Below are 144179 nucleotides of genomic sequence, written 5' to 3'. Positions count from 1 at the left end.
AGACAGAAACCTCCAGGGGACCATGACAAAACGTCCCAAGGATGTTTAGGTGACCTTCAGGGTACTATGACACAACATCCCAAGATAGACTTAAAAAACGTCCTCTGAATAAAACGGGAACTAGGCAAAACTGACTTTATGCTTCTTAATAAACTCAGCAAAAAAAGAAACGCCCCTTTTTCAGGACCCTGTCTTTCAAAGATATGTAAAAATCCAAATAACTTCACAGATCTTCATTGTAAAGGGTTTAAACACCGTTTCCTGTGCTTGTTCAATGAACCATACATAATTAATGAAAATGCACCTGTGGAATGGTCATTAAGACACTAACAGCTTACAGAGGGTAGGCAACTAAGGTCACAGTTACGAAAACTTAGGACACTAAAGAGGCCTTTCTGCTGACTCTGAAAACACCAAAAGAAAGATGCCCAGGGTCCCTGCTCATCTGCGTGAACGTGCCTTAGGCATGCTGCAAGGAGGCTTGAGGACTGCAGATTTGGCCATTTGCAATATCCGTACTGTGAGACGCCTAAGACAGCGCTACAGGGAGACAGGACGGACAGCTGATTGTCCTCGCAGTGGCAGACCACATGTAACAACACCTGCACAGGATCGCTACATCCGAACATCACACCTGCGGGACAGGTACAGGATGGCAACAACAACTGCCTGAGTTACACCAGGAATGCACAATCCCTCCATCAGTGGTCAGACTGTCCACAATAGGCTGAGAGAGGCTGAACTGAGGGCTTGTAGGCCTGTTTTAAGGCAGGTCCTTACCAGACATCACCGGCAACAACGTTGACTACCGTCACTGGACCAGACAGGACTGGCAAAAAGTGCTCTTCTCTGATGAGTCACGGTTTTGTCTCACCAGGGGTGATGGTCGGATTTGCGGTTATTGTTGAAGGAATGAGCGTTACACTGAGGCCTGCACTCTGGAGCGGGATCGATTTGGAGGTGGAGGGTCCGTCATGGTCTGGGGTGGTGTGTCACAGCATCATCGGACTGCGCTTGTTGTCATTGCAGGCAATCTCAACGCTGTGCATTACAGGGAAGACATCCTCCTCCCTCATGTGGTACCCTTCCTGCAGGCTCATCCTGACATGACCCTCCAGCATGACAATACCACCAGCCATACTGCTCGTTCTGTGCGTGATTTCCTGCAAGACAGGAATGTCAGTGTCCTGCGATGGCCGGCAAAGAGCCCGGATCTCAATCCCATTGAGCATGTCTGGGACCTGTTGGATCGGAGAGTGAGGGCTAGTGTCATTCCTCCCAGGAATGTCCGGGAACTTGCAGGTGCCTTGGTGGATGAGTGGGGTAACATCTCACAGCAAGAACTGGCAAATCTAGTGCAGTCCATGAGGAGGAGATGCACTACAGTACTTAATGCAGCTGGTGGACACACTTGATACTCTTACTTGAGACTGTTACTTTTGATTTTGACTCCCCCTTTGTTCAGGGACACGTTATTCCATTTCTGTTAGTCACATGTCTGTGGAACTTATTCAGTTTATGTCTGGGTTGTTGGATCTTGTTATGTTCATACAAATATTTACACATGTTAAGTTTGCTGAAAATAAATGCAGTTGACAGTGAGAGGATGTTTATTTTTTTGCTGAGTTTATATGACATAATACTCATGTTCCATATCAAAAATGTATAATTTATTTTTATATTATATTTATTGTTTAAAGTTAGTAAGGGGCTTTTTATTTTCTTAGTAGTACAGAATTAGGTAGGAGGGTTAAGATTTTCTAAATGTTTGTTTCTTTATTAATTTAGTCTGTAAGCTGTGATTGACTACACACTCCAGTACAGTTGGTGGTGACATGCAGTGATTTATTTGAACCAGATCCTGCCCAAACGGGATCTGGCACCATTTAGTTTCGAACTGTTTCGTTCCGGAACCTATTTGTCAGGATCCGGTACCTCTCCTGGTATGAAAAATAATTGTAACTGTTTGCAATGTAAACAATCTAATAATAGCAATTCAAGTTGACTCCTCTGTAATGCTCCTGCCCCCTAAAAAATCGTAATGTGAAAACGTGCATGATATTCTTAGGATTCATTCATGCTGGGCCGGCCCGGGTTTATGGTTTCCACAACATTGCAGCATGTATAGACCAACGCATAGCCATTGCCAAGTTATAGAATTACTTCTGTCTGTTCGGAAATAAATAAAATACTTCAGAATACTACACCAGGAATAAGTCTATAAGTTAGCCACAGAGGATCAATAGCTTTTTAAAAATGTTTTAAAGCCTATCTGGGGATTGTGTGTAGCCCAATTACAAGGTATGCCTAGTGTCGGAACGGGGCAAATCTGTCAATGAACAGCATGCAGCCAAAACAGGCCTTTCACAATAGTTAAAATACAATCGCGGGAAAACACAGTTTGGAAAGCAAATGCATCCTGCTGAAAAGAGAAGACTAAGCTGTCTGTAGTATACCAAGTTATCAACTTCCAAATAGGTCTATTGGGCGAACAGCATTGTATTACAAAGTAAAAGAAGAGAGAGAGAAGCTTTTGGCACAAGCGTGAGCTGCGCATCATTGGATGAGTCAGTGAAACTGGAAAGCTTTTTTAGGAATATAATTTCCTCCTGATATTGTACAATATGTATGTCTCCACACACCTAAGCCTAGGCTTTTGATGGATTCAAGACATTGTTGTTTTTATTGATCTCAGATTCTCCATTTGTCAGTGTCAAAGTAAACAGTCATTTCGATCATTTGTGAGGTATTGAAATGCGTTTATACAAGGCCACATTTTTCCCAGACCCTAGGCTACAAAAATGTTTCCCCATGTGTGCAACTTCTGCAAGCACTTCTACTCTACTGCTCTATGCCATTACGCAAAAGTGATGATAATGCATGCAATGCAGATTTTTTTTCATGCACTGCCCAATTTACAAATTAAGCACTGGCGGCATACACTTATAACGTTTGTTTGTGGACCGCCATAATACCATAGAAGAAGAAGAAGACCTAGATTGACACCTGACACAGCAGGAACAAAGAATTTCCCTCTTCAATCAACGATGGTTAAGAGGTACGTTTTTAAGACATTCATGTCGAAATAGCTATGTAATTACCATTACAATGTGCACTTTATAAGGCAACTTACATAAAAGAAAAGATGTGACTGAAAGAGTAAAATAGTGTAGCGACAAACAATGGATTTGCACACTAAAATCTGTTGAATTGCCAGTGACTGACCAATCTCTTAACATACATATTTCTCTCTACAAAGACAACAACGACAGCACTGAAGGACATGATATTATACACATAATATTCAAACAAATGAATGTGCATGAACATAAACCCATATACCGTTTCAATGTCTGGTATTTTATTTAATGTCAGGTAGAATATAAGGCATGGACTGACACCAGCTCCATGACAGGGACCATCACGTGACGTCCTGACGACTGGTAAAACAAATGTCTTGAGAACATTTTACAAATGTCCTAACATGGTCCTTAATGACGTTCTTGGGATGTTGTGTCATGGTCCCATGGAGGTTTTTGTCTAGCTCAAATGTTGTCACGTGTAGTTTCATTGTATCAGGTATCACATGTTGACATTTTGCATCCCCATGTTGTCAAATTTCTTTCACCAGATCGTGTTTTCAAATGTCTGCTCAAATGTTGTTGCCTGATCACATGTGAAATGAATCTCAACATCAACTGTTTGGAGGAGACTGTGTGAATCAGGCCTTCATGGTCGAATTGCTGCAAAGAAACCACTACTAAAGGATACCAATAAGAAGAGACTTGCTTGGGCCAAGAAACACACGCAATGGACATTAGACTGGTGGAAATCTGTCCTTTTTGTCTGATGAGTCCAAATTTGAGATTTTTGCTTCCAACCGCCGTGACTTTGTGAAATGCGGAGTAGGTGAACGGATGATCTCTGGTGGTTCCCACCGTGAAGCATGGAGGAGGGGGTGCTTTGCTGGTGACACATTGTCTGTGATTTATTTAGAATTCAAGGCACACTTAACCAGCATGTCTACCACAGCATTCTGCAGCGATACGCCATTCCATCTGGTTTGCGCTTAGTGGGACTATCATTTGTTATCAAAAGGACAAATGACCCAAAACACACCTCCAGGCTGTGTAAACAAGAAGGAGAGTGATGGAGTGCTGGCCTCCACAATCACCCAATTGAGATGGTTTGGGATGAGTTGGACCGCAGAGGAAGAGCAGCAAACAAGTGCTCAGCATATGTGGGAACTCCGTCAAGATTGTTGGAAAAGCATTCCATGTAAAGCTGGATGAGAGAATACCAAAAGTGTGCAAAGCTGTCATCAAGGTAAAGGGTGGCTACTTTGAAGAATCTCAAATATAAAATATATTTGGATTTGTTTAACCTGTTGGGAATAGGGGGCAGTATTTACACGGCCGGATAAAAAACGTACCCGATTTAATCTGGTTACTACTCCTGCCCAGTAACTAGAATATGCATATAATTATTGGCTTTGGATAGAAAACACCCTAAAGTTTCTAAAACTGTTTGAATGGTGTCTGTGAGTATAACAGAACTCATATGGCAGGCAAAAACCTGAGAAGATTCCATACAGGAAGTGACCTGTCTGACAAGTTCTTGTTCATCTTGGCTCTTTTTATTGAAGACTGAGGATCTTTGCTGTAACGTGACACTTCCTGCGGTTCCCATAGGCTCTCAGAACCCGGGAAAAAGCTGAATGATATCGAGGCAGCCTCTGGCTGAAACACATTATCGCCTTTGGTAAGTGGCCGATCAGAGGACACTTACCAAAGGCGATAAGTCGACCCCATGCTTTATTTTCTTTCGTCTTTTTACCTAAACGCAGATTCCCGGTCGGAATATGGCATAAAAATGGATTTTAAACAGTGGTTGACATGCTTCGACGTACAGTAATGGAATATTTAGAATTTTTTTGTCACGAAATGCGTCGTGCGCGTCACCCTTCTTTACCATTCGGATAGTGTCTTGAACGCACGAACAAAACGCCGCTATTTGGATATAACTATGGATTATTTGGGACCAAACCAACATTTGTTATTGAAGTAGAAGTCCTGGGAGTGCATTCTGACGAAGAACAGCAAAGGTAATAACATTTTTCTTATAGTAAATCTGACTTTGGTGAGTGCTAAACTTGCTGGGTGTCTAAATAGCTAGCCCTGTGATGCCGGGCTATCTACTGAGAATATTGCAAAATGTGCTTTCACCGAAAAGCTATTTTAAAATCTGACATAGCGAGTGCATAGAGGAGTTCTGTATCTATATAATTCTTAAAATAATTGTTATGCTTTTTGTGAACGTTTATCGTGAGTAATTTAGTAAATGTTTAGTAAATTCACCGGAAGTTTGCGGGGGGTATGCTAGTTCTGAACGTCACATGCTAATGTAAAAAGCTGGTTTTTGATATAAATATGAACTTGATTGAACAAAACATGCATGTATTGTATAACATAATGTCCTAGGTGTGTCATCTGATGAAGATCATCAAAGGTTAGTGCTGCATTTAGCTGTGGTTTGGATTTATGTGACATTATATGCTAGCTTGAAAAATGGGTGTCTGATTATTTCTGGCTGGGTCCTCTGCTGACATAATCTAATGTTTTGCTTTCGTTGTAAAGCCTTTTTGAAATCCGACAGTGTGGTTAGATTAACGAGAGTCTTGTCTTTAAAATGGTGTAAAATAGTCATATGTTTGAGAAATTGAAGTAATATCATTTCTAAGGTATTTGAATAATGCGCCACAGGATTCCACTGGCTGTTACGTAGGTGGGACGATTTCGTCCCGCCGACCCTAGAGAGGTTAACACTTTTCTGGTTACTACATGATTCCATATGTGTTATTTCATAGTTTTGATGTTTTCACTATTATTGTACAATGTAGAAAATAGTCAAATAAATAAAAACCCTTGAATGAGTAGGTGTGTCACAACTTTTGACTGGTTCTGTATCTGGTCCGCTTTCTGTGTATCCCAGCAGTTATTGTTATTTAAAGGTGATGGAAACTTTTACAATATGAATACAATGCAGGTATTTATTGACTTTAGTTTGGAGGACAGTGCATCAATTATCCCCTTGTAAAAGATAGATCACAGAACTGTGAAGGACATATCAGACAGCTGTGAAACGATATAAAGCACAGACAGTACCTCTGTAATTGTCATGGAATTTCTCGTCTGAGCTTCCAAAAAAGTGTTGGTTTGGAGGTGATTAGATGCGTCTCAAATGATACCCTATTTACAAGGCTTTGGCCGGAAGTAGAATACTATCTGGGGAAAAGGGTGTCATCAGAGTTTTTCATGGTGGTCACATTGATGGAAATCTGAACCAGACTGGGCTGGAATAACGTTATAATCGATTATCAGGAGCACTGATTTTGAAAACTGTGACTTGTTATAACACAGATGCTCTTGGAGAGCTGCTGTGTGTGCAGGCATTTTAACAGTAACACATCTGATTCTAATATTCAGCTGATCATGGTCTTAAAGTTAGATCACAATTATTGGAAACAGGTGTGTTAGTGTTGGGCTCTCAAAGTTGGCTGTCCAGAGTTGGCCACCCCAGTTGGCCTACGATAGATCAGTCACCACAGCTTGTCACACAGGCTGTCACCTCAGGAGACATTGGGTACGTCCGGTCTGTCTGGGTTAGGACCGGTTATATTAAAACCATAATTTAGAAGAAGTTTGCAGGCAAAACCATTTTTCTCCTCTATCTCAGAGTGAAACTTTAGTAACAATCAGAGAGAAAGTCAATTAGCGTTAAAGATGTTTTCTGATTTAATAAATAACACCTGGAAACCTCCTTATGATATCATAGATACCAGAATCCTGGGGACTATATACTCTGAGATGAGAGGGGTGCACCAGCAACCTTGGCATGGCAGTGTAGTGTGTGTGTGTGCATATGTGTGTGTGACTTCACAGGCACAGCGAGTAGCAGAGTAATGAGTCAAAACTAAGAAAACATCTGCTGTGACACAGACGTGCAACCTCTCTGCAATAGATCTGTGAAGAGAGAGGGGAGAGGGAACGAGGAGAGGGGACTAGGAGTGGGCTTGAGAGGTTAAAAAGGGAGTTCAAAAGAGGGTGAGAGAAAGAGAGGGCCAACAGGGAAGAGAGAGAGAGAAGAAACCCTTAGCCACACTCGCCTCAGGAAACCAGCTACATTCACTCATTTACAGTGCCTTGCAAAAGTATTCATCCCCCTTGGTGTTTTTCCTATTTTGTATCATTACAACCTGTAATTTAAATAGATTTTTATTTGGATTTCATGTAATGGACATACACAAAATAGTCCAAATTGGTGAAGTGAAATTTAAAAAATGACTTGCTTCAGAAGTCACATAATTAGTTAGATTGCACACAGGTGGACTTTGTTTAGGTGTCACATGATCTCAGTATATATACACATGTTCTGAAAGGCCCCAGAGTCAACACCACTAAGGAAGGGGCACCACCAAGCAAGCGGCACCATGAAGACCAAGGAGCTCGCCAAACAGGTCAGGGACAAAGTTGTGGAGAAGTACAGATCAGGGTTGGATTATAAAAAAAAATCTGAAACTTTGAACATCCCATTGGAGCACCATTAAATCCATTATTAAAATAAGGAAAGAATATGGCACCACAACAAACCTGCCAAGAGAGGGCCGCTCAACAAAACTGGCATATCTCCTGTCTTATCCGATGTCCTGTGTGAATTTAAGTATGCTGTCTCTAATTCTCTCTTTCTCTCTCTCAGAGGACCTGAGCCCTAGGACCACGCCTCAGGACTACCTGGCATGATGACTCCTTGTTGTCCCCAGTCCACCTGGCCGTGCTGCTGCTCCAGTTTCAACTGTTCTGCCTGCGGCTATGGAACCCTGACCTGTTCACTGTGATTACTATTATTTGACCATGCTGGTCATTTATGAACATTTGAACATCTTGGCCATGTTCTGTTATAATCTCCACACGGCACAGCTAAAAGAGGACTGGCCACCCCTCATAGCCTGGTTCCTCTCTAGGTTTCTTCCTAGGTTTTGGCCTTTCTAGGGAGTTCTTCCTAGCCACCGTGCTTCTACACCTGCATTGCTTGCTGTTTGGGGTTTTAGGCTGGGTTTCTGTACAGCACTTTGATATATTAGCTGATGTAAGAAGGGCTATATAAAATATTTGATTTGATTTGAAGAAGGTACTCTGGTCAGATGGGACTAAAATTGAGCATTTTGGCCATCAAGGAAAACGCTATGTCTGGCGCGAACACAACACCTCTCATCACCCAGAGAACACCATCCCCACAGTGAAGCAGGGTGGTGGCAGCAGCAGCATCATGCTGTGAGGATGTGTTCATCGGCAGGGACTGGGAAACTGGTCAGAATTGAAGGAATGATGGATGGAAATTCTTGAGGGAAACCTGATTCAGTCTTCCAGAGATTTGAGACTGGGACGGAAGTTCACCTTCCAGCAGGACAATGACCCTAAGCATACTGCTAAAGCAACACTCGATTGGTTAAAGGGGAAACATTTAAATGTCTTGGAAATGGCTTAGTCAAAGCCCAGACCTCAATCCAATTGAGAATCTGTGGTATGACTTAAAGATTGCTGTACACCAGCGGAACCCATCCAACATGAAGAAGTAGGAGCAGTTTTGCCTTGAAGAATGGGCAAAAATCCCAGTGGCTAGACGTACCAATCTTATAGAGACATACCACAAGAGACTTGCAGCTGTAATTTCTGCAAAAGGTGGCTCTACAAAGTATTGACTTTGGGGAGGTGAATAGTTACAGTGAGGGAAAAAAGTATTTGATCCCATGCTGATTTTGTACGTTTGCCCACTGACAAAGAAATGATCAGTCTATAAATTTAATGGTAGGTTTATTTGAACAGTGAGAGACAGAATAGCAACAACAAAAATCCAGAAAAACGCATGTCAAGAATGTTATAAATTGATTTGCATTTTAATGAGGGAAATAGGTATTTGAAAGATTTCTGGCTCCCAGGTGTCTTTTATACAGGTAACGAGCTGAGATTAGGAGCACACTCTTAAAGGGAGTGCTCCTAATCTCAGCTAGTTACATGTATAAAAGACACCTGTTCACAGAAGCAATCAATCAATCAGATTCCAAACTCTCCACCATGGCCAAGACCAAAGAGCTCTCCAAGGATGTCAGGGACAAGATTGTAGACCTACACAAGGCTGGAATGGGCTACAAGACCATCACCAAGCAGCTTGGTGAGAAAGTGACAGCAGTTGGTGTGATTATTCGCAAATGGAAGAAACACAAAAGAACTGTCAATCTCCCTCGTCCTGGGGCTCCATGCAAGATCTCACCTCGTGGAGTTGTAGTGATCATGAGAACGGTGAGGAATTAGCCCAGAACTACAAGGGAGGATCTTGTCAATGATCTCAAGGCAGCTGGGACCATAGTCACCAAGAAAACAATTTGTAACACACTACACCGTGAAGGACTGAAATCCTGCAGCGCCCGCAAGGTCCCCCTGCTCAAGAAAGCACATATACATGCCCGTCTGAAGTTTGCCAATGAACATCTGAATGACTCAGAGGACAACTGGGTGAAAGTGTTGTGGTCAGATGAGACCAAAAGTGAGCTCTTTGGCATCAACTCAACTCGCCGTGTTTGGAGGAGGAGGAATGCTGCCTATTACCCCAAGAACACCATCCCCGCCGTCAAACATGGAGGTGGAAACATTATGCTTTGGGGGTGTTTTTCTGCTAATGGGACAGGACAACTTCACCGCATCAAAGGGACGATGGACGGGGCCATGTACCGTCAAATCTTGGGTGAGAACCTCCTTCCTTCAGCCAGGGCATTGAAAATGGGTCGTGGATGGGTATTCCAGCATGACAATGACCCAAAACACACGGCCAAGGCAACAAAGGAGTGGCTCAAGAAGAAGCACATTAAGGTCCTGGAGTTGCCTAGCCATTCTCCAGACCTTAATCCCATAGAAAATCTGTGGAGGGAGCTGAAGGTTTGAGTTGCCAAACGTCAGCCTCGAAACCTTAATGACTTGAAGAAGATCTGCAAAGAGGAGTGGGACAAAATCCCTCCTGAGATGTGTGCAAACCTGGTGGCCAACTACAAGAAACGTCTGACCTCTGTGATCGCCAACAAAGTACTAAGTCATGTTTTGCAGAGGGGTCAAATACTTATTTCCCTCATTAAAATGCAAATCAATTTATAACATTTTTGACATGCAGTTTTTTTCTGGATTTTTTTGTTCAAATAAACCTACCATTAAAATTATAGACTGATCATTTCTTTGTCAGTGGGCAAACGTACAAAATCAGCAGGGGATCAAATACTTTTTTCCCTCACTGTATGCACGCTCAAGTTTTCTGTTTCTTTGTATTATTTCTTGTTTGTTTCACAAGAAAAAATATTTTGCATCTTCAAAGGTGGTAGGCATGTTGTGTAAATCATATTATACAAACCCCCCAAAAATCTATTGTAATTCCAGGATGTAAGGGAACAAAATAGGAAAAATGCCAAGGGGGGTGAATACTTTCGCAAGCCACTGTATAAGTATGTTCACGAGGGTTATCAAGAGTAGCGCTGTTTATTCCCATTGACATTCATGAAAGACAAGTACTCCCTTAGGAGGCTGCAGACGTGTCAGGGGAGGCAGTCATTAGTCCTTTACTGGAAAAGTCTTTGTTGAAACAACAGTAAAAACGTAGATATTGATACTTGTTAGAGAGATAAACAGGCCTTCGTATTTTTGTATTTTATTTAACCTTTTCAATCTGTGGATCAGAGAATTGGCATTCACTAATCCCTGAGGGATGGAAATTAAGAATGGGCTCCACAGAGGGACAGAGACTGTGTTATTAGAGAATCTAGTCTGATGTGGTCTTTCTTTCTCTTTTTACCCTACAAAAGTAATTATGGCATTCCTTCCGAAAGATTGGTAGTTAGCCACTGGCTCACCAAGCACTGTACGTTCCCAATAAATGGCAGACTCATTTGGGTGTATGCATGTGCAGACCGACTGTGTGTTTGCTCTAGATGCTGTCTTTCTGCACTGGAAGCCACTGGCAACCTTGCTTCATTCACTCCACCAGTTGAGCTGGTGTGTGTGTGTGTGTGTGTGTGTGTGGAGGAAACACTGGCAGACTAGCCCCTATGCCTGATTAGCGAAGGCCTGCCTGTCGGGCTTGGAGGCTTGGCGTTTGTCCACCCTCTCCGTGGCCAGGTGGATGGATAGCTAAAACAACACTGGTCAAACCCAAACCTTTATTCATCCCTGCCTGCATCCTAACTAATGCCTAACACAGTCTTACTTTGTCATAACTCTACTGCAACGGTTTCCATTACTGTTTAACGTGGTCTAACATTTATTTCACAGACCCTAATACATAAGATTGTTTGATGACTTTCTAAATACCTTTCTGATAAATTTTAATCACTCTAAAAATACTTCCTTCAGACTGAAATTTGACATTACCTGATTTGACATATCTTGTGCTAAAACGTTTATTGAGATAATGGCAATAGGGTCAGATTCTAAAGATTCGTCAAATTATTTTACACATTTCTTTCTGATACCCTCAAGTTTACTAAAATAGAGAAACAGATAATCAAAACGTTTGATGGTCCATGTTAATAGTAACATGTATAAATCCATGTAATATCTTGTATAAATAGTGCAGGGACGATACCAGTATCGCAATACTCGGTAATATGGTGGCAAGGAACCAAAACACAAAGCAAATTTAACTTCTTTAGGAAAACAGCCCTAATAATGGAAACAAACATCATGATGTTGTCATGCAGAGTCACATTTGTTTATTTTCCAAGCTATAGCACACAATATTTTACATACAGCAGGTTTTTAACGGACCAACAAGTTTAGTATGCTTCGTGTTTGTTATATTTGCCATGGAAATAAAATGACGAGCCATCACGTAACTTCACCATTATAATAAAGGCTTTACAGAACGTAATCCACTGGAGCCTGGCCTGCACAATTCCCATCCTGGTTACTGATTTTCTGATTTAAAATACTTCTTGGAGATAAATAAAGTTAGTGTCATTGAAAATTCACAACAGTCGAGGCATAATTCGATCCAGGCCTCTGGGTTATCTAAGGTCTCAGGAAGCCCAGCAGTAGTCATCTCATTTTAAACGGGCCATCTTTGATTGATTTGCCCTACGTCTTGGAGGGGAATACGCAGGTTGATTCATCGAGACTATAAGTCAAACTGATCATGCAGGGCTTAAAGGGGCAATCTGCAGTTGCTACATCAATTTTGGGACAAACAAATGAATGTTATATACCCACTGATGCTTGAAGAATATATCTTATAAATGACTTATGAGGTTAGTTCAACTGTCGTACCCCATCAGAACACAAACTATAAGCTTGTTTTACTCCAATGTTTGTCAATAAAGTAAATATAAACAAACACTTTGTAGCCTCAAAAAATTGTTAAAACTATACATTTGATATCATGAATGGTCACTCCTTCCATCCATAGCTCTGTCTATGAATTTGAGAGTGCTTACATATCTCCAGCCTCTTCCCTCAGCTTTTTCTGAAGCAGTGGCAGGGACAGTACTTTATTATTATTTAAACTCCTGGTAGACGCTTTTAGTTTCAACACTCCTCTCCTGTGAAAGCCAGTTCTCGCTCTCCTATATCTCCTCCTTTCCTCCTCCCATCTCCCCCTCTTCAGTTTTGAATCTCCTCCTGCTCCTACTCCTCAGCTTGAGCCTCTCCTCTCCCCTCCATCCCTCCCGCTCTCCCTGTCCTCTCCTCTCTCGCTCGCTCCTCTGATTGAAAGCAGATAGTTTAGTCATCAATAAGGCTGAACAGAGCTGGCCAGCTAACTTCATTAACACTCTCCAGATGAAGCCGTCTCTATATAGCTGTCAGAGTCACACACACTTACACACGCATGCATTCAGGCTGGCACGCGGGCACAAATGCATACATGCACACACAGAATGTTCCTCCATGAAGCTTCCCTCCTTGACTACAATAAATCATATCCTTTGATTTTATTGCTTTTATGTTCATAAGTTAGAACGGAAACAAACCTGTATTTATTTTGTTTATTTATTTAGTTCGATTCCTCAGGCAGGCTGAAAGCACCGTAGGCCTATTTCTTCTTTGTCACATTGTCAGGTCCAGCTTCCAGGTCTTTGTTAATGGCCTTTGTCAGAGTGGAATGTAATACACCATGATCAAGTGACTCATTTCAATACGCATAAACATGCTGGAATATTTTCACTCACCATACTTAACATTGACTATGGCAAAGGGACCCTTAGATTTTTTTTTTTTACAGATGATAACAGTTATGTAGTTTAGAAGAGAGGTCTGTTGCCCTCCACAATACAGTGTGCGATGGTAGAATCTCACACATTTACTGTCAAACAATGGATATTAAACTGTATGTTCTCCCTTGTAGACTAGCCCTGCCTCTTTCTATCATCAGCCTTCTCAGAACTTTAGAGGGTTTTTTGGCAGCATCCCACAGGTTTCTCTGTAAAGATCCTAGCCGGCCCTGCCAAGCCTGTCTCTCTGTCTCTCTGCCGCTGTGACGGATTGAGGAATTTTGTTGGACATGAGAGTTCCAGAAAGTCTCTCTCTTAGTTCCATAGAGGCTCTGTGTGTTGCTGCTCCATTTCCTCCTGTCAGATATTGTATGTGTAAGTGTGTGTGGTGTGGTAAGAGTGTGTGAACAGTATGTATGTTTGTGCCTGCGTGTGTGCGCAATAAGATGTCACTGTCACACTGAGAGTGAACCCACGATCCTCTGCGCCGAAGAGTGCGTACCTACTAGTATTGAAGGCATCTCCCGACGCTTTGGGACCTGGACAAACGTTGAATACTGAAGGCTGTCTGGTGTGATCTCGCTAGTGTGCATGTGCGTGCGCGTGCGTGTGTATGTGTGAAGATAAAGATAACTTTCCCCGGTCAGTTAAACTCTATAGTGAAGCCTATCACTCACTGTCTCACTTTTTCATAGTAGTAGCTATTGTTTGCTCAAGCCCTCTTGCCCTCCATCTCCAGTCTAGCCATCACTTGATCTCTCTTGTTTTTGAAGGATTCAGTTGCTCCTTTACATTCCATTCAGCTCCAGTGTAATAACACCTGACTACTGCTTACAAAGCCTGGGACACGGGAGAAGCTATTCAAACTCTTCCATGTTTTCCAAGACTTCCAAGAAATTCCTCTGTCTACCCCAGTCTCTTGCACCCATACATTACCAGTCATCCATAAGCTGTTTTTATTACTTCAGATCTCACGCACCTCTGGTATAAAGCTTGATGTTTCAAAAGAGACGGTGAAGAAGTAATGTTACAATTTGTAGCTTTAAAGTAATGTTTAAGTGATGTCAAAGCTCTGATATCTTTATTTCCCCCCCATGCGTACATTAATTAGTGACTATGCCTTCACCATAAGGTCAAAGACTCCAACAATGTTTTCCAGAGGGTTGTTGTGAGCAGGTATGGTGGGAAGCTGACTGGATGGAGAAAACCCACTAAGATGAGTGTGGGAACGGATACAATAGTAGGCCCTATTTGATACTCTCGTACGACCATTGATTGAATAATGGCAGTGCTACACAAATGCTGGTGCGGTGGGCATGCAGGATGGAAAGAAAAAAGAGTGGGGCGATGGGTGGATAGAGAGAAAATGGAGGGTGGATGGAGGGATAGAGAAAAAGGGATGACATGAGTCATTGAATAGCAGTTAGATGAGTTGAGCAAAATTGTGAGATGTTTAGAATATGGCTGATATGAACTTCAATATGACTTTCAAATCAATATTACTTGAGTTTGTTGAGTCCATATTGCAGTTATAGAAAACGTAGGGAGCCAACAGTGAATCAGTGTTCAGTTCATGATGGACCCTTAGGGGGCAGTCTTTCACATAAAGAGATCAGGATATGTTGGTTGAAAATGAAATGTTTGTAATATAGCCACTAACTAATCTAAAACTAACTAAACAAAATTAATATTTTGATATGGGGTCATTGCATGTCACAAACAGTTTTATTTGTTAGACACATCCATGGAGTCACCCATGAGGCAATACAGAATTATTCAGGGTCAGATTTGGAACCATGATGGAATGGGATAGAACTAAGCCATAGAACTGGGAAGAATGGTCATAGAACTGGAATCAATTCATATGGTAATGACTAGAATGACATGAAGGCATACAGTGACGTTATAACCATCACGTTTCTCTAGGATGTATCTGTTAAGTAGAACCCACAGTGAATAAAGCTGAATGAAACAATACCAAATGATCACCCGCCAATCTCTCTCACTACAGATTGTATCAATTTATGAACCCATTTCTCTGAACAACAACACTGTGGTTATTAAAACAATAGCCATTGTACATAAAAATGATGTTTTTCCTTTCTGTGTTGTTGTCTTAGATCTGTCTTTATGATGTGTTGGGTTGTCTCTCTTGTCGTGATGTGTGTATTGCATTTTTTTTTAATCCCAGCACCCGTCCGCGCAGGAGGCATTTTGCCTTTTGGTAGGCTGTCATTGTAAATAATAATTTGTTCTTAACTGACTTGCCTAGTTAAATAAAGGTTCAATTTAAAATTCAACAAATAATGGGTGTTATTTGATAAGGAAGGCTTTTTCCTTTGTGCTTACTGTGATAAGAATATGGAAAGAAAAAGAGGGAGAGAGAGAATGAGAGGGGAGATAGAGAGAATACATTTCCATACAGTAAGTACAGTTCCATTATTGCACTATATAGGAAGCAGACATTTTAATATTTCATTACAGAATAATATTACATTGAATTTATATTGAAATAAAAAAGAGAATAGCTGATATAAGACGAGGTACAAGGTATACATTTGGCATTTAGCTGATGATTCATTATCTCTGAACTGGGGTGCAGCAGTATATGAATGGGATTATGTCCAGTGCTCTGTGACATTCTCTCACTACCTCGCTAACTCACACCTGTAGTTTATCATGCACGCATGCACGCACACATACAGACACACACCTGCAGCCCCAGGTTGCTGGCAGGGTCTGTGGAAGAACATGGACATAATCACAGATAGATGAAAAAGGAGATTCAAAAAGTGAGTTTAGTCTGGAAAAAAAAACATTCCTCGTAAAAAAATGTAAAATGCGAAACTTAAGGGGTTTGGCTCCTGGTTACGGACCTGCAAGGTATTACCGTACAATTTCCCAGAATGTTCTCAATTGGAGAGAAACGGTGAAAGGAAAAGCAGAGAACATATTTGGAAGGAAAGAGGGAAGAGAGGTTGAAAGAAAATATATAGATAGGAAAGCAATTTCCTTTCTAGGTCAAAACTGTTTTGGAAAATGATCTGAAAGTTATTTTATTAAAAAAATATATATTAATGGCATGTATTTTCTGATTACACCTATTACTGTAATAATGTGCTACCCTTACGGAAAAATCACATGAATTATACATGTGAACATGTGAAATGTTCCAAAAACAAGTGTTCATGTGATCTTATGTGAGGTTAATGTGATAACGTGACAACAAAAACATGTGATGACCTGTGAAGTGTTCCAAAAACACATTTTCATACGATTTAATGTGAAATTTCATGTGTTTTTTCTGTAAGGGTACTAAAATGGCATTCTGGCTGTGGAACCAAGTCAGAGGGGTTCTCCAGTAAACGCAGCAGGGGTGGCCATTAACTGTCACGGGGCGGCAGGTAGCCTAGCGGTTAAGATCGGGCCCGTAACCAAAAGGTTGCTGTTTCGAATCCCAGATCTGGTAAGGTGGAAAAATCTGCCGTTCTGCCCTTGAGCAAGGCAAACAACTGCTCCCTGGGCGCCGATGACGAGGATGTCGCACCTCTCTGATTCAGAGGGGTTGGGTGAAATGTGGAAGACACATTTCGGTTTAGTTAATTCAATTGTGCAACTGACTAGGTATCCCCTTTCCCCAACAACCCTTACGGACACACGACACATCCACAACACATTGCGGACCACCGCAAGGCCTCGTGTTCAAGGCACACACGTGTCAGACTTGACAGAGTATATGAACTATGTGACTGAGCTAATATTTGAATGCTGATCTAGTGCTTAGCAAGATCCCAGCACCCAGCTGATTTTACAACTGGGTTACAGACCCTGGGTTACAGGCCAACCCAGCGCCATGTCTGATTGACTGAAATCTGATGTCTGACCACCCCCTGACTTTACTGCATTGGTATCAGAAGTATGCAATTATGAAGCTATTAGAAGCTTGAATGTGCTAAAGGGATAGTTTAGCAGTGATGCTGAGGCTAATCTAGCACCTTAGAATAATACTTAGAGGGCCTCATGTTTACAGAGAACCAAGAGAGGATGTGAATAAAAGTGACAGAGGGTATGTTTTTCTTCCACTGCCCTGATTACCCCTATTTTATCTACACTCAACAAAGAAAAAGGTTATTGAGGGGTACTTTGTCAGAGATAAAACTCTGCTACCTGTCCCCGATGGACACCGACATTACACATTGGGTTAAGGTCGGGTAGGGTCTGTTTTTTCATCTATAACTAAGGTACTGGCAGGGTTCGGGTATCACTAAATTGATCACTAACATTTTGAAGCTGAGCCAATTGCTTGTGCTCTGCTGCACAGTACAGTCATATCTGACTAAGATCATGAAGGTGTCATAAGTGCTTCAACCTATACAAATAAAAGAAAGGAGAGATTATGTCACAGAAAATAATAATGTTCCTTAGAGTTTTGTCGAGTTTAGAGTGACGAAGAGAAGCTAACTGCTCTCTCGTGTCTCTTCATTGAGCAGAGCAGCCGAAGCGGAGCCATTGCTATGGATACTCACAGACTCAGAGCCGCCATGAGCGGAGCGAATGCAGAGTGAGCTGAGCGCAGGGAGCGGGAGAGAGGAGCAGCTAATGGATTTACTAAAGGAAGAAATCATTTCTAGTTTTGTGTTTTGGGGCAGAAGAAATCAGGGTAAGGCCGAAACATAGTGGCATGGGTAGGGCTTAAAATTCAGGCCCGTGCAGGCCTCTAGTCGGGTGACAGTGATGTGAAACCATTTTCACCAAATGGTTCTTGGCATATCAGGTAGGATTAATTACTTCTGTGATGGTTGTGAAGAACCACCCTGTCCTTTACCTCTCCACCATGTTTTCTTTTATGCCATGAAATGTAACACTGTTAAAAAGTTACTGTATTTTTACAGTACTTCAGGCTACTGGTTGCAGTGAAAGTATGGTAAACAACAGCAAGTTACTGAGTTACAGTGGGGAGAACAAGTATTTGATACACTGCCGATTTTGCAGGTTTTCCTACTTACAAAGCATGTAGAGGTCTGTAATTTTTATCATAGAATTGTAGACCTGCACAAGGCTGGGATGGGCTACAGGACAATAGGCAAGCAGCTTGGTGAGAAGGCAACAACTGTTGGCGCAATTATTAGAAAATGGAAGAAGTTCAAGATGACGGTCAATCACCCTCGGTCTGGGGCTCCATGCAAGATCTCACCTCGTGGGGCATCAATGATCATGAGGAAGGTGCGGGATCAGCCCAGAACTACACGGCAGGACCTGGTCAATGACCTGAAGAAAGCTGGGACCACAGTCGCAAAGAAAACCATTAGTAACACAATACGCCATCATGGATTAAAATCCTGCAGCGCACGCAAGGTCCCCCTGCTCAAGCCAGCGCATGTCCAGGCCTGTCTGAAGTTTGCCAATGACCATCTGGATGATCCAGAGGAGGAATGGGAGAAGGTCATGTGGTCTGATGAGACAAAAATAGAGCTTTTTGGTCTAAACTCCACTCGCTGTGTTTGGAGGAAGAAGAAGGATGAGTGCAACCCCAAGAACACCATCCCAACCGTGAAGCATGGAGGTGGAAACATCATTCTTTGGGGATGCTTTTCTGCAAAGGGGACAGGACGACTGCATCGTATTGAGGAGGGGAGGATGGATGGGGCCATGTATCGCGAGATCTTGGCCAACAACCTCCTTCCCTCAGTAAGAGCATTGAAGATGGGTCGTGGCTGGGTCTTCCAGCATGACAATGACCCGAAACACACAGCCAGGGCATCTAAGGAGTGGCTCCGTAAGAAGCATCTCAAGGTCCTGGAGTGGCCTAGCCAGTCTCCAGACCTGAACCCAATAGAAAATCTTTGGAGGGAGATGAAAGTCCGTATTGCCCAGCGTCAGCCCCGAAACCTGATGGATCTGGAGAAGGTCTGTATGGAGGAGTGGGCCAAAATCCCTGCTGCAGTGTGTGCAAACCTGGTCAAGAACTACAGGAAACGTATGATCTCTGTAATTGCAAACAAAGGTTTCTGTACCAAATATTAAGTTCTGCTTTTCTGATGTATCAAATAGTTATGTCATGCAATAAAATGCTAATTAATTACTTAATCATACAATGTGATTTTCTGGATTTTTGTTTAGATTCCATCTCTCACAGTTGAAGTGTACCTATGATAAAAATGACAGACCTCTACATGCTTTGTAAGTAGGAAAACCTGCAAAATCGGCAGTGTATCAAATACTTGTTCTCCCCACTGTATGTGGAATTGTGCCAACCATCAGTGGAAGTGTTGTACCAGTTTAACCTCCTAGAATTGATATTGTTGAAACTGTATTAGCATAATAAACAAATCCCCATAAAAATCTGTCAGTTTAACTAGAGATGTGTTTTTTGCATTGAATGTATCTCAATCCACCGCATCCGCTGATGTCGTGTGACTGGTGACAGAGTCAGAGCTGTGTTTGTCAGATCATGGCGTATTATGACACCTATATGTAAAGATGAGACTCTCACGAAATGTAGTTTATTTAGTAAATATTTTCTTAACTTTTATTTTCTTAAAACCAAATTGTTGGTTAAGGGCTTGCAAGTAAGCATTTCACAGTAAGGTCTACACCTGTTGTATTTGGCTCATGTGACATCAAATTTGATTTGAACACAGTGGTTTTGATCTTCGACCCACTCAAGCATCTTGGGACTCGTCTGAATTCGGTAGAGCCAATCTGCCAACTATTGTCTGTAGTGTCCAAACACTTTGGGCTACACAGTAATATGACCCATCTGTGTAAAGGTGAGACTCTCACGAACATATACAAGTCGGTTGTTTTGAGCCTCACAAGACTCATCTGAAGGTCCCCAGTACCAGTTGAATATATACAGTGCATTCAGAAAGTATTCAGACCCCTTGACTTTTGTTACATTACAGCCTTATTGTAAAATGTATTAAATACATTTTTTCCTCATCAATCTAAACACAATACCCCATAATGACAAAGCAAAAAACACGTTTTTGGGAGATTTTTGCAAATGTATTACAAATATAAAACTGAAATACCTTATTTACATAAGTATTCAGACCCTTTGCTATGAGACTCGAAATCGAGCTCAGGTGCATCCTGTTTCCATGGATCATCCTTGAGATGTTTCCACAACTTAATTGGAGTCCACCTGTGGCATATTCAATTGGTTGGACAAGATTTGGACAGCCACACACCTGTCTGTCTAACGTCCCACAGTTGACTCTGCATGTCAGAGCAAAAACCAAGCCATCAGGTTGAAGGAATTGTCCGCAGAATTCCGAGACAGGAAAGTGTTGAGACACAGATACTCAAATATGTCCGCAGCACTGAAGGTCCCCAAGAACAAAGTGGCCCCATCATTTTAAAATAGAAGAAGTTTTGAATCACCAAGATTATTCCAAGAGCTGGCCGTCGGCCAAACTGTGAAATCGGGGGAGAAGGGCCTTGGTCAGGGAGGTGACCAAGAACCCGATGGTCACTCTGACAGAGCTCCAGAGTTCCAATGTGGAGATGGAATAACTTTCCAGAAGGACAACCATCTCTGCAGCACTCCACCAATCAGGCCTTTATGGTAGAGTGGCCAGACTGAAGCCACTCCTAAGTAAAAGGCACATGACAGCCCTCTTGGAGTTTGCCAAAAGGCACCTAAAGGACGCTCAGACCATGAGAAACAAGGTTCTCTGGTCTGATGAAACCAAGATTGAAGTCTTTTGGCCTGCATACCAAGCGTCACGTCTGGAGGAAACCTGGCACCATCCCTACGGTGAAGCATGGTGGTGGCAGCATCATGCTGTGGGGATGTTTTTCAGCTGCAGGGACTTGGAGACTAGTCAGGATCGAGGGAAAGATGAACGGAGCAAACTACAGAGAGATCCTTGATGAAAACCTGCTCCAGAGCATATCATATTCATAAAATAATTTTTTTGATACTTAAAGGGGTCTTAAAATTAACATTTTCATTAGTCTATATTACTGTAGGCTATATGTAAAAATGAAAAACCACTAAAACACAGAAGTTCAAGTGTAAAATATATTTTATTCGTACAGTGCCTTTGTTACAACTATTAAACAAAAATGTTTGATGAAACACAGTAAAAGCTTACTTGTATAATGACAAAACAAATAAAAACTTCCAAACTGCAAGACATGCAGGCGGTCAATTAAGAAAATAACAGTAGTCTAAACATCAGTATAGGCGCCAAGCTTGTGAATAGTGAAAATCAGCACAAAAGCAATAATAGCATTTTATTGAACGTAAGTGTCAATATGACAGTGGTAAAAAATGGCCTACTATTGTCAGTTATTGGACAATTTTTTTGCAGTGGTGTGTATTCATGGATGCCAAGGGAAGCCAGGCTTCCTCAAAAAAATGACAAAGAAAAAAAAAAATCCAATAATTGATATTTTGTCTCTGTGTTTCAGGAGGCTGGGGATGTATCTCACTGGAGAAAGCATCCAAGCGAACAAAACAGCTGGTACCTTCCCAACAGCTGCTAAAAATATTATTCCACTTCACATCAGCTTCAAGAAGATATTTACTAAAATAGTCTGAGTTAAAAAATACAGTTACTTTTTGTATATTTACCATATTTTCACTGCAATCAGTAGCCGGGAAATGTTTAACAGTGTAGTGAATAACCCTCAGTGTAATGAAGAACCCTCCGCAGATGGTTATTCAAAGAACCAATATAAAAAGCCCAAAAAAGGTTCCCCTACAGGGACAAAATTTAGAACAAAAAAGGGTTTGCTTACAGGGACAAAATTAAGAACACTTTTTTGGTACAAACTAGCACTTTTTTGGAGAGTGTTGAAGGCGGCGATGTAGGGATTCAACGTCTCTTTTTGACTTTCTCTCCGTCATGGTTTATGTCCTCACTCACTGTCACTGTTTTCCCCTCTCCCCCTCTTTCTCTTTCTGTCATTTTCAAATTGTATTTATTTCATATTTGCTTTTGTTCCAACTGTCTCTTCTTTGTCCCTACTCCTCTGTCCCTCTCATACCTCACCTCCTCCTCTCCCCTAACTCTCTCCATCCTCACGCATCTCTCATCTCCTCTCCCCTTCTTCCTTCTCACTTGAAGGATTTATCCAGCAATCCAGGAAATATTTCCTGGATTGCACCCCACTTTGATTACTTTATTTTTCATTCTGTAAAAATGTTACATTAATTTCCAGTCTCTCCTTTCTGACCCTTAACCCTGATTTATAGAAAGACAATCATTTAGTTGCGCTTTGCATTTGGTTGCGCTGCTGAGACAACATTAGGATAACGACTTAATTGCTCCGACCCCTGTCAGTCTGTATTTAACTCTCTGCATTCACCTTTCAATACTGCTTTAATTCCTTAGATGAGTATTGGAACTATTTTGCTGTCAATGGTCGGTTAGTGCGACAGCCAGCGTGAGTGAATAGTATGACAACACAACCTTTCCTCTCACCCACTGTGGTCCTGTGTGGCTCAGTTGGTAAACGCATGCTGTTAGCAATGCTCGGATACTGGTTTTGGTCCCCGCTGGGTCCACCCATTTGAATGTATTACAGATGTAGGCGTTTCATCACTCTTTTGTTGCTGAAAATGTCCTGCACAGCAAAAAATGCTATCTAGTAGTGTATTTGAGTTTTAAAAAGGCTTCAAAAGTTTGTAATTTCCACTTTGAAATGTCAGATTTGATTTCGCTTAACAAAAAATTAATCAACCCCTACAAAAATGTCCATTAACTATAATCAATATAATATAATCCTGTTGCTGCAGGATTACATTCCTGCTGTAGAAAACTGGCTCAAATTAAGGTCTTATGTGCACTCACTGATGTAAGTTAGGATAACAACGTATGCTAATTGGCATGCATTATTATTATTATTATTATATTACCCTCTCTTTCCTTGCTTTAGCCCAGCTGGCTTGGGTTTCGAGCACTTATAATCAAAAAAATTATACATTTATCTGGATGGCTGTTGCCTTTCTCCATGTACTACGAGCTGTTCACACGACCACTCCATGTATTAAGAAAAAAAATATTATTAAACCAGACTTGCTACGTTGTCAAAGATAATAAAAGTCCTTCAGTAAAATAATGGCTTATTCTTTCCAAAATAATTGCTACATTTCAATGCTGTCTACATTAAATAAATATAATAGAGATCATGAAGGATTTTGGCTTTTACTAAGCTACTTAAGGCCCGGGGCTATGACAATTAATCAATAAAACAAGTCAATCCATGCTTATGTACCCAACACATTACTTGGAGAAAAAAGGAATATGTCTAAAAGACAACATTTGGGAATAAATTATGGAGCCAACAACATCAACTATGTCAAAAGGAAATCCTTTAGAAGCACAGTATGTTAATTCATCAACTCATAAAATAACAAAATTGTTCTCTTTCTGCAGCTTGTCAGTTCAATTTGAGTTCCTCCCAACAGGACTTTAAAGGACATCTAAAACCTGTGAATAATACAATAATTACAATAATTAAGGGTACAGAGAAAGGTGCAAAATGGAACTGTTATTTCTGTGACTCTCTTGTCATTATAATTCCCCTGGATGGAGTCTGTTTGTTTGTGTTGGAAATACATTGCATTCGAAAAGTATTCAGACCCTTTGACTTTTTCCACATTTTGCTACGTTACAACCTTTATTGTAAAATTGTTTTTTTTTTTTAAACCTCCCCATCAATCTACACACAATACCACATAATGACAAAGCAAAAACAGGTTTAGACATTTTTGCAAATGTATGAAAAAAAAACATCACATTTACATAAGTATTCAGACCCTTTACTTAGTACTTTGTTGAAGCACCTTTGGCAGCGATTACAGCCTTGAGTCGTCTTGGGTATGACGCTACCAGCTTGGCATACCTGTATTTGGGGAGTTTCTCCGATTCTTCTCTGCAGATCCTCTCAAGCTCTGTCAGGTTGGATGGGGAGTTTTGCTGCACAGCTATATTCAGGTCTCTCCAGAGATGTTAGGTTCAAGTCCAGGCTCTGGCTGGGCCACTCAAGGACATTGAGACTTGTCCTGAAGCCACTCCTGCATTGTCTTGGCAGTGTGCTGAAGGTCATTGTCCTGTTGGAAGGTAAACCTTCACCCCAGCCTGAGGTCCTGAGTGCTCTGGAGCAGTTTTTCATCAAGGATCTCTATGTACTTTGCTCCATTCATCTTTCCCTCGATCCTGACTTGTCTCCCAGTCCCTGCTGCTGAAAAATGTTCCCACAGCAGGAAGTTGCCACCACCAAGCTTCACCATAGGGATGGTGCCAGGTTACCTCAAGATGTGAATCTTGGCATTCAGGCCAAAGAGTTCAATCTTGGTCACCTCCCCGACCAAGGCTATTCTCCACCAATTGCTCAGTTATATACTTGTAAATAAGGTATTTCTGTTTATATTTTTAATAAACTGTTTTCACTTTCTCATGATGGGGTACTGTATGTAGATTCATGAGGGGACATTTTTACTTAATCCATTTTAGAATAAAGCTGTAACATAGCCAAATGTGGAAAAAGGGTCTTAAAGGGTCAATGGTCTTAATACTTTCCAAATGCACTGCATACACTGTCGCTCTGTCCTAGCAGCACTGCTTATCTGGGAAAAGGTCTACATTAAGCAGAAAGGGTTATGATCTAGTGTCCATGTGTCTATGTCCAGCTGTGAAAGTCACCAGGAGGTCATTGAAAGGTCAACCAATGTCTTTTTGCACCTCCTGGAGCTTCCTAGATTCCAGAGTCCGGGATAAAAAGAAATTGGGATAGAAAGAGCGAGAGAGACTACTTAAAGGCAGAATCAGTATTATGGGATGGCAGGTAGCCTAGGGGTTAGAGTGTTGGGAAAATAACCAAAAGGTTTCTGGGTCGAATCCCCGAGTTGACAAGATAAACATCTGTTGCGCCTAGTCGGCTCGGGGATTCGAGCCAGCAACTTTTCAGTTGCTGGCCCAAAACTCTTAACCGCTAGTCTACCGGACAAATATTAAATATGATATGTTACGTTTTGTATGGTATGTATTAATTTGTGGATGTCCATCTTCCATTTTGTATGATATGTTACAACTTCCAATTTGTTGTGGCTAACGTAAGCTAGGTAGCTAGGTGACTAACGCTAACAATAGCTAGGAGGCTAACGTTAGTTAGGTTAAGGTTAAAGGACTAAGGTTAGAGTTAACTAACATGATAAGTAGTTGAAAAGTAGCTTAATTGTATTAAGTTGTTGCAAAGTAGCTAATTAGCCAAAATGCTAAAGTTGTCCATTATGAGATTCGAGATACTTTAACTACAGTATGTTTCCTCTAGTCTATGGCTGTCTTATCAGGCTGTTTGGTCAGGGACAATCCACTGAGACCACCAACAGACTGGGAACCAGGGGGTGGACACACAGGCAGCTTTCAGCAGGCAAACTTGAGGAGGAAGTGAGCTTTTAAAGTCATTCCCTGTGGTTGAATGTTGGCTATTGTAGCTTAATATTGGTTATTGTAGCTTAATATGGGTTATTTAACTGGTCTACATCGACTGTGAGTACACAGATGATAGGGTGCACAGATAAAAGAGTACCAAGTAGGCTACTTTATGATTGCACTGCAACTTTATAGTGTTCAGTCTGCAGAAGAAGGAAAATAGCTGGTCTGTGACTCATTCTTAGGTACTAGACTGGACTCCGGCTCTATGTCTCCCTGTTCTCTGGTATTCTATAGCAGGGGTTGTGAAGTGCGCTACTTTTCTTTGTATGGTAATTAATTGCCGTTAATTTTCCCTACTTTTCTCTCAGAACATATCACACACCTTTATGTTCTGTCATTACTGTATTATTTCAATCCTTTCCATTGATGTATGGGATTAGAGAAACCTTTTTTTCAACGGAGACCAGAGCAAACATAAATATTTTCATGGTCCGGGGTGAGGTGAGTTGGAGGGGGTGCTGTTTGAATTCGGAACAGCACGCGGCATGGCGCACACGACCCAAACAAGCGATCATATATTGCACAGCGCTACATACACTGTCACTTCTTTTCATCTAGCAAGAAAACTTCACTCTGAAGAATACTGAAACCATTACAACTCACCATTCTTGAATTGCTGGGATGTGTCCCTGATGCTAGCTGGCTAAAAAACAAGGGCTTTTGTTATTACATCCACAATACATGCTGATTGGATGGACTGGACCCGCATCCAGTCTCTGACAGTAGCCACCTAAACTTTTAAATATCAGTGCAAGAGTGCCATTGTAGTTACAGTAACAAGCTTACATGGACATGATCTGCAACAATAATAGTAATTCTAGCACATTGACTAATCACTATTTACATGAGAAGTTTGAACAAAAGTGAAGTGAGTAAATAACCTATGATCAAATAAGTAGGCTAAGTGAACAACAACAGTGCCCCCCTCCTGCTGTCTGAGAATCCCCTCCCCCCAAGAGCACTTGGAGAAATGAAAAGATTATCTTTATATGTGTTTCATTTCTGGTTTAGAGAGCCAATAGCCTCAAACCCCTGCAACCAAACACTGTCTGCTACAATGAAGATGGTAAAGGATCCTAAATGCTACCACTCCAAAATATATCTTTGGGATTGGTGTCCTATTCATGATTCTTTATCTGTGTGGACCAGCACCTGTATGGACCAGTTATAATTGATTTCTTATGCAGTGAGTATAGACTTCCTATCTACACATCCATAGTGGATGTTTCAAATGTGGCAGTATCAGATAAACTCATTAAAAGTTTTATGAGGTGTTTTGTGCAAACGTGAGATCTTCTAAACATACTTATTTTTGCTCCTTTTTGTGAAACTGTGATAATAAGGGAACACGGCGAGACCCAAATGCAGACACAGGAGGCAGATGTTAGAGCTCTGATATTTATTATAACAAAGGGAGTAGGCAAAGGCAGGTCGGGGACAGGCGAGAGTTCATAAACCAGGTCAGAGTCCAAACAGTACCAGACGATAGGCTGTCTTGAGGTCAGGCCAGGCAGGGGTCAGAAACCAGATCTGAGCCCAAAAACAGTACAAGGGGATAGGCAGGCTGGTAGTCAGAACAGGCAGAGTGGTCAGGCAGGTGGGTTCGGAGTCAGGACAGGCAAGGGTCAAAACCAGGAGGACTAGAAACAAACAGAGACTTGGAAAAATAGGAGCAAGGAAAACCGCTGGTTGACTTGACAAACAAGATAAACTGGCACAGAGAGACAGGAAACACAGGGATATATACACCGGGGATAATAAGCGACACCTGGAGGGGGTGGAGACAATCACAAGGACAGGTGAATCAGATCAGGGTGTGACAGTGACTCGGTGAAAAATACAATTAAAAAGTATCTGTATTTGATCAACAACATAATTTGCATGACATTTTCTAGAATTGGCAGGCAGAAACATACCTGACCTTTTACACAATCGCAGCTTCCTTTCCATTAATTATTCAGTTATAGTACCTGATGACCACATACGTTATTCAGGCCTAATCAATGGTAGATGTTAAAACAATGTATCCGTGAAGTGAGTGTATTTGGGTCTCATTGAGTAAGACGTGTTCTGCCCTGGCATGTGCTTGAGCAGAAAGATTGTTCCTCGCTCTATAAAACTCCCAACCTGTTGACATTTAAGAAAGACCAAAGACTTCTCGGGAGAAACGTACAGCTTATCTTTTAAAGAAATCTGCTACAAGGTGTAAGGCACCAAGAGTCAGTTGGGGAAAGAATAATGCCCATTGCTCAAAGTAATAGACCAGGATCCTAATGTTGGTGGTCATTAAGTACACTGTCAGTAACACTTTGCCAGTAAACTACATATGAAACAAAGTTCACCAATCTAGCTTGTGATGTTGTTGGTCTATGTTTCCATCCAAAACCATTTGTTGGGATGATGACATAAGTGTAATGGTATTCAGCACATGACCCGGACCTCTAAGCATTTGATTAGCAGGTTAGAATCAAAAGTCAAGATAGTGTGTGTCTGTTATCCAGATAACATTGTGATAATAGATTCAACATTTAGAGTGTGCTCATGGATAACGCAAAGCTTTAATTGGTGCTTAGACCCGACCTGCTTTTCCTCACAAGCACCTAATCACTCACAGGGCGGTATACCTCCTGCCCCATGTCACCTTCAATAGGAATCTAACACAGATGAGAGTTTAAGCAAATTAATGTAGCTGAGCCAATTGCCTTTTACCATTGCTGCTCTCTGTCGGATGGCTACTAACATGCTGCAGTTTGGACGTTTCAGATTATAAAACAAGAGGATAGAGTTGGTTCAGGGTTTGAGCTAGCCCATTAGAGTAAGCAATTCAGCAAAAGCAATTCAGAGTGTACCGGTTGCTAAGCTTTGTAAAACAAGGGAATTAAGCAAAGAAATCAACCATAACTTTTCAAACACACCTGCTACGTAGCTTGTGTTCTAACACAGAATAAGAATGTGAAACATTGGTTTTCAAATGATGTTGTAAAGAGTTTGGATAGAAGGAAGCACTGTCCGCCCTCTTTACTGACCTATCAAATACTTTTGTCACTGTTGACCACTCGTTACTAAGTTTGTCAAAAATAGGCATGGGTCAGGCATCATGTGAATCTTTTAAAGATGACCTGACAGACAGGACACAGTGTGTATTTTCTGATGGTGTTAAGTCTGGTTTCCAAAGATATTACGAAGGGTGTCCCGCAAGGGTTGATTTGTGACGCAAGGGTCGATGTCGCGCGTCACTACTTCACAGATGAAGCTTTTGAATGTAAAAAGAAATGCCAATCAAAATGTGTTTTGGGGCAGAAATGCCTTCTGAAATGTGAAATTTCATGTGCCTTAATAAAAAGCATGTATGCCATCTGTAAATACAAATAAAATTGTTAAATTACGAGCCTAGTTGGTTTAGCCATGGAAAAAGACAGGAATCTTCCCGCTAGCCATGATTGGCTGAGATAATGGATGGGCTGGATATGCCGAGAGATGAGTTTGGAATCGTCTGCCACGTAGCATGCTTCTGTCTATAACATGAGCTGCTCAGTATGTGTAGGTAATCCTTTCTAATACAGCTTTAAAAAAATATATCACAAAGAACTGCAAAAGTGTTGCTAATGCTCTCCACTTTCTGGACAGCTGAGTTTTGAAATCAGTGGAATGTCCAGTGGAAGTAGGGTATGATAGCTAAGGAGATTCTGGCGTTTGATTGCAAATATGCTGAGGTAATCAAAAAGAGAACACAAAGAAGGCTGTTGTATAAAACACCTATCTCTGGATTACATCTTCAAACTAAGGACAACCATGTCATCCATGACAGACAGGGAGAAGTGTTCATCCATGTGTACTGGTAATAGAGTCTAGCTAGCAACATTGTCAAATATTTTGTCAGAAAGTTGTTTTCATTGCAAGTTAATGCGTACTGTTAGCTAGCTAGATAACATTACATGTATCATCTGTGTAGTAATATTATTCATATCTCATTGCAAGTTATAGCCTCATGTTAGCTAGCTAGCTAACAATGAACCTAGTTGGTTAGCTTTAACTACCCGTAGATTCATGCAGGGAAGTAACGTTATGAGTTGGGATTGTGGTTCATTGTTAAGCTAGCTAGCTAGCTACATGTCTAAACAAAAGTCTCCACTATGCAAGTAACCATTGTCATGACGTTGGCCTCTTTTGGTACAGGGAGGACAGTTGACCCCTCCCTTTTGCACACAATCCACCCTGTGTGTAAAGGGTCGTAAAAACTCTAAAATTCCAGGAGAGTCTCTGGCCACATGGCCCATAGAGAGACACAGGAAACTCTTCCAACTCATAGAATTGGAGAGCCAAGCGACATTTTGTGTTCTGGAGAAGGTATGGAAGATTGGTGAAGAATCCAGCTACGAACTGATCCGCTTGGTACCATTTTGTGATACTCAGAAGAGACAATATAGCCATATTACCATAAAACTGTTTATATAATAGACTCAGTTTAAGACTTGCATCATATGGGTGTATGGAATGTATTAATAAGGATAAAGCTTTTGTAAGACATTGAGATGCTATGTACTGATGTAATGTGATAGAATTGTATTTCTGTAACCAAATCTAACTCAGTCATAGGCACGCCCCCAGGGACCCATACAGGACCAGGCGTCATTTGACAAGCTGTTCTATGGGCACTATAAAACACCCCCGGATTTACATTTCCTCAGACCAGGCCTACACTCCGTTGGCTAATAGGTTTTACCTTCCAATTCCTCTACTGAAAGTGAACCATACCACGTGGTTAACTTTTAGACTATCGATACTGACAGAATAAGAACAAGTCTTTGATATTAATTATTAGTCTGCAGCTAAGTAAATTATATCATTGGACGCGAAGACCAACGAAACAACCATTCGATGACGACATTAATGAATGTCGCTCTGAAAGATCCATTCTAACCGAGAGAGAGAGAGAGAACGCGGACAAAACTTCCCAACAGAACCGAACTCTCCAACAAGAATCAGAACGACACACTGAGCGTAAATATATATTGATTGCAATTGTTCCCGAATGAGTGAGCCTTCAATTGTCAATTGTTAATATTAATGAACCCTGTGTAACTTCTCAGCCGACCTTTTATGATCCATTGTTCAACAGGCCGACCTGCCTGTTTAGCCAGTAGGGCACATTCCGATACCAATCCTTTGTGACGATAATTACTGTTTGTATGTTTTTCTGTTAATTACTTAGTGTAGTAAATAAATGATTTTAAGACAATTGATGTATGGATGATTTTAGTAAAGACTGGGTTCGTGCAGATACAACAATTTACGACGTTTTGGAATGAGACTGGACTAGAGGTAAATACACCATTTAAACTAGAAGATAATCGACCTATACTATAATAGAATATAATATTATAGTACAGGAAAGTTATATTAGGAAAATTATAGCTTTGTAATCTGAATATTCTCCTTGGTGCCCCGATCTCCTAGTTAATTACAATTAAACGATTAATCAGTTTAATCGCGTGATAATAATTACAGGGAGCTAATTGATAAACATATCTTCCGTTTAATGGTAACCCAAAGACACGACACCATTTCACTGTAACGTTCACACCGTCTGTAGCTTGTGCATGCGACAAATACACTTTGATTTTATTTGATATACTGTGTGTTTACTAGAGACGGTAATGTGAAGAACAACATGACCTGCACCAGAGTCAAAATTAGGATATAATGTTAGGCCAATGAGACAGTGTCCAAGAAAAATAATTATCTGGTAGAATGCCCTGCTTTTATTTTGTCACACTCACAACCATGAGCTATTTTCTGTAATTGAATAGTTTTTCCTCCTGATCAATCTACACAAAATACACCATAATGACGAAGCAAAAACTGCACAGCTATTTTCAGGTCTCTCCAGAGATGTTCGATGAGGTTCAAAACTGGACTCTGGTTGGGCCACTCAAGGACATTCAGAGACTTGTCTCGGCTGTGTGCTTACGGTCATTGTCCTGTTGGAAGGTGAGCCATCGTCCCAGTCTAAGGTCCTGAGCACTCTGGAGCAAGTTTTTATTAAGTATCTCTCTGTACTTTGCTACGTTTAGCTTTCCCTCAATCCTGACAAGTCTCCCAGTCCCTGCAGCTGATAAATACTCCCACAGCATGATGCTGCCACCACAATGCTTCACTGTAGGGATGTTGGCAGGTTTCCTCCAGACGTGACGCTTGGGACTCAGGCCAACGAGTTCAATCTTGGTTTCATCAGACCATAGCAATCCTATTTCTCATGGTATGAGTCCTTTAGGTGCCTTTTGGCAAACTCCGAGCGAGCTTTTATGTGCCTTTTACTGAGAAGTGGCTTCCATCTGGCCACTCTACCATGAATGCCTGATTGGTGGTGCTGCAGAGATGGTTACTTTGGGCACGTCAAGTCATCCGAAATTCCGGACAAAAACCAGTATGCTAATGAAGTTAACTTGTTTTTCAACCACTCCACAAATTTATTGTTTACAAACATCTACTTTGTGCATGACACAAGTCATTTTTACAACAAATGTTTACAGACAGATTATTTCACTTATAATTCACTGTATCACAACTCCAGTGGGTCAGAAGTTACATACACTAAGTTGACTGTGCCTTTAAACAGCTTGGAGATTCCCAGAAAATGATGTCATGGCGTTAGAAGCTTCTGATTGGCTACATGACATCATTTGAGTCGTTTGGAGGTGTACCTGTGGATGTATTTCAAGGCCTACCTTCAAACTCAGTGCCTCTTTGCTTGACATCAAATAAATCAGCCATGATCTCAGAAAAAAAATTGTAGACCTCCACAAGTCTGGTTCATCCTTGGGAGTAATTTCCAAACGCCTGAAGGTACCACATTCATCTGTACAAACAATAGTACGCAAGTATAAACACCATGGGACCACGCAGCCGTCATACCGCTCAGGAAGGAGACGCATTCTGTCTCCTAGAGATGAACGTACTTTGGTGCGAAAAGTGCAAATCAATCCCAGAACAACAGCAAAAGACCTTGTGTAGATGCTGGAGGAAACAGGTACAAAAGTATTTATATCCACAGTAAAACAAGTCCTATTTCGACATAACCTGAAAGGCCGCTCAGCAAGGAAGAAGCCACTGCTCCAATCCGCCATAAAAAAGCCAGACTACGGTTAGCAACTGCACATGGGGACAAAGATCGTACTTTTTGGAGAAATGTCCTCTGGTCTGATTAAACAAAAATAGAATTGTTTGGCCATAATGACCATCGTTATGTTTGGAGGAAAAAGGGGGACGCTTGCAAGCCGAAGAACACCATCCCAACTGTGAAGCACAGAGGTGGCAGCATCATTTTGTGGGGGTGCTTTGCTGCAGGGGGGACTGGTGCACTTCAAAAAATAGATGGCATCATAAGGCAGGAAAATTATGTGGATATATTGAAGCAACATCTCAAGACATCAGTCAGGAAGTTAAAGCTTGGTCGCAAATGGGTCTTCCAAATGGACAATGACCCCAAGCATACTTCCAAAGTTGTGGCAAAATGGCTTAAGGACAACAAAGTCAAGGTATTGGAGTGGCCATCACAAAGCCCTGACCTCAATCCCATAGAAAATGTGTGGGCAGAACTGAAAAAGCATGTGCGAGCAAGGAGGCCTACAAACCTGACTCAGTTACATCAGCTCTGTCAGGAGGAATGGGCCAGAAATCACTCAACTTATTGTGGGAAGCTTTTGCCCAAGTTAAACAATTTAACGGCAATGCTACCAAATACTAATTGAGTGTATGTAAACTTCTGACCCACTGGGAATGTGATGAAAGAAATAAAAGCTTAAATAAATCATTCTCACTACTATTATTCTGAGATTTCACATTCTTAAAATAAATTGGTGATCCTAACTGACCTAAGACAGGGAATTTGTACGAGTATTAAACGTCAGGAATTGTGAAAAACTGAGTTTAAATGTATTTGGCTAAGGTGTATGTAAACTTCTGACTTCAACTGTACATAAGTGGACATTATAAAGGGCCATATGTTTTCTAATAAAAGATTGACCAGTTTGGGTCGCAGATGCAAGTTTTTTGGTAAAAACAAATAGACTATGTCTCGGCCGTGAATTTGTTGTGTTTTATCAATATGCCCCATGCACTGATTAAGTTTGACACATCTGGGCTAGCGTATCTATTTATGTAGCTATCTTAAAACGCAGAACTTAATATTAGCTGCTGGGATGATGTCATGTAATTGGAGGAGTGGGTGAATGACCAACTTTTTCCCGTCATATTGTTTTTGCAGTGGCTACAGCTTGAGATGCAGGTGTCATTTGGTTAGCTAGCAAGAAATGTGAATCACTTTGCTAGCTATGCTGATCTTGAATGACTGTTATCCACAGTTAACATATCGATTTGTCAATAAAATGTATTTGGCATCAATCAAAGGGGCTGGCAGGCCGGCTAGTTCCCATTCAGTTTTCAAAACGTGGGATGGGACAAGCATGCATTGGCAGGCAAGCTGCAGAAGGTCGAGCAGGCTACTATTCCCCATCGCTTCAATGCAATTTTGACGGTCAATTGTGACTCACCACCTGGATTTGGTCTTATGAAGCAAAATTTGAATTTTGCTTCATAAAAGTAGAGACTCAGAGCTACAAAATGGTATATCAAACACAGCATTTTTGAGGAACAATGGGAAAGTAATTCTACTTTGAAAGTTGATACACTGGTAAACTCACTTTTGAGAAAAGGGCCTTTGAATGTTTTGGTACCTACTAGAGAGCTCTCCTTTGTCTACACCCATTCAGCATTGTTCACACCCTCTTAAGCCAGCCCCACCCATCTCTTTAAGGATTCACATGTCATGTGCTAAAGATTAAAAGTGGTAGTAGCCTACAACAAGGAAAAATTCCAGATAAACAGAAAGTGTCAAGATAAACATATTTTTGAAATAGATGACGCTTACCCAGACACACTTGTCTAAATTGATGGGTCCTGTGAAATCAATGCTATAACCCTCAGCCACATCCAGTGGTGGAAAATGTACTAAATTGTCATACTTGAGTCAAAGTTTAATTTATTTCAAATTCCCTATTAAACCAGACGGCACAATTGTTTAAAAAATTAAAAATAACCAGGGGTACAACGTAACAAATGTAAAAGTAAAAATATAAACCGTTTCAACTTCCTTATATTAAGCAGACCAGACGGCACAATTGTATTATGTTTAATTGATGGAGAGCCAGGGGCACACTTCAACACTCCGACATCATTTACAAACGAAGCATTTGTGTTTAGTGTGTCTGCCAGATCAGAGGCAGTATGGATGACCCGGGATGTTCTCTTGATAAGTGTTTGAATTGGACAATTTTCCTGTCAAAATGTAAGAAGTACTTTACATCACTGCTCAAATGCATTCACACCAGTACAATAGTATACTTTATATACTGTTACACATGCGCTTATCACCTAGTATTCCATACATAAGTTAAGGCCATGCAACCTGAGTTGAAACCTGAGTGAGGTGCACATGTACAGTACATAAACAGATGTACGCTCCATATATTTAAGTGGTGGACACTTGATACGGTCACATGATATTGTTGTGGTATGTCACAAAATCATGTTACGACCGCACATATCAATATTTTGCTAAGTCTTGCTAAGTGGATGTGTCACGACTGCCGCCGAAGTTGGTGCCTCTCCTTGTTCGGGTGGCGTTCGGCGGTCGTCGTCGTCGCCGGCTTTCTAGCTGCCACCGATCCACGTTTCTTTTTCCATTTGTTATGTCTTGGTTGTTCACACCTGGTTCCCGTTACGTTATTATTATTTCCCTATTTAACTCTCTGGTTCTCATTATGTTTTGTGTGTGATTGTTTCTTGGTTTTGTGTTAGTCTTTTGTGTTAGGGTTTGTTATCCCTGCGTGGATTTATTGGCTGATTCTTTTTCTGAGTAAAGTACGTTATTTTACTCAGTTCTGTGTCCTGCGCTTGACTCTGTTCTCACCTCTGCACAACTGACACTTGACAGGATGGTCTCAACGGAAGGTGTAAACGGTACAGCCAAATGGTTACTTGCATAGTAGCAATATCAGAAATAGATAGTGTCAATATAAATAAAATATACAGTATGTACAAGAACACTAACGATGTCAGTGATAGACAAGGTAGTTATATACATACAATCAGAGGTAAAGTGGCTGAGCAGCAGGATAAAAAAAAATAGCAGCAACTTATGGCGTGTGTGTCAGGAGAGAGTTATGTGAATAGAGGCACCGCAGATAGTGCTGATGACTGGTCTGTCCAAACCACGCATGAACAAGGGAATCTATATTCGGAGAGCCTGTTTCCGTCTTGCCGTTGACTTTGGTGCAGGGCATGTGGTGTCCATAGCCTCTTTGTCGCAAAACTCCCTGATCTTGTCAAAAAGATAGTTTGTCTAGCTGTGTCCAGTCCAGGTTGTGCTTTTACAGGCAGACCATCTATGGGAGGAAGGATGTCAGCAAATGCGCAGCAGCTGAAACCTGGTCCCGACAGTCCGAACGCTCCTTGGCGAGAACACCAGGCTTCAGAGCATCGAAGCTGTAAAACAGGGAATAACAAAAAATCTGAAGACATTACAACCCTGCACAACATCAATTCACCTCCCAAGTTTAGATAAGAATAACCTCATACAAAGAAAATGATGTTTTACCTGAAGTGCTGGTACTGCTTGATCTGTGGGAGTGGCCTGAATTACGGAGTCAGGTGTTGTTGCCAGCCATAGCTTTCCACCAGCACCGTACCATCCTCCAGTCCAACCAGCTGTGGGATGTTGACCCCTGTCACAGTGCTGTTCTTCACAATACCAGCAATCTCAGACAAAGTGTTCACTCGGAAGCACTGCTTGATGAGGCCAAAGCACAAGTCAGGGGCAAACTTGGTGTGGCCTGTGATCAGGAAGTGAAGGGCCAGATTGTGGTGGAGCTTGTGCATGGTCCACCAGGCACAATACCAGAGCACAAACTTGTCCTTTTTTGGCCACTGCAGTTATCACAATTCAGGTCCACACGTGTTTTCCCAACTCTATAGTTGAAGAAATGGTGCATGTAGTTGATGACTGTGTTGCTGCCTTTGCTTGCTTTGGCCAGCTCTCTTTTTGATGACTGTATGGCTGGTGGATTAGAGTCAGGCTAGTTCTACTAATTGATGCTGAAAGACAAATCCAGATATTTTAGCATTATTATACAATCGATGCGAAATGGCATTCTGAGATAACATCACTACACACAGTTCATATAGGTAATGTTAGCTACTGTATCTAGCCAGCCTTCTAACGTCAGCTGGCTAGCTAACAGCAAGCTTTAACTAGCAATACAAACCGATTGTCACAGCTAGCTAAAGTTAACCAATAAGTTCCATGTTAGCTAGCTAACTTTAGGCTATAACTAGCAATGCGAAAGGGCATTCTGAGAAAACATCACTAACGTTACACACACTTCATACACAAGTTAATGTTAGCTAGCAAGACAGCCACCTAACCTCAGCTAATGTTAGCTAGCTAGCAGACAGCTTTAACTTGGGATCTTTTGTTTAGACATGTCACGATAACATAAGCAAGATAGCTAAATTAACTATGATCCCAATCCATAGAGTAACGTTACTAGCAATACAAACCGATTGTCATTGTTAGTTAGCGAGCCAGCCATCGAACTCCAGCTGGCTAGCTAACAGCAAGCTTTAGCTTGCAATGAAAACAACTTTCTGACAAAATTAGAAATGTATAATATCTGAATCTAGATTCTTACCTGTATACATGGATGAAAGCTTCACGTTAGGTTCATTGTTAGTTTGCAAGCCAGCCATCATACTCCAGCTGGCTAGCTAACAGCAAGCTTTCGCTTGCAATGAAAACAACTTTCTGACAAAATTAGAAACGGATAATATCTGAATTTGTAGCTAGATTCTTACCTGTATACATGGATGAAAGCTTCACGACAGACTGCAAGCCATTTTTTGTAGACCTCCTGTGTTGTTTCTGTTTAGTTTGCACAGCTTGTTTGGCCCGTTGTGTTCCACTGATTTCAAAACATGTTATGAAATGAGAGAGTCAGCATTGAATGGCATGATCATCGTCCAGAAAGTAGTCCATCACAACTTTATCCCACTGACCTTTGTCGATAGCGCCTGATAATTCAGGGCAGCAATGTTATTGAGAGCATTAGCAAAATATTTTCTGTTCTCCATGGCTAACACCCATGGCTAATATCTTTCAAAAAACACTGCAGTACGAGCAGCTCATTTTATAGATACAAGATGCAACACTGACCAATCCATTCTCTCGGCATGTCCAGCCCTCTCAGCCAATCATGGCTAGTGGGAAGGTTACCATCTTTTTCTATGGCTAAACCAACTAGGCTCATTATTTAACAATTGTATTCATATTTACAGATGGCATACACGTTTGATATTAAGGCACATGAAAGTTCACATGTTCGAGAAGGCATTTCTGCCAAAAACTCATGTTGATGAAAAATATTTTTTTTACATTCAAAAGGCTCTCCTGTGAAATCGTGACTTGTGACATACACCTAGATTCCTGAATCGGGACACAATTAGCTTAACAAGTTAAGAAGGTTTGTCTTATATTCCCTCGTTAGATTTTAGCTTATCTCGCTCTGGCTAGCATTAGTTGTTGGTCTTGTTGTAATTGATTTGCATAGGCAACTGAGAGATAGACAGAGAGAGAGACTACCTTTTCATGGTTGTTTGATCAATAGGACTGTGAAGTTCCCAAATGTAAGAAGACTTCCGTGGTATTTACAGTTTAAGTCGGAAGTTTACATACACCTTAGCCAAATACATTTAAACTCAGTTTTTCACAATTCCTGACATTTAATACTAGTAAAAATTCCCTGTCTTAGGTCAGTTAGGATCACCACTTTATTTTAAGAATGTGAAACGTCAGAATAATAGTGGAGAGAATTATTTATTTCAGCTTTAATTTCTTTAAATAAAGAAATTAAAGTTTAAATACACTCAATTAGTATTTGGTAGCATTGCCTTTAAATTGTTTAACTTTGGTCAAATATTTCAGTTGCCTTCCACAAGCTTCTCACAATAAGTTGGGTGTATTTTGGCCCATTCCTCCTGACAGAGCTGATGTAACTGAGTCAGGTTCGTAGGCCTCCTTGCTCGCACATGCTTTTTCAGTTCTGCCAACAAATTTTCTATAGGATTGAGGTAAGGGCTTTGTGATGGCCACTCCAATACCTTGACTTTGTTGTCCTTAAGCCATTTTGCCACAACTTTGGAAGCATGCTTGGGGTAATTGTCCATTTTGGAAGACCCATTTGCGACCAAGCTTTAACTTCCAGACTGAGGTCTTGAGATGTTGCTTCAATATATCCACATAATTTTCCTGCCTCATGATGTCATCTATTTTGTAAAGTGCACCAGTCCCTCCTGCAGCAAAGCACCCCCACAACATGATGCTGCCACCCCCGTGCTTCACAGTTGGGATGGTGTACTTCGGCTTGCAAGCCTCCCCCTTTTTCCTCCAAACATAATGATGGTCATTATGGCCAAACAGTTCTATTTTTGTTTCATCAGACCAGAGGACATTTCTCCAAAAAGTATGATCTTTGTCCCCATGTGCAGTTGCTAACCGTAGTCTGGCTTTTTTAATGGCGGTTTTGGAGCAGTGGCTTCTTCCTTGCTATAGGACTCGTTTTACTGTGGATATAGATACTTTTGTACCTGATTCCTCCAGCATCTTCACAAGGTCCTTTGCTGTTGTTCTGGGATTGATTTGCACTTTTCGCACCAAAGTACGTTTATCTCTAGGAGAAAGAATGCGTCTCCTTCCCGAGCGGTATGACGGCTGCGTGGTTCCATGGTGTTTATACTTGCGTACTATTGTTTGTACAGATGAATGTGGTACCTTCAGGCATTTGGAAATTGCTCCCAGGGATGAACCAGACTTGTGGAGGTCTACAATGTTTTTTCTGACGTCTTGGCTGATTTCTTTAGATTTTCCCATGATGTCAAGCAAAGAGGCACTGAGTTTGAAGGTAGGCCTTGAAATACATCCACAGGTACACCTCCAATTAACTCAAATGATGTCAATTAGCCTATCAGCAGCTTCTAAAGCCATGACATTTTCTGGAATTCTCCAAGCTGTTTAAAGGCACAGTCAACTTAGTGTATGCAAACTTCTGACCCATTGGAATTGTGATACAGTGAAATTATAAGTGAAATAATCTGTCTGTAAACAATTGTTAGAAATATGACTTGTGTCATGTACAAAGTAGATGTCCTAATCGACTTGCCAAAACTATAGTTTGTTAACAAGAAATTTGTGGAGTGGTTGAAAAATGAGTTTTAATGACTCCAACCTAAGTGTATGTAAACTTCCAACTTCAACTCTACATATTAAGCAGAAATCCATTCAGATGTATTTTGTGGCTTTTGGCGAATGTGTTCAAATGATCAAAGGTCGTGCTACTGCAAGCCTGTGTGAAAATAAAAGTCTGCAAAAGGTCTGTGCAGACTTCGGTCCTGGACAAGACAGATATTTTTATTAGGTTTTATTTACTGCTGTGCCTATTAATTGTCAAAACGCCATTTTCCAACTATATATTTCTATAGAATTTTCACAAATGCCTCATTCCCAAACATTCTATGAATTTATGAAAACGTGAAAATGACCACATCTAAGTACTCGCGTGTCAAAAATAAAGTTGTCATATTTTTCCTGGGGGTGTATATGAACAGGTTTTCATGTTGCTAAAACGCTGCCAGTTACAGTTTAAATTAAAAACATGAAACATTAAAAGAGAGAGCGAGTGAGAGAACGTGATAGAAAGTGAGAGAGAGAGAGAGGAAAATGGAGGTGAAGAAAGTTAGAAAGGGTAGAGTAATTGTGCCTTACCTTGAAATCCTATTACAGTTAAGAGCTGCTACTTCTCCACATTCTATATTCCACATTCTTTATTTCACAGTGTGTTTTCTGTCTATGAAAAGGACACAAATTGCTCCAGCAGGAGTTATCTAACGCCTCTATAATTTATTCAGGTACAGTTTGAAAGGCGATAACATTATCAGCTAATTGAACAATACGGCCACCATCAGTTTCTTAGAACTTTGGCCAATAAATCTCCCTCGACGCTGTATGATAACGAGGTAAATATAGCAAGAAACCAGTAAGCTACAAACAATGACCTTGACTGTTTTTCCTCCTATAAATTCTCTCGATTTCTGCTATATTTTTTAAAACCCCAACGCTGCGCGCTGACAGCTTTGTAGAGTGGCAGGGGAATTGGCACTCTTCTGCCGCAGCAAATTACCTCTGATGGCTGCTCTGCCGCGACCGGCGGGATTGAAAAACCAGGACCTTTTTTAATTTAACGCTGGCATTGGGTATGGAAAGGTAAATAGAGAAGGAAGAGTCAGAAAGTACAGTTCAGTAAAGTAGCAAAACCTCAAGCCCTCCCTCACACCCATCCTGAATCCCAACAGAACCGACCAGGCAGGAGATGGTGAGTTCATAATTGGGGGACACATTCAGCAGACGTCCCTGACACATTAGGATAGAGGAATAGTTGTTTAGGAATGGTCGGTCTGGCCTTTTTGGAACGGGGCTGTGTGAGTGTGTGTGTGTGGCGTGCGTGCGTGTGGACTGGCTGTGAGTCGACACAGACCTGGAGAATCACTCAGCGTCCGTCAGTGTCTCTGACCCAGAGCCAGGAAGCAGCGCAGGACATACCTACACTTGAGCCTGTGTGTGTGTGTGTGTGCACGTGCGTGTGCAGACCTACAGGACTGGAGCACAGCGCAGGAATAAAGATACACTGTCTGCTGGTCTTTTATGACTTTATTACGGCAAGATGATGTCCAGTTTATGAACTCCAATCATATTAAAGAGCTTAGTCAGGATGGAGGGGAGTTTAGAGGGTCTGTGCTCTGTGCTCTTGGGAATACACAGTGGCAGTTGTTAAGTGTATGCCAGGGTGGTCATATGTCTCTCGAAAGGTTTTGACAAAAAAAGGAAACTTTAAACTTTAATTTCATTTAATGATTATAAGGGCTATTAGCATTGGACTCCTCTTCTTACTACATTGGACCTGCGAGTCACTCGACAGTCACAGATAGCACCATACCAGCTCTTCTAAATGCCACAGTAAGTACTTTAGAACGAGGCCACTGCCAAGAGGCCCTACTTATGGTGTTAAATGTCCCTAAACCTCTGCCAAAAGAGAAGAACAATTTCTTCTGCTTTTTTCCTGACCAATTTAAGACTGTTGGAGCATGAGTCTGCTGATTTAAAGCCGACAGACAAACATTCACTGTTTGTCTTTGTACCTCGCTGCAAATTTATTCTGATACGCCTCTCATCCATCTTGTGAGTCTGTGCGACGTTGTTTTATTTGTTGTCGTTGGACTACTTGTGTTAAAAAGGCCATGAAGAGGGGAACTACGATTCCCTCTGTTTTCGTTGTTGCACACATCCGTAGCCAAGGTAACAGAATACCCCTCGGAACCCCTGGAATGAGAATTAGAGGGTTCATTCATAGAACCTTCTAGAATGACTGAACGGTCTACGCTCAGTGCCCGGAGAAGTACAGACATTATGAATAAGGACAGTTATCCAGACTATATTATGTTTGGGCAGTCTTTCGTGTGAGTTTGTGTGCATCTGTCTATCTTCTCTTCTGGTTAAGTCATCTCTGTCCCGGCTCTAGGCCAAGTGATCAGGCTGTGTGAGCTGCATGTTGTTTTGTGTATTCAGACTACTATTCAGCCAAATGGACACATATCCTCTCCAACAGACAAAACAATAATAATTTAGGGGCTGATTCAAACTTAGGACATTTACACCTTTTCCGACGCACTTCTCAGTATTTGGTATTCAGACTTACCTTATTCAGTTGCGTAACACACTCTGCAGGAGTGGCTACCTTGCGCGCTCTGAATAAAATGTCATTCAACCACTGAAAACCGTGGATTTTTCATTCAATAGGGTTTTCAGTACATTTATCTTAAGCCATCCCTTTAAATAGGGTGTACCTTTTAGTTAGAATTTTGTCGACACTCAGTAGAATATCTCGACAGAACAGGTTCAGAATATTAGGGATCAATGAAAGAAAGCGATCTAAATATATGCATATTCGTCTACGTTTCAGCATCAATTGGTAGATTTTAAAATACTCAGATCGTATAGATTATTTAGGTTTAGGAAAGTATTTCTGAATCACAAAATGCAGGTTTGGAGAGCCTTTACGTACAAAAGGAAGAAAACTGCGATTTGATTAATTCTGAACATTGCCACATTCAGTTCTTCGACAAATGGTAATGTTGCAAGATGGTGTACATAGAATTATAATATGGAGAATAGTGTACAATAGTAGGCCGTACTCTCATCTTTTGCCTGCAATAACAATGGAACTGTAAAATGACAAGGCCAGGTATTGCACCATGCATTCAAACTGTTGAGGCTTGGTCTGCGCTCTGCTCCATAATGTTTTAATTAGCTTACATGTCTTATTTTTTTATATTATCAACAGTTACTAATGATCCTCAGTAACAACCACACGGCTGTGACAGGATTTACAGAGGAAGCAAACTAAACAATGTAATTAAATGTAATGATAATGTAGGCTATACCAACTGAAGGGAACTAACAGTAAATTGGTAGTTGAATATGTATGTTTTTTAGACCTACTGTTGGTCGATACTGATAGTTGCTAATATTTAACATGTTAGAAATATGAAACAGAGATTTGTGGTAGCCTGTAATTAAGACATATGAGAGTGCCAATCCCTGCAAGTTAAAATGCCATATAATTTAAATGCTGCAAATTTGCACAGCATTTCATAAAATTTACTGTGGGAAAGTTGAGATGTTCATATGCTTCCGTTTATTGCCATATGACATATGTGCTCATGATTTACTTGGCAGTTAGTCTGTTTTGTCTGTCAGCGAGATAAATAAACAAATAAATAATTAACCTGTTTGGGATAGGGGGCAGTATTTTCACGGCCGGATAAAATACGTAGCCGATTTAATCTGGTTACTACTCCTGCCCAGAAACTAGAATATGCATATAAGTCAGTGGATTTGGATAGAAAACACTCTAAAGTTTCTAAAACTGTTTGAATGGTGTCTGTGAGTGTAACAGAACTCATATGGCAGGCCAAAACCTGAGAAGATTCCATACAGGAAGTGCCCTGTCTGACAATTTGTTCTCCTTCTATCTCTATCAAAAATACAGCATCTCTGCTGTAACGTGACATTTTCTAAGGCTTCCATTGGCTCTCAGAAGGCGCCAGAAAGCGGAATGACGTCTCTGCAGTCTCTGGGCGAAAAAAAGCAGGAGTTTTTGTGAGTGGTCAGGCAGGGAACAATGACAATGGAGTGTGCGTGCAAGAGACGACTCCATGTTTTTCTTTCAGTCTATGAATGAATATAACGTCGCCCGGTTGGAATATTATCGCTATTTTACGAGAAAAACAGCATTTGACATGCTTCGAAGTACAGTAATGGAATATTTTGACATTTTTTGTCACGAAATGCGCCCGCGGGTCACCCTTCGGATACTGACATGAACGCACGAACAAAACGGAGCTATTTGGATATAACTATGGATTATTTCGAACAAAACAACATTTGTTGTTGAAGTAGAAGTCCTGGGAGTGCATTCTGACGAAGAACAGGAAAGGTAATCCAATTTTTCTTATAGTAAATCGGAGTTTGGTGAGCACCAAACTTGGTCGGTGTCAAATTAGCTAGCCTGTGATGGCCGAGCTATCTACTCAGAATATTGCAAAATGTGCTTTCCCCGAAAAGCTATTTTAAAATCTGACACCGTGATTGCACAAAGGAGTCCTGTATCTATAATTCTTCAAATAATTATGTTTTTTATCGTGAGTAATTTAGTAAATTCACCGGAAGTTTGCGGTGGGTATGCTAGTTCTGAACATCACATGCTAATGTAAAAAGCTGGTTTTTGATATAAATATGAACTTGATTGAACAAAACATGCATGTATTGTATATCATAATGTCCTAGGAGTGTCATCTGATGGAGATTATCAAAGGTTAGTGCTGCATTTAGCTGTGGTTTTGGTTTTTGTGACATATATGCTTGCTTTGAAAATGGCTGTGTGATTTATTTTTGGCAGGGTACTCTCCTGACATAATCTAATGTTTTGCTTTCGCTGTAAAGCCTTTTTGAAATCGGACAATGTGGTTAGATTAACGAGAGTCTTGTCTTTAAAATGGTGCAAAATAGTCATATGTTTGAGAAATTGAAGTTATAGCATTTTTAAGGTATTTGTATTTTGCGCCACGCTCTACCATTGGATATTGGTGAGGCATTCCGCTAGCGGAACGTCTATCCCACAATCATCAGCCTCTAAAGAATAATTCTGGAAAACAAAGTTATCCTCTGTCAAGTTAAATATTGGAGCAAGGATCTAATGTCACGATGCACTAGAAGTGAAGGAGGGGTGAAGTCAGGCGCAGGAGACCAAAGGTACGTAGTAGAACGTTTATTTGTTACCGAGTCCAAAAATGCCAAATACTAGGCAGGGAACAAGGAAACCCAATTGGGAAAAATCCACCAGTACAGAGTCGGGACACAGCCCAGGATAAACGTCCTTTCAACAAAATACACGAGAGTAAAAACAATCCCCGAAACCCAACAACAGGAAACACTTAACAATCCCGCACAAACCTAAACCTAGAAAGCCAGCCTAAATACCCCACTAATGAACTCAACTCAAAACAGGTGATAACACAAGACATACAACACCAAACGAAAATGAAAAGGGGATCGGTGGCAGCTAGTAGGCCGGTGACGCCGAGCGCCGCCTGAACAGGGAGAGGAGCCACCTTCAGTAGACGTTGTGACATCTAAGATAAAACATAACACAGTAAAATTCAATTTGGCCGCTGTGTGGATGTTGCTCTTCAGTCCCCAACCTGTTGAGGATGCCTAGCCAATATCCAATGGAACAGCGTGGCGCAAAAATCCAATAATTTCAATTTCTCAAACATACGACTATTTTACACCATTTTAAAAATACACTTCTCCTTGATGTAACCACATTGTCTGATTTCAAAATAGCTTTACGGCGAAAGCAAAACATTAGATTATGTACATAGACCAAAATAACCACACAGCCATTTTCCAAGCAAGCATATATGTCACAAAAACCCAAAACACAGCTAAATGAAGCACTAACCTTTGATGATCTTCATCAGATGACACTCCTAGGACATTATTTTATACAATACATGCATGTTTTGTTCAATCAAGTTCATATTTATATCCAAAAACAGCATTTTACATTGACGCGTGATGTTCAGAAAATGTATTTCCACCAAAAACATCCCGTGAATTTACAAAAATACTCATCATAAACGTTGACAAAATATTTAACAATTATTTTAAGAATTATAGATACAGAACTCCTTTATGCAACCGCTGTGTCAGATTTTAAAATAGCTTTACGGAGAAAGCACATTTTTCAATATTCTGAGTACATAACTCGCCATCACCCGCCAAGTTCGGGGCAACCTAAACTCAGAATTAGTATTAGAAATATGCTCTTACCTTTGCTGATCTTCGGCAGAATGCACTCCCAGGACTGCTACTTCCACAAGAAATGTTGTTTTTGTTCGAAATAATCCATAGTTATGTCCAAATACCTCCGTTTTGTTTGTGCTTTCAGGTCACTATCCAAAGGGTAACGCGCGAGCGCAATTCGAGACGCAAAAAGTCAAAATGTTCCATTACCGTACTTAGAAGCATGTCAAACGCTGTTTAAAATCAATTTTAATGTTTTTTTTTACGTAAAATTGCGATAATATTCCAGCAGGACAATAGCGTATTCATTCAAGGAGAAAAAGAAAAAACAGCGTGCTCGCAGGACCGCGCATTTCCAATCCCTTTGTTGCCAGGCAGACCACTCAGTAACTGAGCTCCTATACTCTGCCCAGTGACAGGAGAAGGCTCAAACCACTTTCTGAAAGCTTTAGACAGCCAATGGAAGCCTTAGAAAGTGCAACGTAACACCACAGATACTGTAGTTTTGAAAGGGACTAGAAAGAATAACTACAATTATCAGATCCTCCACTTCCTGGTTGACTTTTTCTCAGGTTTTTGCCTGCCATAAGTTTGAGAAACTTCAGAGTGTTTTCTATCAAAATCTAGTAATAATATGCATATTCTCGTTTCTGGGCAAGAGTAGTAACCAGTTTAAATCGGGTACGTTTTTTCATCTGGCCGTGAAAATACTGCCCCCTATCCATATTTAATAAGAGTCAGTCCCCTTGATTCCTCCTGGCTACCCCAACCCCGGCCAACAGCTCCGCACACCCCGCAGCTACTTGCCAAAGCCTCCCCAGCTTCTCCTTCACCCAAATCCAGAAAGCAGATGTTCTGAAAGAGCTGCAAAACCTGGACTTGTACAAATCAGCTGGGCTCGACCCTCTCTTTCTAAAATTATCTGCCTCCATTGTTGCAACCCCTATTACCAGTCTGTTCAACCTCTCTTTTGTATCGTCCGAGATCCCTAAAGATTGGAAAGCTGCCGCGGTCATCCCCCTCTTCAAAGGGGGTGACTCTCTAGACCCAAACTGTTACAGAGCTATATCCATCCTGCCCTGCCTTTCTAAAGTCATCGAAAGCCAAGTTAATAAACAGATCACTGACCATTTCGAATCCCACCGTACCTTCTCCGCTGTGCAATCCGGTTTCCGAGCTGGTCATGGATGCACCTCAGCCACGCTCAAGGTACTAAACGATATCATAACCGCCATCGATAAAAGACAGTACTGTGCAGCCGTCTTCATCGACCTGGCCAAGGCTTTCGACCGTGTCAATCACCGTATTCTTATCGGCAGACTCAACAGCCTTGGTTTCTCAAATGACTGCGTAGCCTGGTTCACCAACTACTTCTCAGATCGAGTTCAGTATGTCAAATCGGAGGGCCTATTGTCCGGACCTCTGGCAGTTGCTATGGGGGTGCCACAGGGTTCAATTCTTGGGCCGACTCCTTTCTCTGTATATATCAACGATGTCGCTCTTGCTGCGGGTGATTCCCTGATCCACCTCTACACAGACGACACCGTTCTGTATACATCTGGCCGTTCTTTGGACACTGTGTTAACAAACCTCCAAACGAGCTTCAATGCCATACAACACTCCTTCCGTGGCGTCCAAATGCTCTTCAACGCTATTAAAACTAAATGCATGCTCTTCAACCGATCCCTGCCCGCACCCTCCCGCCCGCCTAGCATCTCTACTCTGGATGGTTCTGACTTAGAATATGTGGACAACTACAAATACCTAGGTATTTGGCTAGACTGTAAACTCTCCTTCCAGACTCATATTAAACATGTCCAATCCAAAATTACATCTAGAATCAGCTTCCTATTTCACAACAAAGCATCCTTTACGCACGCCGCCAAACATACCCTAGTAAAACTGACTATCCTGCCAATCCTCGATTTCGGCGATGTCATTTACAAAATAGCCTCCAACACTCTACTCAGCAAATTGTATGCAGTCCATTACAGTGCCATCCGTTTTGTCACCAAAGCCCCATATACCACCCACCACTGTGACCTGTATGCTCTCGTCGGCTGGCCCTTGCTACATATTTGTCGCCAGACCCACTTGCTCCAGGTCATCTATAAGTCTTTGCTATGTAAAGCTCCACCTTCTCAGCTCACTGGTCATTATAACAACACCCACCCGTAGCATGCGCTCCAGCAGGTATATCTCACTGGTCATCCCCAAAGCCAACACCTCCTTTGGCCGCCTTTCCTTCCAGTTCTCTGCTGCCAATGACTGGAACGTTTTGCAAAAAAATCGCTGAAGTTGGAGACTTATATCTCCCTCACTAACTTTAAACATCAGCTATCTGAGCAGCTAACCGATCGATGCAGCTGTACACAGCCCATCTGTAAATAGCCCATCCAATCTACCTACCTTATCCCCATATTGTTTTATTTACTTTTTTGCTCTTTTGCACACCAGTATTTCTACTTGCATATCATCATCTGCACATCTATCACTTGTGTTAATTTGCTAAATTGTCATTTCTTTGTAATTTCTATTTATTGTCTTACCTCCTCACGCCATTTGCTCACACTGTATATATACTTTTTTATTGTGTTATTGACTGTATGTTTGTTTATTCTATGTGTAACTCTTTGTTGTTGTTTGTGTCGCACTGCATTGCTTTATCTTGGCCAGGTCGCAGTTGTAAATGAGAACTTGTTCTCAACTGGCCTACCTGGTTAAATAAAGGTGAAATAAAAAATACAAATAAAATAAAGACTCTGAAATAGTTATTCAGACCCCCAGCAAAGCTCTGGGCTTCTATTGGTCTCTTATCTCTTATCTGGTCTTAAAGTGTTGAAGTTACTAATGTCCTGTGGAGACAGAGATAGACAGCCAGTGAGAGTGTGAGTACTGCTACTGAAGAGGAACCATTAGCTCTGATGGGGAGACTGGCGCTACTGCTTAGGTTTAACTTCTCTAGGGCCAGTGGGACGATTTCGTCCCACCTACGTAACAGCCAGTGAAATCCCGTGTCGCGTTATTCAAATACCTTAGAAATGCTATTACTTCAATTTCTCAAACATATGACTATTTTACACCATTTTAAAGACAAGACTCTCGTTAATCTAACCACACTGTCCGATTTCAAAAAGGCTTTACAACGAAAGCAAAACATTAGATTGTGTCAGCAGAGTACCAAGCCAGAAATAATCAGACACCCATTTTTCAAGCTAGCATATAATGTCACATAAACCCAAACCACAGCTAAATGCAGCACTAACCTTTGATGATCTTCATCAGATGACAACCCTAGGACATTATGTTATACAATACATGCATGTTTTGTTCAATCAAGTTCATATTTATATCAAAAACCAGCTTTTTACATTAGCATGTGACGTTCAGAACTAGCAAACTTCCGGTGAATTTACAAAAAATTTACTAAATTACTCACGATAAACGTTCACAAAAAGCATAACAATTATTTTAAGAATTATAGATACAGAACTCCTCTATGCACTCGATATGTCCGATTTTAAAATAGCTTTTTGGTGAAAGCACATTTTGCAATATTCTAAGTAGATAGCCCGGCATCACAGGGCTAGCTATTTAGACACCCAGCAAGTTTAGCCTTCACCAAACTCCGATTTACTATTAGAAAAGTTTGATTACCTTTGGTGTTCTTCGTCAGAATGCACTCCCAGGACTTCTACTTCAATAACAAATGTTGGTTTGGTCCCAAATAATCCATAGTTATATCCAAACAGCGGCGTTTTGTTCGTGCGTTCAAGACACTATCCGAAAGGGTAAAGAAGGGTGACGAGCACGGCGCATTTCGTGACAAAAAAATTATAAATATTCCATTACCGTACTTCGAACCATGTCAACCGCTGTTTAAAATCAATTTTTATGCCATTTTTCTCGTAAAAAAGCGATAATATTCCGACCGGGAATCTGCGTTTAGGTAAAAAGACGAAAGAAAATAAAGCACGGGGTCGACTCGTGCACGCGCCTAAGCCCATTGTCCTCTGATCGGCCACTTGCCAAAAGCGATAATGTGTTTCAGCCTGGGGCTGCCTCGATATCATTCAGCTTTTTCCCGGGCTCTGAGAGCCTATGGGAGCCGTAGGAAGTGTCACGTTACAGCAAAGATCCTCAGTCTTCAATAAACAGAGACAAGAAGAACAAGATCTTGTCAGAGAGGGCCTTCCTGTAAGGAATCTTTTCAGGTTTTTGCCTGCCATATGAGTTCCGTTATACTCACAGACACCATTCAAACAGTTTTAGAAACTTTAGGGTGTTTTCTATCCAAAGCCAATTATATGCATATTCTAGTTACTGGGCAGGAGTAGTAACCAGATTAAATCGGGTACGTTTTTTATCTGGCCGTGTCAATACTGCCCCCTACCCCCAACAGGTTAAGAGCTGTCACTAGTGCTACTGAAAAAAGCTTGAAACGTACAGCTCTTATCCAGAGCGACTTAAGTAAGTGCATACATTGTGACTCGTTTCAGGAAACTAAGCGTATGCCGTGTGTCACTAATTCACAGGAGCGCCATTTGAACATAAACTTGTTTTTTTAACTAAATGCATTTTTTTGACATAAATGCCTTCTGGAACATATGAACTTTCATGTGCCTTTAATTAATAACAAACTTGTATGCCATCTGTAAATACAAATAAAATTGTTAAATTATGAGCCTAGTTGGTTTAGCCATAGAAAAAGGTAGCAACCTTTCCGCTAGCCATGATTGGCTGAGATAATGAGTGGGCTGGACATGCCGAGAGATGAGTTCAGATTTGTCTGCCATATAGCACGCTTCTGTCTATTTGAGCTGGTCAGTATGTCTAGGTAATCCTGTCTAACGTGGCTTTTTCTGAAATATATTGCGTAGTAGAACTGCATAAGTGTTGTTCTCCACTTTCTGGAGGACCGAGTTTTGAAATCAGTGGAATTAGAGTATGACAGATAAGGACACCTGTCTCCTGATTACATCTTCAAACTAAGGGCAGCCATGGCATCCAACAGGAGACGCATCCATCCATGAATGATTTATATGGGTAAGATAGTCTAGCTAGCTCCATTTTCAGAAATTACACGTTTCTAATTTTGACAAAGTCATTTTCATTTCAAGTTAAAGTGTACTGTTAGCTAGCTAGCATTAGCTGGCTGTCTCGCTAGCTAACATTACATGTATTATCTTATTATTCTTATCTCAGAGCCATTTGCTTTGCTAGTTATAGCCTAACGATAGCTGGCTAACATTGAACCTGGTTGGTTAGCTACCTGCAGATTTGTGCAGGGTAGTAACATCATGAGTTGGGATTATGGTTCATTTTTTACCTAGCTAGCTAGCTACATGTCTTAACAAAATACTCCACCATGCAAGTAACCATTTCAATAGAATTTCACTGCGACAACTGTTGATAGACGTTGCTGGTATATTCGCTCTGGCTATCTACTCCAATTTTAGACCACCCTCGTCTGAGTGTGCAATTTACGAATGCTCAACACCCGTTGAATATGGCCGGTGTCAGTAAACATTGGCAAAAATGTGTAAATTGTTGCCAGCAGCACAGTTGCAGTCACCAATACTTTGGATAACATAAAAACAGCCTAACCAGCTCTGCTAGGGCGAATAAAATGGTCAGTGAGCTGTCCTCTCATTTAACAACTTTTCTGTTTAGTCATCAAAATCTTTCAACTTTGAAAATCTTTCAACTTTACTTTGAAAAAGTATATTAGTTATATAATTATGATTATATAACTCCATGTTAATTACTCCGACTAACGACCCTTTAAATCTCTGCTTGGCCCATTTGAACCCGAAATACAAAAAGCTGGAAACTCGGAGGAGTTAAACAGAGTTCTTTTTAATAAGTGCTCATATTGTAGATGGACACAGCTCAGTGCTGGCGGTTGTCTTAAATAAAGTATGGCAGGAACTGAAGCAACACGTTTACACCAGCAAAGCAAACTGACTAAGCCCAACAATAGGAAAAAGAAAACAATCAGCATTTGATCAGGGTGTGTGTGTGTTTGTGGCCCTGGTCCTGGCCCTGACCCAAAACTAAGCTGTTTACATTTCCACTCTTCCAAATGGGGAGCGACTCAAAAGTGAATATCCCATCTGAGAGTATTTGCCACCACAAAAGAGGTGTGTGTGTACATTTCTCTGTGTGTGTGTGTGTGTGTGTGTGTGTGTGTGTGTGTGTGTGTGTGTGTGTATGGGTGTGATCAAGGGAGCAAATCGGAGCCAAAGAGCGCAATACAGCTATGTTATTTGTGTTAGCCAGAAGGAAATATAGAAAACATCTTGGTTCCCGATATGACAAAAACATGAAATGAAAAGCTCTCTTTTTTACAACCAAATCAACATTTTTGATGTGAATGGCATGTTATAGAAGGGTGCAGTCACCTTTTTTTGTGATTTCACTCGTTTTTTTATCAAATAAAATAAAATAGTACATGGACACACCCGGCTTGCACACCTGCGTACTGGAAATGGCTCGAGTCGCACAAACTATAACTTTTTTGTGATTTCACTTTCAGTTTTTTAGAAACTTACCCCAAACCGTGAATCAAAAAACATTAACAAAGTCAAAAAAAAATGTAAAACATCCTTTTAGAAACAGCAGAACTCTCAGTATAGTGATGCAGGTATTTAAATGTGGTATACATTTTTTTTTACCTTTATTTAACTAGGCAAGTCAGTTAAGAACAAATTCCTATTCTCAATGACGGCCTAGGAACAGTGGGTTAACTGACTTGTTCAGGGTCAGAACGACAGATTTGTACCTTGTGGATTCGAACTTGCAACCTTTCGGTTACTAGTCCAATGCTCTAACCACTAGGCTACGCTGCCGCCCATAAAGGTGTGTCATTCCGAAATGTATGCGCAAAAGTTCAGAATGACACCATTTCATGTGTACAACATTAAAAACAAGTGAAATCATAAAAAAATGTGTCTGGAACATTCTATAACATGCCATTTCCATCAGAAATAGAGATTTGGTTGTAAAAAAAGAAAACTTCTCCTTTAACATGTTAAGCAGTAGACTGGAGCAGGGTCTGCTAGAGTTGTTATCAGTCTCCAGGCACAGATGTCTGCCCTGTGAAAAGCCAAGTGCATCTCCCTGGAGGTGTGTGTTAGAGCTCTGCTACCCGACATGAGCCCGACGGGTCCTGACATTCCACATCATGTTAGGGATGGGTAGGGCCTGTTGTCGCCAATAACTAAGGTACAGGTGGGGCACGGGTATCACTAAATTGATCACCTGCTCTGCTGCGCGGTATGGACATATCTTACTAAGATCATAACATGGTGTCAGAAGTGCTTTCACAGAAAATGTTTATTTGGTTTTGTCGTTGTTTAGATTGACAAAAAGTAGCTAGCTGACAGTTAAGTGCTCTCTAATGTCTGGTAATTGAGCAGAGCAGGCCAAGCAAAAGTTCTCTCTTAGATAATACAGCCAAAAAACAAAAATTGTCTATATCGTAAGAAGTCATGAAAACAAAAATGTGTTTATTGGTCTTAATTTAAGGTTAGGGTTGGGCATAATGTTAGTAGTGTGGTTAACGTTAGAGTTAAGTTTAGGGTTAGGTTTAATATAAGATTTAAAAATAGGCTGGTTTATAACTTTGTGGCTGCGGAGACGTTGCTATGGAAATACACACACGCAGAGCCGACAGAACCAGAATGCATGCAGAGTGAGCTGCGCGCAGGGAGCGGGTGACACATAGAGAGGAGTAGCTAATGGATTTACGTAATAATGAAGTTATTTCTGCCTTACATTTGGCAGAAGCGATTGGGCCTGTGCAGGGCTCTTGTGTGTGTGTGTGTGTGTGTGTGTGTGTGTGCGTGCGCGCATGTGCCATGGGTAAATATGATTTTGTCTGCATATTAGACAGCCTGACATGCAAAGGAATTTGGATAGTTGCGTAAACGATAGCATTTTTGCAAAGACATTACAATTACAACATCAACAACAATCACGACGACTGAAAAATGTACAGCGTCCATATATTTCATTTGCCAACAAATGTATCTTGTTCGGTAAATGTCTTTAAAAACAGAATTCTACCCTTGTCTTGATTTTAAACAAATTAGTTCTGTAACACTTCGCCTGATTGATGTAATCAGATACGATATATTCAGAAAGCATATGTCAAACCTCGATCTGCCACAGTTGAAGCCCTTTCATAGTCCTTTGGCTCGGACGCATCTTGCTGAATTGTTCCTTCACTGACATTATATTACAACTGTCAGTTTCAGTCTTCCTGGTGTGATTGGCGTGGGTCTTTGAAGAAAAGAGTATTGTGTTAACCAAACGGTTGAAGGCTTATAGTAAAGAGTCTCATCTTTGTTTGTTCATTAATAACTTTTTTTCTCCCTCTGTACTTAGTAATTGACAACATTGTTGATTGCTGAAAACCTGCATACATGAGCCCACCCAGAGTCATACACACAAAACTTTTCTGATTGAACAGAACAAAAGCAGAAAATATATATTTCATTGTCTCCCTCAACATGAAACATGTACAACCTGCACAGAAGAAAAACAGAATGTCAATTAAACTGAATCAACTTCGATATAGAACATTGTCCTCGTTTTGTTCTATGAATAACTGAATTTGGAATAAACAAAAATAATGTGAACTCAAAAGAGCAGAAAATCCCGACACTACATAGAGATGGGCTTAAACACTTGTGGCCCAAAGTTTTCAAATTGTGTGACAGATTGAACAGGGTTTCTGATGGAGCGCCGCACGGGATTAATGTAAAGGGAGAATGTCTGACACTCCCCAAAATGTCTGTCTGAAACAGTCATCCACAGGAAGTCTGTGCGTGACACACACAACCTAAACAGGATGCTGAGAACATAGCGTGTGTTTTATAAACAAGCGTAAAGAAACAAGGGACAATATTCAATCAGATCAACAGTAACCCGTGGTGAACAACAAACACATAACGTATCATTGCTTTTGTTTAGGCGGTGTAACTGGTATGGAGCTGTCAAATCCACAAGCGGCTCCCAGCGATATAATTATCACAGGGAGTAGAACTCCTGTACAGCTGTTTTACAAGTTCAAACACTGGAATGTGTGATGCAATCTACACCTTGGTTAGGCCGATATTAATACTTATTATTTTGTTTAATGATTTTCAATTCGTGTCATTATTTCTATATGGCCTACACTTTTTCGTTCTGAATTGAATCTTGGCCAAGAGCTGTCAAGCTCTATGGTTCTTGTTTGTGTTGAAGTCACTGCCGTCGCTCAGTGGAGGCTGGTTTGGAGGGCAAATTAAGATTGTTACGTCTTTACATTAGTCCAAGAAGCATCCAGATTCATCTTGCTTCTTCCTCTAAAGAACGAGTGAGGTCTGCTGAGTGCACTGCACTTTCTTCCCTCCTTATCCCCCTCCTTCACCTCATCGTCTTCCTCTTTCTAGTTCCATGATGACGAGTTTAAGCAGTAGGATCTGCTATGTCCACTCCTTTCTCTTTCTCCTTTTCCTCCTGTCCCCTCTGAACCTTGGAGTGAAACAGAGGAGAAAGGACCATTAATACAGTGGCTGTAAATCTGAGAGGCAAGACAGGTCTCTCCAGAGCTTCTAGAGAAATGCCAAAGCGTAGAGGTGGCACAGCAAACCCCGTTCATCTCCCTGTACACAAACTCAACCCCCATACACACACTCAAGCAAATAGCATCACCTTCCTCTGTATATCAACGCCTCTATCTCTGCTATTGTTTGCACACACACGTCTGCCATATGTATTCTCTAGTTGTCCCTAACAGCTTTGTTAACACACAGAACTGGATAGTGGTTATCTGGCACAGTGCGTGTTTGGAGGTGATGGACACAGCCTATGTGTTGAGGATCAGACCTTCTGTTAGCCTGCCCAGATGGAGGTGCACACACAAACACCCACACACACAGAGGGTTTAATCTCAGTGTAATAATGTTAACATGGGCAGGAGGGCAAAGCTGACACACTATCAATGCCCAGATTACCTAAGGGTAGATGGATGGGGATTGATTATAGTTACTATGCCCTTGCAGAGTTATAGTACCATAGTGCACCTGACTTTTAAATACTTTAAAAGGTTCCCATTACCATGAAGAACTTACAGATTGTTCTTCAAACAGTCACTATTTACAGCGTATTTTTTTACTTCTGAGTTAATGGAATATCATGAGCACTGCTGCATAGAGGAGAATACGAGGTCATTATGGCAAGAGAAATATACACGTTTACAGTGTGTTTGTGTGTGTGTGTGTGTGTGTGTGTGTGTGTGTGTGTGTGTGTGTGTGTGTGTGTGTGTGTGTGTGCTCTGTGCATGTTTGTGTACATGTGCAGTACTCCTGTTTAACAAGTGTCCGGACAAAACTGTTTCCACATGCACATGAGTTTACAGGAGTTCCTAATTGGAACGACTAACACCACCGAGTCCCCTGAATGAGAGACTTTCCCCTATCATTAAAGAAGAAACACACAAACACACAGAGAGAGCGAGCGCTTAGCATGGGTTTTACAGAGGGCCTTGTAAAGAGTCTTATTTTCCACCCGGTTTGTGCCGTCGCTGTTGGCATGGGAAGTGCTGAGAGGAGCTCTCTATAAAATGTATGCTCTCACTGTGGCTGTATCTCACTAATACACATCAGCCCAGCAGGCTGCGTTTACACAGGCATTCCAATTCTGATCCTTTGCCAAGTTATTGGCTGATGGTCAAAAGACAGATTTGTGGGAAATGATCAGAATTAGGCTGCCTGTGTAAACACAGCCTCTGACACACCTTACTTAACTAATCAATGGCTTGATGATCAGTTGATTAGTTGAATCAGGTGTGATTGTGCTGGGATGGAACTCATTCTACACACCCGTGAGACAAAGAGAGGATGTCACTTTTGACTCTTCAGAGAAAGATTGGAAATGGAAGCTAGAATAGATTGAGCTGTCAATTGCTATATAATTGGTGGAGAGTTGCACTTTCTTTTCCCGTCTGTCTCTCTCGCTACCGTGGTATAATCAGAGAGAATGAGGATCAGAGAGGTGGCATTCACACTCCCAACTCCCCCTGCCATACGGTGGCACTACCCATCCCTGCTGCTCACAGATTACCTGCACTGTCGTCATTGTCATTCTAATAATCACTGTCTCTATTCTGCTACAATGTTGTCTCTCTATTCTGTTACAATGCTGTCTCTCTCCTATAACAGCATTCTCTGTTTACTCTAATCCGAGCTACCCATTCCGCTAGAGTCTAGAGCAGTTTTTGTGTTTTGCGATCCACCAAGAGCTTTCAGAGTTCCCCTTTGACCTGAATAAACAGTGTTTGTAGTTATTTCTTTCCATGACCCAGAAATAATCCCACACAACTCACACTGCACGAGGGGGTCCCGATCATCCCACACACAGTAGCTTGATATCAGCTGTAGGAAGGGCTAGTCTTTTACTAGACCTCAGCAGCTGGGCATAAGCGCCAAGGGGTCGCTAAATGTCATTTCTGCAAGCCATGACACCCACCATCTCAGATTGTTCTGAAATCATTTTGGTAGTTAAACATATACGATTAGCACATTATTTTGTTTAAATATAATTTTATCTCTGAGAAATTAAGCTAATTGATTGCACCCAAATTGGCCATTTCAATTTATGGGATTCATATAGTATTCAATAAATATAGTACCTAACATCCGATTTGGACCAAACCTTTTTCTAACAATAAGTAAGACATGAGGAATCCAAAGAAATTGTTAAAAAACACCCACGGACCCCCCACTCCCCACGCCAAACCCAACTCACACTGTACCAGGGAGTCCCAATCCCACACACAGTAGCTTGATATCAGTTGTAAGGGCTAGTCTTTCTCTAGATCGCAACAGCTGGGCATAAGCACCAATAGAAATGAGAAATGCTGTGTCCTATAAGTATATTAATCTGGAACTAAAGGTTATACATCCAGGAAATGTTGGTCTTTGCATTGACGTTATTCATACTCCTGTTATCCTTTAAAGGTTATGGATGTGGTTATAAATGCCAAGCTGTATTAATTTCCTGAGTTGGAGAAAGACCTTTAACCATTAGGCTCATGCACAGAAGTAAACAAATACAAAATCAAGCACACAGAGAGAGAAAGAGAGAGAGACTGATACATTTGTTCCAGCCACCACGCAGAAGCACCCAGCCAGTGTGTCTGATGCTGCTGAGTTAGGAGTTAGCCCTCAGCACTGAGAAGTGCTTGGTCATGCACAGACATTCCGACATTACATAATGGTGGAACACTGACTTGAAATTAGAATGTCTGATGTCTCATTTGTGATTCATTCCAATCTAATTATATGGTTAGACCCAAGGACTGTATGGTTGGAGAAAAATGAGGAAATATAGAGTGTTGAGACATGGTCATCTATGGTGTTCAGTCCCTCTCTCTCAGCAGCTCTGGGGGGGGGTGTGATTTCTGAGTTCTTCTCTGCTTATCCCTGCTTAGGACTAAATACCCTCTCTAGGGGGAAATTCAAAACCCTCTCTAGGGGGAAATTCAAAACCCTCTCTAGGGGGAAATTTAAAAACCCTCTCTAGGGGGAAAATATTTATCCACGCTCTCAGGGTTTCGCAGAGGGATGTGTGTGTGTGCACGCACTGTAAAGGCATTTTTATTCAAATACTAATAGTAAGTTGAACTCTAAGTCAATAAAAAGTCATTATTACTTAAACTGTTTGTGGTACTGACTCCAAACTAAATGAGAAGTCACTCCAACAGTTTTTTAAAGATATGACAACAAACTAAAAAAAATCCCAGCATGCTCTGCTGCAGGTCAAATTTTTATAAATTGTTTTTAATATCTGTTTTTTTGCATGTATAGTACATTGCATGATTAATATTATGCTACACAAAGATAAATAACATACACTTTTCTGAACTAATCCAATCATTTAGTTAGAAAATTTGCACCCATTACTGAAATGCTTATTCCAGTTTAAATGGCTTAGGTAGTCTCCTACAGCTGTTCCTAACCCTGGCAATCATTATAAATGCAGGTTGTGGGTGAATACAAATTTTAACTTTTGGATATCCTAATGACTCACTGCTTCCAGACAATTTCCATCAGGGAGGCTGAGACTATGGATGTACAGTGGGGTCTAAAATTATTGACACCGTTGGTAAAGGTGAGCAAAAAAATACTGAGCTTTTTGTAGGCTCAAAGAACTGGAATATTATTTAATACTTGTATGATTGCTCAGAGAAAGACATTTTGCATAACAAGTAAACATTTGTTTTCAAAAAAACGTAGGGCTAAAATGTTTTGATACCCCTGTTTTCAATACATTTCAATACCTCACCTTGCGAGGATAACTGCACTTTACCTTTTTCTAAAATGGTTTATGAGTTTGAGAACACATTGGGAGGGATCTTAAATCCTTCCTCCATGCAGAATCCTTAAGATCCTTCATCTGCGCTTATGGACAAACCACAGGTTATCAATGGGTTTCAAGTCCAGAGACTGAATGGCCATTGCAAGACGTTGATTTCGTGGCCAAATAACATCTTATTTGTGGATTTTGATGTATGCTTGGGGTTATTGTCTTGCTGGAAGACCCACTTGCGGACAAGTTTCAGCCTTCTGGCAGAGGCAACAAGGTTTTTGGTAAAAATATCCTGGTACTGGGTAATGTTCATGATGCCATTGACCTTAAGGACCCCAGGACCAATGGAAGCAAAATAGCCCCATAACATCAAAGACCCACCACCATATTTTACAGTAGATATGGGTAGTTATTTTCTGCTCATGCATTCTCAATTTGACTCCAAACCCACCACTGGTGTGCATGGCCAAAAGAGGTTTATTTTTCTTGTCATCTGGCCTAAGCACCGGTTCCAATCCAAGTACTAATGCCGTTTAGCAAACTCCAGGCTTTTACATTTCTGGGATGACATAGAAATACAGTTCTTTGGCCACGCACACCAATGGTGGGTTTGGCGTCGAAATGAGAACGCAGAATGCAATGCATTAGTATAAAATAATATAATGTCCCTATTTTTTTAGCATACAATATAGCTTTGTATTTTTATTATTATTATTTATTTATTTATTTATTGATACATTTTTGCTCATCTTCATTAAGGGTGTCAGTAATATCATAACCCACTATATCTCAATAGTCTCACCCACCTAGTAGGTGTCCACCACACTGTAATTTTTCAGATCAGTAAAGACGAGACAAGGGAAGGAATGCACTTTAGACTACTTAGATGCCTCCTTTTAGACATAATTCATCTGGAGTTCTTCCAGTATAAGTAGTCATACACCTGAGTATTAGACAGAGCACATTAGCAGAGCTGTACAAATCAGATGGATTATACTATTGAGGTTTACATTTACTGGAGGAATTACAATGTTTTTTACTCTTCTTATTGTTCTGTATCTCACACAGAAAGACTCACGTCTAAGCGGCCAACTGCCATTCTGCAGTCAGGAATAAAGTGGTGTGCTCGCAGAGAGATCACGTCCTGCCTGGTGTTCCCGAATGTTTGTGTCCGGGTCCACTCCCTGCTGGCTCATACTGTACACATGCTCGCTGAACTTGTTCCAGACTTTTCCCAGGTGCCCCAGTGCAGACAGGGCTAATCCCACTGGGGTGGATTTACTTATCTTCTTCTCTCATCTCTAATCTGCAGCACCCGCCCCTGTCTGTCTGCACCCTCCTGTCCGTCTGTATCATCCATCCGTTTGTCTGTCTGCATAACTGCTCTTCAATGGTTTGTATCACATCCGGCCATGATTGGGAGTCCTATAGGGCGGCGCACAATTGGCCCAGTGTCATCCAGGTTTGGACGGGGTAGGCCGTCATTGTAAATAAGAATTTGTTCTTAACTGACTTTATAAATAAAGGTTAAATAAAAATACAAAATTCAACTAGAGGTGTGCCGAGTAGTCGGACAAAAGGAGTATCATAACAGATATGGGCAATTTTCTGGATACAATTATGATCTGAGTATTTTTTTGTAATTATCCGTGATGTGAAAAATAAACATTTTCAGGTGCCAGCACAAACACATCTTTCTCATGTCAGTCAGTCAAGTAAGGTGCTACATGGTCTAAGTAACTCAACTGGCTAGTTTACTTGTCTGTAAAGAAAAGGGTGGGCTGTACGTTGATCCGGCTGCTCTAATTGGGTAGAGTGAAGCTGTATTTCTCTGTCCACTCACTTCATAAATTCACCTGATCAAAGGATACAAAGTGTTATGTTTGGTGCAAATCCAATGAAACACATAATTAGGTACCACTCTCCATATTTTCAAGCAGAGTCGTGGCTGCATCATGTTATGGGTATGATTGTTAAGGACTGGGGAGTCCTTAACGATTTGCACAGGCAAAATCCTAGAGGAAAACCTGGTTCAGTCTGTTTTCCACCAGACACTGGGAGATTAATTCAGGACAATAAGCTAAAACACAAGGCCCAATCTACATTGGAGTTGTTTACCAAGAAGACAGTGAATGTTCCTGAGTGGCCGAGTTACAGTTTTGACTTACATCTGCTAGAAGAGCTACAGTATGGCAAGACTTAAAAATGGTTCTCTAGCAATGATCAACAACCAATTTGACAGAGCTTGAAGAATTGTGAAAAGAATAATGGACAAATGTTGCACAATCCAGGTGTGGAAAGCTCTTAGAGAGTATGCCCTTTATATATTGTTTTACACACAGTATACCTGTCCTTTGGGAGTGGTGTCATTTCCACCACTGAGGACAAATTCCTCATTAATAACGTTTTTTCAAGAGGATGTTAATTTAGTTACCATGGAAACATATTGTGACACAAGCACATGGCTGCAGTGGACAGTTGTTCCAGATGTGATGTCCAGAATTTGAAGAAAAAACGTGGTAAATATTGCTTGTGTAGAGAATATTTGAATTGTCAGTCATTTCCGTACAGGCTATAATTTCTTTAATTTGTGGTAGAACTTTTGCATTTTTAAAATATTTTATGTGTTTAGTGTAAACGATATGCTAGCTGTAATACTAATCAAAGCATGCTAAGCTGTCTGTCAATTTTCTCCAGAAACTGTAGAAATGTCATTTCCATCACAACCAGAAATACTCACAAATGTAATCGCTGCCAAAGGTGATTCTAACATGTATTGACTCAGGGCGTTGAGTACTTACCTAATCAATATATATTAGTGTTTTATTTGTCATTAAGTGCTCTACAAATGCTATCATTTTTCTTCCTCTTTGACATTACAGAGTATTCTGTGTAGATCGTTTACAAAAACAAGAACATTTAACCAATTTTAATCTCACTTTGTAACACAACAAAATGTGGAAAAAGTCAAGGGATGTGAATACTTTCTGAAGGCACTGTATGTGTTCTCCTAGTAAGAAACTGTCTGGAAAAAGCTGACTTTCATGTTCAATCTTGCATTCTGAATGCCTGTGTTTAAGATCCGAACACTTATTAGCAAATCTAAATGCATAATGTTTAAGTTTTAAACACTGACGTTTAGGTTATAAATGTATCACATGGTTTCATGCTTCATGGTTTTACAGTGTAGCATTTTAGAGACACCCTGTAGCTCAGAACACCGATGGTACGAAGGATTCTCATCCCAGCACAGGCAGATGTGGAGAGACACACACAGACACATAAGAATATAGCACGGACAGCAGTCTATGACCAGCTGAGGCCTGTGCTAACTACCCCAGGATAAATTCACTAGCACCACGTTTCCCTGGTTGGTGCTAAACACATAGCAGCATGACATAGCAATCCATCACAAACTGCTCTGTGTATGTGAGTGTATGTGCATGTCTGAGTTTGTGTGTCTGTTCTAGCAGGTCCAATAGAGTCCATCACATCTATCTGGACTCCAGTCAATGATGAGTGCTAGCCCTATTGTAACAGGTTGTAAAGGGCTCCCCGAGCGCAGGAAATAAGGCCTTACGAATACACACACTCACACATTCTACTGTGCGCACTCACAGAGGAATAGTCTGGAGAGCTCACTGTCTGTCTTAGCTGTGCCCTTATCCTACTACTACAGAGTCACATGTGGTCAGTGGCCTGTAGTATGTGCTGGCATGAGATTCACTGAAGCTGTTTTCACTCCGATCGTCTTTTTAACAGCCATTCTCCCTCCTCTTCTTTACTTCAGTTTAATGGTTTTTCTCTCTCCTCTCTTCTCTACATCCATTTAACAGCCTCTCTCTCTCTCTCTGATTCCTGTCTGGTTAGGTCAGATTATCTGTTCTCATTTTGTAAACCTGCTCTCCATTATCCTGCTGAGCCTGTAAGTATGCATGTATACATGTGTGTGTCTGTGCGTGTATGTGCATACTCATACTCACACACCACACACCTGCAGACCGCAGATGTATCACTCTTCTCTCCCTGTGGCCTCCTTTCTCTAAGGTGGAAACATTTTTCAGTTCAGTTCATTACAAGGACTAAACCCCTGAAGAGTGTGATTTTATGACCCTGATTAATCACACCCAGACAACAACAGTCTACATTGCAACACGCTTTGGATTCCTAACTAAGACATCAGCAGACTATATAATGAGTGGACTCCAGTCAATGATGAGTGCTAGCCCTGTTGTAGCTCTGCTGACATGTAGAAGAGATTTTCATCCCAAGAAGATGATGTCGACCAGGATTTGTCCTCAGACTATGTGTATTTTAATGATCCCGCTTGCCTTTACCCCTAATATTATTCCTTTCTCGCCCAGCACACGCGAGCTGTGGAAGTCGCTCTGGATAAGAGCATCTGCTAAATGACTTAAATGTAAATGGTTTTAGCGTAGTCTCTAACTCTCCATAGTGTGCAAGTCACAACAGAATCGCACCATGCAACGTGACAACTGGCAATGGGAAATGGAAATATGGCTCTGGGTTTGTGCGATAAACATGAAGCAACATGCAGGCAACAGTTACCAAGAGCTATTGGATCTATTGGTTTGCGTTACCTCTCTCGGCTGTCTAATACAATTACTGCTAAGTTGTTTATTCAATTTACTACAACCTCCATCAATAACAACTTACAGGCTGTTAGCTCTGGCTTTTGTGAGTGCCATCCATACAACATAAATTCCTCTGAGCAGCAGTCCATGCTTCCACACAGAGATCTGTCAAACACTTCCTTCCCCATTCATTAAATTCTAAATCAATTTGACTTAACACATTTCTGCTTGACTGAATGAAAGTCTATTTGACTCAATTCATTTCAGCAGGGCTTCAATCTGGTTTCAGAGCTGGTCATGGGTGCACCTCAGCCACGCTCAAGGTCCTAAACGATATCATGACTGCCATCAATAAGAGACAATACTGTGCAGCCGTATTCATCGACCTGGCCAAGGCTTTCGACTCTGTCAATCCCCACATTCTTATTGGCAGACTCAACAGCCTTGGTTTCTCAAATGACTTCCTCGCCTGGTTCACCAACAACTTCTCTGATAGAGTTCAGTGTGTCAAATCGGAGGGCCTATTGTCTGGACCTCTGGCAGTCTCTATAGGGGTGCCACAGGGTTCAATTCTTGGGCCGACTCTCTTCTCTGTATACATCAATGATGTCACTCTTGCTGCTGGTGATTCTCTGACCACCTCTACGCAGATGACACCATTGTGTATACTTCTGGTCCTTCTTTGGACACTGTGTTAACTAACCTCCAGACGAGCTTCAATGCCATACAACTCTACTTCTGTGGCCTCCAAATGCTCTTAAATGCAAGTAAAACTAAATGCATGCTCTTCAACCAATCGCTGCCCGCACCTGCCCGCCCGTCCAGCATCACTACTCTGGACGGTTCTGACTTAGAATATGTGGACAACTACAAATACCTAGGTGTCTGGTTAGACTGTAAACTCTCCTTCCAGACTCACATTAAGCATCTCCAATCCAAAATGTAATCTAGAATCGCAACAAAGCATCCTTCACTCATGCTTCCAAACATACCCTCGTAAAACTGACTATCCTACCGATCCTCGATTTCGGCGATGTCATTTACAAAATAGCCTCCAACACTCTACTCAACAAACTGGATGCAGTCTATCACAGTGCCATCTGCTTTGTCACCAAAGCCCCATATACCACTCACCACTGCGACCTGTACACTCTCGTTGGCTGGCACTCACTTCATACTCGTCGCCAAACCCACTGGCTCCAGGTCATCTACAAGTCTTCGCTAGGTAAAGCCCTGCTTTATCTTAGCTCACTGGTCACCATAGCAGCACCCACCCGTAGCACGCGTATATTTCACTGGTCACCCCCAAAGCCAATTCTTCCTTTGGCCGCCTTTCCTTCCAGTTCTCTTCTGCCAATGACTGGAACGAACTGCAAAAATCACTGAAGCTGGAGACTCATATCTCCCTCACTAACTTTAAGCACTAGCTGTCAGAGCAGCTCACAGATCTCTGCATCTGTAAATAGCCCATCCAACTACCTCATCCCCATACTGTATTTATTTATCTTGCTCCTTTGCAGCCCAGTATCTCTACTTGCACATTCATCTTTTGCACATCTATCACTCCAGTGTTTAATTGCAATTGTAATTACTTCGCCACCATGGCCTAATTATTGCCTTACCACCCTTATCTTACCTCATTTGCACATCCCGTATATAGACTTTTGCTACTGTATTATTGACTGTATGTTTTTTTATTCCATGTGTAACTCTGTGTTGTTGTATGTGTCGAACTGCTTTGCTTTATCTTGGCCAGGTCGCAGTTGTAAATGAGAACTTGTTCTCAACTAGCCCACTTGGTTAAATATTTTATTATTATTTATTTTTTAAGGAATCAATGGCTGCATTGTGTACCAGTGGAATTGTGCAGCACAGTGACGTTTAGTCAGGCTAGGCAGTGAATACTCTGTGATATTCTAATAAAAAAATATTATGAAAAGCCAAATAAAAAAATAATTATGTAACACATTTTCATAATTATTTCCCATTATCAGTTTTTTCTGAAAGATTCAGGTGGATTTTATGCTCAAAATCAAACATTTTGCTAAAACTGCACACAAAAAAGGCGCACGAATCCATTAAAATCTTGTGCACAGCCTTTCCTGACTCCAGGCATGGTCAGCATAGCAAAAATACTGTTTTGCCTACAGTAACTTTAAGTAGCTTGAGCCGATTTCATATTTTGCACATGCGTATTGCCTAAACATTTTCTGTGGGTAATTGCCTGGGATAAGCTGTGCACATTTGGGCGTGTAAGCATAATTTGGCACTAGCATCCCTTGAACTAAACAATGCTAGCTTGCTAGCAAAAACAACCTGATAAATGGACACCACTGTACTGCACCTCAAACAATTTTCCAAGTTAGAATAATCATGTAATAAACTGTTTGGGGGATTCGAAGAGGGAAACGTGAACTTTATTAAAAAAAAGATCTTCCCATGTACATCTCTTAACTTTCTCCATCCCACCCTCCCATGTACATACAACTATTCCACCTTTGGAATGTCAACTATAATGACAGTTAAGACCAGACAGAGGCAGGATACAGCATACAAGACGTGATTTTATTCCTGACAGGAAGTCAACCACCATCTCCCTCACTGCTGCTGTCGGGCAGGCGAACAGTGAGTGATGGACTATCCACTTGTCTGAAAAGTCATTACCAATTAATACTTTTTACCCAGACTTTTCACATCTTGTGCATTTCATTTTGCTTTGTGGACGCAGTTGGAATGGGGCTTCTCCCGCCACTCAATGTGGGCCCAAGCCTTATGTTCCATGGTGTTTACATGCACCGCAGATTGGAAGAATTATAAATCCATTGTGAATGGCTATTGTGTTTTCATTATGAATTATTCAGATGAAATGTGTCCATATTTTGGTATTTTAGTGCCACCTTTCAGTTATAACTGTAAATGCAAAATAGGTCTATGGCTGAGCTGAGTTGATCAGTGTGTCAATTTGTAGAATGATTTGAAATATGCCGGCACCCGAGGCTATTGCTTGTCTATCTTGGCTACATTGGTATTTACATTTGGTGAAAATGGTTGGTCAATTTCGGTTTGTAGCCTATGTCACTCTGGTTGTTGGAGCTATCTATTGTATGGTGAACTTGGGCTTCATCAAGGTTTATTTGTGAGTAAATCTGGCTTTGATAATAGCCAGTATTTACCCAGCCACCGACCTCACTGCTGGTGCAGTGTCATCGCTCTCTCTGATCTATTGTGTCACTCTGTCCACACTGTAATGACACTGATTGAGTGAACGGCTTTAACCCTGTGAGATCCCTGGTTGCAAAAATGCAACAGGTCCTAAACTCATGTCCAACACTACATAGTTCATCTCCTTAGATCCAGATGTATTTATTAGTAGCATTTGTTGTGTGTCCAGTCTTCTCTATAATTCAGTGACATGAAGAAAAAAATAATCGAGAAACAAATATTCTGAGCCAGAACTAGAGGTATTTTTGTCAGTGAAGGCAAAAACGCATTTTCAAAAATGCTTGGGTCTCACACTACGGATTGTTGCTTTCAGCTCTATGTCTCTCATCCCTCTGTAAGTACATACGTGTGTGTGTGTGTGTGTGTGTGTGTGTGTGTGTGTGTGTGTGTGTGTGTGTGTGTGTGTGTGTGTGTGTGTGAGAGAGAGAGAGAAAGAGCAGCAAAGTGCTTTCACTAGATACAATACAATCATCAACATCCCCTTCATCTCTGTCTCTCTCTCTCTTTTAGTGGCGTTGGCTGAGAAGTGGCTTTTCCTAATGGGCCAAAGCTGCCAGACAAGCCCTTGAACACACACACACACTCTTCTCTATATCAGATATCGCTCTCACTGGGGTTTCAATGGCTTTACTCTAATCAGTTTTTTGCCCTTTTGGCTGAAAAGAATACAGACTTACTTTTATGACACTGTTATTGTTTTCATTATTTTATTTCATTAATGACCTTCAGGTCAAACGTGTTATTCATTTATTTCTGAAGTTATGGGAAAAACAAGAAAGTGGCTTAGTCTAACTGGCTTAACTACCAAGGTGGGACAGTGAGTCTAACTGGCTTAACTACTGAGGTGGGACTGTGAGTCTGGGCCTGTTTCAGACTGCGAGGTCAGTCTGGGAAAGTCAGTCTGATTCTTGGCTTATTTATTTGTGCCGACGACTAAAGTGATTTTCACAGAAATGGCTTGGCTGTGACTCCTTAGTGTCAAACTTCAGGTAGGACATAAAAGGTTTGGGCCAGACTTTGATAGGAAATGGACGGAGAGGGAGATGGTTTTGGAGTTTAATTATGATATCCAATAATTCCTTTGGGTTTTCATTAATGGTCAAGCCTGAAAAATTGTGCCTCATCAAAAGCACTCGATCAAAATCAACCCCAGCCAGAGAGAGTTGTTATTTATTGAGATTAGTTTATTTATTGAGTCATTTCATTTGTGTATCCCCAGAACTAGCCTTCGCTCCACTCAACTTAAGTTCCCAAATAAACGAATTACCTTGCCTAAAACAACACCAACAGATGGAGGGCAACAGTAAAACTTTAGCGGTGGAAAAGTTTGGGAAACGCTCATAAGATGGGAAGCCAGCAACAGCCAGGTTTGGTTTCCAGACCATCCGAGGCAAATACCAGAGACGGTACGGCAAGCCTTTATTAGGATATGCTGCGACGAGACAGTGTCATGTCATATCATTAAACACTGTTTGACTGTCGTCCAAGGCAAGAGAAGGAAGCAGAACACAATTGGAAGTAGTAAGTTAGGAGGAAGTGCGGCTAGCGGCAACTCAACAGATGTCCATGTAATCGTTTCCAGCTTAAGGCCTAGATTCAATCAGCAGACACCCGCATAGTAGATGTTTTGGGGGCGCCGGGGGTGGAACGGCATTGAAACCATCAAATCGGTGAGCAGCTGCTCTTGTGATCATTGTCACAAAGCCACATCCACCCAACTCCTGTTAGATCAGAACGAGAAATTGTAGGCTATTTAGAAATAATTACTCTCAAATTGAAAAAATCTGTCAACTAAATAATGAGGATTTCTATCATCCTAATGGAGGTGTAGATTACATCTCACGTTCGACTGTTTGAACTTGTAAACAAGGCTGCATTAGTATTTATGCTGAAGTACTTTATGTGTCGGGGGGCTAGGGTCAGTCTGTTATATCTGGAGTATTTCTCCTGTCTTATCTGGTGTCCTGTGTGAATTTAAGTATGCTCTCTCTAATTCTCTCTTTCTCTCTCTCGGAGGACCTGAGCCCTAGGACTATGCCTCAGGACTACCTGGCATGATGACTCCTTGTTGTCCCCAGTCCACCTGGCCGTGCTGCTGCTCCAGTTTCAACTGTTCTGCCTGCGGCTATGGAACCCTGACCTGTTCACTGTGATTACTATTATTTGACCATGCTGGTCATTTATGAACATGAACATCTTGGCCATGTTCTGTTATAATCTCCACCCGGCACAGCTAAAAGAGGACTGGCCACCCCTCATAGCCTGGTTCCTCTCCAGGTTTCTTCCTAGGTTTTGGCCTTTCTAGGGAGTTTTTCCTAGCCACCGTGCTTCTACACCTGCATTGCTTGCTGATTGGGGTTTTAGGCTGGGTTTCTGTACAGCACTTTGATATATCAGCTGATGTAAGAAGGCCTATATAAGTACATTTGATTTGAAATGTCCGCTTTAGGTATAATGCCAGGAAAAACTTGTGGATTTGGCACCTCTAACACAGTTCCACCTCAGACACAGTCAAAACAACTGATATGCAGATGTTGGCTAAGTGGATCGGATTAAATCGAAACTTAAATGTGTTTTGTAGTTGTAGAGAATAGGTCCTCTTATCTGTCCTAATGTGATGATCTAATGACCAGTCACTGGATCACAGAACAGTAATATGACATCACCCGCTGGCAGAGGTTTTAAGTCATTAATTACAATTACTCTCGTTACTGTAATTGAGTAGCTTTTCCAAGTACTTGTACTTTTTTTTGTATTTTTCAAAGTCAGTAATTTTACTTCTACTTGATAAAATGTAATTAATGTAACAGTACTTCTACTTGAGTAGGATATTCCAGTACACTTTCCACCACTGGTGACTGAGTGAAAGGTAGTTTGTGTGAGGGAGGGTGGGAGGGAGGAAGGGAGGGGGGTGGGAGGGAGGGTGTAAGGACTGATGCTGAAGAAGAGAAGCAGGTACAGGGAGTTGACATTTAATTAGGAACGGACATGCAACAGGACAGGAACAGCGTCAGAAATGGTAACACAAAGACAGACGACAATTAATGCTGAAGCGGGGAATGGAGCTGGGGAACAGACAGATATAGGTGATAGAGTCCAGGTGAGTCCAGTGAATCGCTGATGTGCGTGACGAGGGAAGGCAGGTGTGCGTAATGATGGTGGCAGGAGTGCGTAATATACAGGAAACAACCACCCACAAAACACAAGTGAAACAAACCCCAACTAAATATGGCCTCCAATTAGAGGCAACAACAACCAGCTGCCTCTAATTGGAGGTCCTACCAAAACCCCAACATAGAAATAGAAAACTAGATTTAAACATAGAAATAGAAAACATAGAACCTAAACAAAAAACACCGAAACACAGAAAACAAACACCCCCTGCCACGCCCTGACCAAACTACAATGACAAATAACCCCTTTTACTGGTCAGGACGTAAGATGTGCCTTGTTGCAACTCATAAAATAAAGGAACTTAGTTCCTACTGTACATTCATTTTTTTCTCTTCCTTTTTCAATTTACTGCAATTTAATGCAATATTTTAATTTTAAAAGCAACTCAGAGTAAAACGAATTAAGTACTTTTTAAATGAGCTACTTTTACTTGTAGTTTTTTCAGTCCTCTTTCCACCGCTGCCCACTGGGCAAGAGCTTGGTGAGATCATGTTCATAGATACAACACTGCTGAGTGAAGGGGGGTAGGATGAGATTGACCCTATACAGCTCAGGCATTTCCAAACCATGCATCATCTGTTTTCTGAACTTCTGTCCTATTAGCTATTTTCACAAATGTATTGCTTATCTGTCCTCGCAAATGAAAGCTACAAGTAATTGTCTGAAATACCACCACTCTCACATCATGAAGGTTAGGCTTGGCCTTCAAATATGCCTTACTAAGTATTCAGTGTAATTTTTCAATAACTGCGCTGCAATCTGCGGGTGACAACCACGTGTGCATTTGTGTGATGTGTTATTGAGGTGTGTTCCGCCTCATTAATTCACATAGAATTAGCCCATTTCAGCGTTGCGGACAATTTACGTAGGAGGCATTACTGAGCAGGACAAACTTCTCTCTTCAACCAGAGCCCAAGCACAAACTTTTTCCTCCCTGGCACATTTTTCACTTCGCCTTCACTACTAATAACTTTGGACATGTGTGCATTTCTATCAAAGCAAGTGCCTTATCATTATCATTATAGTATCTGTATATTGTGTTGTCTTTTCTACTGTAGCACACCGTATGTATGTATGTATGCATGTATGCATGTACTGTACAGTTGAAGTCAGAAGTTCACATACTCTTAAGTCATTAAAACTCATTTTTCAATGTCTCCACAAATTTTTTGTTAACAAACTATAGTTTTGGCAAGTCGGTTCGGACATCTACTTTATGCATGACACAAGTAATTTTTCAAACAATTGTTTTACAGACAGATTATTTCTCTTAAAATTCACTGTATGACAATTCCAGTGGGTCATAAGTTTACATACACTAAGGCTAACTGACCAGATGGCAAATGTCTTCACAGACATTTTCAATCTCTCCTTGTCAGTTAGAAATCCCAACATGTTTGAAGCTAATCACCATTGTCCCTGTTCCCAAGAAATCCAAGGTAACCTTGCTAAATAACTTCCGCACTGTAGCACTCACATCTATAATTATGAAGTGCTTCGAAAGGCTGGTCATGACACCATCATCCCAGACACCCTGGACTCCAATTCACGTAAACAGATCCACAGATGATTCAATCTCAACTGTACTTCACACTGCCCTCTCCCATCCTGGACAAGAGGGGAAATAACTATGTGTGTCACGATTGTGTGTAGAAACGGACCAAGGCGCAGCGTGAGTATCGTTCCACATCTTTTATTAGAATGTGAAACTTTGCAAGACAAACAATAAACTTTAAACAAAACACAAACCGTGACGACAGCGGTGCAACATGCACGAACTCAAAATAATCTCCCCCAAACACAGGTGGGAAAAACAACTACTTAAATATGATCCCCAATTAGAGACAACGATGACCAGCTGCCTCTAATTGGAATCATACAAAAACCCCAACATAGAAAAAATAAACTAGAGCACAACATATAAAAAATAAACTAGATAAACCCCCCAGTCACGCCCTGACCTACTCTACCATAGAAAATAAGAGCACTCTATGGTCAGGACGTGACAATGTGAGAATGTTATTCATAGACTACAGCTCAGCATTCAATACCATAGACCCCTCCAAGCTCAGGACCCTGGGAATAAGCACTTCCCTCTGCAACTGGATCCTGGACTTCTTGACGGGCTGGCCCCAGGGGTAGGCAATAACACCTCTGCCATGCTGACCCTCAACATGGTGGTGGCAGGTAGCCTAGCGGTTAGAGTGTTGGGCCAGTAGCCAAAAGGTTGCTGGATCGACTCCCCGACCTGAGAAGGTACACATCTGTTGTTCAGCCCCTCGCCAAGGCAGTTAACCCACTATTCCCCGGGCGCCAAAGACGTGGATGTTGATTAAGGCAGCCCCCCACACCTCTCTGATTCAGAGGGGTTGGGTTAAATGCAGAAGACACATTTCAGTTGTACAACTGACTCTCCCCCTTTCCCCTCAGGGGTATGTGCTTAGTCCCCTCCTGTTCACCCATGACTGCGTGGCCACACATGACTCCAACACCAGGCCTGTATGTGATGGCAATACAACAGAACAGATGAACCAGAAAGACATTTACTCTCATGCCAATATTAAGCCACACCTCCAGTCTTCTGATCTGATCCAGCATCAATAACCCAACTGAGTGGCCCAACTGGCTCGGTCAAAATAACCCAACATGTGTTTTGTCCAATGATTACCCAAATTGGGTTGTTTTTATCCCAGCATTTTATAGAGCGTAGAACGAAAATTATCCATCCTTTTCTCGAGTCACTGGACATTTGCCAATCAAATGGAGGGAAGTGCCGGTCCAAAAAAATTTAAAATGTTCTCTACATCTCAGTCTCACCAGGACGCCAGCCTGTCTACACCTGCAGCATTGTGGTAGCCCATGAAACAAAGGAATAGCATCTGGTGTGAAAAAGGGACCAGCTCAGTCGGACTTGAAGTTGGATTTGAAGTCGAAATCGAGGTTAGTAACTGTTGATCTGATGTCCAAAAGTGCTCAGCGGTCATATGGGATAATAGTATGAACTTTCCGTACAAAAAAGATAAACACGAAAAAAGTCACTAAATAGCAAAGTCGGGTTGAAACTCATAAAATGACGGCTTTCTCCATCGGCACCATCTTTCAATGGGACCATAAGTGGCTTTAGTATGTTCATGGCCATCATTGCTGTTCATGGCCATCATTGAGGCATTAGCAATCACAACAGACACAGATTCAAGTTGTTTGAAGTCAAATCCGTCTCACCTCACGGTTCTAAACAAATCAAAGCGCCGACAAGGCCAACTTTTCATATCACTCTGCTCTTCTCTTCTGAAGATCTTTTGATCGACAGAGCGGAAAAAATGTAACTGCCTGCTGCTGACTTGAAAAAAATGTTTAAAAAAATCCAGAGCATGAATGTTTCACCAGTTCTCAGTAGTCGGTTATCGGAGTTTTCAAGGGTATTTGAAGTAGTCTGAGGTAATCAAGGGGACAGCGGGACACCAACAGGTAAGGATGTAATATGATTACAAGTCTGAAGAAAGACATGGCAGATGGGGTGTAATGTTCAGTGCGAAGTTTAAAGAAAATCTGTTTTGCTTACAGTTTCTGAAGGTTTTAGGTGTCCAGAGGTTATAAGCTACTATTAGGTCTCTCTCTCTCTCTCTCTCTCTCTCTCTCTCTCTCTCTCTCTCTCTCTCTCTCTCTCTCTCTCTCTCTCTCTCTCTCTCTCTCTCTCTCTCTCTCTCTCTCTCTCTCTCTCTCTCTCTCTCTCTCTCTCTCTCATAGTAAACATTCTGAATTAACCCAACATTCTAACAGAACTGAAATCTTGTTGACAGTTACTTTAAATTAATAGTGTTTAATTCATTCAAACAGTGAATTTAGGGATTTAACCATGAGGCCAATGGTGACTTAAAAACAGTCACAGAGTTTAATGGCTGTGATAGCAGAACTGAGGATGGATCAACAACATTGTAGTTAATCCAAAATACTAACCTAATTGATGGAGTGAAAAGACGGAAGCTTGTACAGAATAAAAATATTCCAAAACATGCATCCCGTTTGCAACAAAAGTCACTAAAGTAATACTGCAATAAATCCCTTTCTGTCCTGAATACAAATTATTATGTTTGGGAGATGAATTCACCTTTCAGGACCACAACCTACAAGACAAGGCCGAGTTACAGTTTTAACTTAAGTCCACTTGGATATCTATGGCAAGACCTGAAAACAGTTGGCTAGCAATACTTATATAAATAAGACATCAAACTGTGTAATAAGACAAGGGGTATGAATACTTTCTGAAGGCACTGTACAGAGTGAATTGAACTCCTGAATCAACACTAGAAATGTTCTACTGAAAAATGAATACTGGCCAATTTGCTGTGTGATTCTCAGTGATTGTGGAAGACCCAATGGGCTCAACTGCTCTCTGTGGGCTCTCTCTCTCGGACAATTAAAAGTGAACGATCGACAGAGTAGGCTAAGAGGCATATTAACACAATACTTCTTTGCTAAACAATTTTACTCAAATCAAATCTAATTGCATTGGTCACATGCACGTGTTTAGCAGATGTTATTGCGGGTGTAGCGCAAATGCTTGTGTTTCTAGCTCCGACAGTGCAGTAATATCTAACAATTTCACAACATATACCCAATACACACAAATCTAAGTTAAGGAATGTAATTAAGAATATATAAATATACGGACGAGCCATGTCAGAGAGGTATAGACTAAGATACAGTAGACTAGCATAAAATACAGTGTATACATATGAGATGAGTAATGCAAGATACGCAAACATTATTAAAGTGACTAGTGTTCCGTTTATTAAAGTGGCCAGTGATTTCAAGTCTATGTACAGTTGAAGTCGGAAGTTTACATACACATAGGTTGGAGTCATTAAAACTTGTTTTTCAACCACTCCACAAATTTCTTGTTAGCAATCTATAGTTTTGGCAAGTCGGTTAGAACATCTACTTTGTGCATGACACAAGTAATTTTTCCAACAATTGTTTAAAGAAAGATTATTTCACTTATAACTCACTGCATCACAATGCCAGTGGGTCAGAAGTTTACATACACTAAGTTGACTGTGCCTTTAAACAGCTTGGAAAATTCCAGAAAATTATGTCATGGCTTTAGAAACTTCTGATAATTGACATCATTTGAGTCAATTGGAGGTGTACCTGTGGATGTATTTCAAGGCCTACCTTCAAACTCAGGGCCTCTTTGCTTGACATCATGGGACAATCAAAAGAAATCAGCCAAGACCTCAGAAAAAAATGGTGGACCTCCACAAGTCTGGTTCATCCTTGGGAGTAATTTCCAAATGCCTGAAGGTACCACGTTCATCTGTACAAACAATAGTACGCAAGAATAAACACCATGGGACCACACAGCCGTCATACCGCTCAGGAAGGAGACGCGTTCTGTGACACAGCCTGATAGGATGTTCTCAATTGTGCATCTGTAAATATTTGTGAGGGTTTTAGGTGCCAAGGCAAATTTCCTTAGCCTCCTGAGGTTGAAGAGGCACTGTTGCGCCTTCTTCAACACACTGTCTGTGTAGGTGGACCATTTCAGCTTGTCAGTGATGTGTATGCCGAGGAACTTGAGGCTTTCAACCTTCTCCACTGCGGTCCCGTCTATGTGGATAGGGGTGGTGCTCCCTCTGCTGTTTCCTGAAGTCCATGATCATCTCCTTTGTTTTGTTGACATTGAGTGAGAGGTTATTTTCTTGGCACCACACTCCCAGAGGCCTCACCTCCTCCCTGTAGGCTGTGTCATCATTGTTGGTAATCAAGCCTACTACTGTTGTGTCGTCTGCATACTTGATGATTGAGTTGGCCACGCAGTCATGGGTGCACCAGGAGTACAGGAGAGGGCTGAGCACGCACCCTTGTGGGGCCCCAGTGTTGAGGATCAGCGAATTGGAGGCGTTGTTTCCTATCTTCAAAACCTGGGGGCTGCCCGTCAGGAAGTCCAGGACCCAGTTGCACGGGGCGAGGTTCAGACCCAGGGACTCGAGCTTGATGATGAGCTTGGAGGGTACTATGGTGTTGAATGCTGAGCTATAGTCAATGAACAGCATTCTTACATAGGTATTACTCTTATCCAGATGGGATAGGGCAGTGTACAGTGTGATGGCAATTGCATCGTCTGTGGATCTATTGGGGCGGTAAGCAAATTGATATGGGTCTAGGGTGACAGGTAAGGTAGAGGTGATATTATCCTTGACTAGTCTCTCAAAGCTCTTCATGATGACAGAAGTGAGTGCTACAGGGCGATAGTCATTTAGTTCAGTTACCTGTGCTTTCTTGGGTACAGGAACAATGGTGGCCATCTTGAAGCATGTGGGGACAACAGACTAGAATAGGGAGAGATTGAATATGTTTGTAAACACATCAGCCAGCTGGTCTGCGCATGCTCTGAGGACGCGGCTAGTGATAACGTCTGGGCCGGCAGCCTTGCGTGGGTTATCATGCTTAAATGTCTTACTCATGTCGGCCCCGGAGAAGGTGAGCCCATAGTCCATGGTCGCGGGCCACGTCGGTGGCACTGTGTTATCCTCAAAGCTGGCGAAGAAGGTGTTTAGCTTATCCAGAAGCAAGACGTCGGTGTCCACAAAGTGGCTGGTTTTCCCTTTGTAGTCCGTGATTGTCTGTAGACCCTGCCACATATTTCTCGTGTCTGAGCCGTTGAATTTCGACTCCACTTTGTCTCTATACTGACGTTTTGCCTGTTTGATTGCCTTGTAGAGGGAATAACTACACTTTGTATTCTGCCATATTCCCAGTCACCTTGCCATGGTCAAATGTGGTGGTTTGCCCTTTCAGTTTTGGGTGAATGCTGCCATCTATCCACGGTTTCTGGTTAGGGTAGGTTTTAATAGTCACAGTGGGTACAACATCTCCTATACACTTCCTGATGAACTCAGTCACCATGTCAGTATATACATCAATGTTATTCTCTGAAGCTACCCGGAACATATCCCAGTGCGTGTGATCAAAACAATCTTGATGCGTGGATTTGATTGGTCAAACCAGCGTTGGATAGTCCTTAGTTTGAGTTTCTGCCTATAGGAAGAGAGGAGCAAAATGGAGTTGTGGTCAGATTTGCCAAAAGGAGGGCAGGGGAGGGCCTTGTATGCATCTGGGAAGTAACAGTGGTCAAGTGTTTTTGCAGCGCGAGTACTACAGTCGATATGTTGATAGAACTTTGGCAGCCTTTTCCTCCAATTTGCTTTGTTAAAAGCCCCAGCTTCAATAAATGCAGCCTCAGGATATGTGGTTTCCAGTTTGTATAAAGTCCAGTGAAGTTCTTTGAGGGCCGTAGTGGTATCGGCTTGAGGGGGGATATACACGGCCGTGACAATAACCAAAGAAAATTATATTGGGAGATTACACAGTCAGCATTTGATTGTGGGGTATTCTAGGTCGTGTGAACAGAAGGACTTGAGTTTCTGCATGTTATCACAATTACACCATGAGTCATTAATCATGAAACATACACCCCGCCCTTCTTCTTCCCGGAGAGATATTTATTCCTGTCTGCGCGATGAACTGACAACCCAATTGGCTGGACCGACTCAGACAGTATATCTTGAGAGAGACATGTTTCCGTGAAACAGAGTATGTTACAATCCCTGATGTCTCGCTGGAAAGAAGCCTTCGCCCTGATCTCGTCAACTTTATTATCCAGAGACTGAACATTTGCGAGTAATATACTCCGAAGCGGTGGGTGGTGTGAGGGCCTCCTAAGTCAGACTAGAGGACAGCTCCGAGTACCTCTCCTTCGCAGGTGTTGTTTTGGGTTGGCTTCTGGAATCAGTTCAATCACCCTGGGGGGTGCGAACTAAGGATCTGCTTTGGGAAAGTCATATTCCTGGTCGTAATGCTGGTAGTGCTGGTGAGTTATAAATAAACAAAATACTGCAAAGTTTCCTAAGAGCGAGAAATCTCTCTCTGTCGGCTCCATTATCTTCTGTTGGCGCCATTATGATGATGTGAATGGTGTCCCTTACAGGAAAACCACTTTAATTTCACGTGATAACGTGTGAATTGTTCCACAAACACGTTTTCATGTGATTACGTGATCTTATGTGAAGTTATTGTGATAAAATGTTACAATATGTAAAGCAATTTGTGATAACATAAAACTACAGATGTGAAAACGTGATCGCATGTGGTGTTCCATAAACACATTTTCACATGATTTCACATATGAAATTTAATGTGAATTCATATGATTATCCACGTGAAATCATGTGTTTTTTCTGTAAGGGGTGGGCACCATTATCCCCCTGACTCAGTCTCTCACCATATGAATTTCTGGACCATAAAACAGTTTTTTTTTTGTCCATGAGGTGGAGCGTCAAGCAGAAAGGATGTGTGCAGCTTACTGGCATCTTGTGATGAAGCACTAATAGAAAGTTCTGAGAGTCTCTATAAAGGCTGCCAAAGGGACATTTCTCAAGTTGCAGCCGAGACAAGACACAAACAAGCGCGCACACACACACTCAAGCAATGACGAGATATATTTTTTATGTTGAGATACATTTATTTATGTGGACTGGAGGTCGCCGACAAGTGCAACACTATATTCGTATTCCCTCTCTGTGAAACATACATGTCACAATAGTCAGGGTTGAAATAGACACAAGTTTTGTGACACTGTGGGGAAGTAGGATAGATTAGAAAGATGACCATTTTATAACAATGTTGCATATTTCAGCAGAAAGGAATTTAGAATATAAAAGAGGAGATAGGAGGTGAAGAATCTTACAATCAACAGAATGTATTGAACCACCCATTACCATCAGGGTCAACGTCTCTCACCCCTCTTTGCGTCTGAGACCAGTGGTCTTGGGGTGAGTGGATGCATAATTTCATATTCAGACCAAACTTGAAAAAATCCCTGCTGTACTGTGTTTCCTAATTGCTTCATCCAAGTCCTCTTACACAACTATACTGCACAAACAGCAATCTTACCAATACAATTTTGTAAATAAGTAACATTTCACAAGATCTAGCTTTCAGCTTAAATTTCTGTAACATAGCCTACTGGAACAGCTAGGGTCTATGGACAGCTCAGAGTGGTTCCAAAACAGATTTTGGGTGCAGTTACACTTGCCAGCTGTCTCACATCTTCGTCTCGCTGTATACTGCTCTAGGAGTGTTTAGAGCTGTGTCTTCTCACAGAAGAATGGTTTCCCAATCTGTTTTTGTGCTTTAATCAATACTTGACAACAGGTGGAAACAGTGCAGTCAAGCTGAACATAACTCAGGGGCCACAGTCTGCCTTGTGCGCATCCATATTAAGGAACACCTTGCGGATGTAAAACAAGCTGAATGTAACTCAAAGATGCAGATTGTGCATATCCCTGTTTATAAACCCTGTGTGACTGAGATAGAACTAGAGAGTTGGGAGAGTTGCCCCACAATTTTGCAACTCTCATGGGCGAATTTTGCCGAGAGTATGTGAGTGAAACAGTATCAGTGGAATATATATAACAGAGTTAGATTTCTTGTATGAACAAAAAACTGGACTCTGAGGACACAGACATCCAGACATCCTATTGATCACATCATAGCATTATGTCTCTGCCGTATTTCTAGTGATGGATTATACACACCTCCCAGACTATCTGTTTAACACATACACACAAACACACACACAGTCATTGGTCATCCTGTTATATTTAGCTGGGGAAAAGTTGGTGCTGTTTCTTTACACAGATCTCCTTGTACCTTGACACACACCACACAACCTCGCACACACTAGTGATGCGCAGGTCAGCTGTTTGTTCACCCACTGTCACGTCCTGACCAGTATAGAGGATTATTTGTTATTGTAGTTTGGTCAGGACGTGGCAGAGGGTAGTTCGTTTATGTATTCCGGGGTTTTGGGTTTCTTTTCTATGTTTGTGTTTCTATGGGTTTTCTATCTGTTCTGTTTCTATGTTAGTTAATTGGGGTATGGACTCTCAATTGAAGGCAGGTGTTTTCTAGTTGCCTTTGATTGGGAGTCCTATATATTAGGGTGTGTTTGGTCTTGTTGTTTGTGGGTAGTTGTTTTAGCACTGCTATACGTGTGTAGCCTGCTATACTGTTCCTGGCGGTCATTGTTTTTGTTCGTGGTGTTCACATTATAATAAATTATGATGAGCACGCAATCCGCTGCATATTGGTCCACTTTTTCCGACAGCGATTTCAACATATCTTCTGACGAAGAGGATCGTGACACCCACACCAATCCGCAACCCCCCGATGGCCCTATTCCCACTACAAGAGATGAAGGAGAGACTGAAGAGTGGGGTGGAGAAAGAGATTTCTACTTTTAAATTCACATAACATCCTTGCTTTAGCTTTCAATGTGGCTGGCAACGCAACATTCTTGGTCCGCATCACAAATTGACTGTTAATTTCACAGTAGCCACAAGCCAGTAAACTCAAACTATTTATGAATCTGAGCAAATTTTCTTCTAAAACATACTGCAATATTAATAATGAAACTAAACCTTATTCCACTCTTGAATAATGCAACAATCCACAAGCATGTGCAGAAAATTAATAGGTTGATTTTCTCATCCGTACACATTATATTAGCTGAAAATTCACAGCTAATTCCTGCTAGCTAGCTATCTAGCAAACTAAAAACATGCTTTATGTTCAAGTAAAGATAGCAAATCAATACTTAATGTTTACCCCTCTAATACAAATATAAAAGCACAGTAATGCTATCATATTGTCATTCTATTATAATATACAGTGCCTTCAGAAAGTATTAATGTCCCTTGACTAATTCCATATTTTGTTGTGTTACAGCCTGAATTCAAAATGAATTAAATTGGGGGGGGTTCTCTCACCCATCTACACACAATAACCTATATTAAAAAGTGAAAACATGTTTTAAAAAATGTATTTATTTAATTTTAAAAATGAACATGAAATACAGAAATATCTCACACCCATGAGTCAACATATGTTAGAGGCACCTTTAGCATCGATTACAGCTGTGAGTCTTTCTGGGTAAGTAAGTCTCTAAGAGATTTGCACACCTGGATTGTTGTCACGTCCTGACCAGTATAGGGGTTATTTGTGATTGTAGTTTGGTCAGGACGTGGCAGAGGGTATTTGTTTTATGTGGTTCGGGGTGGTGGTTTGTTTAGAAGGGTGTTTGATTTATTATTTCCGGGTTTTGGGTTATGTTCTATGTTTTTGTATTTCTATGTTCTTTCTAGTTTAGTATTTTCTATGTTAGGTAATTGGGTGTTGGACTCTCAATTGAAGGCAGGTGTTTGTAGTTGCCTTTGATTGAGAGTCCTATATATAGGGATGTGTTTTGTTTGTTAATTGTGGGTAGTTGTTTTTGCATTGTGTTGGTGTAGCCTGCAAAACTGTTTCCTGTCGTCGGTTCATTTTTTTTTTTTTTTGGTGTTCACATTCAATAAATATAATGATGAGCACGCAACCCGCTGCGCCTTGGTCCTCTCTTCACGAAGACAGCCGTTACAATTGTAGAATATTTGCACATTATTCTTTAAAGAATTCTTCAAGCTCTGTCAGGTTGGTTGATGGTTATTACTAGACAGCCATTTTCAAATCTTGCCATATTTTTGAGCTGATTTAAATCAAAACTGTAATTAGGCCACTCAGGAACATTCAATGTCATCTTGGTAAGCAACTCCAATGTATATTTGGCCAGGTGTTTTAGGTTATTCACCTGCTGAAAGGTGTATTTGTCTCCCAGTCTCTATTGGAAAGCAGACTGAACCAGGTTTTCCTGTAGGATTTTGACTATGCTTAGCTCTATTCTGTTTATTTTTATCCTAAATAACTCCCTAGTCCTTGCTGATGACAAGCATACCCAAAACATGATACAGCCACCACCATGCTTAAAAATGGGAAGAGTGGTACTCAATGATGTGTTGTGTTGGATTTGCCCAAACAACGCATTGTATTCAGCACAAAGTTAATTTCTTTGCCACATTTTTGGCAGTTTTACTTTAGTGAATATGGAATATTTGTTTTTCTGTACAGGCTTCCTTCTTTTCACTCTGTCATTTAGGTAAGTATTGTGGAGTAACTACAATGTTGTTGATCCATCCTCAGTTTTCTCCTATCACAGCCATTAAACTCTGTAAATGTTTTAAAGTCACCATTGGCCTCATGGTGAAATCCCTGAGCTGTTTTCCTTCCTCTCAGCCAACTGAGTTAGGAAGGATACCTGTATCTTTGTAGTGACTGGGTGTAGTGATACACCATCCAAAGTGTAATTAATACCTTCACCATGCTCAAAGGGATATTTTAATGTCTGCTTTTTTATTTTTACCCATCTAACAATAGGTGTCCTTCTTTTCGAAGGCATTGGAAAACCTCCCTGGTCTTTGAGTTTAAATCTGTTTGAAATTCCCTACTCGACTGGGGGACCTTACAGATAATTGTATGTGTGGGTGATGGAGATGAGCTATTCACTCAAATCATGTTAAACACTATTGTTGCACACAGAGTCCATGCAACGTATTATGTGACTTGTTAAGCACATTTTTACTCCTAAACCTATTTAGGCTTTCCATAACAAAGGGCTTGAATACTTACTGACTCAAGACATTTCAGCTTTTCATTTTAATTTATTTGTAAAAACACAATACCACTTTCACCTAATTGAATCCATAAATTCAGGCTGTAACACAACAAAACGTGGAAAAGTCAAGGGGTGTGAATACTTTCTTTAGGTAATGTACGCTACACAGCAGGTAATGTTAGCTAGCTAAACACATTCTTTTTTTATGCATCCTCACGTAAACGTGCTGTAGCTTAATGCTGACATTTAGCTGAACCATATCTAGATAGGAACTTAGGCATACACTAGCTACCCTAAAGTTAGAACAAGCCTGGCTTTGATCAATATCATGGAAGGTATTATGAGGTAAAAGGAAATTGTAACTGAAAATGTAAATAATTCCCTGGAGAGTTCCTTCTTGCCTGGACCCCGGAGGTCTCAGCGCAGTCAAGCAATTAACCCCCCCCCCAAAAAATGTCACATTTAAATCTACGGCAACCACTTCAAAATGTAACAGGCTGTTACTACAGTCAGTGTCCAGATTTCAGTTAGGCTACTATTCCATTTAACCAATCTGAACAGTACAGTTCCCTTGACATGCCATTTTGAAGTTCCCGTCTTGTGACTGTCAAATTGGTATAGCGCCTCACAAACATCACACATAACATAGCTGGTGCTGCTATCATGTTCTATAATTAACCACTAAATCTTTCCCAAACATTAGACTACTGTTCTGGCATTCCCTTCTGTTTATTTTCAACTCTCCATTTTGCAGATTTTCTCTGATTGAATTAAACTCTAACATTGTCCTTTTTGCCTCAGTGGATCAATGTTAACTTTTCTGCCCATGTTCGTAGAAGCCTTTTACAATTACGCCACAAAGTCTTTTACAATTACGCCATAAAGCTTAGGCTACGGCAGATACAAATAATGAAAGAAAAACCTCAATGTAGCCTATTGATATAAGTTGCACAATAATTATACATTCATGGATGTTTTTATACATTGGTTTGTCTTTATTCAATCCGCCTGCCACCCACCTGCCCTTCATCCACACAATATTTCTTGACCCTTAACTCGCCCGCCGCGATGATATAACCTCAGGGTCTGCGGGTTATGAGTCAACCCTTGCATCACTAACAAACCCACACTCACCGCCATTGATCATTCCATTAGATTTAGGAAAATTGTTTACTGAGATCTCCTTGTACCCTGACACACACACACACTGTCTGACACTATCTGATAGCCACAAAATCAAGCCTCACTGAGTGATTAACATCACAAGGCTATATTCAAGAAAAGGGGAGGTTTGGAAAATGAAAGTGTAATTTCCTCTCCAGTGTGGCCTTGAAGTGGCAGGGTTACGGCAGAAAACACATTTCACTTCAATTCTGTCTCATTATAATGAATGTAGCCATTATAATTAGATTGATGTTAGATTGAGCCAGCCCTATTCATTTCTCATTACAACCAATAGATGAATTATCTAACGACATTCAAGGACAGAATGGGTTGTGTGATTGAGGCATGAGATTGAAGTAACTCAATCTAATTCAATTGTTGCTTAGTAAAAAGGTAATTCAGACAGACACCGAATGCTAAACACAGAAACACAGCCCTGGCCGTAACATAAGAACAAGCCTAAGGTGACAGGGACAGAATTGGATACCTCTCGAGGGAAATCACAGCTGTATTCCATTCCAAAACATCACTCCCTTCCACTTGATCCTTATTGCTTTTCTTCGCAGATGGGAGAGGAATGGATAGGCTTAAGTGTGACCTCTGGCACAAGAAGACCCTCTGAGCTAAAGCCTAGGCATTAGCCTAGCCAATTGGAGGCTAGGATTTATTAATAGGTGGGAAAAGTAGTATGTAAGGTTTGTCATAGGCAATGAGTGTGTGTGTGTAGGAAACAACTGAAGAAGCTACAAATGCCAGACACTCAAGCCCAGGATCAGAGGAAAGCTATTTACAAGTGTGCGTGCGGGCGGACTGAGGACCTGAGGCCTATAAGCACATACAGCTGTCTTGGGTCAGTCACAGACACACGCACTCACACACACACACACATCAATGCATGCCGTTTACAGCTCTGCACTGAACTATTGTCTTTGGGGGTGAAAAGTCACCAAGCACAATCAAATCAAATAGAAAATAACTTTATTTGTCAAATGCGCCGAATACAGCAAGTGCAGACCTTACCATGGAATGCTTACTTACAAGCCCTTAACCAACAGTGCAGTTCAAGAAGAGTTAAGAAAATATTTACCAAATAAACTAAAATAAAAAATAATAAAAGTAACACAATAACATAACAATAACGAGGCTATATACAGGGGGCACTGGTACCGAGTCAGTGTGTGGGGGTACAGGTTAGTTGAGGTAATTTGTACATGTAGGTAGGGGTGAAGTGACTATGCATAAATAATAAACAGCGAGTAGCAGCAGTTTACAAAACAAATGGAGGGGGCCATTTGATTACTTGTTTAGCAGTCTTATGGCTTGGAGGTAGAAGCTGTTAAGGAGCCTTTTGGTCCTAGACTTGGTGCTCTGGTACCACGTGCCGTGCAGCAGCAGAGAAAACAGTCTATGACTTGGGTGACTGGAGTCTGACAATTCTATGGGCTTTCCTCTGACACGGCCTATTATATAGGTCCTGGATTGCAGGAAGCTTGGCCCCAGTGATGTACTGGGCCGTACACACTATCCTCTGTAGCGCCTTACGGTCAGATGTTGAGTAGTTGCCATACCAGGCGGTAATGCAACAAGTCAGCATGCTCTGGATGGTGCAGCTGTAGAACTTTTTGAGGATCTGGGGACCCATGCCAAATCTTTTCAGTCTCCTGAGGGGTAAAAGGTTTTGTCGTGCCCCCTAAACGACTGTCTTGTTGTATTTGGACCATGATAGTTCGTTGGTGATGTGGACACCATGGAGTCGTGTTTGGCCACGCAGTTGTTGGTGAACAGGGAGTACAGGAGGGGACTAAATACACACCCCTGAGAGGCCCCCAGTGTTGAGGATCAGCGTGGCAGATGTGCTGTTACTTACACTTACCACCTGGGGGCAGCCCGTCAGGAAGTCCAGGATCCAGTTGCAGAGGGAGGTGTTTAGTCCCAGGGTCCTTAGCTTAGTGTTGAGCTTTGTGGGCGCTATGGTGTTGGATGCTGAGCTGTAGTCAATGAACAGCATTCTCACATAGGTGTTCCTTTTGTCCAGGTGGGAAAGGGCAGTGTGGTGTGCGATTGAGATTGCATCATCTGTGGATCTGTTGGGGTGGTATGCGAATTGGAGTGGGTCTAGTGTATCAGGATGCTGTTGATGTGAACCAGTGCCCAGCCTTTCAAAGCACTTCATGGCTACCGACGTGAGTGCTACGGGGCGGTAATCATTTAGGCAGGTTACCTTCGCTTCCATGGGCACAGGGACTATGGTGGTCTGCTTGAAACATGTAGGTATTACAGACTCAGTCAGGAAGAGATTGAAAATGTCAGTAAAGACACTTGCCAGTTGGTCCATGCATGTTTGGAGTACATGTCCTGGTCATTCATCTGGCCTCGCGGCTTTGTGAATGTTTAAAGGTCTTGCTCACATTGGCTACCGAGAGCGTTATCACACAGTCATCCAGAACAGCAGGTGCTCTCGTGCATGCTTCAGTGTTACTTGCCTCGAAGCAAGCATAAAAGGCATTTAGCTCTTCTGGAAGGCTCGCGTCACTTGGAAGCTCGCGTCTGGGTTACCTTTGCAGTCCGTAATAGTTTTCAAGCCCTGCCACATATCATGAGCGTCAGAGCTGGTATAGTAGGATTCAATCGTAATCCTATATTGACGCTTTGCTTGTTTGATGGTTCATCTGAGGGCATAGCGGATTTCTTATAATCATCTGGATTAGTGTCCTGCTCCTTGAAAGCGGCAGCTCTAGCTTGATGTGGATGTTGCCTGTAATCCATGGCTTCTGGTTGGGATATGTATGTACAGTCACTGTGGAGACGACGTCGTCGGTGAGCTTATTGATGAAGCCAATGACTGAGGTGGTATACTCAATGCCATTGGATGAATCTCGGAACATATTCCAGTCTGTGCTAGCAAAACAGTCAGGTAGTGTAGCACCCGCGTTATCTGACCACTTCCGTATTGAGCGAGTCACTGGTACTTCCTGCTTTAGTTTTGGCTTGTAAGCAGGAATCAGGAGGATAGATCTTGCCAAATTGAGGGTGGGGTAGAGCTTTGTATGCATCTCTGTATGTGGAGTAAAGGTGGTCTAGAGTTTTTTTCCCTCTGGTTGCACATTTGACAGGCTGGTAAAAATTTGTTAAAACTGATTTAAGTTTGCCTGCATTAAAGTCCCCGGCCACTAGGAGTGCCGCTTCTGGGTGAGCATTTACTTGTTTGCTTATGGCCTTATAGAGTTGGTTGAGTGCGATCTTAGTGCTAGCATCGGTCTGTGGTTGTAAATACTACGAATAATAGAGATGAGACCTCTCTTGGCTGATAGTGTGGTCTACAGCTTATCATAAGGTACTCTACCTCAGGCGAGCAATACTTCAAGACTTCTTTAATATTAGTCATCATGCCCCAGCTGTTATTGACAAAAAGACACACACCCCCACCCCTCATCTTACCAGACGTAGTTTTTCTTATCTGTGTCGTCATTCAGCAACGACTCCATTCTTAATGTTCCGTTGGTAATAATATAATAATCGTAATCGTAGGTAATCAATTTTATTTTTCGAATGACTGCATGTTAGCAGGTAGAATGGATGGTAGTGGGAGTTTACTCGCTCGCCTGCTGATTCCCAGAAGGCAGTCTGATCTGTGTCCTCTTTTCCTCCATCTTTTCTTCATGCAAATGATGGGGATTTGGGCCTGTTTCTGGGAGAGCAGTATATCCTTCTCGTCGGACTCATTAAAGGAAAAATCTTCTACCAGTTCGTGATGAGTAATCGTTGTTCTGATGTCCAGAAGTTATTTTCGGTCATAAGAGATGGTAGCATCAACATTATGTACAAAATAAGTTTAAAAATAAGTTACAAACAACGCAAACAAACGAACAAAACTAACAAAATAGCACAATTGGTTAGGAGCATGTAAAATGTCAGCCATCCTCTTCGGCGCCGTCCTTGCCCCAACAACAGTGAAGTACTTGAGGGAGCAGGGTGCACAGAATCAACAATGCATTGTACAGGGCTGTAATAACATGAAATAACGAGGTAGTTAAAGGACATACGGTAAGACACCTCTAGGTAAGAGGGCACTCCATCACAGTACCATGTCTACTATCTACCATTTGTCACCTCTGTGTACATCTAATCTTATCTGTGAGAGCTATGGTAAGGTATGGTGTTAGCCAATTCTACTTGATACAGCTTGGGTATAGCTGTACAGAAGAGTTTAGATATGCAACAAAGATATACTGCCCTGTTTTTGGCCTTTCTGAGAGCGGGTCAGTCTACTGTATAGGGTTAGGTGAAATTGAAACCAGTGCAAAGTTGGACTCTTGGGAATATTCAAAATATTGTGCCCGCTATTCGTAATCTGTTTGTAATCTGTTTGTTTGTTTGTTTATTTGTTAGTAGTGCTCTTTGTGGAAACTGTGTTTCTATGCAATATGCAGCTGCACTTTATTAGAAGTCACAGGAATGTCCAGTGGATATCTGTTTCTGTTTTGTGTGCCTCTAGACAGTCCTAACCACTACAGTGTGTGTACCTGTTTCCCTCGACACACAGGAATGGATGATATTAAAAGTAAATGAAAAGACGAGGACATAACTCCTTCCCACCGATAACTAATCTGATTTCATTCCATTGCAAACCGCAGAGCAATCTCCACTTCTATTACCAAACCTTCATGCTTTTAGATGTTTTTAAAAGTGTACTTGAGATACATGCTGAATCCACAATTAGTGTCCAATTTGAATGTGATAGTTGGTTGAATTCATTATGAAATAATACGACAGCAATTTGAGTGCTGAGTATACAGTTGCCTAGTAGGCCATATTGTATGTGTGCTAGTTTCTAAACAAACTGTGTTCCTATGTCCTGCTCAGGAGATTGTCCTATGGCTACTTCCTGCACTAGGAAGTGTTGTGTCTACATGTGATGGTATCTGTGTGCATTAAGTATGGAATATTCTGCCAGCACGATGAGGCAGCTGATAATCTATCAACAGATGTCACTGGGTTCAGAGGCTATTCTTTGATGTGCAATTTATACAGTACCAGTCAAAAGTTTGGACACACCTACTCACTCAAGGGTTTTTCTTTATTTGTACTATTTTCTACATTGTAGAATAATAGTGAAGACATCAAAACTATGAAATAAGACATATGGAATCATGTAGTAACCAAAAAAGTGTCAATTAAACAAATCTAAATATATTTTATATTTTAGTTACTTCAAAGTAGCCAAACTTTAACTTGATGAGAACTTTGCAGAATTTGCAGAATTTTTTTGGCATCCTTCCCCAGATCTGTGTCTCGGAGCTCTATGGACAATTCCTTCAACCTCATTGCTTGGTTTTTGTTCTGATATGCACTGTCAACTGTGGGACCTTATATAGACAGGTGTGTGCCTTTCCAAATCATGTCCAATCAATTGAATTTACCACAAGTGGACTCCAATCAAGTTGTGGAAACATCTCAAGGATGATCAATGGAAACAGAATGCACCTGAGCTCAATTTCTAGTCTCATAGCAAAGGGTCTGAATACGTATGTAAATAAGGTATTTCTGTATTCATTTTTTTGAAATTACCAAACATTTTGAAGAACCTGTTTTCACTTTGTCATTATGGGGTATTGTGAGTAGATTGCTGAGGATTTTTTTATTTTATTTAATCCATTTTAGAAAAAGGCTGTAACCTAAAAAGTCAAGGGGTCTGAATACTTTCAGAAGGCACTGAATAAATTGGGAAGACACTTTATTTCCCTGGTCTGAAAGAACAGTATTAATTAGCTTGTAAATTATTATTGTTGATAAATGAACATCATCAATATCATTTTTACTTCTTAGATCACAGTTTCTACTTGTCCCTCTATGCAAACACAACTCAACTGGCTACTCTACAGTGAGTTCAGTTCACAGTACAATGCTATGTCCTTCAGAGGGACTCTAGCTCTAAAATAACTATGTGTGTGTGGGTCTTTTCATGGGACAGGCACGGACCCCTCGCGGTGCAGTTAGGTGTTTATATGACTAACATACATTTGGGAAAGTGGAGTGTGTCAGATAGATAGCTAGGTCTCTACCCCGCAGTAGGTTGCCCAGGCTTGTGGGACTGTATTGTGTGTGTGTGTGTGTGTGTGTGTGTGTGTGTGTGTGTGTGTGTGTGTGTGTGTGTGTGTGTGTGTGTGTGTGTGTGTGTGTGTGTGTGTGTGTGTGTGTGTGTGTGTGTGTGTGTGTGTTATACACAGCAGGCTGTATTCTAGGGCAAGGAGCTATAGCTCAACACTGACAGACACACACACACACACACACACATACACACGCACACACAGTCTGATCCTAGTTATGACCACATTTGTTCTGATAACAAAGATTGAAAATGCATATCCTTTCAGTATGTCTCGATATGTATGCAAGACATAAATGCTACTGATTGATTTATATAAAAAATGTAATAGAAGAGCATATTAGATTTCCCCTCCGTTCTGCCTTGTAGTGATTGTCTTTGTTAGCACCCACAGTTTTCACCTAGCACCTATATTTTCCACAGCTTGTTAACACCTATATTTTCCACTAAGTGTATTGCAATGGTGGAGAGGAGAGAGACAGAGGAAATGAGAGATAGAAAGGGAGAGATTAAGTGCGAGAGAGGCAGGAGGCAGAGGGAGAGGAAGAGTGTGTGTGTGTGTGTGTGTGTGTGTGTGTGTGTGTGTGTGTGTGTGTGTGTGTGTGTGTGTGTGTGTGTGTGTGTGTGTGTGTGTGTGTGTGTGTGTGTGTGTGTGTGTGTGTGTGTGTGTGTGTGTGTGTGTGTGTGTGTGTGGAACACGATAGTAGCACAGAGCTCTCCGTGGTGAGTGGTGTCGTTGTGTCCACCGTGTCTCCTATCTTTCCCTTCACTCCCTCCTCCGTTCCTCTTCCCCTATCCTTCCTCCCCTGTTCCTCTCACCCTGCATTCCTCTTCACTGCAATCAGCTCTTCTGAATCCCCCTGCTTCCTTGCCAAGGCACATATAAGTCACAGGGTTACCACACATACAGCCACACACACACACACACACACACACACACACACACACACACACACACACACACACACACACACACACACACACACACACACACACACACACACACACACACACACACACACACACACACACACACACAGATATGCAGAGACACACACTTACACACACCACACAGAGCATCTCCCCACACACTCCATGCGCACATTTGTTCAGCTGCGAGCTGCTTAAGAAGCTCTCGTATCTTAAACGAACACCTTCAACGACAACATTTCCTCACCACAAAGCTGAACCAGCTTCCAACTTCCACTCCATAGATTCTTACCAGAAAAAGAACCCAGAAAGGGAAACAGAGATGAAGAAACACAAAAGCAGAAGTTGAAGCAAGAAAACCTTAACTATAAACAGGACCCTGTTAAGATGGGCGGAGAGTGGAATATTCCCCCAGGGTGGACATGTGTGCATTTAAAGTCTAGGAAAAGGGATGAATAGGTAAATATGGCGGGAGTTAAGAGTTGGGAGAGTTTTGCAATAAGGTGTGGCCTTGTGGTTACAGTGTCCACCATGAGAGTGGAAGGTTGGGAGTTTGATCTAGAGGGCTGCATCTCGGGTCCCGACAGAGATCATTGTGGCGTGGTCAGCATTTTTCATGATCTCAATGATCAAAAACACCTCTGTAGCATTATACACACACTCGCAGATTCACTGCTTCAAGTTCAGTAGCCAACCTCTCCTCTCCAAGTTGGGCGTGCGAGATCAAGTGCGCTTACAGTATGTGTGGTCTCAATGAAATAGAGCAGGCTGCATAGGCGGAGTTGGGCATGCAAGATCAGGTGAACGTTGTTTCTCAATTAGGCCTAAATAGAGTAGCCTAGGCTATAGCCTATGCATGGGTGGAGAAGCACAGGACAGTTATCTTTCCAAGGAAATGCACTCCCTAAATATGATTAGGTTATAGTTTACTACATTGCCTAGAAATAAATATTTGTCACCTATATTTGTCTCTGTCTGAAAATTGTCCTGCTCCTAAAAGGTAAGCTATAGGCAAAACGTAGCTCAAAATAAAGTGCAAGTGTTCGCTCTCTTTCCAACTCTGCTCTCTTCAAACTACATCTAGACTTTTGGCTGATCTAACCGCGTAATACGATAGCTTAATATAATGGGCCATGTGAGAATCTCTGGTAATTTAACCTATTTCTTAGGTTATATTTGTACATTTTGATATTACCTATAGAGCGCAAAATAGCTGGCACAGTGGCTGGCAAGAAAAGTGCGTCACATACGTCTAAAGTAACATTAGGGGACTGTAGGTGTGTTCGAGACCAGTTCTTGAGCGGGTGGGAGTCTGACAGAAAGCTGGTGCAGTATGAAAAGCTGCGAGTGCGGGCGGGATGAAGAAATCAGTCCGGTGCAGACTTGTAGTTCGATCCTTGTGACTGTAAAGTATGGAAAATTAGGTGGAAGTGATGACTGAACATAAATTCTTTGTCTGTTCTAAATGTATCATCATCAAGCAGCATAGGGAAGAGATTATCTGTCTGCTAGCTCAGCTGTAGGATAAACAAGATGTGCTTTTAAGTACTTTGATGCAGCCAAGACACACAGAATTTCAGTTCTGAATGCCTCATGCAGCCAAGGGGTTGATAAGTCGGGCAATACTGACCTGATCCAATCCACTGGACAGATGGTAAGCTCATCTCCGCGGCCAGTGGGAGACTGGACACTGGCAAGGCAAAGGAGGTCGGGTGGGAGGCAGTCTGGTCAGCCTCCATATATCATAGAAGATCAGATCCAGCTATTAAACAGCTTTTCCCCGCTGGAGGCGGACATACCGGCCCTGGGAGTTAGCTCTTATCCTTGGAGTACACCAACAGCCAGTAGCCATCCAGGGGCACCCTCCACAGCTCAACCGATCGCTGACCAAAGAAAACAAGGTCTTGGACCCTCCTCCATTTCTCTGAGGATTCCGACGCCATCCACTGCTACATGTGCGGTGAGTCAGGCTGGCATGAGTCAAAGTACACCCCCTGCCCAAGACAGGCCCGTTCTGTTCCCCCTCTTCTTTCCCCATCGGATTCCATCACAACCATCATTGTCGTGGGCAGCTTGATGGTGAGAGATTTTGTTACCCATGCGCCCGTGTCCAAGACATCAACTCCCTTCACCCCACAGATCTAGCCAACTACTCTAATATTGGCACCATTGTCACTCACTTCAGATTTATTGACATTCGCTTTTGGCAATCTGAGTAACTGAAGAAGGACTACAACATTCTCTTGAACACCCTTGTTTTTACAGGGAAGCAACAGAGGACATGGAAATCGTATTATATCACAGAGAAATAGAAGTGCAGGAAATGTAAGTAACCTAATCTATGTTCCTTTAATGCTACGATGGTACTGTCTGCATTAATCATACGCACTGTCAAGAGTAGTAGGCTAAGGCCCAGTTCTCTGTGACATTTTAGAGACAAATTTACATACACCCACCCACGCACTCACTCATGAAGAAGTTTTCCTTTCACACACAAACGGAGCACAAAGAAGAATGAACATTAAGAGAGAATTGACATTGAAGAGGGAAAATAAGAAAAATAAGTAAAATAAATAAATTGGGACTGGAATTTACCAAAATAATGTTTAAAGGTTAAATATTTTAAATGTTAAAGTTTGAAAGCATTTGGAAATGTATAGTGGAAAATATTATTAAAGGGGGATTAGAGTAATGCAGTAAAGGGGATAACAATGTTATAATGTTGTTTGCATTAAAGTATGATGAATATAGACAATGTGTTTTAAGCCTATAGGAACAAGGCCGTAGGGCCTGTAGGAGGTTGATAATGAAAGGTTATATAACGCTGAAATGTTGTAATGATGGGATGTTTAACTTGTTGGATATCTAAGAGCTAAGGGAAGTAATAAGTTAGGTTAGAGTGGGATTGTAATGGAGCTAAGTGGGGAATGGTAATATTTAAAAATTAATGTTTCAAAAGATAAGGTTAATAAAGTACATTAAGAATGCTAGCTTGCATTGGAAGTTGCCTGGTCAGAGCGGCTAGGAAGAGACATCCTGTCAAGGTGGGCATCCTGGGAGGAAAGGAGCGTTGTCCGCATTAGGTGTTAACCACTGAATGCGTCATCGGAGCAGGTGTCAGTCATGATGAGTTAGCAGAAAGAAGAATGGAGGGTAAAAAAGAGCTATGATTTTTGGGATGGGTACTCTCTTTGAGCTTGGGACTTTTATTATACTTATATTTAGATTTTTATACTCAGTTAAAGTAAAATTCTAGGTCTCCCAAGTGGTGCAGTGGTCTAAGGCACTGCATCGCAGTGCTAGAGGCGTGACTACAGACCCGGGTTTGATCCCAGGCTGTGTTGCAGCTGGCTGCGACCGGGAGACCCATGAGGCGGCGCACAATTGGCCCAGTGTCATCCGGGTTAGGGGAGAGTTTGGGCGGTTGGTGTTTCCCCCGACACATTGGTGCAGCTGGCTTCTGGGTTACGCGAGCAGTGTGTCAAGAAGCAGTGTGGCTTGGCAGGGTAGTGTTTTGGAGGACGCATGGTTCTTGACCTTTGCCTCTCCCAAGTTCATACGGGAGTTGCAGCTATGGGACAAGACTGTAACTGCCAATTGGATATCACGAAAAAAGGGGGGGAAAACTATTACAATTCTAGGAGGAATCCTTAAGGTTACCTCATTGATAGAGGTTTGGTAAAATAGTTGTTTTAGACTTCGTCTTAGAGACTGATCATCCTTAGGGGGAGCAAAAAAACTGTTTATCCTGTTGGGGATAGGGGGCAGTATTTGCACGGCCAGATAAAAAACGTACCCGATTTAATATGGTTACTACTCCTGCCCAGTAACTAGTATATGCATATAGATTTGGATAGAAAACACTCTAAAGTTTCTAAAACTGTTTGAATGGTGTCTGTGAGTATAACAGAACTCATATGGCAGTCAAAACCCTGAGACAAATCCTAACAGGAAGTGGAAATCTGATGTGTGGAATCACTTCAAGCCTTTGCCATTGAAACACACAGGGACTTATTAATCATTTAGCACTTCCTAAGGCTTCCACTAGATGTCAACAGTCTTTACAAAGTGGTTAGAGTTTTCTATGGTAGAAACTGACCCAAAGAGAGGCTTGGGAAGTTGGTCACAGGGGGAGGGCCATTACTACTATGACGCGGGCGCCCATGGGAACCCTTTTGTTCCGAAACGTTTAGTAAGACGATGCAATCGTCCACCTTGAATATTATTGAAGCTCTGGTTGAAAAAGGCCCTAAAGATTTATATTATACAACGTTTGACATGTTTGAATGAACGTAAATATATATTTTTTGCACATTCGTGATGACAAGTCCCGCGCGCTTCAGTACATTATGAGTAGCCTTCGGAACGCGCTAACAAGAAGGAACTATTGGGACATAAATTATTAACTTTTTCAAACAAAACTACATTTGTTGTGGACCTGGGATTCCTGGAAGTGCCTTCTGATGAAGATAATCAAATGTAAGGGAATATTTACAATAGTATATTTGATTTTAGATGGTTCCAAGATGGCGCTAACATGTATCGCCTAGCCTATTTTTCTGAGCACACCACGTCGTTTATTGCAAAGTGTGATTCCCCAGTAAAGTTATTTTTAAATCTGGCAATGCGGTTGCATTCACGAGATGTTAATCTATAATTCTTTCAATGACAATATTAAATTTTAACAATGTTTTCGAATAGTAATTTTGTAAATTGTAGCGCTGATTCAACGGAAGCATTTGAGGGAAAATATTTTCTGAACGTCACGCGCCGATGTAAAATGCTGTTTTTATATATAAATATGAACTTTATCGAACAAAAAATGCATGTATTGTGTAACATGATGTCCTAGGAGTGTCATCTGATGAAGATTGTCAAAGGTTAGTGCTGCATTTAGCTGTGTTTTGGGTATTTGTGATGCATGCTAGTTGCTTTGAAAATGGCAGTGTGATTTTTTTTGGCAGGGTACTCTCCTAACATAATCTAATGTTTTGCTTTTGCTGTAAAGCCTTTTTGAAATCGGACAACGTGGTTCGATTCAGGAGAGGTGTATCTATAAAATGGTGTAAAATAGTCATATGTTTGAGAAATTGAAGTTATAGCATTTATGGGGTTTTGTATTTCGCGCGACGCGATTCCACTGGCTGTTGACGCAAGCGTCCCACGTTCCCAGACAGGTTAAATAGGTGTAGAAGGTAAGAAACATTTTTTCTTTTTAAATATTGTGCTTCTCATAAAATTGTAATAGACAAAAAATATATATATATTGCCACTCCCCAACAGGGGTATAGTTAAGGGCACTGAAGGTGGTCTATCAATTTATTTTACTGTACATTTTTGCTCATCATTAATTTGTGATATTGATTTGTGATTGATTGACTAATCTGGGATTTTTTTATGCCTGTTTCTGGAATTTTGAATAAATGTGCTAAATTGTTCTGAAATCCTGTGTCCTCAAAGAGTCATACAAGTGCATGTAGTTTTACTCTAGGTTTCTGAAGAAGGCTTGATTATTTGAGGATCTCCAGCTAATTTTCTTGGTTAATTATTCCATCGGGAACCCGAGTAGCTGGTATAAAGGAACATAACCTGATACCCAACAATAGTTACTGAGTGCATTGGTAGGACTCTTAGTGAGGGGTGTCTTTAGGCGAAAGCCAGAGCAGGACGACCCGCTCATGGTGTGCCAAGGTTGAAACTCTGGCCCGGATGATCCTGAGAAGGCGTCGAGTTTATACGATTCAGGGAGCATAGGCACTCAACTTCGGGGATTGCCTAAGGACAGTCCCTAACTGTAGACCAGCTCAGTGATAAGGCAGAGCAGCATCTATCAGATCTGTAGGGATTAATGAGGATTGGGTAGGCAGGGGCGAGTTGAATTGTTAATCCTGCAGAAGTGGTATTTTAGCTTTGACAGTACGTAATTGAATTAATGAAATTGACAACTTATTAACATCAGAAAACATTCATTTTCTTGCCATCTCTGAAACACACTTAGATACTTGATTTGATGATGAAGAAGTAGCTACTGCATACATGTTTATAGAATGTATAGGAAAGACATAAATGCAAATGGAGCAGGTGTGGACATGTATGTTCAGTGTCATATCCCTGGCTGAGAGAGGATTTAATGTCAGATGATGTGGAAGTAATATGGCTAGAGGTTCATCTACCTCACCTAAAGCATATTCTCATAGGACGTTGCTATATACAATCAAGTGCTAAAAGGCAATATTTGTAACCAGTGCCTGCAATCTGGTTCAAGTCATCAGTCAACCTACCAGGGAATTTAAAAAAAAGAACAAGAACTAAATCATCCACATGTATTGATCACATCTTTACTATTGCAGAAATCTGCTCTAAAGCAGTATCCACACCCATTGGATATAGTGATCATAATATAATAGCTATATCTAGGAAAACCAAGAGTTAGCCTAGACAATCTGATGAGTGACAATATTATGCCTATCAGTTGTCAAATTGTACATGAAGAAATGGGCGCATCTTGTAATTGACAAATGCAGGGAAAGGAACATCGCTTTATCAAATCTTCCTTCAGTTACGTGCAGGTAAAACATTGTGATTTCTATATGGTATCTGATTGAGCATATTCTGCAGTTTCTATGACACTTACCGACTGTCTGAGACTGTGGTTTTTGAGAATCTGGGAGCCTTACATGGGCAAAGACAGAGATGTGACCATGGGCAACTAATTCACATAAATTTCCCTGGTAGACAAGTTGTTTGCAAAGAAGACTAGCCTGCTTGGAACAGTGAACAAAAAGGCGGGAGCTGCCCTCCTCCGCACAAATCATACCAGAAACTCCATATGATGGAGAGCGGTAAAGCAACACTCACGGTGACAAGATGTAAAAGAAATAAGAGTGTTTGCATCCTGAGCACCATGCATCCCATGGGTCTAGCATGTGAGCTTCATGAGAACCACATGAACGCCAAGAAAGAAGCTACAGCCACAAAGCAGGCCGCAGGTCCTGCTGTCCATCTTTCCCAAGCACCACAGTTCCCACTCAGGGAAAAATAAGACACAATGTCAAGTCGGCAGGTGCACACAAAACAATGCCCATGAAAACTATGTGCAGTGCAACTGATTTGTTTGTAGGGCTTGCTCACACAAAGCCCCGAAGCTGTGTGCTGACTCTGGACCCGAAGCATAAAGAGAAGACAAGATTGATTAAATACTAAAAGCACGGGTATATGAGCATTTCAATCAACAAATTACTGTTTTTATTTCTTGTCATGAATATTTTTCTATTAATATTTCTTTATGCAATTAATTCTTTACAATTGTTCATGCACTGGTGCTTTTGTTTAGGAATACTACAAATAATTTCCCCTGCGCACCTACCTGGTTATATTAATATTTTTTTTATATAATTAATTTTTTACCCCCTTTTTCTCCCCAATTTTGTGATATCCAACTGGTAGTTACAATCTTGTCTCATCACTGCAACTCCCCAATGGGCTCAGGAGAGGCAGAGGTTGAGTCATGCGTCCTCCGAAACATGACCCGCCAAGCTGCGCCGCTTCTTAATACCTGCTCGCTTAACTTGGAAGCCAGCCGCACCAATGTGTCAGAAGAAACACCATTCAACTGACGACTATCGTCAGCTTGCAGGCACCCGACCTGCCACAAGGAGTCGCTAGATTGCGATGAGCCAAGGAAAGCCCCCGGCCAAACCCTCCCCTAACCCGGACGACTCTGGGACAATTGTGCGCCTCCCCATGGGACTTCCGGTCACAGCCGGCTGTGGGATCAAACCCCAGGATGCATTGATGCCTCAGCGCTGCGATGCAGTGTGCGACTCGAGAGGCCCCATATTATTATTTTTATCATTTTTCGAATTTCTACTTTGTCAAAAGGAGCTGTAGCTGGACTAATATTAATTAGTATAACTCTTACTAATCAAATGGATTACACTGTAATTATCATGACACAAGGCGAGACCCAGATGCAGACACAGGAGGCAGATGGTTGGAGTCTTACAATGTTTATTAATCCAAAAGGAGTAGGCAAGAGAATGGTCGTGGACAGGCAAAAGGTCAAAACCAGATCAGAGTCCAGGAGGTATAGAGTGGCAGACAGGCTGGTGGTCAAGGCAGGCAGAAAGGTCAGGCAGGCGGGTGCAGAGTCCAGAAACAGGCAAAGGTCAAAACCGGGAGGGCTAGAAAAAGGAGAATAGCAAAAAGCAGGAGAACGGGAAAAATGCTGGTTGACTTGAAAAACATACAAGACGAACTGGCACAGAGACACAGGAAACACAGGGATAAATACACTGGGGAAAATAAGCGACACCTGAAGGGGGTGGAGACAATCACAGGGACAGGTGAAACAGATCAGGGCGTGACATGTAATGTTTTTATTGTATGGGAAATAAAAATAGACTATAGGCCTAAAATTAGACAAACCATTTCCTTGACTCTTTTTTTTATTGATATATTTCCATGAGTATTTCTTCATTGAATTTATAATTTACAATAGTTAATGCACTATTTTTCAAGCATTTATTTATCAAGCATGTTTGCGCTCCTTGCAGGTTGATATGCATTTGATGCATATGCTGAAGGGGATGACCGGCAATGTTCACTAGCGGGTACTTATATGCTGAAAGGCCAGGCAGATCTAGTGTTAAACCACCTGACCAACTCTTAAGACAATGAGACTCCCTAAATCTCTCTCAGATTATTACCAATCCCACAAGGTATGACAGCAATCACCTAGAAAAGGCTACTCTCTGATGTTATCCTCACAAATAATCCTGACAGGTATCAATCTGATGTTTTCTGTATTGACCTTAGTGATCACTGTTTTACGGCCTGTGTTCGTAATGGCTGCTCAGTTAAACGACCTGTCCTGATTTGCTTGCTTCAAAACTTTATAAGAATATTTTGAAGATAAATACACAACGCAGAGGATGAGAGGACTAAAAACTAGAGTACTAATGGTCAATAGGGAATTGTAAATAGGAGTTGGGTCTCAGTTCAACAGCTGTTTAGAATCTGTGGAATGTCACTCCTGAACTCAGAGCTACGTGTGCTACGTGTGCTACGTTCTGTACATTGAGTCGGGAGCAGGATACTTGTTATTTGGCCATTGGCCAAGTTGTACTGCAAGGACTTCTGTTTGGTCAACACCAGGCTAGATTGGGGGGGTTATAAACAACATCCTGTTCCTTTGTTCAGTGGAGAAAAGCTGAGGACAGGAGAGACTGAACATCTACCTCCCAGCATAACATCTTGATTTGTCCTTCTCAAATAAACCTATTTTTCTCCCCCTGATTTACTTTGGAGTTTGTGTTATTGAAGGATAACATCAATTGCTAACAACCTTAATGAGCAAGCTTTCATTCATGACCTGGCCTCTGTGATTTGATATAGAATCAGCTTGATACATGCTGTTGAAGATGCTAGGATACTCTTTTTTATATTTTCAGTGGTATTTTTAACAAGCGTGCCTCCATAAAGAAAATTACAATTAAAAACAGGTTCAGTGCCTGGTTTGACCGTGATCTGGCAGTTAATCCACCTCAATAACATCATTTGGTGAAAGGCTTGCCACACAAATACTCAGGCTGACTGGCTGAAGTTCAGGCAAATTAAAATAAGTGCACTCAGGGTATCCGGAAGGCCAAAGTTAGTTAACCTGTTATGGCTAGGGGGCAGTATTTTCACGGCTGGATAAAAAACGTACCCGATTTAATCTGGTTACTACTCCTGCCCAGTAACTAGAATATGCATATAATTATTGGCTTTGGATAGAAAACACTCCAAAGTTTCTAAAACTGTTTGAATGGTGTCTGTGATAATATAACAGAACTCAAATGGCAGGTCAAAACCTGAGAGATTCCTTTACAGGAAGTGGCCTGTCTGACCATTTATTGTCTTTCTTTGACATCTCATTCCATTACAAAGGATCTCTGCTCTAACATGACACTTCTTACGTCTTCCATAGGCTCTCAGAGCCCGGGAAAAACCTGAATGTCGTCATTCCAGCCCCAGGCTGAAACACATTATCGCCTTTCTCAAGTGGCCGATCAAGGGACTGTGGGCTTAGGCGCGTGCACTGGCCGCCCCCGTCTTTGTGATTTTTCCTTTGGTTACCGAAAAGGAGATTCCCGGTCGGAATATTATCGCTTTTTTACGAGATAAATTGCATAAAAATTGATTTTAAACAGCAGTTGACATGCTTCGAAGTACGGTAATGGAATATTTAGAATTTTTTTGTCACGAATTGCGCCATGCGCACGACCCTGATTTACCATTTCGGATAGTTTCTGGAACGCACGAACAAAACGCCGCTATTTGGATATAACGATGGATTATTTTGGACCAAACCAACATTTGTTATTGAAGTAGCAGTCCTGGGAGTGCATTCTGATGAAGACAACAAAAGGTAATCAAACTTTTGTAATAGTAAATCTGATTATGGTGAAGGCTAAACTTGCCGGGTGTCTAAATAGCTAGCCCGTGATGGCTGGGCTATGTACTTAGAATATTGCAAAATGTGCTTTCACCAAAAAGCTATTTTAAAATCAGACATATCGAGTGCATAGAGGAGTTCTGTATCTATAATTCTTAAAATAATTGTTATCCTTTTTGTGAACGTTTGTCGTGAGTAATTTAGTAAATTGTTAATAAATTCCACGGAAGTTTGCGGGGGGTATGCTAGTTCTGAACGTCACATGCTAATGTAAAAAGCTGTTTTTTGATATAAATATGAACTTGATTGAACAAAACATGCATGTATTGTATAACATAATGTCCTAGGTGTGTCATCTGATGAAGATCATCAAAGGTTAGTGCTGCATTTAGCTGTCTTCTGGGTTTTTCTGACATTATATGCTAGCTTGAAAAATGGGTGTCTGATTACTTCTGGCTTGGTACTCTGCTGACATAATCTAATGTTTTGCTTTCGCTGTAAAGCCTTTTTGAAATCGGACAGTGTGGTTAGATAAAGGAGAGTCTTGTCTTTAAAATGCTGTGAAATAGTCATATGTTTGAAAAATTGAAGTTTTTGTATTTTTGAGGAATTTGTCATTCGCGCCACGCCTATCATTGGATATTGGAGCAGGTGTTCCGCTAGCGGAACGTCTAGATGTAAGATTAATATAAGGAGCAGTTCTATCTCTGTGGGTCTAACCCCAAGAAGTTCTGGAAAACGGTGAAAGACCTGAAGAATATACCCTCCTCCTCACAGCTGCCCATGTCCCATGTCCCATAATGTTGATGATATGGTTGTTACTGACAAGAAGCACATGGCTGAGGTCTTTAACCTGTCTGGGCTAGGGGGCAGTATTTTCACGGCCGGATGAAAAACGTACCCAATTTAAACAGGTTACTACTCTGGCCCAGAAACGAGAATATGCATATTATTAGTAGAGTTGGATAGGAAACACTCTGAAGTTTCTAAAACTGTTTGAATGGTGTCTGTGAGTATAACAGAACTCATATGGCAGGCAAAAACCTGAGAAAAAGTCAACCAGGAAGTGGAGGATCTGAGAGTTGTAGTTTTTCTTTCTAGTCCCTTTCGAAACTACAGTATCCGTGGGGTTACGTTGCACTTCCTAAGGCTTCCATTGGCTGTCTAAAGCCTTCAGAAAGTGGTTTGAGCATTCTCCTGTCACTGGGCAGATAATAGGAGCTCAGTTTCTGAATGGACTGCCTGGCAACAAAGGGATTGGATATGCGCGGTCACACGAGCGTGCCGTTCCTTCTTTTTCTCCTTGAATATTGTACGGTTTGAATATTATCGCAATTTTACGTTAAAAATACCATAAAGATTGATTTTAACCTCTATGGGCTAGGTGGGACGCTTGCGTCCCACCTACTCAACAGCCAGTGTAATTCCGTGGCGCGATATTCAAATACCTTAGAAATGCTATTACTTCAATTTCTCAAACATATGACTATTTTACACCATTTTAAAGACAAGACTCTCGTTAATCTAACCACACTGTCCGATTTCAAAAAGGCTTTACAATGAAAGCAAAACATTAGATTATGTCAGCAGAGTACCCAGTTAGAAATAATCAGACACCCATTTTTCAAGCTAGCATATAATGTCACATAAACCCAAACCACAGCTAAATGCAGCACTAACCTTTGATGATCTTCATCAGATGACAATCCTAGGACATTATGTTATATATTGTAAAATCTGCTTTCACCGAAAAGCTATTTTAAAATCAGACATAGAGGAGTTCTGTATCTATAATTCTTAAAATAATTGTTATGCTTTTTGTGAACGTTTATCGTGAGTAATTTAGTAAATTCACCGGAGGTTTGCGGGGGGTATGCTAGTTCTGAACGTCACATGCTAATGTAAAAGGCTGGTTTTTGATATAAATATGAACTTGATTGAACAAAACATGCATGCATTGTATAACATAATGTCCTAGGGTTGTCATCTGATGAAGATCATCAAAGGTTAGTACTGCATTTAGCTGTGGTTTTGTTTTTTGTGACATTATATGCTAGCTTGAAAAATGGGTGTCTGATTATTTCTGGCTGGGTACTCTGCTGACATAATCTAATGTTTTGCTTTTGCTGTAAAGCCTTTTTGAAATCGGACAGTGTGGTTAGATTAACGAGAGTCTTGTCTTTAAAATGCTGTAAAATAGTCATATGTTTGAAAAATGGAAGTTTTCGGATTTTAGAAGAATTTGTATTTCGCGCCATGCCCATCATTGGATATTGGAGCAGGTGTTCTGCTAGCGGAACGTCTAGATGTAAGAGGTTAAGAATTATAGATACAGAACTCCTTTATGCACTCGCTATGTCCGATTTTAAAATAGCTTTTCGGTGAAAGCACATTTTGCAATATTCTGAGTAGATAGCCCGGCCATCACAGGCTAGCTATTTTGACACCCACCAAGTGTGGTACTCACCAAACTCCGATTTACTATTAGAAAAGTTTGATTTCCTTTGCTGTTCTTCGTCAGAATGCATTCCCAGGACTTCTACTTCAATAACAAATGTTGGTTTGGTTCAAAATAATCCATAGTTATATCCAAATAGCGGCGTTTTGTTCGTGCGTTCAAGACACTATCCGAAGGGTAAAGAAGGGTGACGCGCCCGACGCGTTTCGTGACAAAAAAATTCTAAATATTCCATTACCGTACTTCGAAGCATGTCAACCGCTGTTTAAAATCAATTTTTATGCTATTTTCTCGTAAAAAAAGCGATAATATTCCGACCGGGAGTCGTTGTTTTCGTTCAAAGAGAGAGAAAGTAAACATGGTGTCGGCTCGTGCACGCGCCTCCAGTCTCATTGTCCTCAGATCAACCACTATCCAAATGCGCTAATGTTTTTCAGCCATGACCTGCAAAGCCACCATTCATCGTTCTGGCGCCTTCTGAGAGCCTATGGGAGCCTTAGAAAATGTCACGTTATGCCAGAGATCCCCTGTTTTGGTTAGAGATTATCAAGAAGGCCAAGAAATAGTCAGAGAGAGCGCTTCCTGTTTGGAATCTTCTCAGGTTTTGGCCTGCCAAATGAGTTCTGTTATACTCACAGACACCATTCAAACAGTTTTAGAAACTTTAGGGTGTTTTCTATCCAAATCAATTATATGCATATTCTAGTTACTGGGCAGGAGTAGTAACCAGTTTAAATCGGGTACGTTTTTTATCCGGCCGTGCAAATACTGCCCCCTATCCCCAACAGGTTAAACAGCGTTTGACATGCTTCTAAGTACGGTAATGGAACATTTTGACTTTTCGTCTCTGGTACCGCGCTCGCGCGTTATGCCTTTGGATAGTGCTCTGAACGCACGAACAAAACGGAGGTATTTGGACATAAATATGGAGTATTTCGAACAAAAACAACATTTCTTGTGGAAGTAGCAGTCCTGGGAGTGCATTCTGTCGAAGATCAGCAAAGGTAAGAGAATATTTCTAATACTAATTCTGAGTTTAGGTTGCCCCGAACTTGGCGGGTGTCTGTATAGCTTTCTGTGATGGCGAGCTATGTACTCAGAATATTGAAAAATGTGCTTTCTCCGTAAAGCTATTTTAAAATCTGACACAGCGGTTGCATCCAGGAGTAGTCTATCTGTCATTCTTTAAATAATTGTTATATATTTTGTCAACGTTTATAATGAGTATTTTTGTAAATTGATATGCACATTCACCGGATGTTTTTGGTGGGAATACATTTTCTGAACATCACGCGCCAATGTAAAATGCTGTTTTTGGATATAAATATGAACTTTATCAAACAAAACATACGTGTATTGTGTAACATAATGTCCTAGGAGTGTCATCTGATGAAGATCGTCAAAGGTTAGTGCTTCATTTAGCTGTGTTTTGGGTTTTATTGACACATGTCCTTGCCTGGAAAATGGCTGTGTGATTATTTTTGTCTATGTACTCTCCTAACATAATCTAATGTTTTGCTTTCGCTGTAAAGCCTTTTTGAAATCGGACAATGTGGTTACATCAAGGAGAAGTGTATGTTTGAGAAAGTTGAATTATGACATTTTGTTGTTTTTGAATTTGCCGCCCTGATATTTCACTAGCTGTGTCCCGCAGGTGGGACGCTAGCGTCCCACGTAGCCCATAGAAGTTAATCACAACTTCATTAAGTCATGATTCCTATTTGACTTAGTCATGCCTCTTTTCCCGTTCAACACTTCCTCATCTCCCAGCCCTTCTAATGCGATTAGCCCTGATGCACTTCCCTCTTTTCCCCCTGCCCCGCTACACAGCTTCTCCCTGCAGGCTGTCACTGAGTCTAAGGTACTAGAGGAGCTCCTTAAACTTGACCCCAAAAAACATCTGGGTTAGATGGTTTAGATCCTTTCTTCTTTAAGGTTGCTGCCCCTACAGTGGTATCAAGTTTAGAGCTTATAACGCAACAGTTTGTGGCATATGGTGGTAATCTGCATAATTCTGTCCTCGCGCCACACTATCACAAGGGGGAGTTAGAACACTGATCTATCAGTAGTCTAAACGGTGGTAAAATTTGGGGATTTTCACACCGAGATGAGCTATTAGACTATCCTTTGGTAAATTAATGGAGGAGTACATGTTTCAGTCTGAGAGTCTCTCTACTCTGGCACTAGTGTCCAACAACAACAAAAATAGCTGGTGGGTGTTGAGATAGAACTTGGGTAAATACAATGATGGAATTATAGATAACATGTGGACTGACATTTTCTAAAAATAGGCACGGTGGGCTTTTGGTTTCTCTCCCTCTAAAAACATAAATAAATAATTATAAATAACAAACTGGCTTTATTTACCACAGTGTGAAAGAGTGGTACCCCCTTTAAATACAGTAAGTTTCTGAAACATGGAGTCCTTCTTTGCTCTTGTGAAGAAGAAACTGAATGAAAGAGAGTCCAGCGAGGATAGGGAGGGGAAAAAAGTTGCCCATATTTTGAAGACCTGAGTTACTTAATTTATTTATTTTATTTATGAAATGTACTAGTTCATTTAGGAAATGAAATATATTAGTTTAGGCTTGGCCTATTTAGTAGGTTATTTTGCAGCATAAAGCTATATTTGTCAGCATAAAGCTGAGTGACTCAGTCATTCGTGGCTTTGGATTAAAATAAATCATTACATTAAAGAAATGTTTTGGCCAAGTTAATCTGCACATGTTGTGTGTCTGTGTATATGTTCAATTATCTGTGATATTGTGGTTAAAATAAAGAATGGAAACGAAATAAATCAAATACATCTTATTCATAATGAATAATCAGATGTGTGTTGCAAGTTTGTCATTTCTCCTTTTTTTGTATTATTGTATATATTTTAGTTTTTTTAGACATTACAAAACATGCACATACAAATGACAACTAAATCACACCTTCCCAGACTCACACCTCACTCTCTGCCACAATACATATACATTTTAGATATTCAGCAGATGCTCTTATCCAGAGCAACTTACAGTAGTGAGTGCATACATTTTCATACTCTTTTCATACTGCTACCCTGTGGGAATTGAACCCAGAACCCTGGTCTCATAAGCACCGTGCTCTACATACTGAGCTACACAGGGCACAAGGCCTCAAACTGCATAATTTTGTTTCTCTCCATCACCCACGCACTTTAAACATTTGGATGATAAAGCATTTAAAAGCTGACATTGTATTGATTTTCAGTTTTTAATTAAACGCTTTTACGAGAAGATTGATGAGAAATGTATCATCCAACCCACAGGGTATCTCATTGCATCCTTATATGTCATGTCTTGAATTATGCAGACAAACGGATTAAAAGTTAATTTCCATTGTAATACTTCTGACAGCCAACTTTCTAACACCGTCCACGTAAACAGTGCGTAACTGGCTTCAGGGAAGTCAGGCGGAGGAGAGCAGAAATGGGTAGAACTGGAGCACTTTAATAAGGCAAAACAAACTATACCCAGAACGACAAAATACGGGTCGAAATAACCCATCGCAAACCAGTCTAGAGTGCACAAACACTTTACAACAAACAATACCACACACAGACATGGGGGGAACAGAGGATAATATACATGTAGAGTAATGAGGGGATGTAAACCAGGTGTGCGGGAAAACAAGACAAAACAAATGGAAAATGAAAAGGTGGAGCGGCGATGGCTAGAAGACCGGTGACATCGACCGCCACACGCCGCCCAAACAAGTGGAGGGACCGACTTCGGCGGGAGTCGTGACAGTACCCCCTCCTTGACGCGCGGCTCCAGCAGCGCACCGACACCGGCCTCGGGGACGACCCAGAGGGCGAGGTGCAGGGCGATCCGGACGGCGACGGTGGAACTCCCGCAGCAGTGAAGGGTCCAACACGTCCTCCACCGGAACCCAACATCTCTCCTCCGGACCATACCCCTCCCACTCCACGAGGTACTGAAGGCCCCTCGCCCGACGCCTCGAATCCAGTATGGAGCGAACGGAAAACGCCGGGGCCCCCTCGATGTCCAGAGGGGGCGGAGGAACCTCCCGCACCTCAGACTCCTGGCCAGCCACCACCGGCCTGAGGAGAGACACATGGAACGAGGAGTTAATACGGTAATCGGGAGGAAGCTGTAACCTGTAACTAACCTCGTTTAGTCTCCTCAGGACTTTAAATGGCCCCACAAACCCCAGCTTCCGGCAGGGCAGGCGGAGGGGCAGGTTTCGGGTCGAGAGCCAGAACCGGTCCCCCGGTGCGAACACCCGGGCCTCACTGCGGTGACGGTCTGCACTGGCTTTCTGGTGCAGCACGGCCCGCTGGAGGTGAACATGAGCGCGTCCCTCTCTCCACCTGCCCATTGCTCTCGGGCTGAAAACCTCGAGACCCCCAGACTTTCCATGAACGCCCTCCAGACCCTCGACGTGAACTGGGTAAACAAGCGTAAACAAGACCAGTTTACATGCGTAAACAAGACCTCCGCAGTTTGTAGGGCCGTAGGGAGACCGGGCAGAGGGAGGAGACGGCAGAACTTAGAGAAACGATCCACAACGACCAGGATCGTGGTGTTCCCCTGTGAGGCGGGAAGATCTGTGAGGAAATGGTGTGACCATGGCCGTTGTGGAATGGGTAAGGGGTGTAGCTTATCTCTGGGCAGGTGCCTAGGAGCCTTACACTGGGCGCACACTGAGCAGGAGGAAACATAAACCCTCATGTCCTTGGCCAAGGTAGGCCGCCAGTTCTTCCCACTCAAACTGCGCACCGTCTGACCGATGCCTGGATGACCAGAGGAGGGTGACGAGTGGGTCCAATAGATCAACCGGTTACGACCAACAGACGGGACGTACAGACGCGCAGCGGGACACTGGACGGGAGCGTGCTCTGCACGTAACGCCTGCTCAATGTCCGCATCCAGCTCCCACACTACCAGCGCCACCAGGCAGGAGCCCGGGAGTATGGGGGTAGGATCCATGGGCTGCTCCTCTGTGTCATACAGCCGGGACAGTGCATCTGCCTTCACATTTTGGGAACCTGGTCTGTAGGAAAGGGTGAAAACAAAGCAGGTAAAAAACATGGCCCACCTTGCCTGACGAGGATTCAGTCTCCTCGCTGCCCGGATGTACTCCAGGTTGCGGTGGTCAGTCCAGATGAGAAAAGGGTGTTTAGCCCCCTCAAGCCAATGTCTCCATGCCTTCAACGCCTTGACAACAGCCAACTACTCCCGGTCCCCACATCATAGTTTCGCTCCGCCGGGCTGAGCTTCCTCGAGAAGAAGGCACAGGGGCAAAGCTTTGGTGGCGTGCCCGAGTGCTGAGAGAACACGGCTCCCAGCCTCGGACGCGTCCACCTCCACTGTGAACGCCAAAGAGGGATCCGGATGGGCCAGCACGGGAGCCGAGGTGAACAGAGCCCTCAGGTGACCAAAAGCCCTGTCCGCCTCAGCCGACCACTGCAAACGTACCGGACCCCCCTTCAGCAGTGAGGTAATGGGAGCCGCCACCTGACCAAAACCCGGATAAACCTCCGGTAGTAATTGGCAAACCCTAGACACCGCTGCACCTCTTTTACCGTGGTGGGACTCGGCCAATTACGCACGGGTGAAATGCGGTCACTCTCCATCTCCACCCCTGAAGTGGAAATGCGGTACCCTAGGAAGGAGACGGACTGCTGTAAGAACAGGCATTTCTCAGCCTTGACTTACAGGTCATTCTCCAACAGTCGACCAAGCACCCTGTGCACCATGAACACATGCTCGGCGCGTGCAGCGGAGTATATCAGAATGTCATCAATATACACCACTACACCCTGCCCGTGCAGGTCCCTGAAAATCTCATCTACAAAGGCTTGGAAGACGGATGGAGCATTCGTCAACCCGTACGCCATGACGAGGTACTCATTATGCCCTGAGGTAGTACTGAACGCCGTCTTCAACTCGTCTCCCTCCCGGATACGCACCAGGTTGTACGCGCTCCTGAGATCTAGTTTGGTGAAGAAGCGCGCCCCATGCATTGACTCAATCACTGTGGCCTTGAGAGGTAGTGGGTAACTGTACTTCACAGTGATCTGGTCTTGGGATCGATAGTCAATACACGGGCGCAGACCTCCCTCCTTCTTCTTCACAAAAAAGAAACTCAAGGAGGCGGGTGAAGTGGAGGACTGAATGAACCCCTGACGCAGGGATTCGGAGACATTTGTTTCCATAGCCGCCGTCTCCGCCTGTGACGGGGGATACACGTGACTCCTGGGAAGTGCGGCGTCTACCTGGAGGTTTATCGCACAATCCCCTCGACGATGGGGTGGTAATTGAGTCGCCCTCTTCTTAGAGAAGGCTAGAGCCAAATCGGAATATTCGGGGGGGAATGCGCACAATGGAGACCTGGTCTGGACTGGTAGCACCAACGGAAACCCCTAAACACCTCCCCAAGCACTCTCGCGACCACCCCGTGAGAGCCCTCTGTTGCCATGAAATAGTGGGGTCATGACAAGCTAACCAGGGAAGGCCTAGCACCACGGGGAACGCAGGTGAGCCATTGAGGAAGAGACTTATTCTCTCCTCGTGACCCACCTGCGTCACCATGCCCAGGGGAGTGGTGGCCTCCCTAATCAACCCAGACCCTAATGGTCGACTGTCCAGAGCGTGAACTGGGAAGGGCCTAACCACTGGAACAATAGGGATCACTAAACTATGGGCGAATGCACTGTCGATAAAATTCCCGTGCTCTCGGGCGCGCTCCTCGACCCCAACAACAGGGGTACCTGCTCCTGCTGACTACATGAGAGGTGTGGTATTCTGTAAATGGTGCGTAACTGGCTGCAGGGAAGTCAGGCGCAGGAGAGCAGAAATAAGTACAACGGAGCACTTTAATAAGGCAAAACAAACTGTACCCAGAACGACAAAATACGGGTCGAAATAACCCGTCGCAAACCAGTCTAGAGTGCACAAACACTTTACAACAAACAATACCACACACAGACATTGGGGGAACAGAGGATAATATACACGTAGAGTAATGAGTGGATGTAAACCAGGTGTGCGGGAAAACAAGACAAAACAAATGGAAAATGAAAAGGTGACGCCGTCGAACGCCGCCCGAACAAGGAGAGGGACCGACTTCGGCGGGAGTCGTGACAGTCCATAACTTTTGGACCTTATAAAATTCCCAGAAGGCATGGATTATTATAACCTGAACCTCGTAATCAAATGTAATTTGCTCCAGGCCTAAGACCTATGGGTTTAACCTCTATGGGCTAGGTGGGACGCAGGCGTCCCCCCCGTGGTGCACTCCATCAACAGCAGGTGCATTTCAAGAGCGGCAAATTTGAATCCAAATAAATGTCAAAATTCAAATTTTTCAAACATACAACTATTTTACACCCTTTGAAAGACAAACATCTCCTTAATCTAACCACGTTTTACGATTTCAAAAAGGTTTTACGGCGAAAGCATAAATTTAGAGTATGTTAGGACAGTACATTTACAAGAGTTGTGTGTAATGTTTTGTCAATTCAAAGACAGGGTCACCAAAACCATAAAACCAGCTAAAATGATGCACTAACCTTTTACAATCTCCATCAGATGACACTCCTAGGACATTATGTTAGACAATGCATGCATTTTTAGTTCTATCAAGTTCATATTTATATCCAAAAACAGCGTTTTACTATGGCATTGATGTTGAGGAAATCGTTTCCCTCCAATAACCGGCAGTCAAGTCAGCACCACAAATTAAATAATTAAAATTAGAAAACATTGGTAAAATATTATATTGTCATTTAAAGAATTATAGATTTACATCTCTTGAACGCAATCAACTTGCCAGATTTAAAAATAACCTTACTGGGAAATCACACTTTGCAATAATCTGAGCACTGCGCCCAGAAAAATACGCGTTGCGATACAGACTAGTCGTCATGTTGGGGAGATCTAAAATCGAAAATACTATGTAAATAATCCATTACCTTTGATTCTCTTCATCAGATGTCACTTCCAGGTATCACAGGTCCATAACAAATGTAGTTTTGTTCAAAAAAGCTCATCATTTATGTCCAAAAATCTCCGTCTTGTTAGCACATGATCTAAGCCCGCCGGACTTCACTTCATGAACGAGGGGAAAAAATATATTTACGTTCGTTCAAACATGTCAAACGTTGTATAGCATAAATCATTAGGGCCTTTTTTAACCAGAACATGAATAATATTCAAGGTGGACGAATGCATACTCTTTTATAACGTATTGGAACGAGGGTACCCAACATGAACTCGCGCGCCAGGTGTCTAATGGGCCATCATCGTTCCATGGCTCTTGTTCGGTCAGATCTCCCTCCAGAAGACTCAAAACACTTTGTAAAGGCTGGTGACATCTAGTGGAAGCAATAGGAAGTGCCAAAATATTCCTCAGCCCCTGTGTTTTTCAATGGCATAGGTTTAAAGGTAATACAACACATCAGGTATCCACTTCCTGTCAGAAAATGTCTCAGGGTTTTGCCTGCCAAATGAGTTCTGTTATACTCACAAACACCATTCAAACAGTTTTAGAAACTTTAGAGTGTTTTCTATCCATATATAATAAGTATATGCATATTCTAGTTACTGGGTAGGATTAGTAACCAGATTAAATCGGGTACATTTTTTTTATCCAGCCGTGCAAATACTGCCCCCTAGCCCTAACAGGTTAATCTTCTGAATGAATGATTATATTGAAGATAGAAGCCACCTCTTAATAAATGTTTTATTTCTGAGCTCCGAGAACTGTTACCCAACAAATTAATCAATTCATTTCAACATTCACACCTCCATTAATTTACAAAAGGATAGTCTAACAGCTTGGCAAGGTGTGATAAAAATCCCCCAATTTGTGACACAGTTTAGATGACCGATAGATGCTGCGGTCAGAGTTGAGTCCTATTGTAAAGTGTAGCCTAATGGCCAAAAAGGGCAAACTTGCCATGTATTCGAGGTTTAAGTCCTCTAAAGTTTTACATTTGTAATTCAATATCACAGACCTGTATTGCCCTAACGAAAAATACATCTACCCTTACAAATATATGCTGTAGCAAGAGGAAAGAAACTGTATATGCTGAAGACAATCCAAAATAATGTGTCTGTAACCCTGCATTATAATATAACTTATTTTGAACGAAAGCCAGGAATTAGTGAGTCACTCAGCCCTATGCTTGGGGTCCTGCTTCTGTTACCTATTTGAGTGTTTGTTTAATATCCTACTGATTCTGTGATCACCAAACTGCGAAATATTGGATAAAGCAATTTGTTATGCTGTATTAAAAGGCTTTACAATTTTGTTTCATTTGAACTGGTATTACTTCAAATGTATTTAGTGTTGTTTACACTGTTCCAAACGGGCAGAAAAAATTATATTGTAATCTAACAGCACCTGTTTGTCATGCAACAGTATCTCTTGCGCTTTGACAATGTCTTTACATGTGGCCTATTTCACATGATATGCCTAAAATACTTATATCCACTAGGCTAAATAGTCGAATTTTTCCTTTCGATTATTTAATTAACCTATGTCATGTTATTTCAAGTTATCCCTTTGGAGCACATGCAAAAGCGATTTGGAGATGTTGGGCTGGAGACAAAATGTATTACAATTACAAAATGAACGGAATGAGGAGGATGAAGAAGAAAGAGGCGATTGAATTTAGAACAATAGTGTAAGAATTGCTCTTCGTCTGTCCCGCATGCACACAATAAAAGTATATCTTTTTTGTTTCACATCAATGATGTCGCTCTTGCTGCTGGTGATTCTCTGATCCACCTCTACGCAGACGACACCATTCTGTATACTTCTGGCCCTTCTTTGGACACTGTGTTAACTAACCTCCAGACGAGCTTCAATGCCATAAAACTTTCCTTCCGTGGTCTCCAACTGCTCTTAAATGCATTTAAAACTAAATGCATGCTCTTCAACCGATCGCTGCCCGCACCTGCCCCCACGTCCAGCATCACTACTATGGACAACTACAAATACCTAGGTGTCTGGTTAGACTGTAAACTCTCCTTCCAGACTCACATTAAGCATCTCCAGTCCAAAATTAAATTTAGAATCGGCTTCCTATTTCGCAACAAAGCATCCGTCACTCATACCCTCGTAAAACTGACTATCCTACCGATCCTTGACTTCCGCGATGTCATTTACAAAATAGCCTCCAACACTCTACTCAGCAAATTGGATGCAGACTATCACAGTGCCATCCGTTTTGACACCAAAGCCCCATATACTACCCACCACTGCGACCTGTATGCTCTTGTTGGCTGGCCCTCGCTTCATATTCGTCGCCAAACCCACTGGCTCCAGGTCATCTATAAATCTTTGCTAGGTAAAGCCCCACCTTATCTCAGCTCACTGGTCACCATAGCATCACCCACCTGTGACACGCGCTCCAGCAGGTATATTTCACTGGTCACCGCCGTTCCTTCCAGTTCTCTGCTGCCATTGACTGGAACGAATTGCAAAAATCACTGAAGCTGGAGATTCATATCTCCCTCACTAACTTTAAGCATCAGCTGTCAGAGCAGCTCACAGATCATTGCACCTGTACATAGCCCATCTGTAAATAACCCATGCAACTACCTCATCCCCATATTGTTTTTTTTCTTTTCTCCTTTGCATCCCAGTATCTCGACTTGCACATTTATCTTCTGCACACCTATCACCCCAGTGTTAATTGCTCAATTGTAGTTACTTTGCCACTACGGCCTATTAATTGCCTTACCTCCCTAATCTTACCTCATTTGCACACACTGGATATAGATTTTTTCTATTATGTTATTGAGTGTATGTTTGTTAATCCCATGTGTAACTCTGTGTTGTTGTTTGTGTCGCACTGCTTTGCTTTATCTTGGCCAGGTCGCAGTTTTAAATGAGTACTTGTTCTCAACTGGCCTACCAAAGGTGAAATAAAAAAACAAGTAACATATTTTTCAGACCTAAGCTATTTAATGTATGTGTTTTATTCATTAAATTTACTTGTGGAATGTTACCGAGTAGATAACAACAATAGAAAGAAGCATCTGGTGGCACAGATTCAGGCTGAGAATGGAGTGAATGTGCACTGTACTGTAAGTACACAACAATGCTGTGGGCCAAGTGTAAATGTTTTAGCAGCCTTTCCAATAAATTGGAATACAAAAGAAGCCATCCACCTTTGATGGGCTATCAGCAGTACAATAGACACTTGCAAAGTTTAGGGACTTTCCATTTATTAATGGATGTTTGTGAGGTATGTCACTTCACCCATCACTTTGCATAACCCACCACATACACTGTTTTCTAACTACATCTGGATTTTATTTAACCTTTATTTAACTAGGCAAGTCAGTTAAGAACAAATTAATATTTACAATGACGGCCTACCCCGGCCAAACCCGGACGACGCTGGGACAATTGCTCGCCACCCTATGGGACTCCCAATCATGGCCAGTGGTGTTAAAGCCTGAAATCGAACCAGGGTTTGTAGTGAAAGGGGGCAGTATTTTCACGGCCGGATAAAAAAATTACCTGATTTAATCTGGTTACTACTCCTGCCCAGAAACTAGAATATACATATAATTAGTAGATTTGGATAGAAAACACTCTAAAGTTTCTAAAACTGTTTGAATGGTGTCTGTGAGTATAACAGAACTCATATGGCAGGCAAAAACCTGAGAAGATTCCATGCAGGAAGTGCCCTGTCTGACAATTTGTTGTCCTTCTGTTGCATCTCTATCAAAATTACAGCATCTGTGCTGTTACCTGACACTTTCTAAGGCTTCCATTGGCTCTCTAAAGCCGCCAGAAAGTGGAATGGGGTGTCTGCTGTCTCTGGGCAAAGTATAGGAGCAGAGTTTGTAAGTGGTCAGCCTGGAGACAGTGAGACTGGAGATGCGCGGTCACGAGAACTCGCCATTTTTTTTTCTCTCTTTGAATGAATACAACGTTGCCCCGTTGGAATATGATCGCTATTTTACGAGAAAAATAGCATAAAAATTGATTTTAAACAGTGTTTGACATGCTTCTAAGTACGATAATGGAATATTTTGAATTTTTTTGTCACGAAATGCACTCGCGCGTTACCCTTCGGATAGTGACCTGAACGCATCAACAAAACAGAGGTATTTGGATATAACTATGGATTATTTGGAACCAAAACAACATTTGTTGTTGAAGTAGAAGTCCTGGGAGTGCATTCTGACGAAGAACAGCAAAGGTAATCCAATTTTTCTAATAGTAATTCTGAGTTTAGGTGACCCCGAAGTTGGCGGATGTCAAAATAGCTAGCCGTGATGGCTGAGCTATATACTCAGAATATTGCAAAATGTGCTTTCGCCGAAAAGCTATTTTAAAATCGGACACCGCAATTGCATAAAGGAGTTCTGTATCAAGAATTCTTAAAATAATTGTTATGTATTTTGTCAACGTTTATCATGAGTAATTTAGTAAATTCACCGGAAGTTTTCGGTGGGTATGCTAGTTCTGAACATCACATGCTAATGTAAAAAGCTGTTTTTTTATATAAATATGAACTTGATTGAACAAAACATGCATGTGTTGTATAACATAATGTCCTAGGAGTGTCATCTGATGAAGATCATCAAAGGTTAGTGCTGCATTTAGCTGTGGTTTTGGTTTATGTGACCTATATGCTTGCTTGGAAAATGGCTGTGTGATTATTTGTGTAGTCTCCTAACATAATCTAATGTTTTGCTTTCGCTGTAAAGCCTTTTTGAAATCGGACAATGTGGTTAGATTAACGAGAGTCTTATCTTTAAAATGCGCGGTCACGAGAACTCTTTAAATGGGGTTCCGCTAGCAGAACGTCTAGATGCAAGAGGTTAATAAAAGACTCAATCATGGACACTTACTGAGACTTGTGGCTGCTTCACATGATGTACAGTGGCAAGAAAAAGTATGTGAACCCTTTGGAATTACCTGGATTTCTGTACAAATTGGTCATAAAATTTGATCTGATCTTCATCTAAGTCACAACAATACACAAACACAATGTGCTTAAACTAATAACACACAAATTATTGTATTTTTCTTGTCTTTATTGAATACATAATTTAGACATTCACAGTGTAGTTTGGAAAAAGTATGTGAACCCGTAGGCTAATGACTTCTCCAAAAGCTAATTGGAGTCAGGAGTCGGCTAACCTGGAGTCCAATCAATGAGACGAGATCAGAAATGTTGGTTAGAGATGCCTAGCCCTATAAAAAACTCACAAAATGTAAGTTGGCTATTCACAAGAAGCATTGCCTGATGTGAACCATGCCTCGAGCAAAAGAGATCTCAGAAGACCTAAGATTAAGAATTGTTGACTTTCATAAAGCTGGAAAGGGTTACAAAAGTATCTCTAAAAGTCTTGATTTTCATCAGTCTACGGTAAGAAAAATTGTCTATAAATTGAGAAAGTTCAGCACTGTTTCTACTCTCCCTAGGAGTGGCCATAAGGAAAAGATGACTGCAAGAGCACAGCGCAGAATGCTCAATGAGGTTAAGAAGAATCCTAGTGTCATCTAAAGACTTGTAGAAATCTCTGGAACATGCTAACATCTCTGTTGACGAGTCTACGATACTAAACAAGAATGGTGTTCATAGGAGTACACCACGGAAGAAGCCACTGCTGTCCAAAATATTTGAAATTTGCAAAAGTGCACCTGGATTTTCCACAGCGCTACTGGCAAAATATTCTGTGGACAGATGAAACTACAGTTGAGTTGTTTACAAGGAAAAGGCGCAGCACACCAACATCAATAACTTATCCCAACTGTAAAGTATGGTGGAGGGAGCATCATGATTTGTGGATGCTTTGCTGCCTCAGGACCTGGAACGAATTCCCAAGTTTATTAAGACATTTTGCAGGAGAATGCAAAATGTCTGCCAATTGAAGCACAACAGAAGTTGGGTGATCCAACAAGACAACGACCCAAAACACAGAAGTAAATCAACAACAGAATGGCTTCAACAGAAGAAATTACGCCTTCTGGAGTGGCCCAATCAGAGTCCTGACCTCTACCCAATTGACATGCTGTGGCAGGACCTCAAGAGAGCGGTTCACACCAGACAACCCAAGAATATTGCTGAACTGAAACAGTTTTGTAAAGTGGAATGGTCCAAAATTCTTCCTGACCGTTGTGCAGGTCTGATCCGGGTCTGATCCGCAACTACAGAAAACAATTGGTTGAGGTTATTGCTGCCATAGGAGGATCAACCAGTTATTAAATCCAAGGGTTCACATACTTTTCCCACTCTGCACTGTGAATGTTTACACAGTGTGTTCAATAAAGACATGAAAACGTATAATTGTTTGTGTGTTATTAGTTTAAACAGACTGTGTTTGTCTATTGTTGTGACTTAGATGAAGATCAGATCAAATTGAATTCCTTAGGGTTCTCATATTTGTTCTTGCCACTGTATTGTTGTCTCTACCTTTTTGCCCTTCGTGCTGTTGTCTGTGCCTAACAATGTTTGTAAAAATGTTGTGCTGCTACCATGTTGTGTTGCTGCCATGTTGTGTTGCTAACATGTTGTTGTTGTTGTGGTGCTACCATGCTGTGTTGTCATGTGTCGCTGTCATGCTGTGTTGTTGTCTTTGGTCTGTCTTTATGCATTGTGGTGTTTCTCTTGTTATTTTTTATTTGTTACTTTCCCCACAGGAGACCTTTTGCCTATTGGTAGGCCGTCATTGTAAATAACAATTTGTTCTTAATTGACTTGCCTAGTTGAATAAAATAAAAATGATAGAGGAAAGCTACAAGCAATACATATCATGAAACTCCTGGGGATAATAAAAACAAAACAATTATTCAAGGATGAATGTTTTTCTGTTGGGTATCTTTAATACATGCAATAGGACAGTGATCACTGATGACATTAGCAAAGACAACCCTCAATAAGTACTTGTAGGGTCTATTTTTCAAAATGTTGTCAATCAGCGAGGAGTTTGCTGGGTTTCTTACGTGAATCCATGTAGGTTTGGAGATTAGTTGAGTCAGGTTAAAGTCAAGACAAATATTCTTCAAATCATCAGAGGCCGGGGTAAGCAAATCCAGGTTAAATTCTCCTAAAATATGTCCTTCAGATGACAGAAAAGGTTTGAAATATTCAGAAATAGCATCAAATGCATCCATCAGTGCAGCAGGCTGGCAGTACAAACAAAAGTGTATTTTGGCACAAGGCCACATCTATAGTGCCTTCAGAAAGTATTCACACACCTTGACTTTTTCCGCATTTTGTTGTGTTACAACCTGCATTTAAAATGGATTAAATGTAGATGTTTTTTTGTTACTGGCCTACACACAATCCCCCATAATATCAAAGTGGAAATATGTTTTTCTAAATTTTTACAAATTAATAAAAAATGAAAAGCTGAACTGGCTTGCGTCAATAAGTATTCAACTTCTTTGTTATGGCAAGCCTAAATAAGTGTAGGACATAATAAGGAAGACCAGGAAGATTGTACAATGCCTCGAAAAGAATGTAACCTAATGGTATATGGGTAGGAAAAAAATGCAGACATTGAATATCTCTTTGAGCATGGTGAAGTTAATAATTAGAATTTGGTGTATCAATACACCCAGTCACTACAAAGATACAGGCATCCTTCCTAACCCAGTTGCCGGAGAAGAAGGAAACCACTCAGGGATTTCAACATGAGGCCAATGATGGTGACTTTAAAACAACATTGTACTTAATCCACAATACTAACCTAATTGAGTAAAAGGAAGGAAACATGTACAGAATACAAATATTCCAAAACATGCATCCTGTTTGCTACAAGGCAAACATGCATCCTGTTATGTTTGGGGCAAATCCAATTTAACACATTACTGAGTGCCACTCTCCATATTTTCAAGCATTATGTGTATGCTTGTAATCATTAAGGAATCAGAAGTTTTTCAGGATAAAAAAGAAGCCTGGAGCTAAGCACGGGCAAACTCCTAGAGGAAAGCCTGGTTCAGTCACTGGGAGATTATTTCACCTTTCAGCAGGACAATAACCAAAAGGGCAACATCTACCCTGGAGTTGCTTATCAAGAAGTCTGAATGTTCCTGAGTGACAGAGTTACAGTTTTGACTTAACCTCTATGGGCTAGGTGGGACGCTACTCAACAGCCAGTGTAATCCCGTGGCGCGTTATTCAAATACCTTAGAAATGCAAAACCTTCAATTTTTCAAACATATGACTATTTTACACCATTTTAAAGATGAGGCTCTCGTTAATCTAACCACACTGTCCGATTTCAAAAAGGCTTTACAACGAAAGCAAAACATTAGATTATGTCAGCAGAGTACCCAGCCAGAAATAATCAGACACCCATTTTTCAAGCTAGCATATAATGTCACATAAACCAAAACCACAGCTAAATGTAGCACTAACCTTAGATGATCTTCATCAGATGACAACCCTAGGACATTATGTTATACAATACATGCATGTTTTGTTCAATCAAGTTCATATTTATATCAAAAACCAGCTTTTTACATTAGCATGTGACTAGCATGTGACTAGCATTCCGACCGAACACTGCCGGTGAATTTACTAAATTACTCACGATAAACGTTCACAAAAAGCATAACAATTATTTTAAGAATTATAGATACAGAACTCCTCTATGCACTCGCTATGTCCGATTTTAAAATAGCTTTTCGGTGAAAGCACATTTTGCAATATTCTCAGTAGATAGCCCGGCATCACAGGGCTAGCTATTTAGACACCCAGCAAGTTTAGCACTCATCAAAGTCAGATTTACTATAAGAAAAATGTTATTACCTTTGCTGTCTTCGTCAGAATGCACTCCCAGGACTTCTACTTCAATAACAAATGTTGGTTTGGTCCAAAATAATCCATCGTTATATCCAAACAGCGGCGTTTTGTTCGTGCGTTCAAGACACTATCCGAAAGGGTAAATAAGGGTTACGAGCATGGCGCAATTCATGACAAAAGATTTCTAAATATTCCATTACCGTACTTCGAAGCATGTCAACCGCTGTTTAAAATCAATTTTTATGCCATTTTTCTCATAAAAAAGCGATAATATTCCGACCGGGAATCTGCGTTTAGGTAAACAGACAAAAGAAAAGAAAGCATTCGGTCGACTCGGGCACGTGCCTAAGCCCATAGTACTCTGAGCGGCCACTTGCCAAAAGCGATAAAGTGTTTCAGCCAGAGCCTGCCTCGATATCGTTCAGCTTTTTCCCGGGCTCTGAGAGCCTATGGGAGCCGTAGGAAGTGTCACGTTATTGCAAAGATCCTCAGTCTTCAATAAAAAGAGCCAAGATAAACACTACTTCTCAGACAGGCCACTTCCTGCATGGAATCTTCTCAGGTTTTGGCCTGCCATATGAGTTCTGTTATACTCACAGACACCATTCAAACAGTTTTAGAAACTTTAGGGTGTTTTCTATCCAAAGCCAATAATTATATGCATATTCTAGTTACTGGGCAGGAGTAGTAACCAGATTAAATCGGGTACGTTTTTTATCCGGCTGTGTCAATACTGCCCCCTAGCCCTAACAGGTTAAATCCGCTTGAAAATATATTGCGAGACTGGAAAACGGTTGTCTAGCAATGATCGACAACCAATTTGACAGAGTTTTAACAATTTAGAAAATAATATTGGGCAAATATTATACAATCCAAGTGTGCAAAGCTCTTAGAGACTTACCCAGAAAGATTCCCAGCTGTAATCGCTGCTAAAGGCGATTCTAACATGTTTTTAATCAAGGGTGTGAATACTTATGTAAATTAGATATTTCTATATTTCATTTTCAATAAGTGTATAAAAATTTCTAAAAACATGTTTTCACTTTGTCATTAAAGGATATTGAGTGTACAGTCGTGGCCAAAAGTTTTGAGAATGACACAAATATTAATTTCCACAAAGTTTGCTGCTTCAGTGTCTTTAGATATTTTTGTCAGATGTTACTATGGAATACTGAAGTATAATTACAACTATTTCATAAGTGTCAAAGGCTTTTATTGACAATTACCTGAAGTTGATGCAAAGAGTCAATATTTGCTTCTTGACCCTTCTTTTTCAAGACCTCTGCATTTCGCCCTGGCATGCTGTCAATTAACTTCTGGGCCACATCCTGACTGATGGCAGCCCATTCTTGCATAATCAATGCTTGGAGTTTGTCAGAATTTGTGGGTTTTTGTTTGTCCACCCGCCTCTTGAGGATTGACTACAAGTTCTCAATGGGATTAAGGTCTGGGGAGTTTCCTGGCCATGGACCCTAAATATCAATGTTTTGTTCCCCGAGCCACTTAGTTATCACTTTTGCCTTATGGCAAGGTGCTCCATCATGCTGGAAAAGGCACTGTTCATCACCAAACTGTTCCTGGGTGGTTTGGAGAAGTTTCTCTCGGAGGATGTGTTGGTACCATTCTTTATTCATGGCTGTGTTCTTAGGCAAAATTGTGAGTGAGCCCACTCCCTTGGCTGAGAAGCAACCCCACACATTAATGGTCTCAGGATGCTTTACTGTTGGCATGACACAGGACTGATGGTAGCGCTCACCTTGTCTTCTCCGGACAAGCTTTTTTCCAGATGCCCCAAACAATCAGAAAGGAAATGGCTTTACCCCAGTCCTCAGCAGTCCAATCCCTGTACCTTTTGCAGAATATCAGTCTGTCCCTGATGTTTTTCCTGGAGAGAAGTGGTTTCTTTGCTGCCCTTCTTGACACCAGGCCATCCTCCAAAAGTCTTTGCCTCACTGTGCGTGCAGATGCACTCACACCTGCCTGCTGCCATTACTGAGCAAGCTCTGTACTGGTGAGCCCCGATCCTGCAGCTGAATCAACTTTAGGAGACGGTCCTGGCGCTTGCTAGACTTTCTTGTGCGCCCTGAAGCCTTCTTCACAACAATTGAACCGCTCTCCTTGAAGTTCTTGATGATCCGATAAATGCTTGATTTAGGTGCGATCTTACTGGCAGCAATATCCTTGCCTGTGAAGCCCTTTTTGTGCAAAGCAATGATGACGGCACATGTGTCCTTGCAGGTAACCATGGTTGACAGAGGAAGAACAATGATTCCAAGCACCACCCTCCTTTTGAAGCTTCCAGTCTGTTATTCGAACTCAATCAGCATGACAGACTTATCTCCAGCCTTGTCCTCGTCAACACTCACACCTGTTTTAACGAGAGCATCACTGACATGATGTCAGCTGGTCCTTTTGTGGCAGGGCTGAAATGCAGTGGAAATGTTTTGGGGGGATTCAGTTAATTTGCATGGCAAAGAGGGACTTTGCAATTAATTGCAATTCATCTGCTCACTCTTCATAACATTCTGGAGTATATGCAAATTGCCATCATACAAACTGAAACAGCAGACTTTGTGAAAATGTATATTTGTGTCATTCTCAAAACTTTTGACCACGACTGTATATCGGTGAGTTTTTGTTATTTTTTATTAATTAATTTTGAAATCAGGCTGTAACACAACAAATTCTGGTATAAGTCAAAGTGTATGAACACTTTCTCAAGGCACTGTATCACTGTTTCCTGTGGCTCAGTTTATAGAGCATGGTGTTTTCAATGTCAGCATGGTGTGTGCAACACCAGGGTTGTGGGTTTGATTTTTGATTCCCACGGGGGGCCTGTACACACAAAAAAAATGCTTGAAATTAAATGTATGAAATGTTTGCATTCACTACTGTAAGTCGCTCTGGATAAGAGCATCTGCTAAATGACTAAAATGTAAATGTATCACAAACACTCAAACCTTTTGGGCATACTGATAGTTAGAGAACATGATGCCACAAGTTGATTACACATATGTTGCCCCTTGGGCCAGGTCTTTGTGAGAACCATAATATTAGGGTTCGTATCATGCACCCAGACATCAAGAAGGTCCATCTTTGATATCAAGCTTCACAAGTTTATGTGCAACAGCTCAAGCCCTCTACATTATTTGAAAACCGAGGAGTTCGCCATATTTGTGGAATTCACAATACAACTAATAACCCTTTACAAGTTAACAGCTAGCTGCCGGGTTGACAGAGATATTCAGAGGATTAAGAGGAACATAAATTAGGGAACTTACATTGGCCACACTACTACGGGACATAACATGCTTTCCATGTCCTTTGTTACTAACAGACCCAGACCGTCAGTCTCTAAAACAGTTTGCCATGTTGCTGGAAATTATCCTGTCCAGTTAGGGTGAATCCTGTCTATTTTAAAAAGCGCTGTTGCTCCCATAGCAAATCAAAATAGTCACAAAAGGAAACAATATTTATATTGCACAGTTCCATGAGGTATTGGTTTAGGGCAACGAGGCAGCTGCAATGTTCCGGACCACTTTGATAGTATGGGAGATGTCCACAGATAATTATTCTCTCACCTATGGTAATGAGGGTGTTAAAAACATAGTTTTGTAGTCCTCCCTCAGTTCCAAGTGTCGTCCAAAGCGAATGTCATTAAACCCAACATGTGTGACGATGGTGCCAATATTAGAGTTATTAGACCAGAACTGATTCAAACCAAGCTAGCCTAACTGCACTAGCAGCATTGGATGGCGTCAAGAGGCGTGGTAGGCTGGTGGTATGGACAGGGGTTGTAGCTACTGGCCGGCTGCCAGCTGTTGGTCAATTCCCAGGAACAGAGCCGACTCCCAGGGCCGGTAGGTCTGCCTCCATTGGGACAAAACTGTTTGATAGCCCAATTGGATCTTCCAGAAGAGATGTAGACCAGCCAGACTTCCACCCTCCAGGACCTCCTATGCCTGGCTAGTGATCTCTTATGGGCAGCAGAGTTGATCTTACCATCTGTCTGGTGGAGTGGAACAGATCAATCGACTCATCGACACCCTGGCTGTAGGAGGCACTCAAGACCGAGATGCGATTCGCCTGGGATGCCGCTTTGTCGGTGAAGTTTGATAGCAGGACCTGCTTCTACCGCAGCTGAGCTAACAACAGGAGAATCTCTTCCTGAAGCTGCTTGATGGTGATGCATATAGGGCAGACGAACCCCCGTCCATCGATCAGTTACCCCCTTTTCCCTCCTCTTGCATGGAAATCATCTCGCACCTGTCACAATTGGGCCCAGCCATGTATAATAACCCAGGTAGGCTAGCACTGCTAGTCTGCTAGCCGATAGGATCCAAGCTCGGGTCAGGTTCGAGCAGTCCCAGCCACAAGGGCTAACCGTGATGTGGATAAAATCTTGAATCCAAACGCTAACTCAAACAATACGAAGACATAGATTAGACTAAAAACAGACTAAACAAACTATTAATTCACATGCCAAACCAATCAAAAAACACCAGCCTTCCCTTCAACCAGACGTAATGTAGTCTACATTACAGTAAAGCACAAGGAGTTCCCATGGGAACAAGTATGTTTGGAGAGACGTGAGATAACATCAGGGGAATTGCCCAAACTATGCATGGATCTCCTATGTCATAGTCTGTTTACTAGACCTATCTCACAGGCTGACCTCACCATAGTTACACACAACAACACACCTCCTTCACCCCCATCAGACATACATTACATCACTATAAATGGGTTCACTGTTTTTCATTTCTGTAAATGAGCAGACATGTGGAGATAAGGGCCCAATAAGACCTAGACCATAACATCTTCTCCTACCTCACAGGCTGTTGTTGTGCATGGTGCGCTGTGATGGCGTGTGTGTGAGTATGAAACTCTCCGTGCACTGCTGGCTGCTGGAGGACAGCGACCTCCTGGGCGAGCGCTGGAACCGGTTCCTCCGGTTGAAGTAGCTGCCCGCGGTGCAGGTACGTTGACGTTTCCGCAGGTACTCCTTGTAGTTCTTGGTGAGCAGCGTGTAGAGGAAAGGGTTGATGCAGCTGTTGGAGTAGGTGAGGCAGGTGGTCAGATAGTTGATGTTGCGCTTGGCCTTGGTGGAGAGGTCGATGGAGGGGTGGAACTGACCCAGGAGCTGCCAGATCCAGAAGGGCAGGAAACAGGCCCAGAACAGCAGGACGATGGTAAAGATCAGGTAGAGGACCTAGAGAATAGAGAAATACAAGATGGAGTTAGAACTAGCTCAGATAGAGGACCTGTTGGACAGGGATTTACAAGATTACAGCAATCAATCACATTCACTTGTTTTGCTTGACATATCTAAATGATGGATAGGCAGAGAGATAGTTAGTTTGATTGACTGACCTTCTGGTTTGGTAGTTTCTTGGTTTGTTTGAAGGTTTCTGTCTGAGAGATCCAGTAGGTGCGAGCCAGCCCGATGTAGAGAAAGCCAATGATCATCCCCGGAGCCACGATGCTGGTACAGAACAGGAAAGTGATGTACACCTTATAGGACAGCGGAGAGATGGTCGGCTGGCACATGGCCTTGCTACCTACCATCATCATCTGAATCCTGAGGATCATAGGTAAAGTAAGGACCAGGGAAGCCACCCATACAAGCACCGCAATGGCTTTGCGGTAGCTCTTGGACCGTTTGACTGTGTCCAGCGGTTTCAGCACGGCAAAGTACCTCTCCGTGCTCATGATGGTCAGCGTAAAAATGCTGGCGTGCATTGTCAGGAAATCCATACTGATCAGAATCCTGCAACCAGCATCGCCGAAATACCAACCTTTCAGGAAGTACGTGCAGACCACGAACGGGATGGTCAACAGATAGAGCAGATCCGCCAAGGCTAGGTTGATGATGTAAATATACATGGACGCTGCAGAACGCATGGAGTGACACATGACCACGAGGGTGTAGATGTTTCCGGAAACGCCGACCAGACACATGAGGGAGAGTATACAGCCTATGGTGAAGGTGGCGGCTGTGTTTTCAGAAGAGGAAGGGGCAGAGTCAAAAGGCGAGTCGGTGGCGTTGGGGATCCACTCCACCAGGACCAGCAGGGGTTTCATGGATACAGTGGTCATCGCTATGGAGGGGGAGCGGGGCATGGGAGAGCAGAGACAGATAAGCAAGGGAAATGTTATCAATCATTATTATTCAATTATATCTATTATTTGCATTTCTGCAGCAACAACAGATGTTCCATGTATATTATGGTGATTTTAGGTTATGGGAAGAAAGGAATGGGAAATACAGTGCCTTCAGAAAGTATTCATAACCCTTGGCTTATTCAACATTTTGTTGTTTTACAGCCTAAATTCAAAATGGATTAAATAAATAATAATCGCACCCATCTACACACAATACACAACAAAGTTAAAACATGTTTTTAGAAATGTTTGCACATTTATTGAACATGAAATACAGAAATATTTAATTTACATAAGTATTCACATTTATTCACAATACATGTTAGAATCACCTTTGGCAGCAATTACAGCTGTGAATATTTCTGTATAAGTCTCTAAGAGCTTTGCACACCTGGATTGTACAATATCTGCACATTATTTAATGTTTTATTCCTCAAGCTCTGTCAAATTGGTTGTTGTTCATGGCTAGACAGCCACTTTAAAGTCTTGCCAAAGATTTTCAAGTCGATATAAGTCAAAACTGTAACCAGGCCATTCAGAAACATTCAACGTTTTCTTGGTAAGCAACTCCAGTGTATAGCATGGGCTAGCCCATGCTATGACCATCTCGCGGGGAGGGCTCCTGGGCTGCTCCTGAAGCCCACTCATCGGCTGCAATATCCGGACCACTTCTACTGCCGGTACGGGGACGGAACCCCGCCGATCCTTCACGACTGGAATACCGACATAATCTGCTCGAGGATTCCAACAGGCTCCTCAGGCGCGACGTCCCCTGAAGGCCGATTCTGCTAACCGCGGCCTACTAGCTATCTAGAGCATATTGGACTGTTAGCTGATCCATTGGCCAGTTTCTTGGACCACTATACCTATTTTGGACTTGGACCCCCCTGCTACTTGGAACCCTACTAATTCCACAACTGGTCTATCGACGTCACTGCACGAGGAGGCGAAAACAGACTTTCCCCATTCGTGACGTCCCTCTAAGGCCCTTCTGCTAACTTGCTAGCCCTGGCCTGCTAACTGCTAGCTTGCTATCCCGGCCTGCTAAATGTCTGAATCGCCGTGTCCCCAGCCAACCCAACCACTCACTGGACCCATACGATTCACTTGGCTGTGCATGCTTCTCCCTAATATCAATATGCCTTGTCCGTTACTGTCCTGGTTAGTGATTACTGTCTTATTTCACTGTAGAGCCTCTAGCCCTGCTCAATATGCCTTAACCAAGCATGTTGTTCCACCTCCCACATATGCGATGACATCACTTGGTTTAAACGTCTCTAAAGACTATATCTCTCTCATCATTACTCAATGCCTAAGTTTACCTCCAATGTACTCTCTTCCTACCATACCTTTGTCTGTACGTTATGCCTTGAATCTATGCTATCGTGCCCAGACACCTGCTCCTTTTACTCTCTGTTCCGAACGTGCTAGACGGCCAGTTCTTATAGCCTTTAGCCGTACCCTTATCCTACTTCTCCTCTGTTCCTCTGGTGATGTAGAGGTTAATCCAGGACCTGCAGTGCCTAGCTCCACTCCTACTCCCCAAGTGCTCTCATTTGTTGAATTCTGTAACCGTCAAAGCCTTGGTTTCATGCATGTTAATTAGAAGCCTACTCCCTAAGTTTGCTTTATTCACTGCTTTAGCACACAATGCCACAATGTCCTAGGCGTGTGTCTGATTCCTGGCTAAGGAAGACCACCAAAAACCCTGAAATTTCCATCCCTAACTACAACATCTTCCGACAGGATAGAACTGCCAAAGGGGGTGGTGTTGCAATCTACTGCAGAAATAGCCTACAGAGTTCTGTCATACTATCCAGGTCTGTACCCAAACAATTCGAGCTTATACTTTGAAAAATCCACCTTTCCAGAAACAAGTCTCTCACCGTTGCCGCTTGCTATATACCACCCTCTGCCCCCAGCTGTGCCCTGGACACCATATGTGAATTGATTGCCCCCCCACCTATCTTCTGTGCTTGTGCTGCTAGGTGACCTAAACTGGGACATGTTTAACAACACCGGCCATCCTACAAAAACATCCTGTGGCGTTCTTCATTGCCATCGAATAGCCCCCGGGATATGCAACTTTTCAGGGAAGTTAGGAACCAATATACACAGGCAGTTAGGAAAGCTAAGGCTAGCTTTTTCAAACAGAAATTTGCATCCTGCAGTACAAACTCAAAAAAGTTCTGGGACACTGTAAAGTCCATGGAGAATAAGAGCACCTCCTCCCAGCTGCCCACTCCACTCAGGCTAGGAAACACTGTCACTACCGATAAATCCACAATAACTGAGAATTTCAATAAGCATTTTTCTACGGCTGGCCATGCTTTCCACCTGGCTACTCCTACCCCGGTCAACAGCCCTGCGCTCCCCACAGCAACTCGCCCAAACCTCCCCCACTTCTCCTTCACCCAAATCCGTATAGCTGATGTTCTGAAATAGCTGCAAAATCTGGACCCCTACAAATCAGCCAGGCTAGACAATCTGGCCCCTCTCTTTCTAAAATTATCTGCCGAAATTGTTGCAACCCCTATTACTAGCCTGTTCAACCTCTCTTTCGTATAGTCTGAGATTCCCATAGATTGGAAAGCTGCAGCAGTCATCCCCCTCTTCGAAGGGGGAGACACTCTAGACCCAAACTGCTACAGACCTATATCTATTCTGCCCTGCCTTTCTAAGGTCTTTGAAAGCCAAGTTAACAAACAGATTACCGACCATTTCGAATCTCACCGTACCTTCTCCGCTATGCAATCTGGTTTCAGAGCTGGTCATGGGTGCACCTTAGCCACGCTCAAGGTCCTAAACAATATCATAACCTTCATCGAAAAGAGTGCCACAGGGTTCAATTCTCGGGCCGACTCTCTTCTCTGTACACATCAATGATGTCACTCTTGCTGCTGGTGTTTCTTTGATCCACCTCTACGCAGACGACACCATTCTGTATACTTCTGGCCCTTCTTTGGACACTGTGTTAACTAACCTCCAGATGAGCTTCAATGCCATACAACTTTCCTTCCGTGGCCTCCAACTGCTCATAAATGCAAGTACAACTAAATGCATGCTCTTCAACCGTTCGCTTCCCGCACCTGCCCGCCTGTCCAGCATCAATACTCTAGACGGTTCTGACTTAGAATATGTGGACAACTACAAATACCTAGGTGTCTGGTTAGACTGTAAACTCTCCTTCCAGACTCACATTAAACATCTCCAATCCAAAATTGAATCTAGAATCGGCTTCCTATTTCGCAACAAAGCATCCTTCACTCATGCTGCCAAACATACCCTCATAAAACTGACCATCCTACTGATCCTCGACTTCGGCGATGTCATTTACAAAATAGCCTCCAACACTCTACTCAACAAATTGGATGCAGTCTATCACAGTGCCATCCGTTTTGTCACCAAAGCCCCATATACTACCCACCTGTCACGACTTCCGCCGAAGTTGGTCCCTCTCCTTGTTCGGGCAGCGTTCGGCGGTCAACGTCACCGACCTTCTAGCCATCGCCAATCCACTTTTAATTTTCCATTGGTTTTGTCTTCCATCACACCTGGTTCCAATTCCATCAATTACATGTTGTGTATTTAATCCTATGTTCCCCCCCATGTCCTTTTCCGTAATTGTTTGTTGTAGTGCTTGTGCTGATATTTTACTGGGTTTTGTTTGACCCATTTACTGTATTGTTCTGTTGACGGTGGTTTATTGTTATTAAACACAACCGTTGTAAATCAGTTTCCGCTCTCCTGCGCCTGACTTCTCTGCGACCAGTAGCATCGCATTACACCACCACTGCGACCTGTAAATCAAATAAAATCAAATTTTAGGCCATCGTTGGCTGGCCCTTGCTTCTTACTTCATTTCCACTGGCTCCAGGTCGTCTACAAGTCTCTGCTAGGTAAAGCCCTGCCTTATCTCAGCTCACTGGTCACCATAGCAGCACCCACCCATAGCACGTGCTCCAGCAGGTATATCTCACTGGTCACCCCCAAAGCCAATTCTTCCTTTGGCCGCCTCTCCTTCCAGTTCTTTGCTGCCAATGACTGGAACGAACTGCAAAAATCTTACCTCCCTCACTAGCTTTAAGCACCAGCTGTCAGAGCAGCTCACAGATCACTGCACCTGTACATAGCTCATCTGTAAATAGCCTATCCAATCTACATCATCCCCATACTGTATTTATTTATTTATCTTGCTCCTTTGCACCCCAGTGTCTCTACTTGTACATTCATCTTCTGCACACCCTACCATTCCAGTGTTTAATTGTTATATTGTAATTACATCGCCACCATGGCCTTTTTATTGCCTTACCCCTCCTATCCTACCTCATTTGCACATGCTGTTTATAGATTTTTCTACTGTATTATTGATTGTATGTTTATTTGTTTCATGTGTAACTCTGTGTTGTTGTATGTGTCGAACTGCTTTGCTTTATCTTGGCCAGGTCGCAGTTGCAAATGAGAACTTGTTCTCAACTAGCCTACCTGGTAAAATAAAGGTGAAATAAAATAAAAATAAGTAAAAATATTTGGCCTTGTGTTTTAGGTTGTTGTCCTGTTATAAGGTGAATTTGTCTCCCAGTGTGTTGGACAGCAGTCTGAATCAGGTTTTCCTCTAGGATTTTGCTTGTGCTTAGCTTTATTCCATTTCCTTTTATCCTACAATACTCCCTAGTTCTTGCCGATGACAAGCATACAAATAACATGATGCAGCTACCTCCATGCTTGAAAATATGAAGAGTGGTACTCAGTAATGTGTTGTGTTGGATTTTCCCTAAACATAACACTTTGTATTCAGGACAAAGTACATTTCTTTGCCACATGTTTTGCAATTTTACTTTAGTGCCTTATTTCAAACAGGATGCATGTTTTGGAATATATTTAATTCTGTACAGGATTCCTTCAGTTCACTCTGTCATGTAGGTTAGTATTTTGGAGGAACTACAATGTTGTTGGAGTAACTACAATGTTATTGATCCATCCTCAGTTTTCTCCTATCGCAGCCATTAAACTCTGTAACTGTTTTAAAGTCCCCATTGGCCTCATAGTGAAATCCCTGAGCGGTTTCCTTCCTGTCAGGCAACTGAATTAAGAAGGATGCCTGTATCTTTGTAGTGACTGGATGTATTGATACACCATCCAAAGTGTAATAATCTGCTTATATTTATTTTTACCTACAGTATCTACTAATAGTTGCCCTTCTTTGCGAGGCATTGGAAAACCTACCTGGTCTTTGTGGTTGACTCTGTGTTTGAAATTCACTGCGTGACTGAGGGACCTTACAGATAATTCTATGTGTGGGGTACAGAGATGAGGTAGTCATTCAAATCATGTTAAACACTATTATTGCACATAGAGTGTTTCCATGCAGCCTATTGTCTGACTTGTTAAGTGCATTTTTACCCCTGAACTTATTTAGGCTTGCCATAAAGGGGTTGAATACTTATTGCCTCAAGACATATCAGCTTTCCATTTTTAATTAATTTGTAAAGACTTAGAAAAACAACATTATTACAATGACATTATGGGGTATTGTGTGTAGGCCAGTGACACAACATCTCAATTTAATCCATTTAAAATTTAGGCTGTAACACAACAAAATGTGGAAAAAGGGTGTGTGAATAATTTCTGAAGGCACTGTAAATAAATAGATATTTTCTTTAACGATCACTCCACCAAGATCACCATTGGTTCCATGGATGCGGTGGACATCGCTGGAAAGAGGAGTGGAAGACAGGGAACAAAATGGAGAGCTTGAGAAGAGAGGAAGAGAGAAAGAGAGGAAGAGAGAAAGAGATAGATTAGAGCTAGAGAGAATGACCGAGATATAAAGGGAGAGATAGAGAGAGAGAACATACGAAGTAGTACTGGTGAAAGTGTCGCTAGATGGAACCAATTTGATTAACAGTGAAGTCTCATCTTGAATTAGACCTTCTGCTGGTCTCGCTAATCCAGATTTGGAAATGTGAGTATAATTAGATACTTCTGGGTGATAACATTTGTGTTCCAAACCTTATTCGCAGGTTGCCCAGACCCAGATGTAGCCAATTCCTCAACTAAAAGGTACTTTCCATGGAGATTCTCCTTTGCCGTTTTAGTCCAGGAGTAGACATACACTGGTTTAACTGGCCCTTAATAAATCTAAGTCAATCTCCACAAACAATCTCCATGAAATCCAAAGCTGATTATGCTTCTGTAATAGCAGAATGAGCAGAACAGGGATGAATCGGACAGCAAATCCCCAGGAAAGAGAAAGAGAAACAAAGTAAAACTTTTTCAAAAGAAGCGTATCTTAGGGAGCATGAAACTTCTTTCTACGGACTTAAGGTAAAATTCACTGAAATTCTATTCAGCAATTGGGAAATGCAATCATGTTCCAATAAATATGGTAAGGTGGGTCGATATACTTAACTGCATTGACTGACTAGAATACAAATGTCAGTGACCTTAGCTGCCCTAGTGGCAGTACTGTGGTTCAATACGGAGTGCACTCTTAGAAAAAAGGGTTCCAAAAGGGTTCTTCGGGCTTTCCCCATTGGAAAATCATTTTTGGTTCCAGGTAGAACCCTCTGTGGAAAGGGTTGTTATTCGACCCAGAAGGGTTCTACCTGGAACCAGATGAAGAACCCTTTTATGTTTTTTGTCTATGAGTTTAGGATCAGGATAATAGCATATAGGAATCAAATAAGACATGCGTAGTTAGGGGGAGATCATCATAGATTATATTGGTCTGGTTATAAATTGCTTATAAATATAACTGCTATGGTTTGTGAACAATTATATTAACTTACAGTGTAAAACCCGTTGGTCTTGATGTCCATATGTCTACAAATCAATTTAATAAATGGTATATACGTGGTAAATAATATTAATAACATATAATACATGAACAAACCCTACACAATTATTTAAATAAAAAATAAAAATGAACCTGCTTTTTTTTCTATTCTGCAGTCTCACTTCAGACTCTGATGAAAGTTAGATGGAAGAGTTTGATCTTAGATCCATGCTCTTATAGCCTTTTAAATCCACTATCAATGTCAGGATCCTCAGGGAAAGGTTGTTCCCTTAGGATCCTGAATCCAGCTGTTCATACAGAGGTAATTTACATATCACCTGATATCTACTGATAGTCAAATCAGGCCACATACTCCATCTCTGATGACATACACAGAGGATGACGCAAACATTTTCCACAAAATGTATTCTAATTAGCTAGTAGATCAAATATTAATTGACTATAAAAACAAAACAACAGCAGACTGTTTTCCAGACTGGATGTAATTATAATTGTACTTTGCCTCAGTCAGATTCTCTCTCTTAGAACTGACATAAATCAATACAAATGTAATCCGCTCTAAGTCTCCCTGTGCGACACCAGCCAGACACATCACCAGCAGACGTGACGTTGAAGAACAGACTCAATGTCTGGGAGTTACACTCTGATGCCTATTTAATTAACTACTCTTTATCTGCTCTGATAGAGCCCGGCAGCCTGTTGGAGTGCCAGGTGTGTGTGTGTGTGTGTGTGTGTGTGTGTGTGTGTGGTGTGTGCGTGCATGCCTTACCTTGATTGTAAGCCGCAGACAGACTGGCAGCCTGAACAGAAAAATTTAGCATCTAGCTCCGTTTGCCCGTTGAACCATCACCTTGCTCACTCTGGTCCCCCAAATTTCACACATACTGCAGGTATCTCTAGAGCCATTAAAGTCCACACAGAATCTTCAGGGAATCTGGTGATTCTTTGCATTTGAATTGAGATAAATAAAAAAAATTGAGTTTGGGTTAGAAAAATCCTGTGCTATAATACCACTATCTTTAGTTTACCATAGTAAAAAAGTCTGTCAATCAAAAGGTGAATGAATCCGAGATCTGAAAAAAAAGAAAGGTGTCTTTTGAGCTGGAGTAAAACTTATCCTACGCTCTCTGTCTCTCAGTGCCTCTTGAGAGTACCTTCCACAGGTCTGGTTGACAGCTTTAAAATGCCACTGGAGAAAAAAAAAATCTATGAAATGATGAGGAGAAAAAGGAACGTTTCCTTGCGGGGAGCAGAGAGTGACGGAGGTGAGAATCACAATAAGCCACAGCTGGTTACGGTGAATCCCCTTCACTGAGACATGGTGTGCCTGAGAGACGGAGAGAAAGAGGGGAGAGAGGAGGGAGGGAGGGAGAAGAGGGAGGGAGAGAGAGAGAGACTCATAGAGAAGCACTCTCGCGAGAAGTGGGAGGGGGAGACTGAAAGAGGGACAGAATGGGGAGAGAAAGAGAAATGGATTGAGAGAGAGGCAGGGGGGAGAAAGATAAAGAGACTGTCAGGGAAGTGGCATGGATTATACAGAAATATGCAGGAAATATGTCCTGCTCACTCTCCTCTACCCTTTAACCTGCTATTTTTGTGTAACAGTAGTGTGTGTGTGTGTTAAGCTAGGAAAATATCTTTCAGACTCCCTATCTGTCAGCACAGGGGCGCCGCAGGGTTGCGTTCTCTCCTCCTTCCTCTACACCAATGACTGCACCTCCAATGACACATCTGTCAAACTACTCAACATTGCTGATGACAACACCCTGGTCGGTATCAACTCAGATGGTGACGAGTCCAAGAAACTAGGAGAGATTGACCGCCTGGTGGCCTGGTGCAGTCGCAACAACCTGGAACTCAACACAGTCAAAACTGTGGAGTTGGTGGTTGACTTCAGAAAATGTCCCCCACCATCTCTCCCCCTCGATATTGATGCTTCAGGCGTCAGCAAGGCCAAGTCATTCAAATACCTGGGAACCATCATCTCCCACAACCTCAAGTGGGAGGGCAACATCACAGTGGTGACAAAGAAGGCTCGACATAGGATGTACTATCTGTGCTAGCTGAAGAAACTCAAACTCTCTCTGACAATTCTGATTCGGTTCTATACGGCCATCATTGAGTCCATCCTCACCTCTTCTATCACCGTCTGGTTTGGGTCTGCCCGCCGCAAGGGCAAACTGCAGCGCATTGTCCGGTCTGCAGAGAAGGTTACCGGCTGTCACCTGCCTTCCAGGACAAGGAAGCGTGCAGGAAAGATTATCACCGACCCTGCCCACTCCAGACACCCCATCTTTCAAAGACTCCCCTCTAGCAGACAGTTTAGGTCAATCATGAACATTTTCTTCCCCCATGCTGTGGCCCTCATCAACCGGCCATCAGGCTCATAGCGATTAAGTGACTTTGCATTTAGCCGACTACTGCACCTTGTCATCAACAACCTGTTGTACAAATCTGCACTATACTGCATCTGGATATATTCATCAGGGCAGCTTCCCTCCCTCTGCTTATATAGATATCTCCTCTGTAAATGTTAGCTTCCCCCTGTAGTCAGCCTATACTACTTTTGTCTTTTATGTTTACTGTTCTGACTTTGTATTGTATTCTGTATTATGTATATGTGGACTTGTGTTTGTATTTTGTTTGTATGTTGTCTTTTGCTGGCAGCACCTCACTAAGTCAAATTCTGGGTATGTGTAAACGTATTTGGGGAATAAAGGCGATTCTAATTCTGTAATCTTCCAAGGTGGTTGTGTGTACAGTATATTTTATGGTACTATGTATACATGACTATGCTGCTTTAAACTTTTTCTTGTAAACATCAGATATAACCGGAGATGTTTTATGAGTGTGTTTTCGAGAAAGCTCGATTCAGTACTTGGCCCTGCACAGTTTAAATCAATAAACTCTCTCTAACCAGAGACAGAGGGGACAAGACATATCTCTCCAACATACAGAAGTCCATCCAAGGTCCTCCTGAAATCACAGGAGACAATTTGTGTTGATTAGAGAGAACTAAATTCCCATTCCTGACCCCCGTCCATACACACACCCATGACAACCCACACTCAGAGATCAGACTCATTATCTGCATTAGCCTGCTGTGGGACTACAGCTCAAGGATATTGTATCAAGCACACTTAAAAAATAATTACACAGTTTACCATATTACCCCTGAATGTACTGTAAACAGGTTTAAAAGGGCTGGAAAAAGAGATCAGAAGATGGTATGCTATGCAGAGAAGCATCAGAGGAAGGAATGAGGCATGGGTGTGGAATGCAGAAGGCTAATATGTTTTAGATGTTAGTCACGTAGCACAGGATGAGTGACGAGCAGAGACTATTTCTACTTTTGTGTGAATGTGTAACAGTATAGCTTCCGTCCCTCTCCTCGCCCCTACCTGGGCTCGAACCAGAGACCCTCTGCACACATCAACAACTGACACCCACGAAGCATCGTTACCCATCGCGCCACAAAAGCCGTGGCCCTTGCAGAGCAAGGGGAACAACTACTTCAAGGTCTCAGAGCGATTGACGTCACCGATTGAAACGCTATTAGCGCGCACCACCTCTAACTAGCTAGCCATTTCACATCGGTTACAAATGTGTATTTACTTTGATGTATCTCTGTATGTAAGAGATCCTTAACTCACAACCTCCAGAATACGTGTTTTTTTTCCCCCTCCCGAAAAAAACAGGCTTCTGGCAAATCTTTGGTCAATTTGCTGCAAATGTGTTGTAATGTCATTTTCACATGCAAATTAGTTTTGTGGCAAACCATTGTGGCAATTTTGCAGACACTTGTGAACCTCTGGCAAACATTCTGGGAAACTTGTGGCAAACATTCTACTGTTTGGTGCAAATTTGCTGGAAACTCATTATGAATATGCTAATTAGATCAGGTTTTTGGTTAACATTGAAATGTTGTATCTATATAAACCAAATCACATATAACTTTAAATGAACTTGCTTCTCAGAGAAAACTCAACAATACTAAACATGTATTCAACATCTTAACAGATAAAAATATATCCAGTACAACTTGAAATCATCAGCATGCTAACCTTTATTTAACTTTATTTAAAGACTGAACATTTCCCAAATAAATTGTTTATTTAATGTATCTTCAACATTTACATGAGAGAAATGCGAACACTATGGGGATGTTGATCTTAGGATGTTTAAAGGGGGAACTACATTGCTCAAAAAATTAAAGGGAACACTTAAACAACACAATGTAACTCCAAGTCAATCACACTTCTGTGAAATCAAACTGTCCACTTAGGAAGCAACACTGATTGACAATAAATGTCACATGCTGTTGTGCAAATGGAATAGACAACAGGTGGAAATTATAGGCAATTAGCAAGACACCCCCAATAAAGGAGTGGTTCTGCAGGTGGGGACCACAGACCACTTCTCAGTTCCTATGCTTCCTGGCTGATGTTTTGGTCACTTTTGAATGCTGGCGGTGCTTTCACTCTAGTGGTAGCATGAGACGGAGTCTACAACCCACACAAGTGGCTCAGGTAGTGCAGCTCATCCAGGATGGCACATCAATGCGAGCTGTGGCAAAAAGGTTTGCTGTGTCTGTCAGCGTAGTGTCCAGAGCATGGAGGCGCTACCAGGAGACAGGCCAGTACATCAGGAGATGTGGAGGAGGCCGTAGGAGGGCAACAACCCAGCAACAGGACCGCTACCTCCGCCTTTGTGCAAGGAGAAGCAGGAGAAGCACTGCCAGAGCCCTGCAAAATGACCTCCAGCAGGCCACAAATGTGCATGTGTCTGCTCAAACGGTCAGAAACAGACTCCATGAGGGTGGTATGAGGGCCCGACGTCCACAGGTTGGGGTTGTGCTTACAGCCCAACACTGTGCAGGACGTTTGGCATTTGCCAGAGAACACCAAGATTGGCAAATTTGCCACTGGCGCCCTGTGCTCTTCACAGATGAAAGCAGGTTCACACTGAGCACGTGACAGACGTGACAGAGTCTGGAGACGCCGTGGAGAACGTTCTGCTGCTTGCAACATCCTCCAGCATGACCGGTTTGGCGGTGGGTCAGTCATGGTGTGGGGTGGCATTTCTTTGGGGGGCCACACAGCCCTCCATGTGCGCGCCAGAGGTAGCCTGACTGCCATTATGTACCGAGATGAGATCCTCAGACCCCTTGTGAGACCATATGCTGGTGCGGTTGGCCCTGGGTTCCTCCTAAAGCAAGACAATGCTAGACCTCATGTGGCTGGAGTGTGTCAGCAGTTCCTGCAAGAGGAAGGCATTGATGCTATGGACTGGCCCGCCCGTTCCCCAGACCTGAATCCAATTGAGCACATCTGGGACATCATGTCTCGCTCCATCCACCAACTCCACGTTGCACCACAGACTGTCCAGGAGTTGGCGGATGCTTTAGTCCAGGTCTGGGAGGAGATCCCTCAGGAGACCATCCGCCACCTCATCAGGAGCATGCCCAGGCATTGTAGGGAGGTCATACAGGCACGTGGAGGCCACACACACTACTGAGCCTCATTTTGACTTGTTTTAAGGACATTACATCAAAGTTGGATCAGCCTGTAGTGTGGTTTTCCACTTTAATTTTGAGAGTGACTCCAAATCCAGACCTCCATGGGTTGATAAATTGGATTTCCATTGATTATTTTTGTGTGATTTTGTTGTCAGCACATTCAACTATGTAAAGAAAAAAGTATTTAATAAGATTATTTCTTTCATTCAGATCTAGGATGTGTTGTTTAAGTGTTCCCTTTATTTTTTTTGAGCAGTATATATTACAATGAGCTTTCAACCAATGGATGGATGTTTAAAAGAGAATGAACAAAATTGAAATAATTAAAACAACAGAAACAAAATCAAGCCCAGTTCAGAACTATTGCGTGTTTGCGTGAACTTTGGAGATAGCGGCGCAGTGGAAGTCCTTAGTCCAAAGCTTGTTGAATGCATGCACTGAAACAATCAGAAAACACAAAACAAAAACATAAGGATACTGAAAATATTACTGAAAATTATTTTCTAATTTGGCATTTTAAAAAGGTAGACTCAGTGGCTAATGGGCAGGTCTGGCTTTGGAAAAATGGGGTCAGCCATTACAATGTTGCCTTGATGTTGATATGCTTCTCACTGAAACTGCTATTCTATGTATTTTTCAGCAAGGAAATAATGTAGCAACATAAACTGGGACTAGGCCTACTAAATCTACCTTTAAATGTGTTGCCAACTATTTTTAGAGAGCTACAGTAAACAAGATTTTTCTCCAGCCATGTCTCAACGCAATTCATTCAAACAAATCAACTAATTACTAATTTCAATCTAGACTGGAGACTTCATCATTAAAAGAGAAATCAAATTGAGTTATACCTAATATGGCAATTCATGTTATTTTTCCAAAATGAATTATTGTTAACTTACACCTCAAATACATGCATGCAAGAAGCCGTGACCTGGTCTGGTGCAGACATATTTTTCTGTCCTCAGTTTGATTGAAGGCCTCAATCTGTCTTTTTGCCTTGTAACTGATTGATTCAATAAAGAGAGAAGGAAGATCAAGATAAGCTAGCTACTAGTTTAAAGCAATGACATATCTAATTGTTACAAAGAAAGAATGTATAGGCTAAATTTATGAGAATTAAGCATTAATTTGCTTACCTTATCAAGCTTGAAGACAATACACTCATTTATCACTGAAAAAAGTGTTATGAATGAGTGCACCACAAACATCTTTCCAGGGTGTTGATGCATTCTGAATGCAGCCTCTTCCAACACCAAGTCAGCTCATATTGTTGTTATCTTGGCTCTTCTGCTAGCTAACATGCTACTGAACAGGGACACTAGGATATTGACATGCATATTATTGGTATTAGCTAAAAGATAGCAACATATTGACCTAAAAATATAAGTGTTTAGGCAAATCATTAGCTAGCTAGCCAGCTATCATATTAATTTGCAATATATGATAGCTAACATTAGCTAGCTAGCTAAGTGCTTTGCGAAGTATCTAAGTTCTAGCCACTAGCTAGCCAGCAAGTCAGTGGTGTTGACAGACTGAAACTGATACAGCAACAAAATGTGTTTCATTCTCTCCCATAAAGCATGACATTGCTAACCAGGCATCAATTAGCTAACACCATTTTGTTTAGTTTATTAGGAAGTTTAATTAATAAATTAAACACTCACTGGACTATTTTGATAGTTAGCTTGGTTTCCATTTTCCAACAGATGTTTCTTCTCACCCTGAATGGTCATCAAAGGTTACTGGTCTTGTACGTATGTGTTCACCAGAAACAGCTTCTGGTAAACTGTTTGCACCAGTGACAATAAATATTATTATTGCCAAAGTTTTGCCGCAGATTCACCACAACTGGTGAATTTTGTGGCACACTATTTAGTTTGCCATAACAAATTATTTTCATATTTTATTTTTGGATCCAAATAAAGTAGGCTAATCACATGAAAAGAACCCGAGAACATATGCATGAGAGAGTGTGATTACTTGTAAGAACACCCCTGATCCCCTGGCAGTCCATTTGTTTTGCTGTCATATAATCAGCAGGGTGCGTGAAAGATTCCGATGTGTGTGTGTATGTGTGTGTGCTGGAGGGAGATTGGAGTCAAATACAGCAAATTGTTTTGTTCTCCTGTGGCTTTGAAAGGCACATCTGGACCCCATCAGACTGTCATTCATTACCTCTGCCTAGGAACTGAGATGGTGAGAGAGAGAGAGTGAGTGAGAGAGCGAGAGAGAAATATAAAGGGAGAGAAAAATAGAAAGAGAGAGAGACAAATATTGAGACAGAGGCGGAGATAGGGAAGGGGGGTGGAGAAAGAGAAAGAAAGAGAGGATATAGACAGAGTATGTCTAAGCACGCAAATGCCTGTATCTGCATCTGAGCGCCCGGGAGTTCTTGCCCCGTGGCAGGCTGGTAGCACATTGCTCTCCTGCCGATGCTGCTATTCTCTGTCCCGTGCTATGCCGTGTTAAGCCCCACTGTGAGGCGAGAGAGAGGTCTGGAGGATGTGATGACTTTATAGGGGGAGAGGACAGAGCAGCAGAGGGACACAGCAGACAGAAACTGTTACATGGCAGGGTAAGCCTGGCTTGGCACTGCTAACTGCACATCTAACTGACAGGCTTTGTGGGTTCCACTAGGACATAGGCCAGGGGTTGTGGTTATGACGACAGACAGTTAGGACTACACTATATGTAAACGGTGGTGTAATCTAAGCCGCTATGTGTGTGAGAATGTGGGATCCCTGTGCGTGTGTGTGTGTGTGTGGCATGGAAAGCCTGAGGGGAGCAAGGGAGAGAGAACGAGAGATGTGTAATGAGAGAGAGAGAGAGAGAGAGAGAGAGAGAGAGAGAGAGAGAGAGAGAGAGAGAGAGAGAGAGAAGGGGAAAGTGTGTTTAAGCCGAAAAATATTTGCAAGCCATTTAACTGTCTCTCTCCTGACTACGGATGGTCTCAGATAACCCTGGAGACGCGCACACACACACACCACGCTCATTCAAGACTGACAAGGACACTGGGTCTGGTACAGATACACAGATTATGTGATTTAACCAACATGTCTACAAAACGGCACCAGAGATTTTTCAACTAACCTGGTATTGGCGATACTTTGTCCTCAATTCGTGGAAACAGTCCAGTACTTTGTCCAGGGGGTCCGTCTGAATTTAGAAAATGCTCCATTATTAAAATAAGAAAATGTTTTGCTCCATGAAGTAATCCAACATCGTGTTGCCGCCATCTTGTCTATTTCCAGTCTTCTCGCATTGATCGAGACAGGTGTCTGCCATCATGCGGCACTTTGGGGTGGACCCACTTATCTCAATCAACGAGAAAAGATTTGAAAAAGAAAAGGTGGCGGTGTACACATTGTTGGATTACTTCATGGAGCAAAAACATATTCTAAATTCAAACGGAACCCCTGCAGTTGGATATGTTATGAGACTCCTGTTTCCCGTGAATCAAGGACGAAGATAGTATGGCCAATACCAGGTTAGTTGAAAAATCTCTGCCGACGTTTTGTAACTACCAGTATAATGATACCAAACATGTTTTGTTAAATCATATTATCTGGTGTTGCAATCTGTAGCTACCGCAACCACGTTTTTAAAATGTTTTTTATGATGTAATCATTTCTAAATATTGTATAATATAATTTTGGGATATAGACCTACAGTATATACAATGCCTCATCCAAATTGAACAATTGTCTACGCCTATACACATAGGCTAGAGGCACAGAGAAAACACATATATTTTTAAAACACTAAAACACCAAATTAGGCCTACATTATTATTAAATTAGACCACCATCACTGTCAATCGTGAATGATAATTCTTTACGTTTTACAGGTGAAACGTCCATGCTGCATCTGCATGACAACCATGTGATCCCAATCAGTTTCATGGGAATGTGCATTTTGATCTTCTTGAATGATGTAAGTAGCCCTAATACTGTTCCATTTAGAGCAGATGGAGTTAAGAAGCCACCTGTATTTTGTTTCAATCAAAGCATATTTAGCCTGGTGGGTTTGGCCACATGATAAAACATTGACTTACAATTCAACACAATCATCCTAAATTGTCATAAGACATTACGTGGTGTTTTTAGGTCTAACAGTAACCTAACATGATCTTTGCTATTCGGTTTGTTATGTAAAATACTAATGAATCATTAAGTGATCTTGCGAGACATATTCATATCCTACCTGTTTGGCCCTGTCCGGGGGTTTCATCGGATGGGGCCACAGTGTCTCCTGACCCCTCCTGTCTCAGCCTCCAGTATTTATGCTGCAGTAGTTTATGTGTCGGGGGGCTAGGGTCAGTCTGTCACATCTGGAGTATTTCTCTTGTCTTTTCCGGTGTCCTGTGTGAATTTAAATATGCTCTCTCTAATTCTCTCTTTCTCTTTCTTTCTTTCTCTCTCTCGGAGGACCTGAGCCCTAGGACCATGCCTCAGGACTACCTGGCTTGATGACTCCTTGCTGTCCCCAGTTCACCTGGCCGTGCTGCTGCTCCAGTTCCAACTGTTCTGCCTGCAGCTATGGAACCCTGACCTGTTCACCGGACGTGCTACCTGTCCCAGACCTGTTGTCCCAGAACTGCTGGAACCCTGACCTATTCACCGGACGTGCTACCTGTCCCAGA

General features: G+C 41.7%; 1 protein-coding gene across 2 annotated transcripts; it reads right to left on the bottom strand.

Moving 5' to 3' along the window:
• Positions 1 to 52124: 52124 nt before the first annotated feature.
• Positions 52125 to 135358, bottom strand: uts2r1 (urotensin 2 receptor 1). 2 transcript variants are annotated; one of them, XM_014179471.3, is made up of 4 exons: positions 134789 to 135358; positions 126429 to 127156; positions 125886 to 126267; positions 52125 to 55807 (listed from the first exon to the last, which is right to left on the bottom strand). In XM_014179471.3, the coding sequence occupies exons 1-3, from the start codon at positions 134838 to 134840 to the stop codon at positions 125887 to 125889; spliced, it is 1161 nt and encodes a 386-aa protein (XP_014034946.1). In that variant the 5' UTR covers positions 134841 to 135358; the 3' UTR covers positions 52125 to 55807; position 125886. The 2 variants fall into 2 exon arrangements, with proteins under 2 accessions (XP_014034946.1, XP_014034945.1); XM_014179470.3 differs by lacking the exon at positions 52125 to 55807 and adding an exon at positions 99377 to 99568.
• Positions 135359 to 144179: the final 8821 nt, after the last annotated feature.

This window comes from Salmo salar, chromosome 28 (genome assembly GCF_965601325.2).
Source record: "Salmo salar chromosome 28, fSalSal1, whole genome shotgun sequence".
NCBI classification, from domain to species: Eukaryota; Metazoa; Chordata; class Actinopteri; order Salmoniformes; family Salmonidae; genus Salmo; species Salmo salar.
Note: the sequence above shows the minus strand (reverse complement) of the source record. Positions and strands in the feature narration are given on the sequence as shown.

What these genes read in the sequence shown, in the direction of transcription:
- uts2r1 (XM_014179471.3), bottom strand. Translation starts at nt 134,840, where the DNA reads ATGCTAAATTTTTCTGTTCAGGCTGCCAGTCTGTCTGCGGCTTACAAT. An exon ending in GTCTGCGGCTTACAATCAAG is followed by an intron (nt 127,157 to 134,788) that starts GTAAGGCATGCA and finishes CCCCCTCCATAG; the next exon opens with CGATGACCACTGTATCCATG. An exon ending in AGAAACTACCAAACCAGAAG is followed by an intron (nt 126,268 to 126,428) that starts GTCAGTCAATCA and finishes TCTATTCTCTAG; the next exon opens with GTCCTCTACCTGATCTTTAC.